The sequence below is a fragment of the Tachypleus tridentatus genome, chromosome 7, assembly GCF_004210375.1.
Source record: "Tachypleus tridentatus isolate NWPU-2018 chromosome 7, ASM421037v1, whole genome shotgun sequence".
Taxonomy (NCBI): Eukaryota; Metazoa; Arthropoda; class Merostomata; order Xiphosura; family Limulidae; genus Tachypleus; species Tachypleus tridentatus.
In genome coordinates this window covers 113464399-113608577 of record NC_134831.1, presented here as the reverse complement: position 1 = coordinate 113608577, position 144179 = coordinate 113464399, and the positions used below count along the sequence as shown (strand labels likewise).

Genomic DNA, 144179 nt, shown 5'->3' with positions numbered 1-144179 from the left:
TGTTGTACATCATTAATAATTGTAGACATTGTGTCCTGTTGTTGTACATCATTTAATAATTGTAGACATTGTGTCCTGTTGTTGTACATCATTTAATAATTGTAGACATTGTGTCCTGTTGTTGTACACCATTAATAATTGTAGACATTGTGTCCTGTTGTTGTACATCATTGAATACTTGGAGACGTTGTGTCCTGTTGTTGTACATCATTTAATAATTGTAGACATTGTGTCCTGTTGTTGTACATCATTAAAAATTGTAGACATTGTGTCCTGTTGTTGTACATCATTGAATACTTGGAGACGTTGTGTCCTGTTGTTGTACATCATTGAATACTTGGAGACGTTGTGTCCTGTTGTTGTACATCATTTAATAATTGCAGACATTGTGTCCTGTTGTTGTACATCATTTAATAATTGTAGACATTGTGTCCTGTTGTTGTACATCATTGAATACTTGGAGACGTTGTGTCCTATTGTTGTACATCATTTAATAATTGTAGACATTGTATCCTGTTGTTGTACAGCATTTAATAATTGTAGACGTTGTGTCCTATTGTTGTACATCATTAATAATTGTAGAAATTGTGCCCTGTTGTTGTACATCATTGAATACTTGGAGACGTTGTGTCCTGTTGTTGTACATCATTGAATACTTGGAGACGTTGTGTCCTGTTGTTGTACATCATTTAATAATTGTAGACATTGTGTCCTGTTGTTGTACATCATTGAATACTTGGAGACGTTGTGTCCTATTGTTGTACATCATTTAATAATTGTAGACATTGTATCCTGTTGTTGTACAGCATTGAATACTTGGAGACGTTGTGTCCTGTTGTTGTACATCATTTAATAATTGCAGACATTGTGTCCTGTTGTTGTACATCATTTAATAATTGTAGACATTGTGTCCTGTTGTTGTACATCATTGAATACTTGGAGACGTTGTGTCCTGTTGTTGTACATCATTTAATAATTGCAGACATTGTGTCCTGTTGTTGTACATCATTTAATAATTGTAGACATTGTGTCCTGTTGTTGTACATCATTGAATACTTGGAGACGTTGTGTCCTGTTGTTGTACATCATTTAATAATTGTAGACATTGTGTCCTATTGTTGTACATCATTGAATACTTGGAGACGTTGTGTCCTGTTGTTGTACATCATTGAATACTTGGAGACGTTGTGTACTGTTGTTGTACATCATTTAATAATTGTAGACGTTGTGTCCTATTGTTGTACATCATTAATAATTGTAGAAATTGTGTCCTGTTGTTGTACATCATTGAATACTTGGAGACGTTGTGTCCTGTTGTTGTACATCATTTAATAATTGTAGACATTGTGTCCTGTTGTTGTACATCATTGAATACTTGGAGACGTTGTGTCCTATTGTTGTACATCATTTAATAATTGTAGACATTGTATCCTGTTGTTGTATAGCATTGAATACTTGGAGACGTTGTGTCCTGTTGTTGTACATCATTTAATAATTGTAGACATTGTGTCCTGTTGTTGTACATTATTTAATAATTGGAGACGTTGTGTCCTATTGTTGTACATCATTTAATACTTGGAGACGTTGTGTCCTATTGTTGTACATCATCTAATACTTGGAGACGTTGTGTCCTATTGTACATCATTTAATACTTGGAGACGTTGTGTCCTATTGTTGTACATCATCTAATACTTGGAGACGTTGTGTCCTATTGTACATCATTTAACACTTGGAGACGTTGTGTCCTATTGTTGTACATCACTTAATAACCTCTTTATCAAATATCCCCTTCTCGATAATAGGTCTAAGTTGTTTCTTCAATATTAAGTGATGATGTCTGGTGCAGCATCGCATTGTGAAATGACAGAGAACTAAATTCTTATATAGATGTTGTCACTGCCAAATTTTCAAATAAACGTTGATTACATTTCTGTAATGAGGTTGTTGTTCAGGTAATTTACAGGAAACTGCTGTCACTTTCTGTGCGTGTAAAGAGGAAATAGTACCAGTGTGTTGTAAAGAGGAAATAGTACCAGTGTGCGTGTAAAGAGGAAATAGTACTAGTGTGTTGTAAAGAGGAAATAGTACCAGTGTGTTGTAAAGAGGAAATAGTACTAGTGTGCGTGTAAAGAGGAAATAGTACTGATGTGCGTGTAAAGAAGAAATAGCACCGATGCGCGTAAAGAAGAAATAGCACCAGTGCGCGTGTAAAGAAGAAACAGCAACCAGCGCGCGCGTGTAAAGAATAGCAACCAGTGCGCGTGTAAAGAGGAAATAGCACCAGTGCGCGTGTAAAGAAGAAATAGCACCAGTGCGCGTGTAAAGATGAAAACAGTAACCAGTGCGCGTGTGAATAAAGAAAACAGCAACCAGTGCGCGTGCAAAGAGGAAACAGCAACCGATGCGCGCGCAAAGATGGAAACAGCAACCTGATGCGCGTGTAAAAAAAGAAAACAGCAACCAGTGCGCGCGTAAAAGAAGAAACAGCAACCTGATGCGCGCAAAAGAAGAAAACAGTACCAGTGCGCGTGCAAAAGAAAAACAGCAACCAGTGCGCGCGTAAAGATGAAACAGTTAACCAGTGCGCCTGTAAAGATGAAACAGCAACCAGCGCAATGTTGTAAAGATGAAAACAGCATCTGTGCGCGTAAAGATGAAAACAGCAACCCTGTGTGCGCCAGAAGATGAAAACAGCTAACCAGTGCAGCCCAGGAAGATGAAACAGCTAACCCAGGTGCTTGTAAAGATGAAAACAGCACCAGCGCGCGTAAAAAACAAAAACAGCAACCAGTGCGCGTAAAGAAGAAAAAAAGAACCTGTGTGCCTGTAAAGAGGAAAATAGCAACCAGTGTGTTGTAAAGAGGAAATAGCACTAGTGCGCATGTAAAGAGGAAATAGTACCAGTGTGCGTGTAAAGAGGAAATAGTAACAGTGTGTTGTAAAGAGGAAATAGTACTGATGTGCGTGTAAAGAGGAAATAGTACCAGTGTGTTGCAAAGAGGAAATAGTATCAATGTGTTGTAAAGAGGAAATAGTACCAGTGTGCGTGTAAAGAGGAAATAGTACCAGTGTGTTGTAAAGAGGAAATAGTACTTGTTTGCGTGTAAATTAGGTGATCAGCTGGAGTAGAGATTACATTATCTGAGACAATAGTTGTTATTAGAGTCGACTTGTACGTTATGTATATAAAATACTTGTTATTAGAGTCGACTTGTACGTTATGTATATAAAATATTTGTTATTAGAATCTCACGTAATGGATTCCTCATATCTAGGAACTCGAAGTCATGGAAACACCAATTTAAACAACCAAAAGGAAATGCAGACCAACGTTTAATAACCAGAATATGAAACTCCAACCTGTCTACAGAGCCAAGAACGGCTTGTCAACAGACGTCTTGACCAGAATATCCACTTCTCTTGTACTTTACTAGTTTACAAAGTTGTTCTGAAGAAAGAATTTATCATAAAAAATCTTAAATCTTTAAAGAAAAGGGAATATTTTCTACCTTTATTCCTTAATAAAGACTACTCGCCCATCATATTCTGGAATACATCGTAGACTTAGGTAAAACCACATGCTTGTTTTAATACTCCTCGAAACTAGAAATCAAAAGATGCAAATTTTAAATATATCCACCAATAAAGTTCGGTATTCTTTGCCAGCCTATAAACTAGGCAGTGAAAGCTTTAAGCCTAAGTTATTCGGGTCTTACGAAATATTCCGGCTTGAAATATGTAAGTCACTTTTATCACGAGACTTCTCTAAACAGTTTCCTGAAGATAAAACTTCAAATTAACTATCAAAAAGTTTTTGTGGAATGAATGAGATTTGAAGTTAAGTCCGATTGACATATAGTTCATATATTCTACCGTTCCGTTCACTCTGACCAATGAGAGCGTGCGAAGAGGTTTAAAATATTCACGTGCTCGATGCCTTAGTTGGTTGGTGCATTAAATGTTCATTTACAACAACAAAAATTATAAGAGAGTTCTCCACTCGTTTTTATTAAAAATATAAAAATTTATTTTTATTATTATTTAATTTTTATTAATTTAGTAGCAGTTAAAAACTCCCTCTAGTGGGAAATAGTGACGTAATATTTCACACTTCTTTATATCGATCATTGTTTCTTTATTGTTGCAAGAAATTACTTGGAATAATCCGATAGAAATATTTTTACCGATTATTTCTCCATACAAAACCAGCAGAAGGTTTGTGGAATTAGCAGCGAATAACATTTTTATGGGATTTATTAAGATAATGACAAACAAAAATAGCTTCATTTGAGTAATAAGTTCAAGTGTTTAGTGACGATGTAGTGATTTCCTGGTTTTATCTACCCGCCTGTACTTGACGAATGTAGTTTCATGATCTGCTTTACCACGTGTGTTAAAATGAACTTAACATCAGGTTAATTTACCCATGGAAGTTTATTCAGGCTTAATTCTCTCTATAGCTTATAAACATCGAAATGTTAGCAGACTGACAAACATTCCTTCTTCTTACAGTGCAGGTTACATTTTTCTGTGGCTCCGCTGGAGACAGAATGACTGTTTGTTCGTTATTACTCGGTATCTATTAATAAGATTTGCTAACTTTTAAAGAGCACAGACGGTTTGACCATAAACACATAATCAGTTCTAACAACAAAATATCATACACTTTCGGAAATTCTTCAGTTGAAGGAAACTAGTTTGTAGCACTATTTTGTGCTACACAACGATTATTATTTGAAAACTTTGGTCGATTATAGTGATGAATCAGAGTCCTGCTATAACTGATAGTGATGAATCAAACTCTTATTATGAATGATGGCGATGAATCAGACTCCTATTATGAATGATGGTGATGAATCAGACTACTATTATGAATAATGGTGATGAATCAAACTCCTCTTATGAATGATGGTGATGAATCAGACTCCTGTTATAAATGATGGTGATCAATCAAACTCTTATTATAAATGATAGTGATGAATCAGACTCCTCTTATGAATGATGGTGATGAATCAGACTCCTGTTATAAATGATGGTGATCAATCAAACTCTTATTATAAATGATAGTGATGAATCAGACTCCTCTTATGAATGATGGTGATGAATCAGACTCCTGTTATAAATGATGGTGATCAGTCAAACTCTTATTATAAATGATAGCGATGAATCAGACTACTGTTATAAACGATAGTGATGAATCAAACTCCTCTTATAAGTGATGGTGATGAATCAGACTCCTGTTATAAATGATAGTGATGAATCAAACTCCTGTTATGAATGATGGTGATGAATCAGACTCCTGTTATGAATGATGGTGATGAATCAGACTCCTGTTATAAATGATAGTGATGAATCAAACTCCTCTTATGAATGATGGTGATGAATCAGACTCCTGTTATAAATGATAGTAGTGAATCAAACTCCTCTTATGAATGATGGTGATGAATCAGACTCCTGTTATAAATGATGGTGATGAATCAGACTCCTCTTATGAATGATGGTGATGAATCAGACTCCTGTTATAAATTATGGTGATGAATCAGACTCCTGTTATAAATGATAGTGATGAATCAAACTCCTCTTATGAATGATAGTGATGAATCGGACTCCTGTTATAAATGATGGTGATGAATCAGACTCCTGTTATAAATGATAGTGATGAATCAAACTCCTCTTATGAATGATGGTGATGAATCAGACTCCTGTTATAAATGATGGTGATGAATCAGACTCCTGTTATAAATGATAGTGATGAATCAAACTCCTCTTATGAATGATGGTGATGAATCAGACTCCTGTTATAAATGATGGTGATGAATCAGACTCCTGTTATAAATGATAGTAGTGAATAAAACTCCTCTTATGAAAAAAGGTGATGAATCAAACTCCTGTTATAAATGATGGTGATGAATCAGACTCCTGTTATAAATGATAGTGATGAATGAAACTCCTCTTATGAATGATGGTGATGAATTAGACTCCTGTTATAATTGATAGTAGTGAATCAAACTCCTCTTATGAATGATGGTGATGAATCAGACTACTGTTATAAATGATGGTGATGAATCAGACTCCTGTTATAAATGATAGTGATGAATCAAACTCCTTTTATAAATGATAGTGATGTATAAGACTCCTGTTATAAATGAAAGTGATATGTGATATATTAAACATCCATATGTGTACTTTCCATAATGAATAAAATTATATGGAGATTATGAACGATGTAGTAGAATAGCAAACAATTTTACTAGTCACGTGTAAAAAGATATATAATTCAGCATTTCACGTATCACAACTAAACCTTACTGAAACATATAATAACAAAATATTATATCAAGTTATTGTAAATAGCTACTGTAATCTAATATCAGTTCATATTAAATATTTAGTACTTGGTTGCAACTCCTCGTACTCTAATAATCTCTCCAAGGTGACGTGGAATGCTGTCGATGAGGTTATTGATGTAATGCACAGTGATTTGATTCCTATTGGTTACTAGAAGACGCCGCAATTCAGCTATGGCATCTAGTATACAGTAGTTTGGAATTATCCTAGCGATCTTGTAACGTTGTCGTAGATGATAATCCTGTATAATACGTGCACTGTTAATAAAGGCATTGCTATCTTAGAACACAAATGTTGTCGTAGCATATGATATAAATTTCGTGTTCACGTGACGCCAGTAGAGGGCGCCATTGAATTTTCTCTGGAGGATGTGGAGAGCAGTTTTCACCATGATTCAAAGCTGCCCAAATATGTACTGCACCAACTCCTAATGTTCATACCAACATGTTGCCAGTGTCCTACCTGTAAGTTGGCATGCTTTTTGCTTAAGTAATATGGCAAAGCCAGTGAATAGTGGTTAATATCGTTTGCAAATAGCCCATCTTGCAAAATAACTTTGATCAGTCAACTGTTCACTACTCTTCTGGATACCCTGGAATGAACGTGTTCATGTCATTCTTGTGGTAAGTTGTTGTAAGACTTCTTTCGACCTTGACGTGTTAACCTAACTAAAACAAGGTCATCTCGGGCAGTAGATGTTTGGTGGCTACTGGTAGTTTTTCTTCAAACGAAGTTCCTTGTATTCGGATGACGTTTCAGAATTATGAATACAATACACTAGGAGTAACCTACTCTTGTGACAATGACCGTTTGCTTCATATCATTTCTGGACAGTTGAATTATTTGACACACTATAGCTTCTGGCATGCAAAGAAGTATGACTCTACGCCAAATATCCTGAACAAATCGTTGACCTGTTTCGCAAAATGATTATACCAAAATCACACCTTTTAACAAAACAGGAATTTATGTGGTTTTGACGAACAAAACTCGTGCATGTTTGACCAATCATACGCCACCTTCTCTGTTACTAGCCCGGCTTTTACTTAATAACTGCTCCACATATGTAATATAAAATGACATCAATATAGAAAAGTATGGACACATTTTGGCCACGACTGTACTTCTCTCTTCAACAGCCAAACTGGAGAACAGGTTTGGAACTCTGAAACTACTGTACATTATTGTAGTATAAAAATTACAATTCAGTTTCACAGAGACAGTTACGGTGTAAAGGTATTTGATATTCAGAACACTGAAGCATCATTGCGTATCCGAATATCTGTTAAATTCTTCATTTATAAAATACACCACGAAGAAACAGAACCTTGGCAATACACTTTTCTGGTTAGAACTCAAAAGTTACATACTTTAATTAATGGTTTACGACTCGTTGAAACTGTGGGATCTTAGTACGATATATTTATATCATCAGTAACGATGCATCTAAAACAAATGGTCTTCAAACCAAGAATATCAAAAAGAAAGACTGAATAAGACAAGGATACCCTTTAGTAAAGTGTTGAGAGCTTTGTCTCAACTGGAGAGGCGATATTTTAAGTACATTCTGTACGTATATGGCAAGTAATAAAACTAGGGTTAGAATCTGTTACGTCCCTGTATTTATGGACGATCTTTTCCTCAAACTGCTTTTGTTAACCGGGTCCCAATAATTTCTTTCGTTATAAGAGGATTTGTTAAAATATGAACAGACACACCTTTTAGTCAGTCTAAGGAAACATACTGAACTAGGCTGCAATTTCTTTCATTTTCATAGGTGTTCTTCGGTGTGATTCCGGTTTCATTTGGTGACCCTGTTCATATGAACAGATCTATATTTATCAAGATAAGCTCCAATATGTTTTTTCTTCAAGAAATAAAACTCAAAATTCAAAGAAGAAATCCCACCCTCTCTTAACAGATAAGACATGATTTCAGTCGACAGGCGGATACCTCTCTTTGATATTACTTATGGAGCGTTTACATTAGACTGAGAAACCTGCTGTGTCCATGGAGATAACAGTAAGTAGGACGTGCTACATCTTGTAGAATTCAACACAACGTATTTGTGTAGCAAGAAGAAACTAGATAACGTTGCTACAATTATCTTTGGGCCACCCACCAGTCAACGAAGCTCTCTACTACCCACTGGTTGTGTTTATTATTAAGACGACGGGAAATTTTAAAAATTAAACTAACTAAAGTATTGTTAACATTCTCAAGGAAACGAAAAGCTAAATCATAACTTGTTAATGTTTCTAGACATAATGAAAACTAAACTAAGTAGAATGGACATCTAAAGAGTTAAATTAACTACAGCTCTGTTAACAGTTTCAGAAACATAATGAGTTAAATTAACTTCAGCTCTGTTAACAGTTTCAGAAACATAATGAGTTAAATTAACTTCAGCTCTGTTAACAGTTTCAGAAACATAATGAGTTAAATTAACTTCAGCTCTGTTAACAGTTTCAGAAACATAATGAGTTAAATTAACTACAGCTCTGTTAACAGTTTCAGGAACATAATGAGTTAAATTAACTTGAACTCTGTTAACAGTTTCAGAAACACAATGAGTTAAATTAACTTCAGCTCTGTTAACAGTTTCAGAAACATAATGAGTTAAATTAACTACAGCTCTGTTAACAGTTTCAGGAACATAATGAGTTAAATTAACTTCAACTCTGTTAACAGTTTCAGAAACATAAAGAGTTAAATTAACTACAGCTCTGTTAACAGTTTCAGAAACATAATGAGTTAAATTAACTACAGTTCTGTTAACAGTTTCAGGAACATAATGAGTTAAATTAACTTCAGCTCTGTTAACAGTTTCAGAAACATAAAGAGTTAAATTAACTACAGCTCTGTTAACAGTTTCAGAAACATAATGAGTTAAATTAACTACAGCTCTGTTAACAGTTTCAGAAACATAATGAGTTAAATTAATGACAGCTCTGTTAACAGTTTTAAAGACGTAAAGAGTTAAGATAACTACAGTGTTAACATTTTTAGGTTCAGATATACACGGTAGCTTAACTGACGAGTCTGTCTGTGTGTCAAGAGTAAATCTCCACAGGCACTTCTGACGAGATTACTACACTGTGACAGATAGTAGGGAAACTGAATGACAAACAGCCAGGCCGTAGTTTGCACATTATTATTGTACTGATATGAAACCTTTATCTTCAAACGTCAAGTACACAAGTTTATCCTTGGTGGCTGAAAAGTAAAACTTGTATGTTTTGAAGTAAGGTCCTTTTCTTCGCTCTTACAAGTTTCGAATGGTGGTCTTGTTATAAGAGGGTTGATGGATGTGAACCATGCGCATAAAGCGTTTGACGGAGATCAAAGTAAATGAAAACAAGAGAAGCAAAAAATAAAAAAGAACAAACTTTTAGACGTTATGTGCTTTTAGTCGTCATAAAGTGGGTTCATTTCACGAAACCTCGCGTTCTGAGTGCATCGGGTGTAGCAAATCTGTTAACAGTTGTTTTAACACATCTGTGAAGCTTCCAAAACTTGATAAAATAAATCGCACTTGAACGATACAAGATAAAATATTTTCTGAGTGTCAACACTGCTGAGTGTCTGGAATATTGGATAAGTTAAAGATCTAACTCAAATTTACCCTTAAAAATATATGGGCTTATTTTGTGTTTGTTTCACTGGTTACTGTTTAATATTCTGTTTCTACTCAGTGGTCCAGACTTTGTTTAATATTCTGAACTCTGTTTAACGAAGTACGTTGTTCTAGCCAGAATACTGACCATTAACAAACACATTGAAGCCATCTGTTTCTACAGTGGTCTAGACATTGTTTAATGTTCTGAACCACAGTTGACGAAGTTCATTGTTCTAGATACAATACTGACTATTAACAAACACATTGTTCTGGATACAAGTTATAAAAGTAACTGAACATTTTAACCCTTTTGTTAGGTGAAGTTTTTAGACTTAATTTAGTGCTTTTTGTCCTGTTATTAACCGAGTTGTTAAGACTGTAAAAATCCGGTTACATAAGTAGTAAACTATTATTTGTTTATAAACGGACATAGGTCACCTGAGAAACAACAACCAAGATGGTCTTGAAGTGTGATGGATCATGTTTGACTTACAGAAGATGGTAATGTACGAGTAGGGTGGTTTATGTCTGATATGACTAATACTCTGTGTGGTAATGGGGCGGATTATGTTTTGACTTAAGTAACATGTCACTGTGGGTGATGGGTGGATTATGTTTTGAACATTTAGTGTAATTTCGTTACCTTAATTTAAACTGCAGTGTTCTATCCACAATTGGTTGAAATATCAGTAAAGTTCTCTTGCAAGTTTCATTACAGCTCCTGGAGGGGGAGGGTGAACAGGGTGATTTGTCCCTGACATTCAGCGGGGCCCAAAATACTTTGACTACATTGTGGTCATGTGAGTATAGACACTACTTTCTCAAATACATTGTGGTCATGTGAGTATAGACACTACTTTCTGAAATACATTGTGGTCATGTGAGTATAGACACTACTTTCTCAAATACATTGTGGTCATGTGAGTATAGACACTACTTTCTCAAATACATTGTGGTCATGTGAGTATAGACACTACTTTTTGAAATACATTGTGGTCATGTGAGTATAGACACTACTTTCTCAAATACATTGTGGTCATGTGAGTATAAACACTACTTTCTGAAATACTTTGTGGTCATGTGAGTATAGACACTACTTTCTCAAATACATTGTGGTCATGTGAGTATAGACACTACTTTCTGAAATACTTTGTGGTCATGTGAGTATAGACACTACTTTCTCAAATACATTGTGGTCATGTGAGTATAGACACTACTTTCTCAAATACATTGTGGTCATGTGAGTATAGACACTACTTTCTCAAATACTTTGTGGTCATGTGAGTATAAACACTACTTTCTCAAATACTTTGTGGTCATGTGAGTATAGACACTACTTTCTGAAATACTTTGTGGTCATGTGAGTATAGACACTACTTTCTGAAATACACTGTGGTCATGTGAGTATAGACACTACTTTTTGAAATACATTGTGGTCATGTGAGTATAGATACTACTTTCTCAAATACATTGTGGTCATGTGAGTATAGACACTACTTTCTGAAATACATTGTGGTCATGTGAGTATAGACACTACTTTCTGAAATACATTGTGGTCATGTGAGTATAGACATTACTTTCTGAAATACATTGTGGTCATGTGAGTATAGACACTACTTTCTCAAATACATTGTGGTCATGTGAGTATAGACACTACTTTCTGAAATACATTGTAGTCATGTGAGTATAGACACTTCTTTCTCAAATACATTGTGGTCATGTGAGTATAGACACTACTTTCTGAAATACTTTGTGGTCATGTGAGTATAGACACTACTTTTTCAAATACTTTGTGGTCATGTGAGTATAGACACTACTTTCTGAAATACTTTGTGGTCATGTGAGTATAGACACTACTTTCTGAAATACATTGTGGTGATGTGAGTATAGACACTACTTTCTCAAATACTTTGTGGTCATGTGAGTATAGACACTACTTTCTGAAATACTTTGTGGTCATGTGAGTATAGACACTACTTTCTCAAATACTTTGTGGTCATGTGAGTATAGACACTACTTTCTGAAATACTTTGTGGTCATGTGAGTATAGACACTACTTTCTCAAATACATTGTGGTCATGTGAGTATAGACACTACTTTCTCAAATACATTATGGTCATGTGAGTATAGACACTACTTTCTCAAATACATTGTGGTCATGTGAGTATAGACACTACTTTCTCAAATTCATTGTGGTCATGTGAGTATAGACACTACTTTCTGAAATACTTTGTGGTCATGTGAGTATAGACACTACTTTCTAAAATACATTGTGGTCATGTGAGTATAGACACTACTTTCTAAAATACTTTGTGGTCATGTGAGTATAGACACTACTTTCTGAAATACTTTGTGGTCATGTGAGTATAGACACTACTTTCTCAAATACATTGTGGTTGTGTGAGTATAGACACTACTTTCTGAAATACTTTGTGGTCATGTGAGTACAGACACTACTTTCTGAAATACTTTGTGGTCATGTGAGTATAGACACTACTTTCTGAAATACTTTGTGGTCATGTGAGTATAGACACTACTTTCTCAAATACTTTGTGGTCATGTGAGTATAGACACTACTTTCTGAAATACTTTGTGGTCATGTGAGTATAGACACAACTTTCTGAGTTCTGTTTTGTTGAACCATCTCACGATCTGGTATAAATATGGAGTATTTTTGTTAAAACGTTTTGTACGTTTGAAGTTAGGTGTCTCTGTTCGGTCATCGAGATACACGACAAAATATTTTGATGACTGTAAAATGAAGTGAAGGTGGTGTTCAGCTGATGAACTGCAAGTGTATGATGGCCAGCACACTTTACATCTGACCATCTTACCAGTTTCCATGATATTTTGTAGTGAGAATTCACGTGACTTTATAACGTACTGGTGTTATAAGTAATTATATGCAAGGAAACCAACCGTTTTAATTCACCATGATAACTATAGTAATAACATGTATAACACAATGTGCTTATATAGGACATGTCTAACGCTATCTTTAAACAGAAGATATACTTCGGAAACGTTTATCACTAGCACGAAAATACGGACGTTTTAACCCGGGGCCCAGCATGGTCAGGTGGTAAAGGCCCTCGACTCATAATCCGAGGATCGCGAGTTCGAATCCCCGTTACACCAAACATGCTCACCCTTTCAGCCGTAGGGACGTCATAATTTCATGGTCGATCCCACTATTCGTTGGTTAAAGAGTAGCCCAACAGTTGACGGTGGGTGGTGGTGACTGGCTGCCTTCCCTCTAGTCTTACACTGCTAAATTAGGGATGGCTAGCGCAAACAGCCATCGTGTAGCTTTGCGCGAAATTCAAAACAAACAAACCGTTTTAACCCGATGATGACGTAATATGATGAAAACGTTGTTACTTGTGTTTTAAATAAGTTTTAAAACTTAAATCTTGTAACATCGGTCTGGTTTAAATATTACTTTGTTAGTAAATTTAAGTGGTAATGCCTAAAACACTACTGGTAAATGTATAAGGCATAAATTACGCTCTCCCAAGGCGCTCTGATTATTACGTTTCTTTTTATGGTAAATATACTAGGGCGAGCTATAGAATTATGGCGTAGTCTTAGTGTCTGACTATTACGATTTATTCGAGGATGAAAGCCATCTGTCTTCAAATACGCTGACGCGCCAACAAGGTGTTTTTGATTATCTGACCGATGAAATATAGGGCTTGTGGAAGAAATAGCTTGGAACGAGATACCACAGGGTGAGATGCTACGGGACTTCCACCCCACCCAGTTTTACGGTGGGGTGTTTTGTATCCTTCGGGGAGGTGACGACTTGACCTCACCGCTTTCACACGTCTCTACCAGCTCGTGTTGGGAAGGGACGGAGGTTTTTAGCGGGGTGGGTATGCCACTTATTTTATTCAATACGTCAATGGACTTCTTTCATTTTTATTGTTACTTAAACTCTGTCATATTTAAACCTCGAATATATATATAAACAGATAAATTTACGTATAAATACCATTCCCGTGTTAGTGTATACATCACAAAATTTTGTGTTTGAACAGTTCCTTTCTCAGTACCTTTATGTGCTGCTGTATATGAACACACTGTGCAAACGTCTCTGTAATTTGGAATTTTGATGTTTGTTTTCGAATTTTTGTGCACAGCTACATAAATACGTACTATAGAAATGTCATTTGATCACTTTCGTCCACCGTCAACCCTTGGGCTACTGACATCCATACAGAAAACTCAAGGCTACAAATGCGTAGCCCGTTTTGACAGCAATCGGACACAAACCTTGAATTTTCGGGAACGCTAACCGGTACACTACGGAGATTCTGAATGTGGAGATTCTAAGCCTATTCAGTCACTGTTTACTATGCTACTGTAGCTTCAATGATTTCTAATCACCTGGGGATAACAAAGGTTGAGTGAAATGATTCTACACTGTTGAATAGGCCATAATGAAACCCGAAAGAAATGTGTGTAACGTCCTCCACATAACTAGGAGAAGAAATGAGTAAATTAAGTTTGTTTTCAGTGATGTCGAGAAACTGACGAAGAAAGTCGAAACGTTGTTCGCTCTTCTGTGTAAAATATTTTCTCAACCCAAACGAGCCGTTTTTGCATATGTAAGTTTGTTTTGTTAAGCACAAAGATATACAATGGCTATCTGGAAGGAGGGGGGATAAACTGAGATACATTTATATTTACTTGTAAACAGCGTCTGCCACCAACTCTTGGGATTCTGTTAAGTGATCGAATAGTGACTGTCACTCTTATAACGTATCCGCAGCAAAGTGATGAATCGCGAACCATAAATTCGTACATGTTAATTAATTACTATTACATCTTCCTAAAACATTCATATATAGTCCTTATGTCTAGTCCTTCTTCCATATTTAGTTCGGTTTGATTATTTTATATATAGTCCTTATGTCTAGTCCTTCTTCCATATTTAGTTCGGTTTGATTATTTTCAGACCAAAGCCACACTGGCCGTGTCTGTCGCGGGGAGTAGACCTGGATTCTAGTGTTGTTAAACTAGAGGTAAACATTCTTCTTCAGGAAACTTCTGACAAGAGTGGCTTAGTCCTTAGTTATTTAGTGTAAGTGATATAATCCCAGCTGAATGTTATTTCGTATTTGTTATATTTAAAAATAAAGGAAGATTTAAGGCACGCACCTACCTCAGAAGGTTTTGTTTCACATTTGATCATGGTCGACCCACGTGAGTCACCCGCAAACCGAACTTTGACCACGCGCTGTATACAGTAGCCCTGATAAGCTGGAAGTGACGTGTGATACCACAGTCACTACAGGCAGTCACTAACAAGTTAGAAATCACGTGTAATGCTCCAGTCACTACGGGCAGTCCAAGCAAATATCATACATAACTCGTGCAACTTCCATGCAGCTTCGTCTTCATGCCCAGGGTTTGTGACTCGATAGTGACTGAAGAAAACGAAACAGACAGTTCGCTTCCTGGTCTTCAGGAATATCCCACTATTGCTTGTTATTCCCTAGTTACCGGAATAACAGACAAATTACTAACATTTTTTTAATTGTTTGTTAAACAATTTATTAGTTAATTTTTTTTTCAAACTATTATCACCTTTACCGAATCTTACAGTATGTTGATTGTTTGTTCAACAATTTATTAGTTAATTTTTTTTTTACAAACTATTATCACCTTTACCGAATCTTACAGTATGTTGATTGTTTGTCAAACAATTTATTAGTTAATTTTTTTTTACAAACTATTATCACCTTTACCGAATCTTACAGTATGTTGATTGTTTGTCAAACAATTTATTAGTTAATTTTTTTTACAAACTATTATCACCTTTACTGAATCTTACAGTATGTTGATTGTTTGTCAAATAATTTATTAGTTAATTTTTTTACAAACTATTATCACCTTTACCGAATCTTACAGTATGTTGATTGTTTGTCAAACAATTTATTAGTTTATTTTTTTTTACAAACTATTATCACCTTTACCGAATCTTACAGCATGTTGATTGTTTGTTAAACAATTTATTAGTTAATTTTTTTTACAAAGTATTATCACCTTTACCGAATCTTACAGCATGTTGATTGTTTGTCAAACAATTTATTAGTTAATTTTTTTTACAAACTATTATCACCTTTACCGAATCTTACAGTATGTTGATTGTTTGTCAAACAATTTATTAGTTTATTTTTTTTTACAAACTATTATCACCTTTACCGAATCTTACAGCATGTTGATTGTTTGTCAAACAATTTATTAGTTAATTTTTTTTACAAACTATTATCACCTTTACCGAATCTTACAGTATGTTGTTTGTCAAACAATTTATTAGTTAATTATTTTTTTTTACAAACTATTATCACCTTTACCGAATCTTACAGTATGTTGATTGTTTGTTAAACAATTTATTAGTTAATTTTTTTTTACAAACTATTATCACCTTTACCGAATCTTACAGCATGTTGATTGTTTGTTAAACAATTTATTAGTTAATTTTTTTACAAACTATTATCACCTTTACCGAATCTTACAGTATGTTGATTGTTTGTCAAACAATTTATTAGTTAATTTTTTTTTACAAACTATTATCACCTTTACCGAATCTTACAGTATGTTGATTGTTTGTCAAACAATTTATTAGTTAATTTTTTTACAAACTATTATCACCTTTACCGAATCTTACAGTATGTTGATTGTTTGTTAAACAATTTATTAGTTAATTTTTTTTTACAAACTATTATCACCTTTACCGAATCTTACAGTATGTTGATTGCTTGTTAATTATTTCTTGCTTAAGTATTTTTTCACAAATTATTGACTCCTTCATCTTTAATTTAATGAACTCCATCTAAACTTAGTGATACTTCTGAAAAATTTTATGGTGCTACAAGCGCAATTAACATTCTGCGACCTCATCACAAAACTGCATAAACTTAAGCCTAAATAATCAAGCAACCAACAGATCAATCTACGTAACCTTCTATCTTTTTGTATACAACGCTAAAAATTGAAGGTTACGTTTCATTAGTAAAATTTTATCTTTCTGACATAAGAAAGAAAAGCAAAACTATCATCGGTAAAGAAAAAGTTAAAAGGCTTTTAGTTACGTTTGAAGAAGGTGGTTTCTATGTAGGGTGTGACTTATCAAATAGTTAAACATGAAATGTCACTCTCCCACCCCCATATCCGGAACTCACCCACACGACACACTTAACTGACTGTAAAGTTTTATCTGTTGAGACATCCAGACTAATAGAACCACCCGAAATAATAGGTTTTTTTCCCTATTAAAATACAATATTTAAAAAAATCTTTTTGTTCGAAATGTTTTAGAAAAGACAATAAAAGAAAGATCCCACCCCCCCAAAAAAGAAAAAAACAGAACGTAATTTCTACTCAGTGAGCTTTTACGCGGCCAATATAATACACAATTTTTTGATATTATTAGGCCCGGCATGGCTACGTGGGTTAAGGCGTTCGACTTGTAATCCGAGGGTCGCGGGTTCGAATCCCTGTTGCACCAAACATGCTCACCCTTTCCGCCGTTGGGGCGTTATAATGTGATGGCCAATCCCACTATTCGTTGGTAAAAGAGTAGCCCAAGAGCTGGCGATGGGTAGCGATGAGTAGCTGCCTTCCCTCTTGTCTTACACTGTTAAAGTAGGGACGGCTAGCGCAGATAGCTCTCATGTTGCTTTGCACGAAATTAAAAAACAAACTGATGTTATTATTTCAAATGGGCACCCCGCTAGTACAGCGGTATGTCTCCGGATTTACAACGCTAAAATCAGGAGTTCGATTCCCTTCGGTGGGCTGAGAAGATAGCCTTTGTGGCTTTGCTAAAAGAAAACACACACACACACACTATTTCAAATGTGATTACAGTTTAATACCATATTATTTTTTTTATAACTTAGCTTATGTAATGACACAAAATATACGACAAAAAGTGTTTTGAACTTTTTAATCTTAACCTGCCCATTACAGTTTTCCAGTAAACAAGAGTGTTTGCTAGCATTCAAATATGTCGGGCGTTTCACAGTACCGCTCTTTTGAAACGCTGGTTACATTCATCAATTAATCGCAGATGTTGAAAAAAATACGAGTGGCATTATTTTAACTTGAATAACCCTAAAAGAAACGGTAAATAATAAAAGATAATAGATCAAAGGTTAAAGTACGTCCCCTTTGCCACATAATGAAGTGTAATATTAGTTAACTTTTCAGGCATTTAACACAAGTACTCATATGCCTTTTAGGCCAGGTGGGTCAAGGCCTTATATTCGTAATCTGAGGGTCGCAGGTTCGAATCCCCGTCCCACCAAACATGCTCGCTCTTTTAACCGTGTGGCGTTATTATGTCACGATCAATCCCACTATTCGTTTGTAAAAGAGTAGCCGAAGAGTTGGCGGTGGGTAGTTATGACTAACTGCCTTCCCTCTAGTCTTACACTACTAAATTAGGGACGGCCAGCGCAGATAGCCCTCGTGTAGTTTTCCGCTATATTCAAGAAACAAATATAACTTTAATATGTGGTTTACGAGGAACTGTAAACTACGCCTGCCAACATAATTTAACTTCTTGTTAAGATGGCGTTATAACTGCGCGAAGAGAGAAATTACTATAAAAAAATTATGTAATTGTTGATTTGGTGTTTTATGACACAAAGCAATTAGGTTATCTGTGTCAAAAATTATGTTATAGCAACAGAATTTTTTTAACGTTTCACATTTTCAAGAAAATAATTAAGAGCGCCCTCTTGCGGATTGCTTTTTACAATCAAAAATATAAACAAAAAAAAAACTGCCTTTAAATTTCGAAGAAGATTTACGAGTGGTCTCTTGCAAATGGGTTTCTAAGAACGAAAATATCAAAAAAGATATTTCAATTCCGATTCACAAGAATAAATTAGTCAAGGCGAGTTTGAGTTTGACAGTAGTTTTTCAAAAGTAGAAATCTCAAGGACGATATTAGTTGAAACTGTAATATATCACTTATGGATACGCCCGAGGCTTAGAGGGAGACAAGTTTTTAACCACGATCACATGTTTGAAATGAAAATAATAACATTGTGCACAGACTTTAGAGTGGTTTGTTTAGTGTTAGCATGCAGATGAACATGCTAAAATATGTAAAAAGACATAATGTAGCGGGTTACCGACCGACCTAAACTTTATTCACCATATCTCCATGGCAATCCAGTTCTGAAAGTACCCTATAAGTCTGTATTTAGTATGCGAAAAATATTTCTGGTTTTTCAAGTTATCCTCGAACCGTGATGTTTAACATTTGTAAGTTCAAATAATGGTACAACCTAGACCTAGGTGGTAGAATTTAACCATTAGTACAATTGAACTGTCTTTAACCTACTTTAACCATTAGTACAACTGAACTGTCTTCAACCTACTTTAACCATTAGTACAACTGAACTATACAGCTGTATTTTTATAGCATAATGTAAAACATACAACTATATAAAAATATTTAGTTCAGACCAACTAGTACCATTACGTCTAGTGTACACACAAAAAGATTCAGTTCAGACCAACCAGTACAATTACGTTTAGTGTACACACAGAAAGATTTAATTCAGACTAACCAATAGCATTACGTTTCGTGTACACACAGAGATTTAGTTCAGACCAACCAACCAAATCAACACAGAGAAAAGTATCCACATAATAGAAACTGGTCTATTAAATGGGAGGTTTAACTCCCTTTGTAAATTCAGTTCGTGACCGAAGTGCCCCGCCTTCTGTGTTAAAATAATACATATACATATATATATGTAATATGCTTACACTCCATCACTGTAATATTTACCAAAATACGTTCCATATGTTTGGAAGTTATGCTACATTATCCACTAAAACGACCATATTAATGCTTGATTTAGTGAGTTTGAGATAGAAATAAGCTCTTCTGTTGAATATTAAAAACCAAATCAAACGATGTTTTCAAATATTTTTATTTGTCTTAGATTTTCTCACAAAGCATCTTCACAAATCCCTAATTTTGAACTGATTGACCGGAGGAAAGGAAGGTACAGTTAGTATTTATTTGGGTTATTCTTTTCTGACTCAATATTGGAATATGACAGTCAAACTTAAAGCAATCCCAAAATGTGGAGCACGTTTGGAAGCAACGGTCACAAAACTTTAAATCTCGGATTCGTAGCTTGAGCCGCAAGAAATTGGGTTTCGTCAAATCAATAAAGAAAGACATAGCCGTATCATGAAAAGAATAGAAATATATCGTCAAATTACTAAAGAAAGACATAGCCGTATCATGAAAATAATACAAATATATAGTCAGGTTGCTAAAGAAAGACATAGCCGTAGCATGAAAAGAATAGAAATATATCGTGATGTTACTAAAAAGAGATCATGCCGTATCATGAAAAGAATATAAATATATCGTTAAGTTACTAATGAAAGACCTAGCAGTATCATGAAAAGAATAGAAATATATCGTTAAGTTACTAATGAAAGACCTAGCAGTATCATGAAAAGAATAGAAATATATCGTCAAATTACTAAAGAAAGACCTAGCAGTATCATGAAAAAAATAGAAATATATCGTCAGGTTACTAAAGAAATACCTAGCAGTATCATGAAAAAAATAGAAATATATCGTCAGGTTACTAAAGAAATACCTAGCAGTATCATGAAAAGAATAGAAATATATCGTCAGGTTACTAAAGAAATACCTAGCAGTATCATGAAAAAAATAGAAATATATCGTCAGGTTACTAAAGAAATACCTAGCAGTATCATGAAAAGAATAGAAATATATCGTCAGGTTACTAAAGAAAGACCATGACGTATCATGAAAAGAATAGAAATATATCGTCAAGTTACTAAAGAAATACCTAGCAGTATCATGAAAAGAATAGAAATATATCGTCAGGTTACTAAAGAAAGACCTAGCAGTATGATGAAAAGAATAGAAATATATCGTCAGGTTACTAAAGAAAGACCTAGCAGTATCATGAAAAGAATAGAAATATATCGTCAGGTTACTAAAGAAAGACCATGCCGTATCATGAAAAGTATATAAATATATCGTTAAGTTACTAATGAAAGACCATGCCGTATCATGAAAAGAATAGAAATATATCGTCAGGTTACTAAAGAAAGACCTAGCAGTATCATGAAAAGAATAGAAATATATCGTCAGGTTACTAAAGAAAGACCATGCCGTATCATGAAAAGTATATAAATATATCGTTAAGTTACTAATGAAAGACCTAGCAGTATCATGAAAAGAATAGAAATATATCGTCAGGTTACTAAAGAAAGACCTAGCAGTATCATGAAAAAAATAGAAATATATCGTCAGGTTACTAAAGAAATACCTAGCAGTATCATGAAAAGAATAGAAATATATCGTCAAGTTACTAAAGAAAGACCTAGCAGTATCATGAAAAGTATAGAAATATATCGTCAGGTTACTAAAGAAAGACCATGCCGTATCATGAAAAGAATATAAATATATCGTGAAGTTACTAAAGAAAGACCATGCCGTATCATGAAAAGAATAGAAATATATCGTCAAGTTACTAAAGAAATACCTAGCAGTATCATGAAAAGAATAGAAATATATCGTCAGGTTACTAAAGAAAGACCATGCCGTATCATGAAAAGTATATAAATATATCGTTAAGTTACTAATGAAAGACCTAGCCGTATCATGAAAAGAATAGAAATATATCGTCAAGTTACTAAAGAAATACCTAGCAGTATCATGAAAAGAATAGAAATATATCGTCAGGTTACTAAAGAAAGACCATGCCGTATCATGAAAAGAATAGAAATATATCGTCAGGTTACTAAAGAAAGACCAAGCCGTATCATGAAAAGAATAGAAATATATCGTCAAGTTACTAAAGAAAGACCTAGCAGTATCATGAAAAGAATAGAAATATATCGTCAAGTTACTAAAGAAATACCTAGCAGTATCATGAAAAGAATAGAAATATATCGTCAAGTTACTAAAGAAAGACCTAGCCGTATCATGAAAAGAATAGAAATATATCGTCAAGTTACTAAAGAAAGACCTAGCAGTATCATGAAAAGAATAGAAATATATCGTCAAGTTACTAAAGAAATACCTAGCAGTATCATTAAAAGAATAGAAATATATCGTCAAGTTACTAAAGATAGACCTAGCAGTATCATGAAAAGAATAGAAATATATCGTCAAGTTACTAAAGAAAGACCTAGCCCTATCATGAAAAGAATAGAAATATATCGTCAAGTTACTAAAGAAAGACCTAGCAGTATCATGAAAAGAATAGAAATATATCGTCAAGTTACTAAAGAAAGACCTAGCCGTATGATGAAAAGAATAGAAATATATCGTCAAGTTACTAAAGAAAGACCTAGCAGTATCATGAAAAGAATAGAAATATATCGTCAAGTTACTAAAGATAGACCTAGCAGTATCATGAAAAGAATAGAAATATATCGTCAAGTTACTAAAGAAAGACCTAGCCGTATCATGAAAAGAATAGAAATATATCGTCAAGTTACTAAAGATAGACCTAGCAGTATCATGAAAAGAATAGAAATATATCGTCAAGTTACTAAAGAAAGACCTAGCAGTATGATGAAAAGAATAGAAATATATCGTCAAGTTACTAAAGAAAGACCTAGCAGTATGATGAAAAGAATAGAAATATATCGTCAAGTTAGTAAAGAAAGACCATGCCGTATCATGAAAAGAATAGAAATATATCGTCAGGTTACTAAAGAAAGACCTAGCAGTATGATGAAAAGAATAGAAATATATCGTCAAGTTACTAAAGAAAGACCTAGCAGTATGATGAAAAGAATAGAAATATATCGTCAGGTTACTAAAGAAAGACCTAGCAGTATGATGAAAAGAATAGAAATATATCGTCAAGTTAGTAAAGAAAGACCATGCCGTATCATGAAAAGAATAGAAATATATCGTCAAGTTACTAAAGATAGACCTAGCAGTATGATGAAAAGAATAGAAATATATCGTCAAGTTACTAAAGAAAGACCATGCCGTATCATGAAAAGAATATAAATATATCGTTAAGTTACTAAAGAAAGACCTAGCCGTATCATGAAAAGAATAGAAATATATCGTCAAGTTACTAAAGATAGACCTAGCAGTATGATGAAAAGAATAGAAATATATCGTCAGGTTACTAAAGAAAGACCTAGCAGTATGATGAAAAGAATAGAAATATATCGTCAGGTTACTAAAGAAAGACCTAGCAGTATGATGAAAAGAATAGAAATATATCGTCAAGTTACTAAAGAAAGACCTAGCAGTATGATGAAAAGAATAGAAATATATCGTCAAGTTACTAAAGAAAGACCTAGCAGTAGCATGAAAAGAATAGAAATATATCGTCAAGTTACTAAAGAAAGACCTAGCAGTATGATGAAAAGAATAGAAATATATCGTCAGGTTACTAAAGAAAGACCTAGGAGTAGCATGAAAAGAATAGAAATATATCGTCAAGTTACTAAAGAAAGACCTAGCAGTATCATGAAAAGAATAGAAATATATCGTCAGGTTACTAAAGAAAGACCTAGGAGTATGATGAAAAGAATAGAAATATATCGTCAAGTTACTAAAGAAAGACCTAGCAGTATGATGAAAAGAATAGAAATATATCGTCAAGTTACTAAAGAAAGACCTAGCAGTAGCATGAAAAGAATAGAAATATATCGTCAAGTTACTAAAGAAAGACCTAGCAGTATGATGAAAAGAATAGAAATATATCGTCAAGTTACTAAAGATAGACCTAGCAGTAGCATGAAAAGAATAGAAATATATCGTCAAGTTACTAAAGAAAGACCTAGCAGTATGATGAAAAGAATAGAAATATATCGTCAAGTTACTAAAGAAAGACCTAGCAGTATGATGAAAAGAATAGAAATATATCGTCAGGTTACTAAAGATAGACCTAGCAGTAGCATGAAAAGAATAGAAATATATCGTCAAGTTACTAAAGAAAGACCTAGCAGTATGATGAAAAGAATAGAAATATATCGTCAAGTTACTAAAGAAAGACCTAGCAGTATGATGAAAAGAATAGAAATATATCGTCAAGTTACTAAAGATAGACCTAGCAGTAGCATGAAAAGAATAGAAATATATCGTCAAGTTACTAAAGAAAGACCTAGCAGTATGATGAAAAGAATAGAAATATATCGTCAAGTTACTAAAGATAGACCTAGCAGTAGCATGAAAAGAATAGAAATATATCGTCAAGTTACTAAAGATAGACCTAGCAGTATCATGAAAAGAATAGAAATATATCGTCAAGTTACTAAAGAAAGACCTAGCAGTATGATGAAAAGAATAGAAATATATCGTCAAGTTACTAAAGAAAGACCTAGCAGTATGATGAAAAGAATAGAAATATATCGTCAGGTTACTAAAGAAAGACCTAGCAGTATCATGAAAAGAATAGAAATATATCGTCAAGTTACTAAAGAAAGACCTAGCAGTATCATGAAAAGAATAGAAATATATCGTCAAGTTAGTAAAGAAAGACCTGCCGTATGATGAAAAGAATAGAAATATATCGTCATGTTACTAAAGATAGACCTAGCAGTATGATGAAAAGAATAGAAATATATCGTCAGGTTACTAAAGAAAGACCTAGCAGTATGATGAAAAGAATAGAAATATATCGTCAGGTTACTAAAGAAAGACCTAGCAGTATCATGAAAAGAATAGAAATATATCGTCAAGTTACTAAAGAAAGACCTAGCAGTATGATGAAAAGAATAGAAATATATCGTCAGGTTACTAAAGAAAGACCTAGCAGTATCATGAAAAGAATAGAAATATATCGTCAAGTTACTAAAGAAAGACCTAGCAGTATCATGAAAAGAATAGAAATATATCGTCAGGTTACTAAAGAAAGACCTAGCAGTATCATGAAAAGAATAGAAATATATCGTCAGGTTACTAAAGAAAGACCTAGCAGTATCATGAAAAGAATAGAAATATATCGTCAAGTTAGTAAAGAAAGACCTGCCGTATGATGAAAAGAATAGAAATATATCGTCATGTTACTAAAGATAGACCTAGCAGTATGATGAAAAGAATAGAAATATATCGTCAGGTTACTAAAGAAAGACCTAGCAGTATGATGAAAAGAATAGAAATATATCGTCAGGTTACTAAAGAAAGACCTAGCAGTATCATGAAAAGAATAGAAATATATCGTCAAGTTACTAAAGAAAGACCTAGCAGTATCATGAAAAGAATAGAAATATATCGTCAGGTTACTAAAGAAAGACCTAGCAGTATCATGAAAAGAATAGAAATATATCGTCAAGTTACTAAAGAAAGACCTAGCAGTATCATGAAAAGAATAGAAATATATCGTCAAGTTACTAAAGAAAGACCTAGCAGTATCATGAAAAGAATAGAAATATATCGTCAAGTTAGTAAAGAAAGACCTGCCGTATCATGAAAAGAATATAAATATATCGTTAAGTTACTAAAGATAGACCTAGCAGTATGATGAAAAGAATAGAAATATATCGTCAGGTTACTAAAAAAAGACCTAGCAGTATGATGAAAAGAATAGAAATATATCGTCCAGTTACTAAAGAAAGACCTAGCCGTATCATGAAAAGAATAGAAATATATCGTCAAGTTACTAAAGAAAGACCTAGCCGTATCATGAAAAGAATAGAAATATATCGTCAAGTTACTAAAGAAACACCTAGCAGTATGATGAAAAGAATAGAAATATATCGTCAAGTTACTAAAGATAGACCTAGCAGTATGATGAAAAAAATAGAAATATATCGTCAAGTTACTAAAGAAAGACCTAGCAGTATGATGAAAAGAATAGAAATATATCGTCAGGTTACTAAAGAAAGACCTAGCCGTATCATGAAAAGAATAGAAATATATCGTCAAGTTACTAAAGAAAGACCTAGCAGTATCATGAAAAGAATAGAAATATATCGTCAAGTTACTAAAGAAAGACCTAGCAGTATGATGAAAAGAATAGAAATATATCGTCAAGTTACTAAAGAAAGACCATGCCGTATCATGAAAAGAATAGAAATATATCGTCAAGTTAGTAAAGAAAGACCATGCCGTATCATGAAAAGAATAGAAATATATCGTCAAGTTACTAAAGATAGACCTAGCAGTATGATGAAAAGAATAGAAATATATCGTCAAGTTACTAAAGAAAGACCTAGCAGTATGATGAAAAGAATAGAAATATATCGTCAAGTTACTAAAGAAAGACCTAGCCGTATCATTAAAAGAATAGAAATATATCGTCAAGTTACTAAAGATAGACCTAGCAGTATCATGAAAAGAATAGAAATATATCGTCAGGTTACTAAAGAAAGACCTAGCAGTATGATGAAAAGAATAGAAATATATCGTCAAGTTACTAAAGAAAGACCTAGCAGTATGATGAAAAGAATAGAAATATATCGTCAGGTTACTAAAGAAAGACCTAGCAGTATGATGAAAAGAATAGAAATATATCGTCAAGTTAGTAAAGAAAGACCATGCCGTATCATGAAAAGAATATAAATATATCGTTAAGTTACTAAAGATAGACCTAGCAGTATGATGAAAAGAATAGAAATATATCGTCAAGTTACTAAAGAAAGACCTAGCAGTATGATGAAAAGAATAGAAATATATCGTCAGGTTACTAAAGAAAGACCTAGCAGTATGATGAAAAGAATAGAAATATATCGTCAGGTTACTAAAGAAAGACCTAGCAGTATGATGAAAAGAATAGAAATATATCGTCAAGTTACTAAAGAAAGACCTAGGAGTATGATGAAAAGAATAGAAATATATCGTCAAGTTACTAAAGATAGACCTAGCAGTAGCATGAAAAGAATAGAAATATATCGTCAAGTTACTAAAGAAAGACCTAGCAGTATGATGAAAAGAATAGAAATATATCGTCAGGTTACTAAAGAAAGACCTAGGAGTATGATGAAAAGAATAGAAATATATCGTCAGGTTACTAAAGAAAGACCTAGCAGTATCATGAAAAGAATAGAAATATATCGTCAAGTTACTAAAGAAAGACCTAGCAGTATCATGAAAAGAATAGAAATATATCGTCAAGTTAGTAAAGAAAGACCTGCCGTATGATGAAAAGAATAGAAATATATCGTGATGTTACTAAAGATAGACCTAGCAGTATGATGAAAAGAATAGAAATATATCGTCAGGTTACTAAAGAAAGACCTAGCAGTATGATGAAAAGAATAGAAATATATCGTCAGGTTACTAAAGAAAGACCTAGCAGTATGATGAAAAGAATAGAAATATATCGTCAGGTTACTAAAGAAAGACCTAGCAGTATCATGAAAAGAATAGAAATATATCGTCAAGTTACTAAAGAAAGACCTAGCAGTATCATGAAAAGAATAGAAATATATCGTCAGGTTACTAAAGAAAGACCTAGCAGTATCATGAAAAGAATAGAAATATATCGTCAGGTTACTAAAGAAAGACCTAGCAGTATCATGAAAAGAATAGAAATATATCGTCAAGTTAGTAAAGAAAGACCTGCCGTATGATGAAAAGAATAGAAATATATCGTGATGTTACTAAAGATAGACCTAGCAGTATGATGAAAAGAATAGAAATATATCGTCAGGTTACTAAAGAAAGACCTAGCAGTATGATGAAAAGAATAGAAATATATCGTCAGGTTACTAAAGAAAGACCTAGCAGTATCATGAAAAGAATAAAAATATATCGTCAAGTTACTAAAGAAAGACCTAGCAGTATGATGAAAAGAATAGAAATATATCGTCAGGTTACTAAAGAAAGACCTAGCAGTATCATGAAAAAAATAGAAATATATCGTCAAGTTACTAAAGAAAGACCTAGCAGTATCATGAAAAGAATAGAAATATATCGTCAAGTTAGTAAAGAAAGACCTGCCGTATCATGAAAAGAATATAAATATATCGTCAAGTTACTAAAGAAAGACCTAGCAGTATGATGAAAAGAATAGAAATATATCGTCAGGTTACTAAAGAAAGACCTAGCAGTATGATGAAAAGAATAGAAATATATCGTCCAGTTACTAAAGAAAGACCTAGCCGTATCATGACAAGAATAGAAATATATCGTCAAGTTACTAAAGAAACACCTAGCAGTATGATGAAAAGAATAGAAATATATCGTCAAGTTACTAAAGATAGACCTAGCAGTATGATGAAAAGAATAGAAATATATCGTCAAGTTACTAAAGAAAGACCTAGCAGTATGATGAAAAGAATAAAAATATATCGTCAGGTTACTAAAGAAAGACCTAGCAGTATCATGAAAAGAATAGAAATATATCGTCAAGTTACTAAAGAAAGACCTAGCAGTATCATGAAAAGAATAGAAATATATCGTCAAGTTAGTAAAGAAAGACCATGCCGTATCATGAAAAGAATATAAATATATCGTTAAGTTACTAAAGATAGACCTAGCAGTATGATGAAAAGAATAGAAATATATCGTCAGGTTACTAAAGAAAGACCTAGCAGTATGATGAAAAGAATAGAAATATATCGTCCAGTTACTAAAGAAAGACCTAGCCGTATCATGAAAAGATTTGTTTTGTTTGTTTTGTTTTGGAATTTCGCACAAAGCTACTCGAGGGCTATCTGTGCTAGCCGTCCCTAATTTAGCAGTGTAAGACTAGAGGGAAGGCAGCTAGTCATCACCACCCACCGCCAACTCTTGGGCTACTCTTTTACCAACGAATAGTGGGATTGACCGTCACATTATACACCCCCACGGCTGGGAGGGCGAGCATGTTTAGCGCGACGCGGGCGCGAACCCGCGACCCTCAGATTACGAGTCGCACGCCTTACGCGCTTGGCCATGCCAGGCCATCATGAAAAGAATAGAAATATATCGTCAAGTTACTAAAGAAAGACCTAGCCGTATCATGAAAAGAATAGAAATATATCGTCAAGTTACTAAAGAAAGACCTAGCAGTATGATGAAAAGAATAGAAATATATCGTCAAGTTACTAAAGAAAGACCATGCCGTATCATGAAAAGAATAGAAATATATCGTCAAGTTACTAAAGAAAGACCTAGCAGTATGATGAAAAGAATAGAAATATATCGTCAAGTTACTAAAGAAAGACCATGCCGTATCATGAAAAGAATAGAAATATATCGTCAAGTTACTAAAGAAAGACCATGCCGTATCATGAAAAGAATAGAAATATATCGTCAAGTTACTAAAGAAAGACCTAGCAGTATGATGAAAAGAATAGAAATATATCGTCAGGTTACTAAAGAAAGACCTAGCAGTATGATGAAAAGAATAAAAATATATCGTCCAGTTACTAAAGAAAGACCTAGCAGTATCATGAAAAGAATAGAAATATATCGTCAAGTTACTAAAGAAAGACCTAGCAGTATCATGAAAAGAATAGAAATATATCGTCAAGTTACTAAAGAAAGACCTAGCAGTATGATGAAAAGAATAGAAATATATCGTCAAGTTACTAAAGAAAGACCATGCCGTATCATGAAAAGAATAGAAATATATCGTTAAGTTACTAAAGATAGACCTAGCAGTATGATGAAAAGAATAGAAATATATCGTCAGGTTACTAAAGAAAGACCTAGCAGTATGATGAAAAGAATAGAAATATATCGTCAGGTTACTAAAGAAAGACCTAGCAGTATGATGAAAAGAATAGAAATATATCGTCAAGTTACTAAAGAAAGACCTAGCAGTATGATGAAAAGAATAGAAATATATCGTCAAGTTACTAAAGATAGACCTAGCAGTAGCATGAAAAGAATAGAAATATATCGTCAAGTTACTAAAGAAAGACCTAGCAGTATGATGAAAAGAATAGAAATATATCGTCAGGTTACTAAAGAAAGACCTAGCAGTATGATGAAAAGAATAGAAATATATCGTCAGGTTACTAAAGAAAGACCTAGCAGTATCATGAAAAGAATAGAAATATATCGTCAAGTTACTAAAGAAAGACCTAGCAGTATCATGAAAAGAATAGAAATATATCGTCAAGTTACTAAAGAAAGACCTAGCCGTATGATGAAAAGAATAGAAATATATCGTCATGTTACTAAAGATAGACCTAGCAGTATGATGAAAAGAATAGAAATATATCGTCAGGTTACTAAAGAAAGACCTAGCAGTATGATGAAAAGAATAGAAATATATCGTCAGGTTACTAAAGAAAGACCTAGCAGTATCATGAAAAGAATAGAAATATATCGTCAGGTTACTAAAGAAAGACCTAGCAGTATCATGAAAAGAATAGAAATATATCGTCAGGTTACTAAAGAAAGACCTAGCAGTATCATGAAAAGAATAGAAATATATCGTCAAGTTACTAAAGAAAGACCTAGCAGTATCATGAAAAGAATAGAAATATATCGTCAGGTTACTAAAGAAAGACCTAGCAGTATCATGAAAAGAATAGAAATATATCGTCAGGTTACTAAAGAAAGACCTAGCAGTATCATGAAAAGAATAGAAATATATCGTCAAGTTAGTAAAGAAAGACCTGCCGTATGATGAAAAGAATAGAAATATATCGTGATGTTACTAAAGATAGACCTAGCAGTATGATGAAAAGAATAGAAATATATCGTCAGGTTACTAAAGAAAGACCTAGCAGTATGATGAAAAGAATAGAAATATATCGTCAGGTTACTAAAGAAAGACCTAGCAGTATCATGAAAAGAATAAAAATATATCGTCAAGTTACTAAAGAAAGACCTAGCAGTATGATGAAAAGAATAGAAATATATCGTCAGGTTACTAAAGAAAGACCTAGCAGTATCATGAAAAGAATAGAAATATATCGTCAAGTTACTAAAGAAAGACCTAGCAGTATCATGAAAAGAATAGAAATATATCGTCAAGTTAGTAAAGAAAGACCTGCCGTATCATGAAAAGAATATAAATATATCGTTAAGTTACTAAAGATAGACCTAGCAGTATGATGAAAAGAATAGAAATATATCGTCAGGTTACTAAAGAAAGACCTAGCAGTATGATGAAAAGAATAGAAATATATCGTCCAGTTACTAAAGAAAGACCTAGCCGTATCATGAAAAGAATAGAAATATATCGTCAAGTTACTAAAGAAAGACCTAGCAGTATGATGAAAAGAATAGAAATATATCGTCAAGTTACTAAAGATAGACCTAGCAGTATGATGAAAAGAATAGAAATATATCGTCAAGTTACTAAAGAAAGACCTAGCAGTATGATGAAAAGAATAAAAATATATCGTCAGGTTACTAAAGAAAGACCTAGCAGTATCATGAAAAGAATAGAAATATATCGTCAAGTTACTAAAGAAAGACCTAGCAGTATCATGAAAAGAATAGAAATATATCGTCAAGTTAGTAAAGAAAGACCATGCCGTATCATGAAAAGAATATAAATATATCGTTAAGTTACTAAAGATAGACCTAGCAGTATGATGAAAAGAATAGAAATATATCGTCAGGTTACTAAAGAAAGACCTAGCAGTATGATGAAAAGAATAGAAATATATCGTCCAGTTACTAAAGAAAGACCTAGCCGTATCATGAAAAGATTTGTTTTGTTTGTTTTGTTTTGGAATTTCGCACAAAGCTACTCGAGGGCTATCTGTGCTAGCCGTCCCTAATTTAGCAGTGTAAGACTAGAGGGAAGGCAGCTAGTCATCACCACCCACCGCCAACTCTTGGGCTACTCTTTTACCAACGAATAGTGGGATTGACCGTCACATTATACACCCCCACGGCTGGGAGGGCGAGCATGTTTAGCGCGACGCGGGCGCGAACCCGCGACCCTCAGATTACGAGTCGCACGCCTTACGCGCTTGGCCATGCCAGGCCATCATGAAAAGAATAGAAATATATCGTCAAGTTACTAAAGAAAGACCTAGCCGTATCATGAAAAGAATAGAAATATATCGTCAAGTTACTAAAGAAAGACCTAGCAGTATGATGAAAAGAATAGAAATATATCGTCAAGTTACTAAAGAAAGACCATGCCGTATCATGAAAAGAATAGAAATATATCGTCAAGTTACTAAAGAAAGACCTAGCAGTATGATGAAAAGAATAGAAATATATCGTCAAGTTACTAAAGAAAGACCATGCCGTATCATGAAAAGAATAGAAATATATCGTCAAGTTACTAAAGAAAGACCATGCCGTATCATGAAAAGAATATAAATATATCGTTAAGTTACTAAAGATAGACCTAGCAGTATGATGAAAAGAATAGAAATATATCGTCAGGTTACTAAAGAAAGACCTAGCAGTATGATGAAAAGAATAAAAATATATCGTCCAGTTACTAAAGAAAGACCTAGCCGTATCATGAAAAGAATAGAAATATATCGTCAAGTTACTAAAGAAAGACCTAGCCGTATCATGAAAAGAATAGAAATATATCGTCAAGTTACTAAAGAAAGACCTAGCAGTATGATGAAAAGAATAGAAATATATCGTCAAGTTACTAAAGAAAGACCATGCCGTATCATGAAAAGAATAAAAATATATCGTTAAGTTACTAAAGATAGACCTAGCAGTATGATGAAAAGAATAGAAATATATCGTGATGTTACTAAAGAAAGAACTAGCCGTATGATGAAAAGAATAGAAATATATCGTCAAGTTACTAAAGAAAGACCTAGCAGTATGATGAAAAGAATAGAAATATATCGTCAAGTTACTAAAGAAAGACCTAGCAGTATGATGAAAAGAATAGAAATATATCGTCAAGTTACTAAAGAAAGACCTAGCCGTATCATGAAAAGAATAGAAATATATCGTCAAGTTACAAAAGAAAGACCATGCCGTATCATGAAAAGAATAAAAATATATCGTCAAGTTACTAAAGATAGACCTAGCAGTATGATGAAAAGAATAGAAATATATCGTGATGTTACTAAAGAAAGAACTAGCCGTATGATGAAAAGAATAGAAATATATCGTCAAGTTACTAAAGAAAGATCCAGCCGTATCATGAGAAGAATAGAAATATATCGTCAAGTTACTAAAGAAAGACCTGCCGTATGATGAAAAGAATAGAAATATATCGTGATGTTACTAAAGAAAGAACTAGCCGTATGATGAAAAGAATAGAAATATATCGTCAAGTTACTAAAGAAAGACCATGCCGTATCATGAAAAGAATAGAAATATATCGTCAAGTTACTAAAGAAAGACCATGCCGTATCATGAAAAGAATAAAAATATATCGTCAAGTTACTAAAGATAGACTTAGCAGTATGATGAAAAGAATAGAAATATATCGTGATGTTACTAAAGAAAGAACTAGCCGTATGATGAAAAGAATAGAAATATATCGTCAAGTTACTAAAGAAACACCCAGCCGTATCATGAGAAGAATAGAAATATATCGTCAAGTTACTAAAGAAAGACCTGCCGTATGATGAAAAGAATAGAAATATATCGTGATGTTACTAAAGAAAGAACTAGCCGCATGATGAAAAGAATAGAAATATATCGTCAAGTTACTAAAGAAAGACCTAGCAGTATCATTAAAAGAATAGAAATATATCGTCAAGTTACTAAAGATAGACCTAGCAGTAGCATGAAAAGAATAGAAATATATCGTCAAGTTACTAAAGAAAGACCTAGCAGTATGATGAAAAGAATAGAAATATATCGTCATGTTAGTAAAGAAATACCTAGCAGTAGCATGAAAAGAATAGAAATATAATGAATGTTGAGGTATCTTTGAACTACTGGTATCAAGTGATATATAAATCTTTGTTAAAGCTGAGTGTTCAGGATGAAGTTTACTCCCGATTCAGATTGTTTAACAAGTGGGAACTCATTAACTCTGATTATAAGGAGTTAGAACGATGGCATTGATTATACATTTTGTAATGACTTTTCACGAACCTGGAACGTTTCGTTACGTATAAGTGAACCTTCATCAGAGACTTGATTGAAGGACTTTGGTCATGGACGACGTTTCGAAACATGATTTTTTTTTTCACGTTAAATGAAACAAAAGTTTGTCAATTGTTTTCTTTATGTACGTTTAATACATGAGTATTATTATGAGAACTCTGAATATTTCTTGTCCAAAAGTTCAGGCGAATACCTTCGTACTGTTTTCTCTTTCAGGCTGTCTTATGAAATGACAATCAATTAACAATTACATAATTAAATCAGCTATGACAAATTACTCAATGGATTTGTTCATTGGTTTTGTGAGGCATTAATTCTCGAAGAAGGTCATAGATCCTTTACAGAACTCGCTAAGGGGCAGGGTGGGTGAGACCTCTGGTGATGAAGTGAGTTACTATTAAGAGACCGACAAGTAATTGGTTTAACTCCGGGCTTCAAAACAGTTTGAACACCTGTTCTTTTGGCTCCCAGGTGACTCTTAGAGTCTGATCGTGGATATTGGTAAAATTTAGTTACGTTATTTGTTGTTCATTCTTTCTACATAATAACCTGGAGTTTTTTACTTTACCATCTGATGGGCGGCGTTACGGCGACAATCTGTGATAACGCGCTCTTACTGACAGAAGGTAGAACCATTTTAAATTTACTGTTTCCTGGAGATGCTATAAAAGTTCCAGAATTGCTTGAGTTATAATGAAAAATTTATTGCTAATTTATATCTTGACTTAAGTCACAATTCAGCGTTTTATTAGAATTTCATACAATCCTGTTCACAACACGTTTCACCCTTTTACGTTTTATAATTAAAGCCCACCGCGAACCTTAATAAGACAAACTAACCAAAATATGTATTTATATAAAATATCTACATAGTCTTAAATTATCGCTTTATATTCTTGTGGTGATACACAAGACATTCCTTTCAAGTGGTGTTATTACTTGATATAAAACGTTGCTGGTGCTATAGATATCTTTGTTATGAGACATCCCACATGCTTTCTAAATGGTGTTATGTGAAATAAAACGTTGCTGGTGTTATAGGTATGAGACACAACATTTACCTTCTACACGGGGTTACATAATAGCGCTATGTATCTTAACAGTTTCATAACTTTTTCCCTTCGTAAAGTTTATCGTAATTTTGATTTCAGTGTTGTAGGGAGACAAGTTTGGAAAGGAAAACCGGGTTGATGCACGTACTGTACCGTTTCTTTCTTACGTCACTCTACCTCACACGTCATGCATGTATAGTAGTAGTACATGGCACTATTTATACGTCACGCATGTATAATTAGACGTGACGTCTAATCTAGAAGTAACTACTGTATTTAATAACAACTTATTAGATACACCATTAGGTCTATGTATCTAACACATTTGTGCAGTCCAACATGGCAACTTGTTTAATTGCCTTTCACGTATAGTTAAACGAATCATACATATGTTGCACATTACACACGTGACAGTATTCAAGTTGAATAGTATAAAATGACATAAATATATCAAACATGCCATAATTTTTCATGCAGATTGACAAATCCACTTGTTATTATAATGAGTAATAACTAGAACCCTATGTAGAAACCCCGTGTCTAACTAAAACCATAAAGTGAGGTCACATTTACAAACACGAATAATCTGCGAAGTGTGTACAACATGCAGTCTATTAGTGTAGGTTCTTTGGTAAGGGTAAGACATTTACACCCATTACCTCAACTTAAAGAACATTTGTGACTGGTTTGCTAGGTTTAGAGTCAATAAATGCAGGAATATTGATGAATAGTCAAGAATTTTGTACAGAAAACAGTTGTTCCAATGTAGACCTGGAGGCAGGAGAGACAAGTACGTGATCCTGAATGATGGCAGGGTGTGGTAACTGGGCATGGAGGCAAAATGACTAAAGAACTGTAGCAGGGGTGTTATGGTGTAACTTCAATCCGCACCTAGATTGTGTGAACTGTCTACGAAGTGTTTATAAACCCAACTCCTCTTGTATAATAAGAACCATATTTCACTGACGAACACCAGACCAAAACATTCAATCTGGATTCCTATATTCAAAGCGACAGTATCATTGACTTCAAAGGGTCCGCTCAGAACTGAAATGTGAACTCTTACAGGACTGTATTCAGGGTTAAACCCCAAGTTTTCATTCTGATCAACTGAACAATAGTTTAAAACAATGTTGTAATGTAATAGATAGTACGAATTGAAAAACAGCAACAATAAGTCAGTCCACAGATGATGTTACACCATAGTAGACGGTTAATTAGGTAAAGAGTGGTGTTTCACCATAGTAGACGGTTAATTAGGTAAAGAGTGGTGTTACACCATAGTAGATGGTTAATAAGGTAAAGAGTGGTGTTACACCATAGTAGATGGTTAATAAGGTAAAGAGTGGTGTTACACCACAGTAGATGGTTAATTAGGTAAAAGTGGTGTAACACCAAATTTGATGGTTAATTAGGTAAAGAGTGGTGTTACACCAAATTAGGTGGTTGATAAGGTAAAGAGTGGTGCTACACTACATTAAGTAGTTAATCAGTTTAGTAACGGTGTTACACTACATTAGGTAGTTAATCAGTCCAGTAACGGTGTTACACTACATTAGGTAGTTAATCAGTCCAGTAGTAATGTTACAGTATATGAGGTATTAAACCATTCCGAGTATGGTCTATAAATATTTTACATAGTTTTAGGTGAGAGTTAACACCAGATCAGACTAGTTACACCATAAGTACGAGTTAGGAAGATCTAATTAAACACATTAACACCCATTTTACATATATGTATAAAATATTTTACATAGTTTTAGGTGAGAGTTAACACCAGATCAGACTAGTTACACTATAAGTACGAGTTAGGAAGATCTAATTAAACACATCAACACCCATTTTACATATATGTATAAAATATTTTACATAGGTTTAGGTGAGAGTTAACACCAGATCAGACTAGTTACACTATAAGTACGAGTTAGGAAGATCTAATTAAACACATTAACACCCATTTTACATATATGTATAAAATATTTTACATAGCTTTAGGTGAGAGTTAACACCAGATCAGACTAGTTACACTATAAGTACGAGTTAGGAAGATCTAATTAAACACATTAACACCCATTTTACATATATGTATAAAATATTTTACATAGTTTTAGGTGAGAGTTAACACCAGATCAGACTAGTTACACTATAAGTACGAGTTAGGAAGATCTAATTAAACACATTAACACCCATTTTACATATATGTATAAAATATTTTACATAGTTTTAGGTGAGAGTTAACACCAGATCAGACTAGTTACACTATAAGTACGAGTTAGGAAGATCTAATTAAACACATTAACACCCATTTTACATATATGTATTTCTGTTTCTGAGATTTGAAAATCCATTGAAGGAAAAGAAAATGCTTGAAGGTATTGATGTATTTTATGTATGTTTATTTTCATCATTGGTTTAGATATTTGAATCACAGATTCACTGATCGACATACAAGGAAAGCTAAAGAGGATTCGTGACCTGGTGTTACAAGAAACGTTTCGCACCTATTATTCAATCGTCTGCTTGTATTCATCTTCTCACACCCTTTTACTCCCGGCTGATTATCTGCTCTAGTTCTACTAAAATTGGAGTGAATCTAGCGAGGTTTCTAGTTTGTAAAGTATAATTTAATTCGCAAACGCAATTGGATTTCTGTAAGAATCTAAAAGAACATGTTGGCCGACCGTATGATTAAACGTCGTCAAGTGATTCAATGCTATTGAAAACCGATAGGAGGCGCTGTTTCGTTCTCATTTCGTTTAACGTTATTAGGTTGGCCTCTTAACCGGTTACACACGTTAATGTGTGATAAAGGGTTTCAATCGATATTTTAAAAAAGTACGTTTTTCATTTATTCTTCCCAGAATACCAATAGTACAACAATACAATAACAATATTATCCAGATATTAGTGCATGTGTGGAAGCATAGTGTAACTCAACAGATAGGTATGTACTGATAGAAGATAGCACGAGGCTTGAAAAACAAAAACACACACTGAAGTCTAGTATTAAATCCGTCGTTGAAAAAAATGCATTAAATTTTCTGTGGAACCTTTTTGTGTTTATTTATTTATAGGCACAGACCTACACATTAAACTACAGTTTACCTTATCGTAGGTATTGAAACTCAATTCTTAACGTTAAAGGTCCTTAGACAAACAGATGATTGAACAAGGAGCTATACTGAAAGATTAGTGAAACAACAAAAGTTTAGAATTGAAATACATTGTACAACGTACTCAATCAGTTTATGAAATCAGACTTTGTTTAAAACAGGAAACGTATTAAGCACACAAGTGACGAAGATCAAAGTTGAAACCTTGAAGAATGGACAGCAACTGCCTGTTGTGGAGACAAGTGTAGAGGGCAACGTTTCGAAAATCTTCCTCTCACTTGTGTCTTCACAACAAACAGTTGCTGTCCATTCTACAAAGCTTCATCATGAATACTTTGCCTAAACAATCTATCAACAAATAAGGTCAAAGTTAGATTTCCGTCAAGGAAAAGGCACCAGAATAAAAAACCAAACAGTCAACGAAATGTAAGTTGTTAGGCCTTAATGAAAATTAAATTATTTAAATCAACACTACAGGTTAATAAGTATACTGAAAGGATTAACTATTATTTAAACCAATAGTACTACTTAATAGGTATACTGAAAGGATTAACTATTATTTAAACCAATAGTACTACTTAATACGTATACCAAAAAATTAACTATTATTTAAACCAACAGTACTGGTTAATAGGTATACCAAAAATTAACTATTATTTAAGCCAACAGAATCGGTTAATAGGTATACTGAAAGGATTAATTATTATTTAAATCAACAGTACTGGTTAACAGACATACTAGAAAATTAATTATTATTTAAATCAACAGTACTGGTTAACTGGCATACTAAAAATATTAACTATTATTTAAAGCAACAGTACTGGTTAATAGATATACTAAAAGGATTAACTATTATTTAAACCAACAGAACTGGTTAATAGGCATACTAAAAGGATTAACTATTATTTAATCCAACAGTACTAGTTAATAGGTATACTAAAAGATTAACTATTATTTATACCAACAGTACTAGTTAATAGGTATACTAAAAGATTAACTATTATTTAAATCAACAGTACTAGTTAATAGGCATACTAAAAGGATTAACTATTATTTAACCCAACAGTACTAGTTAATAGGCATACTACAAGATTAACTATTATTTAAACCAACAATACTACTTAATAGACATACTAAAAGATTAACTATTATTTAAACCAACAATACTAGTTAATAGACATACTAAAAGATTAACTATTATTTAAATCAACAGTACTAGTTAATAGGCATACTAAAAGGATTAACTATTATTTAACCCAACAGTACTAGTTAATAGGCATACTAAAAGATTAACTATTATTTAAACCAACAATACTAGTTAATAGACATACTAAAAGATTAACTATTATTTAAACCAACAATACTAGTTAATAGACATACTAAAATATTAACTATTATTTAAAACAACAGTACTAGTTAATAGGTATACTAAAAGATTAACTATTATTTAAACCAACAGTACCAGTTAATAGGTATACTAAAAGATTAACTATTATTTAAACCAACAGTACTAGTTAATAGACATACTAAAAGATTAACTATTATTTAAACCAACAGTACTAGTTAATAGGTATGCTAAAAGATTAACTATTATTTAAACCAACAGTACTAGTTAATAGGTATACTAAAAGATTAACTATTATTTATACCAACAATAGTAGTTAATAGACATACTAAAAGATTAACTGTTCTTTAAACCAACAGTACCAGTTAATAGGTATACTAAAAGATTAACTATTATTTAAACCAACAGTACTAGTTAATAGACATACTAAAAGATTAACTATTATTTAAACCAACAGTACTAGTTAATAGGTATACTAAAAGATTAACTATTATTTAAACCAACAGTACCAGTTAATAGGTATACTAAAAGATTAACTATTATTTAAACCAACAGTACCAGTTAATAGGTATACTAAAAGATTAACTATTATTTAAACCAACAGTACTAGTTAATAGACATACTAAAAGATTAACTATTATTTAAACCAACAGTACTAGTTAATAGGTATACTAAAAGATTAACTATTATTTAAACCAACAGTACTAGTTAATAGACATACTAAAAGATTAACTATTATTTAAACCAACAGTACTAGTTAATAGGTATCCTAAAAGATTAACTATTATTTATACCAACAATAGTAGTTAATAGATATACTAAAAGATTAACTGTTCTTTAAACCAACAGTACCAGTTAATAGGTATACTAAAAGATTAACTATTATTTAAACCAACAGTACTAGTTAATAGACATACTAAAAGATTAACTATTATTTAAACCAACAGTACTAGTTAATAGGTATACTAAAAGATTAACTATTATTTAAACCAACAGTACCAGTTAATAGGTATACTAAAAGATTAACTATTATTTAAACCAACAGTACCAGTTAATAGGTATACTAAAAGATTAACTATTATTTAAACCAACAGTACTAGTTAATAGACATACTAAAAGATTAACTATTATTTAAACCAACAGTACTAGTTAATAGGTATACTAAAAGATTAACTATTATTTAAACCAACAGTACTAGTTAATAGATATACTAAAAGATTAACTATTATTTATACCAACAATAGTAGTTAATAGACATACTAAAAGATTAACTGTTGTTTAAACCAACAGTATCAGTTAATAGGTATACTAAAAGATTAACTATTATTTAAACCAACAGTACCAGTTAATAGGTATACTAAAAGATTAACTATTATTTAAACCAACAGTACTAGTTAATAGGTATGCTAAAAGATTAACTATTATTTAAACCAACAGTACCAGTTAATAGGTATACTAAAAGATAAACTGTTATTTAAACCAACAGTACTAGTTAATAGGTATACTAAAAGATTAACTATTATTTATACCAACAATAGTAGTTAATAGACATACTAAAAGATTAACTATTATTTATACCAACAATAGTAGTTAATAGACATACTAAAAGATTAACTGTTGTTTAAACCAACAGTACCAGTTAATAGGTATACTAAATGATTAACTATTATTTAAACCAACAGTACTAGTTAATAGACATACTAAAAGATTAACTGTTGTTTAAACCAACAGTACTAGTTAATAGGTATACTAAAAGATTAACTATTATTTAAACCAACAGTACCAGTTAATAGATATACTAAAAGATTAACTATTATTTAAACCAACAGTACTAGTTAATAGACATACTAAAAGATTAACTATTATTTAAACCAACAGTACTAGTTAATAGGTATACTAAAAGATTAACTATTATTTAAACCAACAATACTAGTTAATAGACATACTAAAAGATTAACTATTATTTAAACCAACAGTACTAGTTAATAGGTATACTAAAAGATTAACTATTATTTAAACCAACAGTACTAGTTAATAGACATACTAAAAGATTAACTATTATTTAAACCAACAGTACTTGTTAATAGGTATACTAAAAGATTAACTATTATTTAAATCAACAGTACTAGTTAATAGGTATACTAAAAGGATTAACTATTATTTAAACCAACAGTACTAGTTAATAGACATACTAAAAGATTAACTATTATTTAAACCAACAGTACTAGTTAATAGACATACTAAAAGATTAACTATTATTTAAACCAACAGTACTAGTTAATAGGTATACTAAAAGATTAACTATTATTTAAATCAACAGTACTAGTTAATAGGTATACTAAAAGATTAACTGTTATTTAAACCAACAGTACTAGTTAATAGGTATACTAAAAGGATTAACTATTATTTAAATCAACAGTACTAGTTAATAGGTATACTAAAAGGATTAACTATTATTTAAACCAACGGTAGTGAACAGTCTGTAAATATAATGCAATTAGAATGATTTACATCTGACAAGACATCAAGCAATTTGTGAACCAGTTTTGTACGAAACAGATAAATTTAAATATACGGATTAAGAACCGTAAGTATAGTAAAAACAAGTTAATTTGAACAGTTCGTTGACCTGAATACAAGCTCAGGAGATTGGTACTTATTTGTTGTTGTTGTCTTGGTTTTTGTTGTTAGTTTTTGCAATTCAGAAGTAGGTAGAAATTTTAACTTTTCCTTTAATTTTTCGCCTGTTCAAGATAGACGGATTTATTTCAAATCATGACGGTTATTAAAATCAATCTAAATAAACAGTTTATTTCAGGTCTGTATTTAAACGCGCGCTTTTACCACATTTCTTGTACTGCAAATTCCGTTGTGGCTCAGGGGTAAGTTTGACGGCTTGTAATGCTAAAAATCGGGTTTAGATATCAGTGGTGGGCATAGCTCTAATATGCAGATCAATAATTTTGTGCGTAGTAATAAAAACAGAAACTCTTGTGTTTCATATCTGTAAGTATTTGTTATTTCCAGGTCTGTACTGTTTTACTTCGAGAAAAGTTACACAAAGCTTTACTATAACTGGTGAATTTTGTTATTCCATATTGTATACAACGGAAACGTTATGAAACGTCATTGAAACTGTATTCTACGCTTCAAAGGTAACTGCTAGTGCTGTGTTTATAGTTAAGTCACAGAAAAAAAAGGCGTATTTTAAACCTGATATATTAGCTGTCTTCCGTTGAACATTCTTTTATTCCGAGCTTACCTGCACTGTTAAATAACTGGATTATTTTGAGCTAACCTGCATCGATAAATGAGGATATTATTTTAAGCTGACATACACTGTTGAATGAAGGTGTTATTCTAACCTAACCTCCACTGTTGAACGAGGGTGTTATTTTAAGCTAACCTGTTCTGTTGAATGATGGTATTATTCTAAGCTAACCTGCCTCCCGCTAGTACAGCGGTATGTCTCCGGATTTACAACGCTAAAATCAGGGGTTCGATTCTCCTCGGTGGGCTGAGCAGATAGCCCTTTGTGACTTTGCTATATGAAAAGCACACACACACTAAGCTAACCTATTTTGTTGAACGAGGGTGTTATTCTAAGCTAACCCACACTGTTGCATGAGGGTGTTATTCTAAGCTAACCTGTTCTGTTGAACGAGGGTGTTATTCTAAGCTAACCCACACTGTTGAACGAGGGTGTTATTCTAAGTTAACCTGTTCTGTTGAACGAGGGTGTTATTCTAAGCTAACCTGTTCTGTTGAATGAGGGTGTTATTCTAAGCTAACCCACACTGTTGAATGAGGGTGTTATTCTAAGCTAACCTGTTCTGTTGAATGAGGGTGTTATTCTAAGCTAACCTGTTCTGTTGAATGAGGGTATTATTTATTCTAAGCTAATCTACACTTTTGAATGAAAGTATCATTTTAAGCTAACCTGCGTTGTTGAGTTAGGGTATGATTTTGAGCTTACAGCTAATGACTGGACGGTTAGTAGATCTGAATTATTGGAAAAGCACACCTGATAATGGTGCAAGACTTGGCAGGAGGGGATTTGGTTTGGGTAAGGGCGGGCCCTAGTCGCGTCAGAAGGTATATGTATGGCCGACGGGCGTTAGAGGCCGATACACAGATGGAGTACCACCAGATCGTCCCGGAGTTGCAGACAAGGACGGACACGAGATGACTGGACGCAAACATCTTCTGGCCCACGTGCCGATATATTGTTTTGTTAGATACGGAGTAATTATTTTGTAAATCAGTGTTTTGTACGGAATTAACTGTCACAATATGCGTTTTGTTCTCTTGGTAGCGGTGGTGTTGCTCAGTCTTCCGTGGAAGGTCCATCTTCGACGCCGTCGTTCTTACTGCCGAGAGGTCACCCTGGAAGATCGGGAGGAACTAGCTAATATGGTATTTACCGGGACAGTAGAAAAACTGTACCGGACGAGGAGTGACGTGTATCGGGGGTCAGTTCGCATCAAGCGGATGATCAAAGGTGACAATAATTTAGTGGAAAACACGGTCATCGTGGACGGATTTGGTGACCCTCATATATGTTTTAGTGACGTGAGAGAAAGAGACACGCGCATTTTTATGGTCAGTCAACTATCCAATGGTTACCTTCGCTTAAACTCCAGCATAATAAGGGTGAACATGCGCACAATCAACCGAGCACTTTCTGCAGCAAAAGGTAAGACTTTTATCTTCTAACGAGTTATTCTGTCTCGAATTTCCTTAGTGAATATAGAGTCCACTTCTTTCTACGTTCATTGTAATATCCTAGTTAGACATAAAGTTTTTATTTGTCTGTTACTGACCACAGTAAACTTATGTAGTTTTTAAATAATGTGTACTGATGCTACTAACATATTCTCCCCAATTTATCACCAAACAATTGTTTCAAGTAAACACAAACACATTAAATAAGTCGACTTACTACTGCTTCTGGTTTATAGTAGTTTCGAAACCTGGATAATCGAATGAACAAGTGTTACATTAATGTTGTTCGAGTATGCAGGTTTTCAAATTCGATTTATTTGCCTCTAGTTTTATTTTTTTCTTCGTTTAGAGAGTACCAGTTCACTGTGATAAGTAACCTGTATGTTTGATTACTTTATAACTGTTTTAATATCACTTCTTCCTCACAAAAACTAACACAAAACAGAGACTGTTCCTTCTGGTCAATATTTTCACACCACCGGTCAACAACAATCAAACGCTGCATGGATTAGTGTATGGAAGCTCACGTTACGTTAACTTCTGATTAGAAACTGTATTTGAACATTGTCGTTTGATTAACATAACCTCCTACATGTCTTTTTGTGTTCACGTGTACTAACGACTTTCGTATGTTGCCCGTATGATTACGGGTTTTTTAGCAGCACTGATTGCGCGTGATCTGACTGGGTAAGTGGTTCGTTATTTTGGGTTTTCTTGTCTTATCTAGCAATGCACGTGACAATAACAACAGCAGTGGGTGATTTGACCAAATTAGTCTACTGTATGTGTCTGGTACCGACGTTTTGGTACCAGCTGCCTGTTTAGAGCAGATGCTAAATGTTTTTAAACAGTAACTGTTTAACAAACTTAAAGTTAGCAACATCTCAACGGATAGTGTGCTACTTCAAAAAATTAGTTATTTGTGAAAATAATGTTGTTATTAGCTTGAGAATGCCTTAGAAACCGAGTGGTAACCGTTTGTAAGGTAACATTTATAAAGTGGTTTCTTGCTCAAAAACGATTTTGTGTGTGTGTGTGTAATAAAAGCATTAGGTGCAAATAGAGACGCGCGTCTGTTTTCTACTGAAGACAGAACACGACACGAGATATTCATATGCTGAAGGTTTTGAGCCTCATGCACGTGACTGGTTACGGTTGTGATGCGAGGAAGCTGCCCTTCTACATGTATGTCTTTTTTTTTCGAGTCAGGTACTCGACAAGTCGCTTTGAACTATCCGCCAACTGACATTTCTAGCTAGCCACATCGTAACGTTAGAACACTGCTGACGGGTGGGACTCCAATTCGTTCACAACAACACATTTTTTTATATTTTATCAGTCCTCATTAAACAACAGATTGCATCAGTCATCACTGCCATACTCACAACTTCACGCGGCAGGGGGAGCCCCATGTAGAGGAAAATTTGAAGAGGTGGATCAGCAGAACATAAATAGTTTAACAAATTAGTTCTAGAAAAGTTGGAGTGACGACAGTTGAATGAGGATTATATTCAGTGACCACAAAACACAATTCATTAAACATTCTAAACATCTGGATTGGAGGTGTTACTCGTCATTGTACAAGTTCCTGTCTTTCCTGTTTCGAGAATGCGTCTTCTAAGATGTATTGTGTATCATACTGTGTAACTTGTTGTGTAACATATTGTGTAACTTTCGATATTACGAGCATACTTTAAACGATGTCCCAAGTTCAAGAGTGTCTAAACATCTGCGAATGATTCATTCATTAAGTTTGGGTCATACATCTATGACAGTTGCACTTCCAGTTTTCGAGTATAGTGTGCGAAGATATCCAACTGAGGAAAAATTCAATTCTAATTTTTATTACGTTCATTCTGGTTTATGTAGCTAGCTTACTTCTATTGGTAATTAATAATAAGAAAATGTTGACTTCCCAGTGAAAGTATTGATGTTAGACGAGTGGAGGTTTGGTCTGTTTGGAATTTCTAACAAAGCTACACGAGGATTATATGCGCTAGCCGTCCATAATTTAGCAGTGTAAGACTAGAGGTAAGGCAGCTAGTCATCACCACCCACCGCCAACTCTTGGGTTATTCTTTTACCAACGAATAGTTGGATTGATCGTCACATTATAACTCTCCAACGGCTGAAACGGAGAGCTTGTTTGGTGTAACGGGAATTCGAACTCGCGACCCTCGAATTGCGAGTCGAGTGCCTTAACCACCTGGTCATCCCGGGTCTACAAGTGGAGGGAGAAGTGTGTTAGTATATAGAAGAGTGTTAGTGTATAGAAGTGTGGGAGAAGAAGAGTCTTAGTGTATAGAACAGTGACAGAAGAAGAGTCTTAGTGTATAGAACAGTGACAGAAGAAGACTATTAGTGTATAGAACAGTGACAGAAGAAGAGTCTTAGTGTATAGAACAGTGACAGAAGAAGACTATTAGTGTATAGAACAGTGACAGAAGAAGAGTATTAGTGTATAGAACAGGGGTAGAAGAAGAGTATTAGTGTATAGAACAGGGGTAGAAGAAGAGTCTTAGTGTATAGAACAGGGCAGAAGAAGAGTATTAGTGTATAGAACAGGGCAGAAGAAGAGTCTTAGTGTATAGAACAGGGCAGAAGAAGAATATTAGTGCATAGAACAGTGACAGAAAAAGAAGACTAATAGTGTATAGAACAGGGGTAGAAGAAGAGTATTAGTGTATAGAACAGGGGTAGAAGAAGAGTATTAGTGTATAGAACAGTGACAGAAGAAGAAGACTATTAGTGTATAGAACAGTGACAGAAGAAGAAAATATTAGTGTATAGAACAGGGCAGAAGAAAGATAATATTAGTGTATAGAACAGTGACAGAAGAAGAAATATCTTAGTGTATAGAACAGTGACAGAAAGAAGACTATTAGTGTATAGAACAGTGACAGAAGAAAAAGAGTATTAGTGTATAGAACAGTGACAGAAGAAAAGAGTATTAGTGTATAGAACAGGGGCAGAAAGAAATATATTAGTGTATAGAACAGGGCAGAGAAGAAATAGTATTAGTGTATAGAACAGGGCAGAAAGAAAGAGTCTTAGTGTATAGAACAGTGACAGAAGAAAGAGTCTTAGTGTATAGAACAGTGACAGAAAAGATCCATTAGTGTATAGAACAGTGACAGAAAGAAAGAGTATTAGTGTATAGAACAGGGCAGAAGAAAGAGTATTAGTGTATAGAACAGTGACAGAAGAAGAGTCTTAGTGTATAGAACAGTGACAGAAGAAGACTATTAGTGTATAGAACAGTGACAGAAGAAGAGTATTAGTGTATAGAACAGTGACAGAAGAAGAGTCTTAGTGTACAGAACAGTGACAGAAGAAGACTATTAGTGTATAGAACAGTGACAGAAGAAGAGTATTAGTGTATAGAACAGGGGTAGAAGAAGAGTATTAGTGTATAGAACAGGGGCAGAAGAAGAGTCTTAGTGTATAGAACAGTGACAGAAGAAAAGAGTCTTAGTGTATAGAACAGTGACAGAAGAAAGAGTACTTAGTGTATAGAACAGGGCAGAAGAATATATTAGTGTATAGAACAGTGACAGAGAAGAAGACTAATAGTGTATAGAACAGTGACAGAACAGAAGAAAGTATTAGTGTATAGAACAGTGACAGAAGAAAAAAAGTCTTAGTGTATAGAACAGTGACAGAAGAAAAGAGTATTAGTGTATAGAACAGTGACAGAAGAAGAGTCTTAGTGTACAGAACAGTGACAGAAGAAGACTATTAGTGTATAGAACAGTGACAGAAGAAGAGTATTAGTGTATAGAACAGGGGTAGAAGAAGAGTATTAGTGTATAGAACAGGGGTAGAAGAAGAGTATTAGTGTATAGAACAGGGGTAGAAGAAGAGTCTTAGTGTATAGAACAGTGACAGAAGAAGAGTCTTAGTGTATAGAACAGTGACAGAAGAAGAGTATTAGTGTATAGAACAGGGGTAGAAGAAGAGTCTTAGTGTATAGAACAGTGACAGAAGAAGAGTATTAGTGTATAGAACAGTGACAGAAGAAAAGTCTTAGTGTATAGAACAGTGACAGAAGAAAGAATCTTAGTGTATAGAACAGTGACCAGAAAAGAAGACTATTAGTGTATAGAACAGTGACAGAAGAAAAGAGTATTAGTGTATAGAACAGAACAGTAGAAGAAGAGTATTAGTGTATAGAACAGTGACAGAAGAAAGAGTCTTAGTGTATAGAACAGTGACAGAAAGAAGACCAATAGTATATAGAACAGTGACAGAAGAAGAGTATTAGTGTATAGAACAGGGGTAGAAGAAGAGTATTAGTGTATAGAACAGGGGTAGAAGAAGAGTCTTAGTGTATAGAACAGTGACAGAAGAAGAGTCTTAGTGTATAGAACAGTGACAGAAGAAGAGTATTAGTGTATAGAACAGGGGTAGAAGAAGAGTATTAGTGTATAGAACAGTGACAGAAGAAGAGTCTTAGTGTATAGAACAGTGACAGAAGAAGAGTATCAGTGTATAGAACAGTGACAGAAGAAGATTGTTAGTGTATAGAACAGTGACAGAAGAAAGTCATGAGTGTATAGAACAGTGACAGAAAAAAGAGTCTTAGTGTATAGAACAGTGACAGAAGAAGAGTCTTAGTGTATAGAACAGTGACCAGAAGAAGAGTCCTAATAGTGTATAGAACAGTGACAGAAATAAAGAGTATTAGTGTATAGAACAGGGTAGAAAGAAAGAGTATTAGTGTATAGAACAGGGGTAGAAAGAAATATTATTAGTGTATAGAACAGTGACAGAAGAAGAAGAGTCTTAATGTATAGAACAGTGACAGAAGAAAGATTATTAGTGTATAGAACAGGGCAGAAGAAAGAATCTTAGATGTATAGAACAGGGAAGAAAAGAAAATATTAGTGTATAGAACAGGGCAGAAAAAGAGTCTTAGTGTATAGAACAGTGACAGAAGAAGAGTGTTAGTGTATAGAACAGGGGGCAGAAAAGAAGATTATTAGTGTATAGAACAGTGACAGAAAAGAAGAGAATCTTAGTGTATAGAACAGTGACAGAAGAAAAGAAATATTAGTGTATAGAACAAGGGTAGAAAGAAAGAAGTCTTAGTGTACAGAAAGGGGTAGCAAGAAAGGTTATTAGTGTATAGAATGATGACAGAAAAGAAGGTTATTAGTGTATAGAAAAGGTGACAGAAAAAGGTTATTATAGTCATATAGCATGAATGGCAGAAAAATAAAGGTTGTTAGTGTATAGAAATGGTTACAGAAGAAGGTTGTTAACATATAGAAGGGGCGACAGAAGAAGAAGAGTCTTAGCGTATAGAAGGGTGGCAGAAAAAAGGTTGTTAGCATATAGAAGGGCGACAGAAGAAAGTCGTTAGTTTATAGAAGGGCGACAGAAAGAAGAAGGTTATTAGTGTATAGAAGGGTGACAGAAGAAGGTTATTAGTGTATAGAAGGGTGGCAGAAGAAGGTTGTTAATGTATAGAAGGGTGGCAGAAGAAGGTTGTTAGTGTATAGAAGGGTGACAGAAGAAGGTTGTTAGGGTATAGAAGGGTGACAGAAGAAGGTTGTTAGTGTATAGAAGGGTGGCAGAAGAAGGTTGTTAGTGTATAGAAGGGTGGCAGAAGAAGGTTGTTAGTGTATAGAAGGGTGACAGAAGAAGGTTGTTAGTGTATAGAAGTGTGGGAAAAGGCAACTGTTTCTCTGATGTCTCATTACTTTTGTGTCTTTCTTTTCGCGTTAATTAAGATTTCCTATTCAATGTTTATATTCCATCTATCTCACCCTGGACGGTACAAGTATTTACATTCTATACACGAGTGTTTCACTTTTTCCTTAAGTTTTGGTACGTTGATTGGTCGTTGTTAAGTACGAATCTACATAATGGGCTATCTGTGTTTTGCCCTCCACGGTCAGTTAACGCACTTTTTCTTTCCTTGTCTCATGGGTCAAGGTTTACAGAAATAGGAAGCACTTTATTATAACGAGTAATTAAATTTGACCTCTGTTCTTTTTAATTGTTTTGTGTAAAAAAAGATAATAAATAACAATTCATCACTTACATTTGCTTTCTTTAATCAATAAAACATACTAGTAATAAAAGATACAGTTTTACTGGGTATTGTAATCATTCCCTGCTACAAATAACAAAAAACCATCACATCAGTCAGAATAATTACCATGACCAGTAATATTATAAAAAAATAGTTTATTTGAACAATAATTCACTATCTAAACATTATATCAACAACATCTGGACGTAATAAGAAACCTTGACGTCAGACATGTTTTGTTGCTAACTAAAGATATGCAGGTTGAGTTACTTTATATTCATGGCTGTTATTTATTTATATTTTAACAGTTCATCATTTTCTTAAGATGTTAAACAGAATAGTTTTTGTTAAACGCAAGAACAGAGGTTGATCAACTACATTAAAAAATTCTTTCCTAATCAACCCTTTGTCCAGCTAATTAAACATAAACAAACAGATGTTTCCAGAAGGACAAACTCGCAGGCCTGTCAACAACGTTGTTTGTCACAGAATTTGGCAGCGTATAAATGTGCAGGATGTATTACACGTACGCTACATAGATTGTGAAAAGCAATACAGCGGATTTACAAAGACAATGAAGCTTGATTTTTAAAGTGTGATAAGTAGTGATGTTCATTCTTAAACTATTAAAGGTAATGCTACAGATGATTAAAGGGCGAAAAAATGCAACGTTTATTTTTTCAAGTGTGAAAAATAACAATGACTTTTCAAGTATGAAAGGTAACAATGCAGATTTCTCAAGTGTGAAAAGCACCAATGACTTTTCAAGTATGAAAGATAACAGTGCAGATTTCTAAAGAGTGATAAGCAACAATGACTTTTCAAGTGTAAAAAATAACAATGCAGATTTCTCAAGCGTGAAAAGCACCAATGACTTTTCAAGTATGAAAGATAACAGTGCAGATTTCTAAAGAGTGATAAGCAACAATGACTTTTCAAGTATGAAAGATAACAGTGCAGATTTCTAAAGAGTGATAAGCAACAATGACTTTTCAAGTGTAAAAAATAACAATGCAGATTTCTCAAGCGTGAAAAGCAACAATGACTTTTCAAGTATGAAAGGTGACAATGCAGATTTCTCAAGCGTGAAAAGCAACAATGACTTTTCAAATATGAAAGGTAACAGTGCAGATTTCTCAAGTGTGAAAAGCAACAATGACTTTTCAAGTATGAAAGGTAACAGTGCAGATTTCTCAAATGTAAAAATCAACAATGACTTTTCAAGTGTGAAAAGTAACAATGCAGATTTCTCAAGCGTGAAAAGCAACAATGACTTTTCAAGTGTGAAAATAACAATGCAGATTTCTCAAGCGTGAAAAGCAACAATGACTTTTCAAGTGTGAAATGTAACAGTGCAGATTTCTCAAGTGTGAAAAGCAACAATGACTTTTCAAGTATGAAAAATAACAATGCAGATTTCTCAAGCGTGAAAAGCAACAATGACTTTTCAAGTGTGAAAAATAACAATGCAGATTTCTCAAGCGTGAAAAGCAACAATGACTTTTCAAGTATGAAAGGTAACAGTGCAGATTTCTCAAGCGTGAAAAGCAACAATGACTTTTCAAGTGTGAAAGGCAGCAATACAGTTTTTTCAAGAATGAAAAGCAACACTGATGTTTCAAGTGTGAAAGGCAGCAATACAGTTTTTTCAAGAATGAAAAGCAACAATGCTGACTTTTAAATCAAACTGAGTTTAATGGAATGTACTTAGTTTTAGTGTCGTGTGGATTTTTAATTTAAGATATGTGTGTTTTCCTTATAGCAAAGCTACATCGAGGTACCTTCTGAGTCCACCGAGAGGAATCGAACCGCTGATTTTAGCGTCGCAAGCTGTACCAGCGGGGGAGATTTCTGATTTAAGACTGAATTTATTTAAGCACTGTCTTAAATATAGTTAAAGTCACTCATGCTGTACTTCGAGATAGACTTCTTCATCAAGCATAAGGGTGGTGCCCAGAACACCCTAATTTTACCCAAGGAAACTGGGCAATAAACCTAATAATATGGTTAGAATTTTTAACTATAAGTTATAATTCTTGCTGCTACAGGATGGGAAAAATCGTAAAAACCACTTTATTTTCTTTGGAAACAAATAGAAGAGCTAAAGCATAACAACATGGCTATTATGTTAAAGAGAACTGACACCCTAGCTGTGGCTTCACAAAGAAATAAAAACGTGGATGAAGTATCAGGAAGAAGTAAAACTTGACACTTGTCTCACAGATATGCAATTTTAGCCATATCCACAATCTCTATAAGACATAACATGTTGGCCATGCTTTTTATAAGACAAAATGTTGGTCGAAGTGTCTATTAAATATAACCTCCTCGTATGGTTTCTATAAAACGAAACACGTCACCCACAGTCTCTGTGAGAGGTAACGTGTTGGCCGTCGTCTCTGTAAGACATGGCATGTCAGATGTTAAGGTTATCATGTTCGCCAATTGCTAAGTAAGGACTCATACTTTTTAATAGTGCAAATATATACTGTACTGTTATTGTTGGACTTAGGATTCTTGAACGGTAGGTGCCTGTGATTTGTTAGCAGTAAATTCGAAAAATAAACGAACAGTACTCACTCCATTTGTTTTCAAATAATATATATCTTCGATTAAATGTGGTTAAATGTATGTACAACAAATTCTTTACACTGTAGAGATCATTGGCATATAATGAACACTATATAATTCTCTTAATATTGTGAAAAGTCAATTTGGGCCTATTCAAATGTTTTAGAATTTCAGTTGACAAGCCAAATCATTTTACTATATTACTATCGCCAAACTATCCGAGTACAGTTCACTTAAGTTTCGTCAAGTTGCCACAGTTGTATCCTGTACTTCTAAAATCGTCTGCTACTTTTTCATCTTTAGGTCTACTTTCAATAGACGTCTAGTTTTGTCAAAGTTCACACAGGCAAGTTCAATTACTTAAGAAAGTTCTTTAACGAAACCAACTGTTCTTTTTGTCCCTTGTAACACCGTTATTGTCACTATAATTTATCAGCCTTTAGACCTTCCTTCGCATCTCACACTTTATATCTTTATTACAAAATAATGTGTTCGCTATATTCTCGACATTAATGAATTACAAACACAACTTCCGATAATCGCCTGCTTTTAAATGTTATAATAAAAACCTAAACAGTCATACATTATATATTTAAGAACGGCTGGTAAAGAAATAACTATGTAGAGGTCATACAATATTCATTCATAAAATTAATCAATTAATTATATCCACACTAAACACTTTTATATCGTGAGAGTCTCTATGAGACATAACATAGCTGCCATGGTCTCTATGAAACATATTAAGCTTGTCGTGGTCTGTATAAGTTTTTAACATTTTGGCCAAGGACTCAACAGGACATGCACTGCAAATATAGGAGAATATAATAGCAGCTGACGGTTTATTAATGATATCTGCCCAGGACATGGTATGATATTTAATGGTATTTCTACTATCTCACTGATATCCAACGTCCTTATATCTCTTTCGTATGGTCAGTTATCAAAAACAATGCCTTCATTTTTTCTCCCCATAGTGTTATGTGACCAGTCGACCTAATTGGATTGATTCGTCTACTGTCGTTGTAACTTATGAACTGGCGAGCTGAGAGTTGACAAACACACAAAGAACTATTTTCTTGTCGTTGCTAAGACAACAAATAATGTATAGCAAAGTGAAGAGGGTAGGAGTTTGAACTCGGTGAAATACGTTGAGATGGTTTAAAGAATAACCTAATTGTTTGAAATCCGTTTAATGTCTAAAATCTGAACTTATATTTCGACTTATAATTAACGCTTGACGACTATAGATTCTTTTGTTAATGAATCAGTGTTTGGTAGTGTGTTCTTAGATGTATGTACAGTAAACCAGAACAATGTTCGAAAATATGCTTATACATACTTAGAAAGTTTTCAGACGTCTACTATATATTATACTAAACCAGTGAACTATTATTCTAAACAAAATTTTTATCTATCAGAAATAAAACGATTTTTTCCAATTTGGTAAATTTTAGTTTCTTAATGTCGTTTTTAACCATTTAAAGATTAATTGGGCCACTTATTTACAAACCCGTATCACTGATTTTGTTTAACAAAGGTATCGATATAAAGTATATTTTCCGACTACTAAAATATTCACAACACCAACTGAGCCAAAGGTTTGTATCTTTCTATACGGACCGGTAACGCCTAATTGTTAGAATGAAGATTAAGGGAAACTGCTCAGGCGGCAAATGGTTTTGGCTGGCTGTCACTATTCAGTCAATTATTTGAAATATAAGGCGAATATGCTTGAACCATGGTATTACAGACCATATGACTCAGAAGTGTCGTTCATTTACAATATGCCAACAGTTACCTGCTAACAAACAGGAACAATTACTTCTTTCTCCAACTCAGTAGACGGAGCTGTGTAAACGAGGTTTCAATCCTTACAACATTCAGAATAACCATCGCGCTTTAAGCTGTGGCTGCGTTATAAGAGTGACAGTCAGTCCTGTTTGTTTTTGAATTTCGCGCAAAAATACACTAGGGCTCTCCGCACTAACCATCTCTAATTTAGCAGTGTAAGACTAGAGGGAAGGCAGCTGTTCATCATCACTCACCGCCAACTCTTGGGCTATTCTTTTACCAACAAATAGTGGGATTGACCGTCACATTATAACGCCCTCCACGGCTGAAAAGTCGAGTACATTTGGTGTAACGGGAATTCAAACCCGTGACCCTCGGATTACGAATCGAGCGCATTAACCACCTGGCCGTGCCGGGCCTCAACCAGTCCTTTAGCGTGGATTATGTGGTTGAGTGTTGTTGATTGGCTGTTTTGTCTCTGGCCACTAAATCAAAATATGGCAGCTTAAAGCCTTAGTAAATTTACCATAAATACAAAAAAAACATAACAACAAAACTTCATTTAGGTATTAAACATATCTGTGCTAGAGTGTTCTAGCACAGAGGTATATTTACGGACTTACAACTTTAGAAACCAGGTTTCAATACACATGGTGAGCAGAACACAGATAGCCCATTGTGTCACCTTGTGCTAAATTACAAACGTTTTAAGGACTTAACTTAAGAAATATTTATATTTATAAATCTTTGCTGCTTTTTTGTTCTATTTTAGTCAGAACTTCATGAATGTTTTGCAGGGTTTCGTTTTATTTTAGTCAGAACTTTCTCGAACAATCCTGGGCTTTCGGGCTATATTGTACCGACTGTGCTTGTCAGAAAGATAACCACCTTGTTTAGAACGAAGGAATGTTTGAAGTGAGAACGATACTTACCCTTTTTTCGTACCGACAGGAGCTGCCCCTTTTGGTCAGTCTCCACACACAAGTCGTTCGCCATTTGCAGTTAATCTTTTAGGCCTAATTATTTGAAAACAGTAACTGTAGGCCCAGGAAAACAGGAAATTACTCAAGGAATGTCTGACACGCCCACATAAGACTTTGGAAATTATCTTCGGGCACGTACGATCAGAAAATGGTTAGTTACTGACCTTGAAGGTTTTCTTAGTTTTGTCAGTTTCCATCCCTTTGATTTACCGATAGCGTTTCTAACTTTGAATAAAAGTCATCTCGGTTTTTAAGAGCCACGTGTCACACACCATTTAGCTTCCTATAAGAGACGTAAGAGAAGAAACATAAACGTGCTTAAATGGCTTATGTAACTGTTTTTTCAAGTCAGAAAAAACAGAAACAAAATAAACGTCGGTTGGAGAAGGAATGGTTAGAAAAAATAACGCTTACACTCCGGGCAGTTAAAAAAGTAACTTTTTTATTATTATCTTAACCAACGTTTCGCCTTTGTGGCTTTATTAGAGTTAGTACATAAAATATGTTTGATATTAGAATATTCGTTAATCTACAGCGTTATTTAGGCCTAGTGGTTAGGGAGCGCTTGACTCGCAATCTGAGAATCGCGAGTTCCAATCCCCGTCCCACCAAATATGCACGCCCTTTCATTCGTAGGGTCGTTATAACGGTATGGTCAATCCCATTATTAGTTGATTAAAAAGTAGCCCATGAGTTGGCGGTGGATGGTGATGACTAGCTACCTTCCCTATAGTCTTTCACTGCTAGCTAGGGATGGACAGACAACCCTAGTGTAGCTTTGTACGAAATTCAAAACAGACATAACCATACCACTGACCTATTTGGCGTTACTTAATAATTCTCTCTAAACCCATTATATTATGGATAAAACGACATCGTGTTGTGGATATGATAAGGACAAGGTTATAATGTGTGTGAAAACAGTTGGAGCTCTAATGTCTACACTTATGATGCTATTTAAATAAAACGATCCATTCTATACGTGAATAAAGTCTTATAATAAATGAATCTTTTCCACAAATTACTCTTAATTTATCTCGACGCGTTCTTTACTGCTACACCCACCTGAATAATAACTACTTATTACCGGGAAACCTGGAATGGGTTTAACTTCTCAAGACAGAGAAAAGTTGTTAATGTTATCACTTTGTGTCTCATCGTCACGTAAATAAATAGTTGGTTAGAATTTGGTTATTTTACTAACATACTATATGGTTTAGGTACTTACATATCACGTAGTTCAGGTACAACCATACCATGTGGTTTAGGTACTTACATATCACGTAGTTCAGGTACAACCATACCATGTGGCTTAGGTACTTACATACAATGTGGTTTAGGTACTTACATATCACGTAGTTCAGGTACAACCATACCATGTGGCTTAGGTACTTACATATCACGTAGTTCAGGTACAACCATACCATGTGGTTTAGGTACTTACATATCACGTAGTTCAGGTACAACCATACCATGTGGTTTAGGTACTTACATATCACGTAGTTCAGGTACAACCATACCATGTGGCTTAGGTACTTACATATCACGTAGTTCAGGTACAACCATACAATGTGGTTTAGGTACTTACATATCACGTAGTTCAGGTACAACCATACCATGTGGTTTAGGTACTTACATATCACGTAGTTCAGGTACAACCATACCATGTGGTTTAGGTACTAACATATCACGTAGTTCAGGTACAACCATACCATGTGGTTTAGGTACTAACCATACCATGTGGCTTAGGTATTATCACAACATGTGACTACGGTACTAACATACCATGTGATTTAGGTACTTACATATCACGTAGTTCAGGTACAACCATACCATGTGGCTTAGGTATTACCACAACATGTGACTACGGTACTAACATACCATGTGGTTTAGGTACTTACAAATCATGGTTTAGGTATTACTACACCATGTGTCTAAGGTACTATGGTACGTTTACCATGTGATTTAAGTACCACTACATCATGTGGTTTAGGTACTAACATATCGTGATATTTAAGTAATGGCACATCACTCAGTTGTAAGAGTTGTAACAATACAAAGCTATATATAATTTGAGATCTAAGAGATTCACTGTGCCTCACGTCATGTTATTAGTGCCTGAATGTAGACACTGACTGTTGCTACATATGTTTGTTTTTACCAGACTCTGAACCAATGAGTTGGTTCAGACGTTCTTATTACTACCTCGTGTGGGGACTAGCAGCTGCTACAAATGTTATTATAACAGCTGGACAGTGAGGCAAAAAAAAATGTTTTATCACTGTCAGAACACGAGAACTGGTAACAATTACAAATGCTATTTTTAAAATAGCTGAATAGTAGGGCATAAATATTTATATTACTGTCGTAACATAAGGACTGGTTATAACATGTTATTATAACAGTTGAACCGTGGGGAGAAAATGTTTATACTACTGTCGTAACATAAGGACTGGTTATAACCTGTTATTATAACAGTTGAACCGTGGGGAGAAAATGTTTATATTACTGTCGTAACATAAGGACTGGTTATAACATGTTATTATAACAGTTGAACCGTGGGGAGAAAATGTTTATATTACTGTCGTAACATAAGGACTGGTTATAACATGTTATTATAACAGTTGGACCGCAGGAAGAAAATGTTTTTACTACTGTCGTAACATAAGGACTGGTTATAACCTGTTATTATAACAGTTGGACCGTGGGGAGAAAATGTTTTTACTACTGTCGTAACATAAGGACTGGTTATAACCTGTTATTATAACAGTTGAACCGTGGGGAGAAAATGTTTATATTACTGTCGTAACATAAGGACTGGTTATAACATGTTATTATAACAGTTGGACCGTAGGGAGAAAATGTTTTTACTACTGTCGTAACATAAGGACTGGTTATAACATGTTATTATAACAGTTGGACCGTGGGGAGAAAATGTTTATATTACTGTCGTAACATAAGGACTGGTTATAACATGTTATTATAACAGTTGGACCGTAGGGAGAAAATGTTTTTACTACTGTCGTAACATAAGGACTGGTTATAACCTGTTATTATAACAGTTGGACCGTGGGGAGAAAATGTTTTTACTACTGTCGTAACATAAGGACTGGTTATAACCTGTTATTATAACAGTTGGACCGTAGGGAGAAAATGTTTTTACTACTGTCGTAACATAAGGACTGGTTATAACATGTTATTATAACAGTTGGACCGTGGGGAGAAAATGTTTTTACTACTGTCGTAACATAAGGACTGGTTATAACATGTTATTATAACAGTTGGACCGTGGGGAGAAAATGTTTTTACTACTGTCGTAACATAAGGACTGGTTATAACATGTTATTATAACAGTTGGACCGTGGGGAGAAAATGTTTATATTACTGTCGTAACATAAGGACTGGTTATAACCTGTTATTATAACAGTTGGACCGTAGGGAGAAAATGTTTTTACTACTGTCGTAACATAAGGACTGGTTATAACATGTTATTATAACAGTTGGACCGTGGGGAGAAAATGTTTATATTACTGTCGTAACATAAGGACTGGTTATAACCTGTTATTATAACAGTTGGACCGTAGGGAGAAAATGTTTTTACTACTGTCGTAACATAAGGACTGGTTATAACATGTTATTATAACAGTTGGACCGTAGGGAGAAAATGTTTATATTACTGTCGTAACATAAGGACTGGTTATAACATGTTATTATAACAGTTGGACCGTAGGGAGAAAATGTTTATACTACTGTCGTAACATAAGGACTGGTTATAACATGTTATTATAACAGTTGGACCGTAGGGAGAAAATGTTTATATTACTGTCGTAACATAAGGACTGGTTATAACATGTTATTATAACAGTTGGACCATAGGGAGAAAATGTTTATATTACTGTCGTAACATAAGGACTGGTTATAACATGTTATTATAACAGTTGGACCGTAGGGAAAAAATGTTTTTACTACTGCGTAACATAAGGACTGGTTATAACATGTTATTATAACAGTTGAACCGTGGGGAAAAAATGTTTATATTACTGTCGTAATATAAGGACTGGTTATAACATGTTATTATAACAGTTGGACCGTAGGGAGAAAATGTTTATATTACTGTCGTAACATAAGGACTGGTTATAACATGTTATTATAACAGTTGGACCGTAGGGAGAAAATGTTTTTACTACTGTCGTAACATAAGGACTGGTTATAACATGTTATTATAACAGTTGGACCGTGGGGAGAAAATGTTTTTACTACTGTCGTAACATAAGGACTGGTTATAACATGTTATTATAACAGTTGGACCGTGGGGAGAAAATGTTTTTACTACTGTCGTAACATAAGGACTGGTTATAACATGTTATTATAACAGTTGGACCGTAGGGAGAAAATGTTTTTACTACTGTCGTAACATAAGGACTGGTTATAACATGTTATTATAACAGTTGGACCGTAGGGAGAAAATGTTTTATTACTGTCGTAACAAAAGGACTGGTTATAACATGTTATTATAACAGTTGGACCGTGGGGAGAAAATGTTTTTACTACTGTCGTAACATAAGGACTGGTTATAACATGTTATTATAACAGTTGGACCGTAGGGAGAAAATGTTTATATTACTGTCGTAACATAAGGACTGGTTATAACATGTTATTATAACAGTTGGACCGTAGGGAAAAAATGTTTTTACTACTGAGTAACATAAGGACTGGTTATAACATGTTATTATAACAGTTGAACCGTGGGGAAAAAATGTTTATATTACTGTCGTAATATAAGGACTGGTTATAACATGTTATTATAACAGTTGGACCGTAGGGAGAAAAAATTTATATTACTGTCGTAACATAAGGACTGGTTATAACATGTTATTATAACAGTTGGACCGTAGGGAGAAAATGTTTTTACTACTGTCGTAACATAAGGACTGGTTATAACATGTTATTATAACAGTTGGACCGTGGGGAGAAAATGTTTTTCCTACTGTCGTAACATAAGGACTGGTTATAACATGTTATTATAACAGTTGGACCGTGGGGAGAAAATGTTTTTACTACTGTCGTAACATAAGGACTGGTTATAACATGTTATTATAACAGTTGGACCGTGGGGAGAAAATGTTTTACTACTGTCGTAACATAAGGACTGGTTATAACATGTTATTATAACAGTTGGACCGTGGGGAGAAAATGTTTTTACTACTGTCGTAACATAAGGACTGGTTATAACATGTTATTATAACAGTTGGACCGTGGTGAGAAAATGTTTTTACTACTGTCGTAACATAAGGACTGGTTATAACATGTTATTATAACAGTTGGACCGTAGGGAGGAAATGTTTATATTACTGTCGTAACATAAGGACTGGTTATAACATGTTATTATAACAGTTGGACCGTAGGGAGAAAATGTTTATATTACTGTCGTAACATAAGAACTGGTTATAACATGTTATTATAACAGTTGGACCATAGAGAGAAATTGTTTTTACTATTGTCGTAACATAAGGACTGGTTATAACATGTTATTATAACAGTTGGACCGTAGGGAGAAAATGTTTTTACTACTGTCGTAACATAAGGACTGGTTATAACATGTTATTATAAGAGTTGGACCGTGGTGAGAAAATGTTTTTACTACTGAGTAACATAAGGACTGGTTATAACATGTTATTATAACAGTTGGACCATAGGGAGAAAATGTTTATATTACTGTCGTAACGTATGACTGGTTATAACATGTTATTATAACAGTTGGACCGTGGTGAGAAAATGTTTTTACTACTGTCGTAATATAAGGACTGGTTATAACATGTTATTATAACAGTTGGACCGTGTTATAATTACGGATGTTATTACTACAGCTAACAGTAGATACAGGTTTTTACCTTTAGATAAAGTTCCACGTTTTGACTAGCTTAATAATTCTAATGTCCAGCATGGCCAGATGGTTATGACATTCGACTCGTAATTTGAGGGTCGCTGGTTCGAATCACTGTCACACCAAACATGCTCGCCCTTTCAGCCGTGGAGGCGTTATTATGTACGGTTAATTCCACTATTCGTAGGTAAAAGAGTAGCCCAAAAGTTGGCGGGGGGTGGTGATAACTAGCTGCCGTCCCTCTTGTCTTACACTGCTATATTAGGGACGGCTAGCACAGATAGTCCTCGTGTAGCTTTGCGCGAAATTCAAAACAAACAAACAGTAATTGTGATCTACAAAACTCGAAATTTGCATTTATTCAGTGCAGATTTGATAACTAGGCTGCATTTATTATTATTTTCTAATAGAATTGTCAAATATTTTAACAACTCAGGTGTTTAGAACATGTTTTGGTTCATTAATCAACAACTTTATCCATTTGTTTGTGGTTAGATCTTGATTCAAACTTAGCACATCATAGTTGTGACTTATGCCTGAAAAGTGAGATGCAGTCCCTAGGAAACCCAAACAACTCAGTTACTAATTATGTGCAAAGCTTTTATAACTTCGTGATTTTCCGCGAGAGAGGAAAGGTGTGATGCACTGCTCCCAGAACGATGAGGAAAGGAACATCAGTATTACGGTGAGGGCGTAAGACGGTTTACGAGTTCGGCTACATAACTTACGACCACTTCTAACGTTAAAGCGTGAAAGAAAGATACTTTTTGGGTACGCACATAAAATGTGACTACACACATCACGACACAATTGGAGCTTTGTTAGGCGTTCATGAACGACTGAAATAGTGGGAAGTGAGAAAACATCGTTAGCAAATAGGTTTCGAACTAAAAACAGCTGAGGTCACGTATGTACGTAAAACATATAGCTCCAAACAGAGACCATTTCATACTTAGTTGTTTAAGAGTTCTCATTTACAGGATGTCAACCTAACACGACACTGGTCCATTCTTACTTGTCTGGTGTCACCCTAACACAACACTAGTCCATTCTTACTCATCAAATGTCAACCTAACACAACACTAGTCCATTCTTACTCATCAAATGTCAACCTAACACAACACTAGTCCATTCTTACTCATCAAATGTCAACCTAACACAACACTAGTCCATTCTTACTCATCAAATGTCAACCTAACACAACACTAGTCCATTCTTACTCATCAAATGTCAACCTAACACAACACTGGTCCATTCTTACTCATCAAATGTCAACCTAACACAACACTGGTCCATTCTTACTCATCAAATGTCAACCTAACACAACACTGATCCACTGTGTTAAGTATCATCTTAGCACAACACTGATCCACTGTGTTAAGTATCATCTTAGCACAACACTGATCCACTGTGTTAAGTATCATCTTAGCACAACACTGATCCACTGTGTTAAGTATCATCTTAGCACAACACTGACCCACTGTGTTAAGTATCATCTTAGCACAACACTGATTCACTGTGTTAAGTATCATCTTAGCACAACACTGATCCACTGTGTTAAGTATCATCTTAGCACAACACTGATCCACTGTGTTAAGTATTATCTTAGCACGATACTGACACACTGTGTTAAATATAATCTCAACACAACACTGATCCACTGTATTAAGTATCATCTTAGCACAACACTGACCCACTGTGTTAAGTATCATCTTAGCACAACACTGATCCACTGTGTTAAGTATCATCTTAGCACAACACTGACCCACTGTGTTAAGTATCATCTTAGCACAACACTGATCCACTGTGTTAAGTATCATCTTAGCACAACACTGATCCACTGTGTTAAGTATCATCTTAGCACAACACTGACCCACTGTGTTAAGTATCATCTTAGCACAACACTGATCCACTGTGTTAAGTATCATCTTAGCACAACACTGACCCACTGTGTTAAGTATCATCTTAGCACAACACTGATCCACTGTGTTAAGAATCATCTTAGCACAACACTGATCCACTGTGTTAAGTTTCATCTTAGCACAACACTGATCCACTGTGTTAAGTATTATCTTAGCACGATACTGACACACTGTGTTAAATATAATCTCAACACAACACTGATCCACTGTGTTAAGTATCATCTTAGCACAACACTGATCCACTGTGTTAAGTATTATCTTAGCACGATACTGACACACTGTTAAATATAATCTCAACACAACACTGATCCACTGTGTTAAGTATCATCTTAGCACAACACTGATCCACTGTGTTAAGTATTATCTTAGCACGATACTGATCCACTGTGTTAAATATAATCTCAACACAATACTAATCCACTGTGTTAAGTATTATCTTAGCAAAATATTGATTAAATATTAAATATTTATTTAAATATTGATGTTTAATTTGTGTCCTGGTTCAGGTTTTACATGTTCTGTTAAATATTATTGTTTAATTTGTGTCCTGGTTGAGACTTTACATGTTTTGTTAAATATCGATGTTTAATTTGTGTTCTGGTTCAGGTTTTACATGTTCCGTTAAAAATCGTTGTTTAATTTGTGTTCTGGTTCAGGTTTTACATGTTCCGTTAATATCGATATTTAATTTCGGTTCTGGTTCAGAGATCGATTAATACACATTTTCATTACATTCTTCTATCTGTTTTTTATGTGTCCACAGTAAATACATACCTGTTACAAATGACATGTATCATTAAATGAACAGAAACTAATGTTCCAGATAGCGCTGGCTGTATTTCTGAAGTATCCAAACAATTTTTAGTTATAACTGCTAATTCTTTTCCAGTTGTTAAACTGGCTAGCTAATGACAGTGGGCACTTTACGTTTTGTTATTTTGTTTCTGTTTTCTTTAAAATTCATCCAAAACGTTTGAAAGAGAAAGAAAACTCTATTCAAGTCACACTCAAACACTAACAAGCTGTTTATGATGTTTAACTGTTTTTTTTTCAGTTCGTATTCAACAGTTCTGACAAAATATCAGTTAACCGGTAGATAGGAAAGTTTCAGTTTTCATTTTGTTGAAAACTTGGATTTCATTGACTCAAACATAACACTAACCAATAACTTGTAGACATCTTTAGTTAGTTTTGAGGCCCGGCATGGCCAGATGGTTAAGGCACTCGACTTGTAGTCCGAGGGTCGCGGGTTCGAATCCCCGTAACATCGACCATGCTCTCCTTTTCAACCATCGAGGCGTTGTAATGTTACGGTCAATCCCACTATTCGTTGGTAAAAGAGTAGCCCAAGAGTTGGCGGTGGGTGGTGATGACTAGCTGCCTTCTTTCTAGTCTTACACTGGTAAATTAGGGACGGCTAGCGCAAACAGTCCTCGAGTAACTTTGCGCGAAATTCAAAAACAAACAAATAACGTTCGTTTCAGTTTTTCATTCTCAGCTAAAAGGAATACCTGCACATAGCCTCGATTTTTAGCGTTATTAGCATGAAGACAGCTAGCAAATGGCGCCTACTATACACTCTTAAGATTCTTTTATCTTGATCGGATAATGTGATTTAGCTCTTACTTTTATAACGCATGCACCGTCCTATCACGTGGAATAAATTTTTGGAGTCTCCAAATTCGCAGTCAGGGCACACTAAGCATTATACGACATCAATTTTATTACAATTAAATTACTAATAATATGGATTGTAATTAATGTTTCTTTAATAAAACAAAGGCACAAAAAGAGAAATAGAATGACTAATAATTATGAACAATTAACATCGTAAGTCATACTGACTAGCCAACAGTCGACATCACTTCATCCTATAACTGGCTGTGTAGGAAACAGAAACAAACAAAAATTATTTTAAGCCAACGTGGGTAAGTTATACAGGAGGTTTGTCAGGGCGTAGATCACCCAAATGTGACAAGACCCTCACATGTTACTCGTTTCTAGACACGAAAACAAACACATCACAATCTGGTGTTTCCTTTTTCCTTCGCTGCCAGATCTTTGGTGTGTCCGTGTTCTACTTTTATTACATTACGTATGATCGATTGTGTAATAAAATCGACAACAGTCAGTAATTATAAGGACTTGACATTTTAGCTTCATCAAAACAAGCTGTCCTCATTGTTAATATTGCATTTTTTGTAGATTCACTGTCTGCTTTTTAACTGAAAATTATCTTTTTTTCTTCCTAATCTCACCGTATTCAACTTATTTAACTTCTTCCTTATTATCCAATCAACGTGTCGAGTTGTGGATCGAAGGGTCCGAGGTATGAGACGTAATACTACTGAACACGCTCTGCATTTTCTGTTCTGGACACTTTGTAAAAGTGATAGTCTCCATATCTGATTGAAAAAATCGGATGTGACAGTAGATGGTTGTGGCCAGCCGCATGGCCATGTGACAGTAGATGGTTGTGGCCAGCCGCATGGCCATGTGACAGTAGATGGTTGTGGCTAGCCGCATGGCCATGTGACAGTAGATGGTTGTGGCCAGCCGCATGGCCATATGACAGTAGATGGTTGTGGCCAGCCGCATGGCCATGTGACAGTAGATGGTTGTGGCCAGCCGCATGGCCATGTGACAGTAGATGGTTGTGGCCAGCCGCATGGCCATGTGACAGTAGATGGTTGTGGCTAGCCGCATGGCCATGTGACAGTAGATGGTTGTGGCCAGCCGCATGGCCATGTGACAGTAGATGGTTGTGGCCAGCCGCATGGCCATGTGACAGTAGATGGTTGTGGCCAGCCGCATGGCCAGTACTTGAAAATCGAAATTGTTATACGTCATGACACGTTTTATTAAAAACCGTGGCCGTAACGCGCTGTTTGCGTTAAAAGTATCAGTTTCGATATCCTCATGGCTCAAATGGCCGAAAATTAAATGATAACGCGATGGCTAAACGCCGATACGCGTTTTCTGCGTTTACCTTACGTGTCTACTTAACATTCTTATCAACTTGGAACGGGGAGTGGGGGGTGATCAGTGGTATTTGTCTTTATTTGACACGGAATATCGTGGTACTCTCACGTGACGTGTTTCAAAATCCTGGGTTCACTTCTTTATTTTAAAACACGGATTTAGTTCTGTCATGTTTCGTAGATTATATGTAGGTAGTAAAACCAGAGAAGTTCCTCGAAACCACTTCTCAGGGAACTGGAAATTCTCAAAACAAACAAACAAAACTCGTTGGTTATGAAGTGACGTTACATAACACAGATGGTTTCTGTACGTTTGTTTCAAAGCAAAGTCACATTGGGTTATCTGTTGTGTCCATCGCGGGAAATCAAACCCTGGATTTTAGCGTTGTACGATTTACGCTTTCTCATCGAGATATGATAATGTATCTTTGACTGGTCACAAAATGATGTTACATACGCATTGAGATTTCGTTGGTTGGTTAAACACTCGACGTTGAACGAACAGTTTTTTGGTTTTATTCTAATAATATGTTAGAGAAACATGGGGACAGTTCATGTCACTGTTGCATGTATTATTCCAACATGGGGACAGATTATGTCACTGTTACATGTATTATTCTAACATGGGGACAGTTTACGTCACTGTTACATGTATTATTCCAAAATGGGGACAGATTATGTCACTGTTACATGTATTATTCCAACATGGGGACAGATTATGTCACTGTTACATGCATTATTCCAACATGGCGACAGTTTACGTCACTGTTACATGCATTATCCCAACATGGGGACAGTTTACGTCACTGTTACATGCATTATTCCAACATGGGGACAGATTATGTCACTGTTACATGCATTATCCCAACATGGCGACAGTTTACGTCACTGTTACATGCGTTATTCCAACATGGGGACAGATTATGTCACTGTTACATGCATTATCCCAACATGGCGACAGTTTACGTCACTGTTACATGTATTATTCCAACATGGGGACAGATCATGTCACTGTTACATGTATTATTCCAACATGGGGACAGATCATATCACTGTTACATGTATTATTCCAACATGGCGACAGTTTACGTCACTGTTACATGTATTATTCCAACATGGCGACAGATCATGTTACTGTTACAGGTATTATTCCAACATATCCATAATAATGTAACTTTCTCCAAGTTCATTATCTTATATTTTTCCACGTGATGCTCGTGTATCAATGTATCAACCTATGAATGTTACTGAGACACAGTTAAAGTTACTAGTGCCTGGTCTGTTCGGTCGAGGTTATGACAACATCAACCTGGTTTAAAGAGTAGACCAGGTCTGAAAGTCACGACACTGTAATACACTTGATTCACTGGTGAAAAGATATGACAGTAATAAATTTGATTCTAATACTTTAGAATCAAGAGTTTGAAACTATGACACAGTAATACACTTAACTTCTAGATTATTTCATAGAGTTTGAAACTATGACACAGTAATACACTTAACTTCTAGATTACTTCATAGAGTTTGAAACTATGACACAGTAATACACCTGACTTCTTGCTTCTTTCGAAGAGTTTAGTTATGATAGTAATATGCCTTGTGACCTGGTTAATTAATGAAAGTAGGGTTTGTCTGTCGTTATTTATTATTATTATTATGTTAAATGAGCGAAGTGGTTTTAAATAATTTGTCATGTCGAGAAACAAGTTATAAAAGATTCAGAATACCTTACGCCATTTCTTTTAGAACTTTATGGTAAAAATCAGTACAATATTTGCTTTATAAATAACCAGGTGGTTTTACGTGGTGGCCGGAGCCACCCTACAGCTCTTCCTGTCAATAACAGTACTTTTCATATAGATCTAAGTAGTAGCCCAAGGTTCCGTATTTTTCACCAGAAATTTGTCGCTGTTGTTGCAAACATTCCTAGTTTAATTCAGGTCCACCAGTACGTTAACGGTTCAGGTGTCACTGGACATGGATGTGTTTTGTGTAGCCTTAAAGATAAAGTCTTACAAAGAGTTAAATTGGACAGGTGTGTACAAATCCGTGTTGATTCCGGGAAAAAAAACCCTGTCAGCGACCTCTAGCTTGCTTTGTTTCTATCTACAAGGACTATTACCTGGTGGTCATGATGAGGCGCCAAGCAGAGGGGCGGAGGCTCAGCTGACCTAGTCCCGGCATGCAGTGCCCCCGGCATTCTGTTTGCCGACAACAGACTAGCTTCCTATTTTGTGCCCTCATCTAGTTTGTATTCGATACTCATCACGAGAAATGTAAGGGTGAACAGTGATCACTGGGTAGTGAAAACTTCGTTCTGCTGTCCACTGTATTTGTAATAAATTGGTTACATTCAAATTGAACATATCAGGGATAAGTTTAGTTAGTCCTAATGGTGCTTCCTTAGTAAATATAAACAAACAGTACATGTCCTGGACACAAACATATAGTGATGAAAGCACAAATACTAAGTGAACGGACATTGCTTAATAGTATGTATATATAACAGTACATATAGAAAATTAACAGATGTTATTCAACAGTACATATAGAAAATTAACAGATGTTATTCAACACCACATATAGAAAATTAACAGATGTTATTCAACAGTACATATAGAAAATTAACAGATGTTATTCAACACCACATATAGAAAATTAACAGATGTTATTCAACAGCACATATAGAAAATTAACAGATGTTATTCAACAGCACATATAGAAAATTAACAGATGTTATTCAACAGCACATATACAAAATTAACAGATGTTATTTAACAGTACATATAGAAAATTAACAGATGTTATTCAACAGTACATATAGAAAATTAACAGATGTTATTCAACAGTACATATAGAAAATTAACAGATGTTATTCAACACCACATATAGAAAATTAACAGATGTTATTCAACACCACATATAGAAAATTAAGAGATGTTATTCAACAGTACATATACAAAATTAACAGATGTTATTCAACAGTACATATAGAAAATTAACAGATGTTATTCAACAGCACATATAGAAAATTTAAAGATGTTATTCAACAGTACATATACAAAATTAACAGATGTATTCAACAGTACATATAGAAAATTAACAGATGTTATTCAACAGCACATATACAAAATTAACAGATGTTATTCAACAGGACATATACAAAATTAACAGATGTTATTCAACAGTACATATACAAAAATTGAAGATGGTATTTGGTTTGGTTTGTTTTGAATTTCGCGCAAAGATACTCGAGATCTATCCGCGCTAGCCGTCTCTAATTTAGCGGTGTAAGACTAGAGGGAAGGCAGCTAGTCATCACCACCCACCGCCAACTCTTGGGCTACTCTTTTAACAACGAATAGTTGTATTGACCGTTACATTATAACGACCCCACGGCTGAAAGGACGAGCATGTTTGGTTTGACGGGGATTCGAATTCCAGATTTTTTTAACAGTACACATACAAAACTTAACAGACGTTATTTAAGTGTACGCGAAGAAAGTTAACAAATGTTATTTAACAGCACTTATACAAGGTTAACAGATGTATACAAAGATATCAGACATTTTAAAACAGAATAATGCCTTTCATCAGGGCAGCTCAAGACAAATGTTGTTCATCGAAGATTTAATTAGATTCTTTGTGTTTCTATAGAAACCAAAAACACTCCCCAAGCGGGTGAAATAAATCCTGAAGTAATTACTTTGTCATTATATAGAAATACGCAAAACTGCAAAGAGGGAGAGAAAAAATTAATTGAAAATCTAGGAAAGACATCGTGAGGATAGATGTTGGGTGGTTTGAAAAATGACCCCGTCGTAACCATGATGGATATCTAACAAAACCAGAGTGACTTACCCCCTCACTCCCAACCCTGACAAGTAATCTTACATAAAGATAACAAATTAGTTCTCATGAGGGTCGTGCATTATTGTTTTTCACATACACCTATTTCTGTCAAAAAATTAAAAACCCATTATGGATAGTTAACTTATTTAACGGATTAATCGTGGGGGTGGTGGAAAAATGGAAGTCTTGGTTCTACGTCTTGTTTCTCTTTATAACCACACTTGCCTAGAGGGTAAGGAGCTACCAGTAGACAAACGTTACAAGATGAATAAGACAAGAAGGAGGGACCTCTAAGTTATTTATCTAGCACAAGTATGGTCTTATTGCTATTAACCATTATAAACTTTTATTAGGTTTAAGTGAAATATCCATGTTTTCTAAACATTTGTTAGGCTTAAGTGAAACCTTAATGCTCTTAACCGGTATAAACGTTTGTTAGGCTAAAGTATAAACCTTAATGCTATTAACCCGTTTACGTGTTTGTTAGGGTTAAGAAAAATCTTAATGCTATTAAGCCGTACAAGCGTTTGTTAGGTTTAGGTAAAAACCTTAATGTTTTTAACCCCTATAAGTGGTTGTTAGTGTCAAATAAATTCTTGTGTGAGAAAATTCCATTATGCGCGAGCCAGACAGAAAGTTGAAGAAACACAGCATTAACCGTCTTAAGGAATGATACAGTGAATGACGAAACACAGCATTAACCGTCTTACAAAACGACACAATGCAAGAAGAAACACAGCATTAACCGTCTTTAGGAACAATACAGTGCATGAAGAAACACAGCATTAACCGTCTTAAGGAATGATACAGTGCATGAAGAAACACAGCATTAACCGTCTTAAGGAATGATACAGTACATGAAGAAACACAGCATTAACCATCTTAAGAAACGATACAGTACATGAAGAAACACAGCATTAACCGTCTTAAGGAATGATACAGTGCATGAAGAAACACAGCATTAACCGTCTTAAGGAACGATACAGTACATGAAGAAACACAGCATTAACCGTCTTAAGGAACGATACAGTACATGAAGAAACACAGCATTAACCGTCTTAAGGAACGATACAGTACATGAAGAAACACAGCATTAACCGTCTTAAGGAACGATACAGTACATGAAGAAACACAGCATTAACTCTCTTGAGGAACGATACAGTACATGAAGAAACACAGCATTAACCGTCTTAAGGAACGATACAGTACATGAAGAAACACAGCATTAACTGTCTTAAGGAACGATACAGTACATGAAGAAACACAGCATTAACCGTCTTAAGGAACGATACAGTGCATGAAGAAACACAGCATTAACCGTCTTAAGGAATGATACAGTGCATGAAGAAACACAGCATTAACCGTCTTAAGGAATGATACAGTGCATGAAGAAACACAGCATTAACCGTCTTAAGGAACGATACAGTGCATGAAGAAACACAGCATTAACCGTCTTACAAAACGACACAGTGCAAGAAGAAACACAGCATTAACCGTCTTGAGGAACGATACAGTGCATGAAGAAACACAGCATTAACTGTCTTAAGGAACGATACAGTACATGAAGAAACACAGCATTAACCGTCTTAAGGAACGATACAGTACATGAAGAAACACAGCATTAACCGTCTTAAGGAACGATACAGTGCATGAAGAAACACAGCATTAACCGTCTTAAGGAACGATACAGTACATGAAGAAACACAGCATTAACTGTCTTAAGGAACGATACAGTACATGAAGAAACACAGCATTAACCGTCTTAAGGAACGATACAGTGCATGAAGAAACACAGCATTAACCGTCTTAAGGAACGATACAGTGCATGAAGAAACACAGCATTAACCGTCTTAAGGAACGATACAGTACATGAAGAAACACAGCATTAACCGTCTTAAGGAACGATACAGTACATGAAGAAACACAGCATTAACCGTCTTAAGGAATGATACAGTGCATGAAGAAACACAGCATTAACCGTCTTAAGGAACGATACAGTACATGAAGAAACACAGCATTAACCGTCTTAAGGAACGATACAGTACATGAAGAAACACAGCATTAACTCTCTTGAGGAACGATACAGTACATGAAGAAACACAGCATTAACCGTCTTAAGGAACGATACAGTGCATGAAGAAACACAGCATTAACTGTCTTGAGGAATGATACAGTGCAACACAACATAACCGTCGTAAGGAATGATACAGTGCAACACAACATAACAGTCTTAAGGAATGATACAGTGCAACACAACGTAACCGTCTTAAGGAATAATACAGTGCAACACAACATAACCGTTGTAAGAAATGATACAGTGCAACACAACATAACCGTCTTAAGGGAAGATACAGTACAACACAACATAACCATCTTAAGGGAAGATACAGTGCAACACAACATAACCGTCGTAAGGAATGATACAGTGCAACACAACATAACCGTCTTAAGGGAAGATACAGTGCAACACAACATAACCATCTTAAGGGAAGATACAGTGCAACACAACATAACCATCTTAAGGAATGATACAGTGCAACACAACATAACAGTGTTGAGGAATGATACATTGCAACACAACATAACAGTCTTAAGGAATGATACAGTGCAACACAACATAACCGTCTTAAGGAATGATACAGTGCAACACAACATAACCGTCTTAAGGAATGATACATTGCAACACAATATAACCGTCGTAAGGAATGATACAGTGCAACACAACATAACAGTGTTGAGGAATGATACAGTGCAACACATCATAACAGTGTTGAGGAATGATACAGTGCAACACAACATTACAGTCTTAAGGAATGATACAGTGCAACACAACATAACAGTGTTGAGGAATGATACAGTGCAACACAACATAATAGTCTTAAGGAATGATACAGCACAACACAACGTCTTGAGGAATGATATAGTGCAACACAACATAACCGTCTTGAGGAATGATACAGTGCAACACAACATAACAGTGTTGAATGATACAGTGCAACACAACATAACCGTCTTAAGGAATGATACAGTGCAACACGACATAACCGTCTTAAGGAATGATACAATGTAACACAGCATAACCATCTTAAGGAATGATACAGTGCAACACATCATAACAGTCTTAAGGAATGATACAGTGCAACACAACATAACAGTCTTAAGGAATGATACAGTGCAACACAACATAACCGTCTTAAGGAATGATACAGTGCAACACAACATAACAGTGTTGAGGAATGATACAGTGCAACACAACATAACGTCTTGAGGAATGATATAGTGCAACACAACATAACCGTCTTGAGGAATGATACAGTGCAACACAACATAACAGTGTTGAATGATACAGTGCAACACAACATAACCGTCTTAAGGAATGATACAGTGCAACACGACATAACCGTCTTAAGGAATGATACAGTGCAACACAACATAACCGTCGTAAGGAATGATACAGTGCAACACAACATAACAGTTCATTTTCATTACCACTACTAACCCCATTTTACAGATGTTCACTTTAATGATGTAGTTTCTGTACTGAACGATTTTGAGAAATTAAAATTATTGTTGCACGAGTGTAAGTTCGTCAACGTGTTTCGTTACAGCCTCGAGTGCTACCTACTATGAACTTTGTTACCTTATCATAATTATGACGTCATTCATAGTGAATACCAACATATATATAGATTTTTAAAGCAAATATATTTGGTTTTGTTCAAATATATTTCAAGGTGTGTTGTTCCTCTTTATTTTGATATTACTTTTGTAAATACGTTCATTTCTATTAACACATTTAAATATGTTCTGTCCTTTTCTTTTCTCCTTGAGACACCTTGAAGTATTTCTACATACGAGAATAAATAAACTACATGTCTTTACCGATCGACCAATTAACGACAACTTTCAAAACTCACTTCGATGGTACAACTTCAACAGCGCATGCGCAATACTGGTCGACTCTCTCTCTGTTTTTTTTTTTTTCAACTGAACTCTTTGAAGGATTCCCCCAAAAGGTGTAACTAGGTTCCAGTTAGACGTTGTCATGGCAAGTCCTTCACGTTAATCCAAACGTTGATGTTTGACCTTTGACATAAGACGCTTTATGTTTAAACGAAGTCTTTTTTTAAAAATTTTTCTTTATCATTCAAAACACAACTAGTGTGGGGAAGTTCATTTATCTCAGTTGTTGCATAGCAGGGGTGGCGGGTTGTTAACACAATTGTTTAATGGTGTCGTGTGTGGTCGACCGCTTTCAGGTATAAGTCTCATACGCAGAAAGCACAATTAACGGGCATGAAAACTACCAACCCTAGAACTAAAACACACGTGCTAAATATCCCTTGTCTTTAGTTGTTGTTACATGATGGCCGTTTTCTTGACAGGTTGATTATACGTAGATTATATCAGTAAGCCACATTGGACTATCTGCTGAGTCTACCGAGGGGAATCGAACCCCTGATTCTAGCTTTGTAAATTCGTAGACTTACCGCGGGGGACATTATATCAATAAAAGTAATGGATCGAGCAATCTTACATCATCAGTGAGGCTTAGCGTAAAATGTTTGAACAAAATGAAACATCACAACTAAGCAAAACAAAACAAAAACCAGAAAGGATATATATATATATATTTATATTATTTATGAAGCTGTAAGATATATATATGTTTATATTATTTATGAAGCTGTAAGATATATATATGTTTATATTATTTATGAAGCTGTAAGATATATATATATATATTTATATTATTTATGAAGCTGTAAGATATATATATATATATATGTTTATATTATTTATGAAGCTGTAAGATATATATATATATTTATATTATTTATGAAGCTGTAAGATATATATATATGTTTATATTATTTATCAAGCTGTAAGATATATATATATGTTTATATTATTTATCAAGCTGTAAGATATATATATATGTTTATATTATTTATGAAGCTGTAAATTAAAGACGGCAAGCACTTGTGTATGCAGTGTCTGAAGATGTAATTCTGTGTCTGTGATGATGTGCGTCTCGATCAATTTTCGTTTCTTGATGATATGAAGATGTACTGGGTCATTTCTCTTCCATTGGTGAAGTGATCTGCATTGACGTGTTCCTTGTTCTTGGACGATACGTATCGGTTACGATGTGTTTCTTCGCGATTATGTGACAATATGCTTATTACCGTTGATGAAGAGTTTTTGTGTCTCTAACAAAGTTTTCTGTTTGCTAACATGTTTCTTTCTAATTATGTCGTCTATGTCTGATATCCTACTCCCTTATTTCTAATTATGTTGTCTATGTCTGATATCCTACTCCCTTATTTCTAATTATGTTGTCTATGTCTGATATCCTACTCCCTTATTTCTAATTATGTTGTCTATGTCTCTATATCCTGCTCCTTATTTCTAATTATGTTGTCTGCGTCTGATATCCTGCTCCTTATTTCTAATTATGTTGTCTGCGTCTGATATCCTGCTCCCATTTCTAATTCTGTTGTCTATGTCTGATATCCTACTCCCTTATTTCTAATTCTGTTGTCTATGTCTGATATCCTACTCCCTTATTTCTAATTCTGTTGTCTATGTCTCATATCCTACTCCCTTATTTCTAATTATGTTGTCTACGTCTGATATCCTACTCCCTTATTTCTAATTATGTTGTCTGCGTCTGATATCCTGCTCCTTGTTTCTAATTCTGTTTGTCTGCGTCTGATATCCTGCTCCTTATTTCTAATTCTGTTGTCTGTGTCACGATATCCTACTCCTTATTTCTAATTCTGTTTGTCTATGTCTGATATCCTGCTCCTTATTTCTAATTATGTTGTCTACGTCTCATATCCTACTCCTTATTTCTAATTATGTTGTCTGTGTCTGATATCCTACTCTCCTGTTTTCTAATTATGTTGTCTATGTCTGATATCCTGCTCCTTATTTCTAATTATGTTGTCTATGTCTGATATCCTAATCCTTTATTTTTCTAATTATGTTGTCTATGTCTGATATCCTGCTCCCTTATTTCTAATTATGTTGTCTGTGTCTGATATCCTGCTCCTTATTTCTAATTATGTTTGTCTATGTCTGATATCCTGCTCCTTATTTCTAATTATGTTGTCTGCGTCTCATATCCTGCTCCTTTTTTTCTAATTATGTTTGTCTATGTCTGATATCCTGCTCCTTATTTCTAATTATGTTGTCTGCGTCTCATATCCTGCTCCTTATTTCTAATTATGTTGTCTATGTCTGATATCCTGCTCCTTATTTCTAATTATGTTGTCTATGTCTGATATCCTGCTCCTTATTTCTAATTATGTTGTCTGTGTCTGTATCCTGCTCCTTATTTCTAATTATGTTGTCTATGTCTCATATCCTACTCCCTTATTTTCTAATTATGTTTGTCTGCGTCTGATATCCTACTCCTTATTTCTAATTATGTTGTCTGCGTCTGATATCCTGCTCCTTATTTCTAATTCTGTTGTCTATGTCTGATATCCTGCTCCTTATTTTCTGATTCTGTTTGTCTATGTCTGATATCCCACTCCTTTATTTCTAATTATGTTTGTCTATGTCTCATATCCTGCTCCTTGTTTCTGGTATTATGTTGTCTGCGTCTGATATCCTGCTCCTTGTTTCTAATTATGTTTGTCTGCGTCTGATATCCTGCTCCTTATTTCTAATTCTGTTTGTCTACGTCTGATATCCTGCTCCTTATTTCTAATTCTGTTGTCTATGTCTGATATCCTGCTCCTTATTTCTAATTATGTTGTCTGTGTCTGATATCCTACTCCCTTATTTCTAATTATGTTTGTCTGTGTCTGATATCCTGCTCCTTATTTTCTAATTATGTTTGTCTATGTCTCATATCCTACTCCTTATTTCTAATTATGTTTGTCTGTGTCTGATATCCTACTCCTTGTTTCTAATTATGTTTGTCTGCGTCTCATATCCTGCTCCTTATTTTCTAATTATGTTTGTCTATGTTTGATATCCTGCTCCTTATTTCTAATTATGTTGTCTGCGTCTCATATCCTACTCCTTATTTCTAATTATGTTGTCTATGTCTCATATCCTACTCCTTGTTTCTAATTATGTTGTTGTCATGTCTGATATCCTACTCCATTATTTCTAATTATGTTGTCTATGTCTCATATCCTACTCCTTATTTCTAATTATGTTTGTCTATGTCTGATATCCTGCTCCTTATTTCTAATTATGTTGTCTATGTCTCATATCCTACTCCCTTATTTCTAATTATGTTGTCTACGTCTGATATCCTACTCCCTTATTTCTAATTATGTTGTCTACGTCTGATATCCTACTCCCTTATTTCTAATTATGTTGTCTATGTCTGATATCCTACTCCTTATTTCTGCTTACGTTGTCTACGTCTGATATCCTACTCCCTTATTTCTAATTATGTTGTCTATGTTTGATATCCTACTCCCTTATTTCTAATTATGTTGTCTATGTCTGATATCCTACTCCCTTATTTCTAATTATGTTGTCTACGTCTCATATCCTACTCCCTTATTTCTAATTATGTTGTCTATGTCTGATATCCTACTCCCTTATTTCTAATTATGTTGTCTATGTCTGATATCCTACTCCCTTATTTCTAATTATGTTGTCTACGTCTGATATCCTACTCCCTTATTTCTAATAACAAGTTTCTGTAGTTTTTATGACGTATTTCTATGGGACACACAGTGTCCTTCCTCCATCATCTTAGTAACTGTGTGAGAACCAACATGTACATATGCATGTAGGAAGGGGGGTTGTGGCCTGTCATTTAAAATAAAGGTCCACGTCTTGCTTTTAAAATATTAAAGCTTAAGAGATGTCTCACTTCTCGAACAACAACAAAAACTTATTGTTCATTCTAAAGTTATCCTAGTCTAACGGCAGGTGGCTTATTTTCCAGAAGGGTTGTCTTTACACACACGTGCGTGTGGATGTTCGGGATCGGCACGTTTAGAAGATAAATCACCAATTTGTCTAAAACAAAAACACTGACGTGAATTTATGACGTGAAAAATGTCACGTGACTGGTAATGCTTTTGTATTTCATCCTTTCATCATCAACAACAAATACCTTCCACATCTTCCTAAAGCATATTTCATCATCAATATAAAATACCTTCCACATCTTCCTAAAGCATATTTCATCATCAACATAAAATACCTTCCAATTCTTCCTAAAGCATATTTCATCATCAACATAAAATACCTTCCACATCTTCCTAAAGCATATTTCATCATCAACACAAAATACCTTCCACATCTTCCTAAAGCATATTTCATCATCAACACAAAATACCTTCCAAATCTTCCTAAAGCATATTTCATCATCAACATAAAATACCTTCCAATTCTTCCTAAAGCATATTTCATCAATAACATAAAATACCTTCCACATCTTCCTAAAGCATATTTCATCATCAACATAAAATACCTTCCAAATCTTCCTAAAGCATATTTCATCATCAACATAAAATACCTTCCAAATCTTCCTAAAGCATATTTCATCATCAACATAAAATACCTTCCAAATCTTCCTAAAGCATATTTCATCATCAACATAAAATACCTTCCAAATCTTCCTAAAGCATATTTCATCATCAACATAAAATACCTTCCAAATCTTCCTAAAGCATATTTCATCATCAACATAAAATACCTTCCAAATCTTCCTAAAGCATATTTCATCATCAACATAAAATACCTTCCAAATCTTCCTAAAGCATATTTCATCATCAACATAAAATACCTTCCAAATCTTCCTAAAGCATATTTCATCATCAACATAAAATACCTTCCAAATCTTCCTAAAGCATATTTCATCATCAACATAAAATACCTTCCAAATCTTCCTAAAGCATATTTCATCATCAACATAAAATACCTTCCAAATCTTCCTAAAGCATATTTCATCGCAAGAACTTGTGTTTTGCGTAAATCGCGTTTAAAATTCTGTCCTAATCGTCGAATTTTAGACGCACGTAGGAATTTGTATTGAGATGTAATAGCATTCTATTACTTATATGTCGCGGCAGGGTAAACAAGTGACTTAATGGGTTTTCTTGTGTGTTAGTTAATATTAATGAAGTAGCTTTATATAATGTTACAAACGTAGTAGTTTTGCACTCGTACAGAACAATGTGCGTTAGACGTCGTTCATTTTGCACTCATATAAAATCATCTCTGTATGATTATCCAATCAGAACATTGGGTTCCACGTGAGCTAGCACGCATAGAAACACGAACTGACTAACACAGTGTTCTTTAAATAGCATGGGTAAGAAAATAGGATAGATGATAAAACAACTTATTGGAAAATAACTTCCTGTGTTACTTAAATGTGGAATTTGCTTTTCATGTTGTATAAACTGCTATACTTTTAATAAACTACTCTTCAAAACAAGAAACGCAAAAGGGATATTTTTGTTATTTTAAAGAGAAATATATGTAATAACGTTACAAACTCAGAGTATGTGATGTTACACGTGTTAAGGCATTGATTGTCAGACCAAAATGACAATAAAAGTTGTGCACTTTGACAACGGAGGAAAACATCGGATTTTTCGCCCAAACACATACGTGTCCAATAAATTTGTTTGAGAGATCTGCATGTTCTGCAAGTGAAACATGTGCAAAATCTCTATAAAAGTGACTGGTTCTCGGTTTCCATAGCTCAGTGTTAAGCCACCAACACGCAAAACAGTTACGCCAAGACTGACTGAAGCACAACGCAACAACGCCATTGGTCGCTTTGAAGCAGGCGAATCTCGATCAGATGTTGCCAGAGCTGTAAATGTCCTCCCAAGCACCATCACAAGGCTATGGAATCGTCACCAACAACATGGATCAACTCGTGACCGTCCACGATCTGGCAGACCTCGTGTGACCACGCCCACACAAGATCGCAACATCCGGTTACGTCACCTTCCGGATTTGACCACCACTGCGATGTCTACTGCCTCAACCATACCAGGGCTGCGTAGAATTTCCGATCAGACCGTACGCAACCGTCTACGAGATGCAGGAATCCGACCTCGACGTCCAGTCAGAGGCGTCATCCTCACCCAGCAACATCGTCAAGCACGGCTGCAGTGGACTCGGGCACACGGGGTATGGCCTCATCGACGATGGAGGCATGTTTGGTTTAGCGATGAATCACGTTTTATGCTTCGTAGGCAAAATGGAAGGACCGTGTTTACCGTGGCCGAGGTGAACGTTTTGCAACAAACTGTGTGCAGGATGTTGACAGATTTGGTGGTGGCAGCGTCATGATGTGGGCTGCCATCGCCTACAATGCCAGAACAGACCTTTTGCACATTCGAGGGAATCTTACGGCTCAACGATACGTCGACGAGATTCTTAGGCCCCATGTGCAACCCATCATGGTGAACGTCAACGACGTTTTTCAACATGACAACGCCCGTCCTCACACAGCCCGACTCACCACCGTCTTTCTGAGACACCACAACATCAACGTTCTTCCCCTGACCCTCCTGATCACCAGATTTAAACCCCATCGAACATCTTTGGGACGAGTTGGACCGACGTCTGCGACGGCGACAACCTCAACCGCAAACTCTACCTCAGCTTGCAGCAGCTTTGCAGGCTGAGTGGACAGCCATTCCACAGGATGTGATTCGTCATCTCATCGCTTCCATGGGCAGGAGATGCCAAGCAATTATTGATGCTCATGGGGGGCATACTCGTTATTGACGTTGAGTGACGTTAAACTTCAACTAGTGAGCGTGTACTTCGCCTTTGCAGACTTTGGATGTTCAGCAGTAAATGTGCAAAGTTTCACACATGTCATACAGAACTCCCGGAATAAACTTCTTAACAATTTGTCTCATATTTTGCCTTTTGCGTAAAGTTCTCAACATGAAGAAAACTGACACTTCGTGTTTCTTGTTTACTTGTCGCTTATATGAACTATTCCACTAAGCCAAAAGACAGCTTCATACACAGAGAGTCTGAAATTTGTCTGAGGGCGCGAACTTTTCTGCTAAGCCTAAAGACGGCTTTTTACAACATAAAGAGTCTGATATCTGTTGAGGAACAACGTGAACTACTCTTCTAAGCCTAAAGACGGCTTGCTATAAGAACGTGATATTTATCATCTGTACAAATGTTCTGTGGAGTACCATGTTTTCTCTCCCAGAATCATAAAAATACAGAATTATAGTATTTGTTTCTTATTCTAATACGAGCATTATCTGTTAAGATACATTGTCGGCCTCACCCTTCCCTCCCCTTTTATAAAATCGTAAGTACAGGTAATGGCAGACCGACTTAGGAATCAGTTCTGTTTTATAATTATTCTTTGCAGTCAGAACTCGTGACTGTAATATTCTAAACCTCCGTATTGAACAGTGTGTGTACACACACTCATTGTTTTGAATTCTAGTGTATATGACCAGGTGTTTAAGGCACTCGACTCGTACTTTGAGGGTCGCGGGTTCGAATCTCTGTCACACCAAACATGCTCGCCTTTCCAGCCGTGGGGGCGTTATAAAGTGAGGGTCAATCCCACTTTTCGTTGGTAAAAGTAGTCAAGAGTTGACGGTGGGTGGTGATAACTAGCTGCCTTCCCTCTAGTCTTACACCGCTAAATTAGGGACGACTAGCGCAGATAGACCTCAGCTTTGCGCGAAATTCGAAACAAACAGACAAACAAACCAGTGTGTATGTGAAACATTCATAAAGACGCAATCTGTTTAAAATTCTCCAGTTTTTCAGTCACAAAAGCATCTTTATATATCTTCAAAGCATTTGCATAATAAACATCCAAATCTCGGCTGTAGCTCCTGAAAAACGTATGAATTTAAATTATATTTTGTTGTAGTACATATTGAGAACACCAGGTTGAGACACATTCCATGGTAAACCAACTTTTTGGGGATTGTATGCCTATTTCCATAGCTTGGCTTCTGAAGCATACAGATTTATAAGATGGTCAGTTGTTTGATACTTATATATATTACAAAATTAGGAAGTTAAATCTTTTTAAAAACATCCAATCGTAGTTCTATTAACATTATCTTCGGTTTCGTATTGAAGAACAAAGCGACCTCTACAACTGTATAGTAACCGTTCAAACACATTTCACATTATACACACAATCACGTTATAAGCAGATATTAAACAACAGTAGGAATACCACACTGGAAATTCGATGTGTTCAGAAGCTTGTTTGTAGAATAAAAACTTTATCTTACTTCTGGAATACCTTGATAAAGGTAAAGAGTTTTCTATGTTTATAAGCATGTCTGTCTGACTGTAGCGCTGGCGAATACGTGATCCAGAAGTAATGAATCCGATAACATAGAATAATATCTGGGAAAGCTTCTAGTGTTCCTCGATAGGTTCTCAATAAGCTGTATGTCTTCGTAACAGGAAGTCGTTTTGAATTATCTATTAAACATATGTAAGTTACAAAAACGGTTATAGAATGTTTCGAAGAATAGTTTATTTCCTCACTAAGTCCAGGGGCCTTTACAAACAAAAGTTTCAAAGAGTCCTTGTAAAAACACTTCTGATTTGTCGGGAATAGCTTTCACCTACTTGTAGGGTTACCAGTGATATTTGTGAATCATGATACCAGGATAAAGACACTGTCACGGATTATAAACATCAAAACCTTTCTTTCCCAGCAAATAAAAACAAAAATGAGTACTTTACCATCTGTTCTCTCAAAGAGAAAACACTCACGTTCACGGAACTCAAGATCTCTATAAATGTTTCATCAACTATGATCTACGTTGTATGAGCACAGGAAGTTTTTATCAACTTTACAACGCTCGTTGTAAATGACCTGATTGTATTGAGATGAAGAGTATTTGTAATAACGTTGTGCAAGATATTTTAGTATTTGTAATAACGTTGTGCAAGATATTTAAGAATATGTAATCACGTTGTGAAAGATATTTTAGTATATGTAATAACGTTGTGCAAGATATTTTAGTATTTGTAATCATGTTGTAAAAGAAATTTTAGTATTTGTAATCACGTTGTGAAAGATATTTTAGTATATGTGATAACGTTGTGCAAGATATTTTAGTATATGTAATAAAGTTGTGCAAGATATTTTAGTATATGTGATAACGTTGTGCAAGATATTTTAGTATATGTAATAACGTTGTAAAAGATATTTTAGTATATGTAATAACGTTGTGAAAGATATTTTAGTATATGTGATAACGTTGTGCAAGATATTTTAGCATATGTAATAACGTTGTGCAAGATATTTTAGTATATGTGATAACGTTGTGCAAGATATTTTAGTATATGTGATAACGTTGTGAAAGATATTTTAATATTTGTAATACCGTTGTGCAAGATATTTTAGTATATGTAATAACGTTGTGAAAGATATTTTAGTATATGATATAACGTTGTGCAAGATATTTTACTATATGTAATCACGATGTGAAAGATATTTTAGTATATGTAATAACGTTGTGAAAGATATTTTAATATTTGTAATACCGTTGTGCAAGATATTTTAGTAAATGTAATAACGTTGTGAAAGATATTTTAGTATTTGTAATAACGTTGTGAAAGATATTTTAGTATATGTAATAACGTTGTAAAAGATATTTTAGTAAATGTAATAACGTTGTGCAAGATATTTTAGTATATGTAATAACGTTGTGCAAGATATTTTAGTATTTGTAATCACGTTGTGAAAGATATTTTAGTATATGTGATAACGTTGTGCAAGATATTTTAGCATATGTAATAACGTTGTGCAAGATATTTTAGTATATGTGATAACGTTGTGCAAGATATTTTAGTATATGTGATAACGTTGTGCAAGATATTTTAGTATATGTAATAACGTTGTAAAAGATATTTTAGTATATGTAATAACGTTATGCAAGATATTTTAGTATATGTAATAACGTTGTGAAAGATATTTTAGTATTTGTAATCATGTTGTAAAAGAAATTTTAGTATTTGTAATCACGTTGTGAAAGATATTTTTAGTATATGTAATCACGTTATACTAGTTGTTATAGTCTATGTAATCACGTTATACTAGTTGTTATAGTCTATGTAATCACGTTATAATAGTTGTTATAGTCTATGTAATCACGTTATAATAGTTGTTATAGTCTATGTAATCACGTTATACTAGTTGTTATAGTCTATGTAATCACGTTAAAGTAGTTGTTATAGTCTATGTCATCACGTTATACTAGTTATTATAATTTATGTAAACACGTTAGACAAGTTGTTATAGTCTAGGTAATCACGTTACACTAGTTGTTATTGTTCATGTAATCACGTTATACTAGTTATAGTTTTTGTAATCACGTTATAGTAGTTGTTATAGTCTATGTAATCACGTTAAAGAAGTTGTTATATTCTACGTAATCACGTTATACTAGTTGTTATAGTTTATGTAATCACGTTATACTAGTTGTTATAGTCTATGTAATCACTTTATACTAGTTGTTATAGATTATGTAATAACGTTATACAAATTGTTATAGTTTATGTGTCACGTTATACTAGTTGTTATAGTTTATGTAATCACGTTATACTAGTTGTTATAGTCTATGTAATCACGTTATACTAGATGTTATAGTTTATGTAATCACGTTACAGAAGTTGTTATAGTCCAGATAATCATGTTATAATAGTTGTTATGGTCTATGCAATCACGTTATACTAGTTGTTATAGTTCATGTAATCACGTTATACTAGTTGTTATAGTCTATGTAATCACGTTATACTAGTTGTTATTGTTCATGTAATCACGTTATACTAGTTGTTATAGTCTATGTAATCACGTTATACTAGTTGTTATAGTCTATGTAATCACGTTAAAGTAGTTGTTATAGTCTATGTAATCACGTTATACTAGTTGTTATAGTCTATGTAATCACGTTAAAGTAGTTGTTATAGTCTATGTAATCACGTTATACTAGTTGTTATTGTTCATGTAATCACGTTATACTAGTTGTTGTAGTCAGGTAATCACGTTATACTAGTTGTTATAGTCTATGTAATCACGTTATACTAGTTGTTATTGTTCATGTAATCACGTTATACTAGTTGTTATAGTTTTTGTAATCACGTTATACTAGTTGTTATAGTCTATGTAATCACGTTAAAGTAGTTGTTATAGTCTATGTAATCACGTTATACTAGTTGTTATAGTCTATGTAATCACGTTATACTAGTTGTTATAGTCTATGTAATCACGTTATACTAGTTGTTATTGTTCATGTAATCACGTTATAGTAGTTGTTATAGTTTATGTAATCACGTTATACTAGTTGTTATAGTCTATGTAATCACGTTATACTAGTTGTTATTGTTCATGTAATCACGTTATACTAGTTGTTATTGTTCATGTAATCACGTTATACTAGTTGTTATAGTTTATGTAATCACGTTATACTAGTTGTTATAGTTTATGTAATCACGTTATACAAGTTGTTATAGTTTATGTAATCACGTTATACTAGTTATTATAGTTTATGTAATCACGTTAGACAAGTAGTTATAGTCTATGTAATCACGTTATACTAGTTGTTATAGTCTATGTAATCACGTTATACTAGTTGTTATTGTTCATGTAATCACGTTATACTAGTTGTTATAGTTTTTGTAATCACTTTATACTAGTTGTTATAGTCTATGTAATCACGTTAAAGTAGTTGTTATAGTCTATGTAATCACGTTATAATAGTTGTTATAATCTATGTTATCACGTTATACTAGTTGTTATAGTTTATGTAATCACGTTATACTAGTTGAAATAGTCTACGTAATCACGTTATACTAGTTGTTATAGTTTATGTAATCACGTTATACTAGTTGTTATAGTATATGTGTCACGTTATACTAGTTGTTATAGTTTATGTAATCGCGTTATATAAGTTGTTATAGTCTATGTAATCACGTTATACTAGTTGTTATAGTCTATGTAATCACGTTATACTAGTTGTTATAGTTTATGTAATCACGTTATACAAGTTGTTATAGTTTATGTAATCACGTTATACTAGTTGTTATAGTTTATGTAATCACGTTAGACAAGTTGTTATAGTCAGGTAATCACGTTATACTAGTTGTCACAGTCTATGTTATCACGTTATACTAGTTGTTATAGTTTATGCTATCACGTTATATTAGTTGTTATAATCTATGTTATCACGTTATATTAGTTGGTATAGTTTATGTAATCACGTTATACCAGTTATTATAGTCTATGTCATCAAGTTATACTAGTTCTTATAGCTTATGTAATCACGTTATACTAGTTGTCACAGTCTATGTAATCACGTTATACTAGTTGTTATAGTCTATGTTATCACGTTATATTAGTTGTTATAGTCTATGTAATCACGTTATACCAGTTATTATAGTCTATGTCATCATGTTATACTAGTTCTTATAGCTTATGTAATCACGTTATACTAGTTGTTATAATCTATGCTATCACGTTATACTAGTTGTTATAATCTATGCTATCACGTTATGCTAGTTGTTGTAGTTTATGTAATCACGATATATAAGTTGTTATAGTCTATGTTATCACGTTATAGAAGTTGTTATAGTCTATGTGATCACGTTATACTAGTTGTTATAGTCTATGTAATCACGTTATACTAGTTGTCACAGTTTATGTTATAACGTCATACTAGTTGTTATAGTTTATGCTATCACGTTATACTAGTTGTTATAATCTATGTTATCACGTTATATTAGTTGTTATAGTTTATGTAATCACGTTATACTAGTTCTTATAGCTTATGTAATCACGTTATACTAGTTGTCACAGTCTATGTAATCACGTTATACTAGTTGTTATAGTCTATGTAATCACGTTATACTAGATGTTATAGTCTATGTAATCACGTTATACTAGTTATAGTTTTTGTAATCACGTTATAGTAGTTGTTATAGTCTATGTAATCACGTTATACCAGTTATTATAGTCTATGTCATCATGTTATACTAGTTCTTATAGCATATGTAATCACGTTATACTAGTTGTTATAGTCTATGTAATCACGTTATACTAGTTGTTATAATCTATGCTAATCACGTTATACTAGTTGTTGTAGTTTATGTAATCACGTTATATAAGTTGTTATAGTCTATGTAATCACGTTATACAAGTTGTTATAGTCTATGTGATCACGTTATACTAGTTGTTATAGTCTATGTAATCACGTTATACTAGTTGTCACAGTTTATGTTATAACGTCATACTAGTTGTTATAGTTTATGCTATCACGTTATACTAGTTGTTATAATCTATGTTATCACGTTATATTAGTTGTTATAGTTTATGTAATCACGTTATACTAGTTGTTATAGCTTATGTAATCACGTTATACTAGTTGTTATAGTCTATGTAATCACGTTATACTAGTTGTTATAGTCTATGTAATCACGTTATACTAGTTGTTATAGTCTATGTAATCACGTTATAGTAGTTGTTATAGTCTATGTAATCACGTTATACCAGTTATTATAGTCTATGTCATCATGTTATACTAGTTCTTATAGCTTATGTAATCACGTTATACTAGTTGTTATAGTCTATGTAATCACGTTATACTAGTTGTTATAATCTATGCTATCACGTTATGCTAGTTGTTATAGTTTATGTAATCACGTTATAAAAGTTGTTATAGTCTATGTTATCACGTTATACAAGTTGTTATAGTCTATGTGATCACGTTATACTAGTTGTTATAATCTATGTAATCACGTTATACTAGTTGTTATAGTTTATGTAATCACGTTATACTAGTTATTATAGTTTATGTAATCACGTTAGACAAGTTGTTATAGTCCGGTAATCACGTTATAATAGTTGTTATAGTCTATGTAATCACGTTATACTAGTTGTTATTGTTCATGTAATCACGTTATACTAGTTGTTATAGTCTATGTAATCACGTTATAATAGTTGTTATAGTCTATGTAATCACGTTAAAGTAGTTGTTATAGTCTATGTCATCACGTTATACTAGTTATTATAGTTTATGTAATCACGTTATACAAGTTGTTATAGTCTAGGTAATCACGTTATACTAGTTGTTATTGTTCATGTAATCACGTTATACTAGTTATAGTTTTTGTAATCACGTTATAGTAGTTGTTATAGTCTACGTAATCACGTTATACTAGTTGTTATGGTCTTTGTAATCACGTTAAAGTAGTTGTTATAGTCTATGTAATCACGTTATAATAGTTGTTATAGTCTATGTAATCACGTTATAATAGTTGTTATAGTCTATGTAATCACGTTATACTAGTTGTTATAGTCTATGTAATCACGTTATACTAGTTGTTATAGTCTATGTAATCACGTTAAAATAGTTGTTATAGTCTATGTCATCACGTTATACTAGTTATTATAGTTTATGTAATCACGTTATACTAGTTGTTATAGTTTATGTAATCACGTTATACTAGTTGTTATATTCTATGTAATCACGTTATACTAGTTGTTATAGTTTATGTAATCACGTTATAGTAGTTGTTATAGTCTATGTAATCACGTTAGAAGTTGTTATATTCTATGTAATCACGTTATACTAGTTGTTATAGTTTATGTAATCACGTTATACTAGTTGTTATAGTCTATGTAATCACGTTATACTAGTTGTTATATTCTACGTAATCACGTTATACTAGTTGTTATAGTTTATGTAATCACGTTATAGTAGTTGTTATAGTCTATGTAATCACGTTAAAGAAGTTGTTATATTCTACGTAATCACGTTATACTTGTTGTTATAGTTTATGTAATCACGTTATACTAGTTGTTATAGTCTATGTAATCACTTTATACTAGTTGTTATAGTTATGTAATAACGTTATACAAATTGTTATAGTTTATGTGTCACGTTATACTAGTTGTTATAGTTTATGTAATCACGTTATACTAGTTGTTATAGTCTATGTAATCACGTTATACTAGATGTTATAGATTATGTAATCACGTTACAGAAGTTGTTATAGTCCAGATAATCAAGTTATAATAGTTGTTATAGTCTAAGTAATCACGTTATACTAGTTGTTATTGTTCATGTAATCACGTTATACTAGTTGTTGTAGTCAGGTAATCACGTTATACTAGTTGTTATAGTCTATGTAATCACGTTATACTAGTTGTTATTGTTCATGTAATCACGTTATACTAGTTGTTATAGTTTATGTAATCACGTTATACTAGTTGTTATAGTCTATGTAATCACGTTATACTAGTTGTTATAGTCTATGTAATCACGTTAAAGTAGTTGTTATAGTCTATGTCATCACGTTATACTAGTTATTATAATTTATGTAAACACGTTAAAGAAGTTGTTATATTCTACGTAATCACGTTATACTAGTTGTTATAGTTTATGTAATCACGTTATAGTAGTTGTTATAGTCTATGTAATCACGTTATAGAAGTTGTTATATTCTATGTAATCACGTTATACTAGTTGTTATAGTTTATGTAATCACGTTATACTAGTTGTTATAGTCTATGTAATCACGTTATAGAAGTTGTTATATTCTATGTAATCACGTTATACTAGTTGTTATAGTTTATGTAATCACGTTATACTAGTTGTTATAGTCTATGTAATCACGTTAAAGAAGTTGTTATATTCTACGTAATCACGTTATACTAGTTGTTATAGTTTATGTAATCACGTTATACTAGTTGTTATAGTCTATGTAATCACGTTATACTAGTTGTTATAGATTATGTAATCACGTTATACAAGTTGTTTGTTATAGTTTATATGTAATCACGTTATACTAGTTGTTATAGTTTATGTAATCACGTTATACTAGTTGTTATAGTCTATGTAATCACGTTATACTAGATGTTATAGATTATGTAATCACGTTACAGAAGTTGTTATAGTCCAGATAATCAAGTTATAATAGTTGTTATAGTCTATGTAATCACGTTATACTAGTTGTTATTGTTCATGTAATCACGTTATACTAGTTGTTATAGTCAGGTAATCACGTTATACTAGTTGTTATAGTCTATGTAATCACGTTATACTAGTTGTTATTGTTCATGTAATCACGTTATACTAGTTGTTATAGTTTATGTAATCACGTTATACTAGTTGTTATAGTCTATGTAATCACGTTAAAGTAGTTGTTATAGTCTATGTAATCACGTTATACTAGTTGTTATAGTCTATGTAATCACGTTATACTAGTTGTTATAGTCTATGTAATCACGTTATACTAGTTGTTATTGTTCATGTAATCACGTTATAGTAGTTGTTATAGCTTATGTAATCACGTTATAATAGTTGTTATAGTTTATGTAATCACGTTATACTAGTTGTTATAGTCTATGTAATCACGTTATACTAGTTGTTATAGTTTATGTAATCACGTTATACTAGTTGTTATAGTTTATGTAATCACGTTATACTAGTTGTTATTGTTCATGTAATCACGTTATACTAGTTGTTATAGTTTATGTAATCACGTTATACTAGTTGTTATAGTCTATGTAATCACGTTATACTAGTTGTTATAGTTTATGTAATCACGTTATACAAGTTGTTATAGTTTATGTAATCACGTTATACTAGTTATTATAGTTGATGTAATCACGTTAGACAATTAGTTATAGTCTATGTAATCACGTTATACTAGTTGTTATAGTCTATGTAATCACGTTATACTAGTTGTTATTGTTCATGTAATCACGTTATACTAGTTGTTATAGTTTTTGTAATCACGTTATACTAGTTGTTATAGTCTATGTAATCACGTTATAGTAGTTGTTATAGTCTATGTAATCACGTTATAATAGTTGTTATAATCTATGTAATCACGTTATACTAGTTGTTATAGTTTATATAATCACGTTATACTAGTTGTAATAGTCTACGTAATCACGTTACACTAGTTGTTATAGTTTATGTAATCACGTTATACTAGTTGTTATAGTTTATGTAATCACGTTATACTAGTTGTTATGGTCTATGCAATCACGTTATACTAGTTGTTATAGTTCATGTAATCACGTTATACTAGTTGTTATAGTCTATGTAATCACGTTATACTAGTTGTCACAGTCTATGTTATCACGTTATACTAGTTGTTATAGTTTATGTAATCACGTTATATTAGTTGTTATAATCTATGTTATCACGTTATATTAGTTGTTATAGTTTATGTAATCACGTTATACCAGTTATTATAGTCTATGTAATCACGTTATACTAGTTGTTATAGCTTATGTAATCACGTTATACTAGTTGTTATAGTCTATGTAATCACGTTATACTAGTTGTTATAGTCTATGTAATCACGTTATATTAGTTGTTATAGTCTATGTAATCACGTTATATTAGTTGTTATAGTTTATGTAATCACGTTATACCAGTTGTTATAGTCTATGTCATCACGTTATACTAGTTGTTATAGCTTATGTAATCACGTTATACTAGTTGTTATAGTCTATGTAATCACGTTATACTAGTTGTTATAGTTTATGTAATCACGTTATAGTAGTTATTATAGTCTATGTAATCACGTTAAAGAAGTTGTTATATTCTATGTAATCACGTTATACTAGTTGTTATAGTTTATGTAATCACGTTATACTAGTTGTTATAGTCTATGTAATCACGTTATACTAGTTGTTATATTCTATGTAATCACGTTATACTAGTTGTTATAGTTTATGTAATCACGTTATACTAGTTGTTATAGTCTATGTAATCACGTTATAGAAGTTGTTATATTCTATGTAATCACGTTATACTAGTTGTTATAGTTTATGTAATCACGTTATACTAGTTGTTATAGTCTATGTAATCACGTTATACTAGTTGTTATAGTTATGTAATCACGTTATACAAGTTGTTATAGTTTATGTAATCACGTTATACTAGTTGTTATAGTTTATGTAATCACGTTATACTAGTTGTTATAGTCTATGTAATCACGTTATACTAGTTGTTATAGTTATGTAATCACGTTATAGAAGTTGTTATAGTCCAGATAATCACGTTATAATAGTTGTTATAGTCTAAGTAATCACGTTATACTAGTTGTTATAGTTCATGTAATCACGTTATACTAGTTGTTATAGTCATGTAATCACGTTATACTAGTTGTTATAGTCTATGTAATCACGTTATACTAGTTGTTATTGTTCATGTAATCACGTTATACTAGTTGTTATAGTTTTTGTAATCACGTTATACTAGTTGTTATAGTCTATGTAATCACGTTATACTAGTTGTTATAGTCTATGTAATCACGTTAAAGTAGTTGTTATAGTCTATGTCATCACGTTATACTAGTTATTATAATTTATGTAATCACGTTAAAGAAGTTGTTATATTCTACGTAATCACGTTATACTAGTTGTTATAGTTTATGTAATCACGTTATAGTAGTTGTTATAGTCTATGTAATCACGTTAAAGAAGTTGTTATATTCTACGTAATCACGTTATACTTGTTGTTATAGTTTATGTAATCACGTTATACTAGTTGTTATAGTCTATGTAATCACGTTAAACTAGTTGTTATATTCTATGTAATCACGTTATACTAGTTGTTATAGTTTATGTAATCACGTTATACTAGTTGTTATAGTCTATGTAATCACGTTATACTAGTTGTTATAGTTTATGTAATCACGTTATACAAGTTGTTATAGTTTATGTAATCACGTTATACTAGTTATTATAGTTTATGTAATCACGTTATACTAGTTGTTATAGTCTATGTAATCACGTTATACTAGTTGTTATAGATTATGTAATCACGTTATACTAGTTGTTATAGTCCAGTAATCAAGTTATAATAGTTGTTATAGTCTAAGTAATCACGTTATACTAGTTGTTATTGTTCATGTAATCACGTTATACTAGTTGTTGTAGTCAGGTAATCACGTTCTACTAGTTGTTATAGTCTATGTAATCACGTTATACTAGTTGTTATTGTTCATGTAATCACGTTATACTAGTTGTTATTGTTCATGTAATCACGTTATACTAGTTGTTATAGTTTTTGTAATCACGTTATACTAGTTGTTATAGTCTATGTAATCACGTTAAAGTAGTTGTTATAGTCTATGTAATCACGTTATACTAGTTGTTATAGTCTATGTAATCACGTTATACTAGTTTTCACAGTCTATGTAATCACGTTATACTAGTTGTTATTGTTCATGTAATCACGTTATAGTAGTTGTTATAGTTTATGTAATCACGTTATAATAGTTGTTATAGTTTATGTAATCACGTTATACTAGTTGTTATAGTCTACGTAATCACGTTATACTAGTTGTTATAGTTTATGTAATCACGTTATACTAGTTGTTATAGTTTATGTAATCACGTTATACTAGTTGTTATTGTTCATGTAATCACGTTATACTAGTTGTTATAGTTTATGTAATCACGTTATACTAGTTGTTATAGTCTATGTAATCACGTTATACTAGTTGTTATAGTTTATGTAATCACGTTATACAAGTTGTTATAGTTTATGTAATCACGTTATACTAGTTATTATAGTTGATGTAATCACGTTAGACAAGTAGTTATAGTCTATGTAATCACGTTATACTAGTTGTTATAGTCTATGTAATCACGTTATACTAGTTGTTATTGTTCATGTAATCACGTTATACTAGTTGTTATAGTTTTTGTAATCACGTTATACTAGTTGTTATAGTCTATGTAATCACGTTAAAGTAGTTGTTATAGTCTATGTAATCACGTTATAATAGTTGTTATAATCTATGTTATCACGTTATACTAGTTGTTATAGTTTATGTAATCACGTTATACTAGTTGTTATAGTCTATGTAATCACGTTATACTAGTTGTTATAGTTTATGTAATCACGTTATACTAGTTGTTATAGTTTATGTAATCACGTTATACTAGTTGTTATGGTCTATGCAATCACGTTATACTAGTTGTTATAGTTCATGTAATCACGTTATACTAGTTGTTATAGTCTATGTAATCACGTTATACTAGTTGTTATAGTTTATGTAATCACGTTATACTAGTTGTTATAGTTTATGTAATCACGTTATACTAGTTGTTATAGTCTATGTAATCACGTTATACTAGTTATAGTTTTTGTAATCACGTTATAGTAGTTGTTATAGTCTATGTAATCACGTTATACCAGTTATTATAGTCTATGTCATCATGTTATACTAGTTCTTATAGCTTATGTAATCACGTTATACTAGTTGTTATAGTCTATGTAATCACGTTATACTAGTTGTTATAATCTATGCTATCACGTTATGCTAGTTGTTGTAGTTTATGTAATCACGATATATAAGTTGTTATAGTCTATGTTATCACGTTATACAAGTTGTTATAGTCTATGTGATCACGTTATACTAGTTGTTATAGTCTATGTAATCACGTTATACTAGTTGTCACAGTTTATGTTATAACGTCATACTAGTTGTTATAGTTTATGCTATCACGTTATACTAGTTGTTATAATCTATGTTATCACGTTATATTAGTTGTTATAGTTTATGTAATCACGTTATACTAGTTCTTATAGCTTATGTAATCACGTTATACTAGTTGTCACAGTCTATGTAATCACGTTATACTAGTTGTTATAGTCTATGTAATCACGTTATACTAGATGTTATAGTCTATGTAATCACGTTATACTAGTTATAGTTTTTGTAATCACGTTATAGTAGTTGTTATAGTCTATGTAATCACGTTATACCAGTTATTATAGTCTATGTCATCATGTTATACTAGTTCTTATAGCTTATGTAATCACGTTATACTAGTTGTTATAGTCTATGTAATCACGTTATACTAGTTGTTATAATCTATGCTATCACGTTATGCTAGTTGTTGTAGTTTATGTAATCACGATATATAAGTTGTTATAGTCTATGTTATCACGTTATACAAGTTGTTATAGTCTATGTGATCACGTTATACTAGTTGTTATAATCTATGTAATCACGTTATACTAGTTGTTATAGTTTATGTAATCACGTTATACTAGTTATTATAGTTTATGTAATCACGTTAGACAAGTTGTTATAGTCAGGTAATCACGTTATAATAGTTGTTATAGTCTATGTAATTACGTTATACTAGTTGTTATTGTTCATGTAATCACGTTATACTAGTTGTTATAGTCTATGTAATCACGTTATAATAGTTGTTATAGTCTATGTAATCACGTTAAAGTAGTTGTTATAGTCTATGTCATCACGTTATACTAGTTATTATAGTTTATGTAAACACGTTAGACAAGTTGTTATAGTCTAGGTAATCACGTTATACTAGTTGTTATTGTTCATGTAATCACGTTATACTAGTTATAGTTTTTGTAATCACGTTATAGTAGTTGTTATAGTCTACGTAATCACGTTATACTAGTTGTTATAGTCTATGTAATCACGTTAAAGTAGTTGTTATAGTCTATGTAATCACGTTATAATAGTTGTTATAGTCTATGTAATCACGTTATAATAGTTGTTATAGTCTATGTAATCACGTTATACTAGTTGTTATAGTCTATGTAATCACGTTATACTAGTTGTTATAGTCTATGTAATCACGTTAAAGTAGTTGTTATAGTCTATGTCATCACGTTATACTAGTTATTATAATTTATGTAAACACGTTAAAGAAGTTGTTATAATTTATGTAAACACGTTAAAGAAGTTGTTATATTCTACGTAATCACGTTATACTAGTTGTTATAGTTTATGTAATCACGTTATAGTAGTTGTTATAGTCTATGTAATCACGTTAAAGAAGTTGTTATATTCTACGTAATCACGTTATACTAGTTGTTATAGTTTATGTAATCACGTTATACTAGTTGTTATAGTCTATGTAATCACGTTAAAGAAGTTGTTATATTCTACGTAATCACGTTATACTAGTTGTTATAGTTTATGTAATCACGTTATAGTAGTTGTTATAGTCTATGTAATCACGTTAAAGAAGTTGTTATATTCTACGTAATCACGTTATACTAGTTGTTATAATTTATGTAATCACGTTATACTAGTTGTTATAGATTATGTAATAACGTTATACAAATTGTTATAGTTTATGTGTCACGTTATACTAGTTGTTATAGTTTATGTAATCACGTTATACTAGTTGTTATAGTCTATGTAATCACGTTATACTAGATGTTATAGATTATGTAATCACGTTACAGAAGTTGTTATAGTCCAGATAATCAAGTTATAATAGTTGTTATAGTCTATGTAATCACGTTATACTAGTTGTCACAGTCTATGTAATCACGTTATACTAGTTGTTATTGTTCATGTAATCACGTTATAGTAGTTGTTATAGTTTATGTAATCACGTTATACTAGTTGTTATAGTTTATGTAATCACGTTATACTAGTTGTTATAGTCTACGTAATCACGTTATACTAGTTGTTATAGTTTATGTAATCACGTTATACAAGTTGTTATAGTTTATGTAATCACGTTATACTAGTTGTTATTGTTCATGTAATCACGTTATACTAGTTGTTATAGTTTATGTAATCACGTTATACTAGTTGTTATAGTCTATGTAATCACGTTATACTAGTTGTTATAGTTTATGTAATCACGTTATACAAGTTGTTATAGTTTATGTAATCACGTTATACTAGTTATTATAGTTTATGTAATCACGTTAGACAAGTAGTTATAGTCTATGTAATCACGTTATACTAGTTGTTATAGTCTATGTAATCACGTTATACTAGTTGTTATTGTTCATGTAATCACGTTATACTAGTTGTTATAGTTTTTGTAATCACGTTATACTAGTTGTTATAGTCTATGTAATCACGTTAAAGTAGTTGTTATAGTCTATGTAATCACGTTATAATAGTTGTTATAATCTATGTAATCACGTTATACTAGTTGTTATAGTTTATGTAATCACGTTATACTAGTTGTTATAGTCTATGTAATCACGTTATACTAGTTGTTATAGTTTATGTAATCACGTTATACTAGTTGTTATAGTTTATGCAATCACGTTATACTAGTTGTTATAGTTCATGTAATCACGTTATACTAGTTTTTATAGTCTATGTAATCACGTTATACTAGTTGTCACAGTCTATGTTATCACGTTATACTAGTTGTTATAGTTTATGCTATCACGTTATATTAGTTGTTATAATCTATGTTATCACGTTATATTAGTTGTTATAGTTTATGTAATCACGTTATACCAGTTATTATAGTCTATGTCATCAAGTTATACTAGTTCTTATAGCTTATGTAATCACGTTATACTAGTTGTTATAGTCTATGTAATCACGTTATACTAGTTGTTATAGTCTATGTAATCACGTTATATTAGTTGTTATAGTCTATGTAATCACGTTATACCAGTTATTATAGTCTATGTCATCATGTTATACTAGTTCTTATAGCTTATGTAATCACGTTATACTAGTTGTTATAATCTATGCTATCACGTTATACTAGTTGTTATAATCTATGCTATCACGTTATGCTAGTTGTTGTAGTTTATGTAATCACGATATATAAGTTGTTATAGTCTATGTTATCACGTTATAGAAGTTGTTATAGTCTATGTGATCACGTTATACTAGTTGTTATAGTCTATGTAATCACGTTATACTAGTTGTCACAGTTTATGTTATAACGTCATACTAGTTGTTATAGTTTATGCTATCACGTTATACTAGTTGTTATAATCTATGTTATCACGTTATATTAGTTGTTATAGTTTATGTAATCACGTTATACTAGTTCTTATAGCTTATGTAATCACGTTATACTAGTTGTCACAGTCTATGTAATCACGTTATACTAGTTGTTATAGTCTATGTAATCACGTTATACTAGTTGTTATAGTCTATGTAATCACGTTATACTAGTTATAGTTTTTGTAATCACGTTATAGTAGTTGTTATAGTCTATGTAATCACGTTATACCAGTTATTATAGTCTATGTCATCATGTTATACTAGTTGTTATAGCTTATGTAATCACGTTATACTAGTTGTTATAGTCTATGTAATCACGTTACACTAGTTGTTATAATCTATGCTATCACGTTATGCTAGTTGTTGTAGTTTATGTAATCACGATATATAAGTTGTTATAGTCTATGTTATCACGTTATACAAGTTGTTATAGTCTATGTGATCACGTTATACTAGTTGTTATAATCTATGTAATCACGTTATACTAGTTGTTATAGTTTATGTAATCACGTTATACTAGTTATTATAGTTTATGTAATCACGTTAGACAAGTTGTTATAGTCAGGTAATCACGTTATAATAGTTGTTATAGTCTATGTAATCACGTTATACTAGTTGTTATTGTTCATGTAATCACGTTATACTAGTTGTTATAGTCTATGTAATCACGTTATAATAGTTGTTATAGTCTATGTAATCACGTTAAAGTAGTTGTTATAGTCTATGTCATCACGTTATACTAGTTATTATAGTTTATGTAAACACGTTAGACAAGTTGTTATAGTTCATGTAATCACGTTATACTAGTTATAGTTTTTGTAATCACGTTATAGTAGTTGTTATAGTCTACGTAATCACGTTATACTAGTTGTTATAGTCTATGTAATCACGTTAAAGTAGTTGTTATAGTCTATGTAATCACGTTATAATAGTTGTTATAGTCTATGTAATCACGTTATAATAGTTGTTATAGTCTATGTAATCACGTTATAATAGTTGTTATAGTCTATGTAATCACGTTATAATAGTTGTTATAGTCTATGTAATCACGTTATACTAGTTGTTATAGTCTATGTAATCACGTTATACTAGTTGTTATAGTCTATGTAATCACGTTATAGTAGTTGTTATAGTCTATGTCATCACGTTATACTAGTTGTTATAGTTTATGTAATCACGTTAAAGAAGTTGTTATATTCTACGTAATCACGTTATACTAGTTGTTATAGTTTATGTAATCACGTTATAGTAGTTGTTATAGTCTATGTAATCACGTTAAAGAAGTTGTTATATTCTACGTAATCACGTTATACTAGTTGTTATAGTCTATGTAATCACGTTATACTAGTTGTTATAGATTATGTAATAACGTTATACAAATTGTTATAGTTTATGTGTCACGTTATACTAGTTGTTATAGTTTATGTAATCACGTTATACTAGTTGTTATAGTCTATGTAATCACGTTATACTAGATGTTATAGTTTATGTAATCACGTTACAGAAGTTGTTATAGTCCAGATAATCAAGTTATAATAGTTGTTATGGTCTATGCAATCACGTTATACTAGTTGTTATAGTCTATGTAATCACGTTATACTAGTTGTTATTGTTCATGTAATCACGTTATACTAGTTGTTATTGTTCATGTAATCACGTTATACTAGTTGTTATTGTTCATGTAATCACGTTATACTAGTTGTTATAGTCTATGTAATCACGTTATACTAGTTGTTATAGTCTATGTAATCACGTTAAAGAAGTTGTTATAGTCTATGTAATCACGTTATACTAGTTGTTATAGTCTATGTAATCACGTTATACTAGTTGTTATAGTCTATGTAATCACGTTAAAGTAGTTGTTATAGTCTATGTAATCACGTTATACTAGTTGTTATTGTTCATGTAATCACGTTATACTAGTTGTTATAGTCAGGTAATCACGTTATACTAGTTGTTATAGTCTATGTAATCACGTTATACTAGTTGTTATTGTTCATGTAATCACGTTATACTAGTTGTTATAGTTTTTGTAATCACGTTATACTAGTTGTTATAGTCTATGTAATCACGTTATAATAGTTGTTATAGTCTATGTAATCACGTTATACTAGTTGTTATAGTCTATGTAATCACGTTATACTAGTTGTTATTGTTCATGTAATCACGTTATACTAGTTGTTATAGTTTATGTAATCACGTTATACTAGTTGTTATAGTCTATGTAATCACGTTATACTAGTTGTTATAGTTCATGTAATCACGTTATACTAGTTGTTATAGTTCATGTAATCACGTTATACTAGTTGTTATTGTTCATGTAATCACGTTATACTAGTTATTATAGTTTATGTAATCACGTTAGAGAAGTTGTTATAGTCAGGTAATCACGTTATACTAGTTGTTATAGTCTATGTAATCACGTTATACTAGTTGTTATTGTTCATGTAATCACGTTATACTAGTTGTTATAGTTTATGTAATCACGTTATACTAGTTGTTATAGTCTATGTAATCACGTTATACTAGTTGTTATAGTTTATGTAATCACGTTATACAAGTTGTTATAGTTTATGTAATCACGTTATACTAGTTATTATAGTTTATGTAATCACGTTAGACAAGTTGTTATAGTCAGGTAATCACGTTATACTAGTTGTTATTGTTCATGTAATCACGTTAAACTAGTTGTTATTGTTCATGTAATCACGTTATACTAGTTGTTATTGTTCATGTAATCACGTTATACTAGTTGTTATAGTCTATGTAATCACGTTATACTAGTTGTTATAGTCTATGTAATCACGTTATACTAGTTGTTATAGTCTATGTAATCACGTTATACTAGTTGTTATAGTCTATGTAATCACGTTATACTAGTTGTTATAGTCTATGTAATCACGTTAAAGTAGTTGTTATAGTCTATGTAATCACGTTATACTAGTTGTTATAGTTCATGTAATCACGTTATACTAGTTGTTGTAGTCAGGTAATCACGTTATACTAGTTGTTATAGTCTATGTAATCACGTTATACTAGTTGTTATTGTTCATGTAATTACGTTATACCAGTTGTTATAGTTTTTGTACTCACGTTATACTAGTTGTTATAGTCTATGTAATCACGTTAAAGTAGTTGTTATAGTCTATGTAATCACGTTATACTAGTTGTTATAGTCTATGTAATCACGTTATACTAGTTGTAACAGTCTATGTAATCACGTTATACTAGTTGTTATTGTTCATGTAATCACGTTATAGTAGTTGTTATAGTTTATGTAATCACGTTATACTAGTTGTTATAGTCTATGTAATCACGTTATACTAGTTGTTATTGTTCATGTAATCACGTTATACTAGTTGTTATAGTTTATGTAATCACGTTAGACAAGTTGTTATAGTCCAGATAATCACGTTATAATAGTTGTTATGGTCTATGCAATCACGTTATACTAGTTGTTATAGTTCATGTAATCACGTTATAATATTTGTTATAGTCTATGTAATCACGTTATACTAGTTGCAATAGTCTACGTAATCACGTTATAGTAGTAGTTATAGTCTAGGTAATCACGTTATACTAGTTATAGTTTATGTAATCACGTTAGACAAGTAGTTATAGTCTATGTAATCACGTTATACTAGTTGTTATAGTCTATGTAATCACGTTATACTAGTTGTTATTGTTCATGTAATCACGTTATACTAGTTGTTATAGTTTATGTAATCACGTTATACTAGTTGTTATAGTCTATGTAATCACGTTATACTAGTTGTTATAGTCTATGTAATCACGTTATAATAGTTGTTATAATCTATGTTATCACGTTATACTAGTTGTTATAGTTTATATAATCACGTTATACTAGTTGTTATAGTATATGTGTCACGTTATACTAGTTGTTATAGTTTATGTAATCGCGTTATATAAGTTGTTAGGGTCTATGTAATCACGTTATACTAGTTGTTATAGTTTATGTAATCACGTTAGACAAGTTGTTATAGTCCATGTAATCACGTTATACTAGTTGTTATGGTCTATGCAATCACGTTATACTAGTTGTTATAGTTCATGTAATCACGTTATAATATTTGTTATAGTCTATGTAATCACGTTATACTAGTTGCAATAGTCTACGTAATCACGTTATACTAGTTGTTATAGTTTATGTAATCACGTTATACTAGTTGTTATAGTCTATGTAATCACGTTATATTAGTTGTTATAGTCTATGTAATCACGTTATATTAGTTGTTATAGTTTATGTAATCACGTTATACCAGTTGTTATAGTCTATGTAATCACGTTATACTAGTTCTTATAGCTTATGTAATCACGTTATACTAGTTGTCACAGTCTATGTAATCACGTTATACTAGTTGTTATAGTCTATGTAATCACGTTATACTAGTTGTTATTGTTCATGTAATCACGTTATACTAGTTGTTATAGTTTATGTAATCACGTTATACTAGTTGTTATAGTCTATGTAATCACGTTATACTAGTTGTTATAGTTTATGTAATCACGTTATACTAGTTGTTATAGTTTATGTAATCACGTTATACTAGTTATTATAGTTTATGTAATCACGTTAGACAAGTTGTTATAGTCAGGTAATCACGTTATACTAGTTGTTATTGTTCATGTAATCACGTTATACTAGTTGTTATTGTTCATGTAATCACGTTATACTAGTTGTTATTGTTCATGTAATCACGTTATACTAGTTGTTATAGTCTATGTAATCACGTTATACTAGTTGTTATAGTCTATGTAATCACGTTATACTAGTTGTTATAGTCTATGTAATCACGTTATACTAGTTGTTATAGTCTATGTAATCACGTTATACTAGTTGTTATAGTCTATGTAATCACGTTAAAGTAGTTGTTATAGTCTATGTAATCACGTTATACTAGTTGTTATTGTTCATGTAATCACGTTATACTAGTTGTTGTAGTCAGGTAATCACGTTATACTAGTTGTTATAGTCTATGTAATCACGTTATACTAGTTGTTATTGTTCATGTAATTACGTTATACCAGTTGTTATAGTTTTGTAATCACGTTATACTAGTTGTTATAGTCTATGTAATCACGTTATACTAGTTGTTATAGTCTATGTAATCACGTTATACTAGTTGTTATAGTCTATGTAATCACGTTATACTAGTTGTTATAGTCTATGTAATCACGTTATACTAGTTGTTATTGTTCATGTAATCACGTTATAGTAGTTGTTATAGTTTATGTAATCACGTTATACTAGTTGTTATAGTCTATGTAATCACGTTATACTAGTTGTTATTGTTCATGTAATCACGTTATACTAGTTGTTATAGTTTATGTAATCACGTTATAAAAGTTGTTATAGTTTATGTAATCACGTTATACTAGTTATAGTTTATGTAATCACGTTAGACAAGTAGTTATAGTCTATGTAATCACGTTATACTAGTTGTTATAGTCTATGTAATCACGTTATACTAGTTGTTATTGTTCATGTAATCACGTTATACTAGTTGTTATAGTTTTTGTAATCACGTTATACTAGTTGTTATAGTCTATGTAATCACGTTAAAGTAGTTGTTATAGTCTATGTAATCACGTTATAATAGTTGTTATAATCTATGTTATCACGTTATACTAGTTGTTATAGTTTATGTAATCACGTTATACTAGTTGTTATAGTATATGTGGTCACGTTATACTAGTTGTTATAGTTTATGTAATCGCGTTATATAAGTTGTTATAGTCTATGTAATCACGTTATACTAGTTGTTATAGTTTATGTAATCACGTTAGACAAGTTGTTATAGTCCAGATAATCATGTTATACTAGTTGTTATGGTCTATGAAATAGCGTTATACTAGTTGTTATAGTTCATGTAATCACGTTATACTAGTTTTTATAATCTATGTAATCACGTTATACTAGTTGTCACAGTCTATGTTATCACGTTATACTACTTGTTATAGTTTATGCTATCACGTTATACTAGTTGTTATAATCTATGTTATCACGTTATATTAGTTGTTATAATCTATGTTATTACGTTATATTAGTTGGTATAGTTTATGTAATCACGTTATACCAGTTATTATAGTCTATGTCATCAAGTTATACTAGTTCTTATAGCTTATGTAATCACGTTATACTAGTTGTCACAGTCTATGTAATCACGTTATACTAGTTGTTATAGTCTATGTTATCACGTTATATTAGTTGTTATAGTCTATGTAATCACGTTATACTAGTTATTATAGTCTATGTCATCATGTTATAATAGTTCTTATAGCTTATGTAATCACGTTATACTAGTTGTTATAATCTATGCTATCACGTTATACTAGTTGTTATAATCTATGCTATCACGTTATGCTAGTTGTTGTAGTTTATGTAATCACGATATATAAGTTGTTATAGTCTATGTTATCACGTTATATTAGTTGTTATAGTCTATGTAATCACGTTATACCAGTTATTATAGTCTATGTCATCATGTTATAATAGTTCTTATAGCTTATGTAATCACGTCATACTAGTTGTTATAGTTTATGCTATCACGTTATACTAGTTGTTATAATCTATGTTATCACGTTATATTAGTTGTTATAGTTTATGTAATCACGTTATACTAGTTCTTATAGCTTATGTAATCACGTTATACTAGTTGTCACAGTCTATGTAATCACGTTATACTAGTTGTTATAGTCTATGTAGTAACGTAATACTAGATGTTATAGTTATGTAATCACGTTATACCAGTTATAGTTTTGTAATCACGTTATAGTAGTTGTTATAGTCTATGTAATCACGTTATACCAGTTATTATAGTCTATGTCATCATGTTATACTAGTTCTTATAGCTTATGTAATCACGTTATACTAGTTGTTATAGTCTATGTAATCACGTTATACTAGTTGTTATAATCTATGCTATCACGTTATGCTAGTTGTTGTAGTTTATGTAATCACGATATATAAGTTGTTATAGTCTATGTTATCACGTTATACAAGTTGTTATAGTCTATGTGATCACGTTATACTAGTTGTTATAATCTATGTAATCACGTTATACTAGTTGTTATAGTTTATGTAATCACGTTATACTAGTTGTTATAGTTTATGTAATCACGTTAGACAAGTTGTTATAGTCAGGTAATTACGTTATAATAGTTGTTATAGTCTATGTAATTACGTTATACTAGTTATAGTTTTTATAATCACGTTATAGTAGTTGTTATAGTCTACGTAATCACGTTATACTAGTTGTTATAGTCTATGTCATCACGTTATACTAGTTATTATAGTTTATGTAATCACGTTATACAAGTTCTTATAGTCTAGGTAATCACGTTATACTAGTTGTTATTGTTCATGTAATCACGTTATACTAGTTATAGTTTTTGTAATCACGTTATAGTAGTTGTTATAGTTTATGTAATCACGTTATACTAGTTGTTATAGTTTATGTAATCACGTTATACTAGTTGTTATAGTTTATGTGTCACGTTATACTAGTTGTTATAGTTTATGTAATCACGTTATACTAGTTGTTATAGTCTATGTAATCACGTTATACTAGTTGTCATAGTTTATGTAATCACGTTAGACAAGTTGTTATAGTCCAGATAATCACGTTATAATATTTGTTATAGTCTATGTAATCACGTTATACTAGTTGCAATAGTCTACGTAATCACGTTATAATAGTAGTTATAGTCTAGGTAATCACGTTATACTAGTTGTTATAGTCTAGGTAATCACGTTATACTAGTTGTTATAGTCAGGTAATCACGTTATACTAGTTGTTATAGTCTATGTAATCACGTTATACTAGTTATAGTTTTTGTAATCACGTTATAGTAGTTGTTATAGTCTATGTAATCACGTTAAAGTAGTTGTTATAGTCTATGTAATCACGTTATACCAGTTATTATAGTCTATGTAATCACGTTATACCAGTTATTATAGTCTATGTCATCATGTTATACTAGTTCTTATAGCTTATGTAATCACGTTATACTAGTTGTTATAGTCTATGTAATCACGTTATACTAGTTGTTATAGTCTATGTAATCACGTTATACTAGTTGTTATAATCTATGCTATCACGTTATGCTAGTTGTTGTAGTTTATGTAATCACGATATATAAGTTGTTATAGTCTATGTAATCACGTTATACAAGTTGTTATAGTCTATGTGATCACGTTATACTAGTTGTTATAATCTATGTAATCACGTTATACTAGTTGTTATAGTTTATGTAATCACGTTATACTAGTTATTATAGTTTATGTAATCACGTTAGACAAGTTGTTATAGTCAGGTAATCACGTTATACTAGTTGTTATAGTCTATGTAATCACGTTATACTAGTTGTTATTGTTCATGTAATCACGTTATACTAGTTGTTATAGTCTATGTAATCACGTTATACTAGTTGTTATAGTCTATGTAATCACGTTAAAGTAGTTGTTATAGTCTATGTAATCACGTTATACTAGTTGTTATAGTTTATGTAATCACGTTATACAAGTTGTTATAGTCTAGGTAATCACGTTATACTAATTATAGTTTTTGTAATCACGTTATAGTAGTTGTTATAGTCTACGTAATCACGTTATACTAGTTGTTATAGTTTATGTAATCACGTTATACTAGTTGTTATAGTTTATGTGTTCACGTTATACTAGTTTTTATAGTTTATGTAATCACGTTAGACAAGTTGTTATAGTCCAGATAATCACGTTATAATAGTTGTTATTGTCTATGCAATCACGTTATACTAGTTGTTATAGTTCATGTAATCACGTTATAATATTTGTTATAGTCTATGTAATCACGTTATACTAGTTGCAATAGTCTACGTAATCACGTTATACTAGTTGTTATAGTCTATGTAATCACGTTATACTAGTTGTTATAGTCTATGTAATCACGTTATACTAGTTGTTATAGTCAGGTAATCACGTTATACTAGTTGTTATAGTCTATGTAATCACGTTATACTAGTTGTTATTGTTCATGTAATCACGTTATACTAGTTGTTATAGTTTTTGTAATCACGTTATACTAGTTGTTATAGTTTATGTAATCACGTTATACTAGTTGAAATAGTCTACGTAATCACGTTATACTTGTTGTTATAGTTTATGTAATCACGTTATACTAGTTGTTATAGTATATGTGTCACGTTATACTAGTTGTTATAGTTTATGTAATCACGTTATACTAGTTGTTATAGTTTATGTGTCACGTTATACTAGTTGTTATAGTTTATGTAATCACGTTATACTAGTTGTTATAGTCTATGTAATCACGTTATACTAGTTGTCATAGTTTATGTAATCACGTTAGACAAGTTGTTATAGTCCAGATAATCACGTTATAATAGTTGTTATGGTCTATGCAATCACGTTATACTAGTTGTTATAGTTCATGTAATCACGTTATAATATTTGTTATAGTCTATGTAATCACGTTATACTAGTTGCAATAGTCTACGTAATCACGTTATAGTAGTAGTTATAGTCTAGGTAATCACGTTATACTAGTTGTTATAGTCTAGGTAATCACGTTATACTAGTTGTTATAGTCAGGTAATCACGTTATACTAGTTGTTATAGTCTATGTAATCACGTTATACTAGTTATAGTTTTTGTAATCACGTTATAGTAGTTGTTATAGTCTATGTAATCACGTTAAAGTAGTTGTTATAGTCTATGTAATCACGTTATACCAGTTATTATAGTCTATGTAATCACGTTATACAAGTTATTATAGTCTATGTCATCATGTTATACTAGTTGTTATAGCTTATGTAATCACGTTATACTAGTTGTTATAGTCTATGTAATCACGTTATACTAGTTGTTATAATCTATGTAATCATGTTATACTAGTTGTTATAATCTATGCTATCACGTTATGCTAGTTGTTGTAGTTTATGTAATCACGATATATAAGTTGTTATAGTCTATGTAATCACGTTATACAAGTTGTTATAGTCTATGTGATCACGTTATACTAGTTGTTATAATCTATGTAATCACGTTATACTAGTTGTTATAGTTTTTGTAATCACGTTATACTAGTTGTTATAGTTTATGTAATCACGTTATACTAGTTGTAATAGTCTACGTAATCACGTTATACTTGTTGTTATAGTTTATGTAATCACGTTATACTAGTTGTTATAGTATATGTGTCACGTTATACTAGTTGTTATAGTTTATGTAATCACGTTATACTTGTTATAGTTTATGTAATCACGTGATACTAGTTGTTATAGTATATGTGTCACGTTATACTAGTTGTTATAGTTTATGTAATCACGTTAGACAAGTTGTTATAGTCCACATAATCATGTTATACTAGTTGTTATGGTCTATGCAATCACGTTATACTAGTTGTTATAGTTCATGTAATCACGTTATACTAGTTTTTATAGTCTATGTAATCACGTTATACTAGTTGTCACAGTCTATGTTATCACGTTATACTAGTTGTTATAGTCTATGTACTCACGTTATACTAGTTGTTATAGTCCATATAATCACGTTATAATAGTTGTTATAGTCTATGTAATCACATTATAATAGTTGTTATAGTCTATGTAATCACGTTATACTAGTTGTTATTGTCTATGTAATCACGTTAAAGTAGTTGTTATAGTCTATGTCATCACGTTATACTAGTTATTATAATTTATGTAAACACGTTAGACAAGTTGTTATAGTCTAGGTAATCACGTTATACTAGTTATCATTTTTGTAATCACGTTATAGTAGTTGTTATAGTCTATGTAATCACGTTAAAGAAGTTGTTATATTCTACGTTATCACGTTATACTAGTTGTTAGAGTCTATGTTATCACGTTATACAAGTTGTTTTAGTCTATGTAATCACGTTATACTAGTTGTTATTGTTCATGTAATCACGTTATACTAGTTGTTATTGTTCATGTAATCACGTTATACTAGTTGTTATAGTTTTTGTAATCACGTTAAAGTAGTTGTTATAGTCTATGTAATCACGTTAAAGTAGTTGTTATAGTCTATGTAATCACGTTATACTAGTTGGTTTAATCTATGATATCACGTTATGCTAGTTGCTGTAGTTTATGTAATCACGTTATACTAGTTGTTATAGTCTATGTTATCTCGTTATACAAGTTGTTATAGTCTATGTAATCACGTTATACTAGTTGTCACTGTTTATGTTATAACGTCATACTAGTTGTTATAGTTTATGCTATCACGTTATACTAGTTGTTATAGTCAGGTAATCACGTTATACTAGTTGTTATAGTCTATGTAATCACGTTATACTAGTTGTTATTGTTCATGTAATCACGTTATACTAGTTGTTATTGTTCATGTAATCACGTTATACTAGTTGTTATTGTTCATGTAATCACGTTATACTAGTTGTTATAGTTTTTGTAATCACGTTAAAGTAGTTGTTATAGTCTATGTAATCACGTTAAAGTAGTTGTTATAGTCTATGTAATCACGTTATACTAGTTGGTATAATCTATGCTATCACGTTATGCTAGTTGTTGTAGTTTATGTAATCACGATATATAAGTTGTTATAGTCTATGTAATCACGTTATACTAGTTGTTATTGTTCATGTAATCACGTTATACTAGTTGTTATAGTTTTTGTAATCACGTTATACCAGTTATTATAGTCTATGTCATCATGTTATACTTGTTCTTATAGCTTATGTTATCACGTTATACTAGTTGTTATAGTCTATGTAATCACGTTATACTAGTTGTTATAATCTATGCTATCACGTTATGCTAGTTGTTGTAGTTTATGTAATCACGATATATAAGTTGTTATAGTCTATGTAATCACGTTATACGAGTTGTTATAGTCTATGTGATCACGTTATACTAGTTGTTATAATCTATGTAATCACGTTATACTAGTTGTTATAGTTTTTGTAATCACGTTATACTAGTTGTTATAGTTTTTGTAATCATGTTAAAGTAGTTGTTATAGTGTATGTCATCACGTTATACTAGTTATTATAGTGTATGTAAACACGTTAGACAAGTTGTTATAGTCTAGGTAATCACGTTATACTAGTTGTTATTGTTCATGTAATCACGTTATACTAGTTATAGTTTTTGTAATCACGTTATAGTAGTTGTTATAGTCTACGTAATCACGTTATACTAGTTGTTATAGTTTATGTAATCACGTTATACTAGTTGTTATAGTTTATGTGTCACGTTATACTAGTTGTTATGGTTCATGTAATCACGTTATACTAGTTGTTATAGTTTTTGTAATCACGTTATACTAGTTGTTATAGTCTATGTTATCACGTTATAATAGTTGTTATAGTCTATGTAATCACGTTAAAGTAGTTGTTATAGTCTATGTAATCACGTTATACTAGTTATTATAGTTTATGTAAACACGTTAGACAAGTTGTTATAGTCTAGGTAATCACGTTATACTAGTTGTTATTGTTCATGTAATCACGTTATACTAGTTATAGTTTTTGTAATCACGTTATACTAGTTGTTATAGTCTATGTTATCACGTTATAATAGTTGTTATAGTCTATGTAATCACGTTAAAGTAGTTGTTATAGTCTATGTAATCACGTTATACTAGTTATTATAGTTTATGTAAACACGTTAGACAAGTTGTTATAGTCTAGGTAATCACGTTATACTAGTTGTTATTGTTCATGTAATCACGTTATACTAGTTATAGTTTTTGTAATCACGTTATAGTAGTTGTTATAGTCTATGTAATCACGTTAAAGTAGTTGTTATAGTCTATGTAATCACGTTATACCAGTTATTATAGTCTATGTCATCATGTTATACTAGTTGTTATAGCTTATGTAATCACGTTATACTAGTTGTTATAGTCTATGTAATCACGTTATACTAGTTGTTATAATCTATGCTATCACGTTATGCTAGTTGTTCTAGTTTATGTAATCACGATATATAAGTTGTTATAGTCTATGTGATCACGTTATACTAGTTGTTATAGTCTATGTGATCACGTTATACAAGTTGTTATAGTCTATATGATCACGTTATACTAGTTGTTATAGTCTATGTGATCACGTTATAGTAGTTGTTATAGTCTATGTAATCACGTTAAAGTAGTTGTTATAGTCTATGTAATCACGTTATGCCAGTTATTATAGTCTATGTAATCACGTTATACCAGTTATTATAGTCTATGTCATCATGTTATACTAGTTGTTATAGCTTATGTAATCACGTTATACTAGTTGTTATAGTCTATGTAATCACGTTATACTAGTTGTTATAATCTATGCTATCACGTTATGCTAGTTGTTCTAGTTTATGTAATCACGATATATAAGTTGTTATAGTCTATGTGATCACGTTATACTAGTTGTTATAGTCTATGTGATCACGTTATACAAGTTGTTATAGACTATATGATCACGTTATACTAGTTGTTATAGTCTATGTGATCACGTTATAGTAGTTGTTCTAGTCTACGTAATCACGTTATACTAGTTGTTATAGTTTATGTAATCACGTTATACTAGTTGTTATAGTCTATGTAATCACGTTATACTAGTTGTTATTGTTCATGTAATCACGTTATACTAGTTGTTATAGTTTTTGTAATCACGTTATACGAGTTGTTATAGTTTTTGTAATCACGTTATATTATACTAGTTGTTATAGTCTATGTAATCACGTTATAATAGTTGTTATAGTCTATGTAATCACGTTAAAGTAGTTGTTATAGTCTATGTCATCATGTTATACTAGTTATTATAGTTTATGTAAACACGTTAGACAAGTTGTTATAGTCTAGGTAATCACGTTATACTAGTTGTTATTGTTCATGTAATCACGTTATAGTAGTTATAGTTTTTGTAATCACGTTATAGTAGTTGTTATAGTCTATGTAATCACGTTAAAGTAGTTGTTATAGTCTACGTAATCACGTTATACTAGTTGTTATACTTTATGTAATCACGTTATACTAGTTGTTATAGTTTATGTGTCACGTTATACTAGTTGTTATAGTTTATGTAATCACGTTATACTAGTTGTTATAGTCTATGTAATCACGTTATACTAGTTGTTATAGTTTATGTAATCACGTTAGACAAGTTGTTATAGTCCAGATAATCACGTTATAATAGTTCTCACAGTCTATGTAATCACGTTATACTAGTTGTTATAGTTTATGTAATCACGTTATACTAGTTGTTATAGTCTATGTAATCACGTTATACTAGTTGTTATAGTCTATGTAATTACGTTATACTAGTTGTTATAGTCTATGTAATCACGTTATACTAGTTGTTCTAGTCTCTGTTATCACGTTATACTAGTTCTCACAGTCTATGTAATCACGTTATACTAGTTGTTCTAGTCTCTGTTATCACGTTATACTAGTTCTCACAGTCTATGTAATCACGTTATACTAGTTGTTATAGTTTATGTTATCACGTTATACTAGTTGTTATAGTCTATGTAATCACGTTATACTAGTTGTTATAGTCTATGTAATCACGTTATACTAGTTGTTATAGTTTATGTAATCACGTTATTCTAGTTGTTATAGTATATGTGTCACGTTATACTAGTTGTTATAGTATATGTGTCACGTTATACTAGTTGTTATAGTTTATGTAATCACGTTATACTAGTTGTTATAGTTTATGTAATCACGTTAGACAAGTTGTTATAGTCCAGATAATCATGTTATACTAGTTGTTATGGTCTATGCAATCACGTTATACTAGTTGTTATAGTTCATGTAATCACGTTATACTAGTTTTTATAGTCTATGTAATCACGTTATACTAGTTGTCACAGTCTATGTTATCACGTTATACTAGTTGTTATAGTCTATGTAATCACGTTATACTAGTTGTTATAGTCTATGTAATCACGTTATACCAGTTGTTATAGTTTATGTAATCACGTTATACTAGTTGTCACAGTCAATGTTATCAAGTTATACTAGTTGTTATAGTCTATGTAATCACGTTATACTAGTTGTTATAGTCTATGTTATCACGTTATACTAGTTATTATAGTTTATGTAAACACGTTAGATAAGTTGTTATTGTTCATGTAATCACGTTATACTAGTTATAGTTTTTGTAATCACGTTATACTAGTTGTTATAGTTTATGTAATCACGTTATACTAGTTGTTATTGTTCATGTAATCACGTTATACTAGTTGTTATAGTTTATGTAATCACGTTATAGAAGTTGTTAGAGTCTATGTTATCACGTTATACAAGTTGTTATAGTCTATGTAATAACGTTATACTAGTTGTTCATTGTTCATGTAATCACGTTATACTAGTTGTTATTGTTCATGTAATCACGTTATACTAGTTGTTATAGTTTTTGTAATCACGTTAAAGTAGTTGTTATAGTCTATGTAATCACGTTAAAGTAGTTGTTATAGTCTATGTAATCACGTTATACTAGTTGTTATAATATATGCTATCACGTTATGCTAGTTGTTGTAGTTTATGTAATCACGATATATAAGTTGTTATAGTCTATGTTATCACGTTATACAAGTTGTTATAGTCTATGTGATCACGTTATACTAGTTGTTATAGTCTATGTAATCACGTTATACTAGTTGTCACTGTTTATGTTATAACGTCATACTAGTTGTTATAGTTTATGCTATCACGTTATACTAGTTGTTCTAGTCTCTGTTATCACGTTATACTAGTTCTCACAGTCTATGTAATCACGTTATACTAGTTGTTATAGTTTATGTTATCACGTTATACTAGTTGTTATAGTCTACGTAATCACGTTAAAGTAGTTGTTATAGTCTACGTAATAACGTTATACTAGTTGTTATAGTTTATGTAATCACGTTATACTAGTTGTTAAAGTCTATGTAATCACTTTATACTAGTTGTTATAGTCTATGTAATCACGTTTTACTAGTTGTTATAGTCTATGTAATCACGTTATACTAGTTGTTATAGTCTCTGTTATCACGTTATACTAGTTCTCACAGTCTATGTTATCACGTTATACTAGTTGTTACTGCCAGGTAAATGATCTTATCACACCGTGTCTACAACCATCTAATTAACCTTTTCACACTGTGTCTACAACCATCTAATTAACCTTATCACACGGTGTCTACAATCATCTAATTAACCTTATCACACCGTGTCTACAACCATCTAATTAACCTTATGACACTTTGTCTACAACTATCTAATTAACCTTATCAACCCGTGTCTAAAACCATCTAATTAACCTTATCAAATCGTGTCTACAACCATCTAATTAACCTTATCACACCGTGTCTACAACCATCTAATTAACCTTATCACACCGTGTCTACAACCATCTAATTAACCTTATCACACCGTGTCTACAACCATCTAATTAACCTTATCACACGGTGTCTACAATCATCTAATTAACCTTATCACACCGTGTCTACAACCATCTAATTAACCTTATGACACTTTGTCTACAACTATCTAATTAACCTTATGAACCCGTGTCTAAAACCATCTAATTAACCTTATCAAATCGTGTCTACAACCATCTAATTAACCTTATCACACCGTGTCTACAACCATCTAATTAACCTTATCACACCGTGTCTACAACCATCTAATTAACCTTATCACACCGTTTTTACAACTATCTAATTAACCTTATCACACCGTGTCAATAACCATCTAATTAACCTTATCACACCGTGTCTACAACCATCTAATTAACCTTATCACACCGTGTCTACAACCATCTAATTAACCTTATCACAACGTTTTTACAACCATCTAATTAACCTTATCACACCGTGTCAATAACCATCTAATGAACCTTATCACACCGTGTCAATAACCATCTAATTAACCTTATCACACCGTGTCTACAACCATCTAATTAACCTTATCACAACGTTTTTACAACCATCTAATTAACCTTATCACACCGTGTCTACAACAATCTAATTAACCTTATCACACCGTGTCAATAACCATCTAATTAACCTTATCACACCGTGTCTACAACCATCTAATTAACCTTATCACACCGTGTCAATAACCATCTAATTAACCTTATCACACCGTGTCTACAACCATCTAATTAACCTTATCACACCGTGTCTACAACAATCTAATTAACCTTATCACACCGTGTCTAGAAACATCTAATTAACTTTATCACACCGTGTCTACATCCATCTAATTAACCTTATCACAACGTTTTTACAACCATCTAATTAACCTTATCACACCGTGTCTACAACAATCGAATTAACCTTATCACACCGTGTCAATAACCATCTAATTAACCTTATCACACCGTGTCAATAACCATCTAATTAACCTTATTACACCGTGTCTACAACCATCTAATTAACCTTATCACACCGTGTCTACAACCATCTAATTAACCTTATTACAACGTTTTTACAACCATCTAATTAACCTTATCACACCGTGTCAATAACCATCTAATTAACCTTATCACACCGTGTCAATAACCATCTAATTAACCTTATCACACCGTGTCTACAACCATCTAATTAACCTTATCACACCGTGTCTACAACCATCTAATTAAACTTATCACAACGTTTTTACAACCATCTAATTAACCTTATCACACCGTGTCTACAACAATCTAATTAACCTTATCACACCGTGTCTAGAAACATCTAATTAACTTTATCACACCGTGTCTACATCCATCTAATTAACCTTATCACACCGTGTCTACAACCATCTAATTAACCTTATCACACCGTGTCTACAACCATCTAATTAACCTTATCACACCGTGTCTACAACCATCTAATTAACCTTATCACACCGTGTCTACATCCATCTAATTAACCTTATCACACCGTTTTTACAACCATCTAATTAACATTATCACACCGTGTATACAACCATCTAATTAACCTTATCACACCGTATCTACTATCATCTAATTAACCTTATCACACTGTGTCTTCTATCATCTAATTAACCTTATCACACTGTGTGTACTATCATCAAATTAACCTTATCACACTGTGTCTTCTATCATCTAATTAACCTTATCACACTGTGTCTACTATCATCTAATTAACCTTATCACACTGTGTCTACTATCATCTAATTAACCTTATCACACTGTGTCTTCTATCATCTAATTAACCTTATCACACTGTGTCTACTATCATCTACTTAACCTTATCACACTGTGTCTACTCATATCATCTGATTAACCTTATCACACTGTGATTCTACTATCATCTAATTAACCTTATCACACTGTGTCTTCTATCATCTAATTAACCTTATCACACTGTGTCTACTATCATCTAATTAACCTTATCACACTGTGTCTACTATCATCTAATTAACCTTAACACACTGTTTCTACTATCATCTAATTAACCTTATCACACTGTGTCTACTATCATCTAATTAACCTTATCACACTGTGTCTTCTATCATCTAATTAACCTTATCACACTGTATCTACTATCATCTAATTAACCTTATCACACTGTGTGTACTATCATCAAATTAACCTTATCACACTGTGTCTACTATCATCTAATTAACCTTATCACACTGTATCTACTATCATCTAATTAACCTTATCACACTGTGTGTACTATCATCAACTTAACCTTATCACACTGTGTCTACTATCATCTAATTAACCTTATCACACTGTGTCTACAACCATCTAATTAACCTTATCACACTGTGTCTACAACCATCTAATTAACCTTATCACACTGTGTCTACAACCATCTAATTAACCTTATCACACTGTGTCTACAAATCATCTAATTAACCTTATCACACTGTGTCTACTATCATCTAATTAACCTTATCACACTGTGTCTACTATCATCTAATTAACCTTATCACACTGTGTGTACTATCATCAAATTAACCTTTTCACACTGTGTCTACAACCATCTAATTAACCTTATCACACTGTGTCTACAACCATCTAATTAACCTTATCACACTGTGTGCTCACTATCATCTACTAACCTTATCACACTGTGTGCTGCAACCATCTAATTAACCTTATCACACTGTGTCTACAAACCATCTAATTAACCTTATCACACTGTGTCTACTATCATCTAATTAACCTTATCACACTGTGTCTACAACCATCTAATTAACCTTATCACACTGTGTCTACTATCATCTAATTAACCTTATCACACTGTGTCTACTATCATCTAATTAACCTTATCACACTGTGTCTACAACCATCTAATTAACCTTATCACACTGTGTCTACTATCATCTAATTAACCTTATCACACTGTGTCTACAACCATCTAATTAACCTTATCACACTGTGTCTACTGTCATCTAATTAACCTTATCACACTGTGTCTACTATCATCTAATTAACCTTATCACACTGTGTCTACTATCATCTAATTAACCTTATCACACTGTGTCTACTATCATCTAATTAACCTTATCACACTGTGTCTACTATCATCTAATTAACCTTATCACATTGTGTCTGCTATCATCTAATTAACCTTATCACACTGTGTCTACAACCATCTAATTAACCTTATCACACTGTGTCTACTATCATCTAACTGATCTTAGAATATGATGTCTACTACCATGTAAATGGTATTATCATATCGACATGTTTTACAGTTTGAAGATGGTGAGAACAGTTGCACGAGTCACTTTGTGTGTTAAATTCTGTAGCGTGAGAAACGCCTAGTAACATTATCATTTATGTGAAACGAGGTAAATATAATGTTCCTACATGTACATATGAAGATAAGAAAGGTGTTGAAGAATTTTAGCAGAAGATATTATTTTATATGTCTATTTGGAGAAAATAGTTTCATATAACTTCATCATATATTATAAACTCTAAGTATATCGTATGAGAAATTTTGAATTGAAGTTTTTCGGGTCTCCAGAGAATCTGGAATAGCCAGATCGAGTTAGGTTTATACATCTTTTCGGTGCGTAGTTTATTGATTTCTGCGCCAATATGGATCACATTTTCATAGTGTTCACGGTCCTACACATTCAAATGGTATGCCTCATATATTTAATTCTGAATATTTCAACCTTGGAACTGTTTTTCATTGATAACGTAGCTAAATGCACTTTGTATGAACTTGTTCGACCCCCCAAGGTGGAACTTAGGTCACGTAGCCCGTCATTAGAAACACACAAGTTATTTTATGTTTCTAGTCGGTAAACGACGAAAGAACTTTATGGCCACCCGTATGTTTGTCAAGCAAGTCTTGATACTTGTTCTTTTATAAAACACCAGGTGGACAATAAAGATTTGAATAATAATTATTTTATAATGACGGCATTCTGCCACCACCTAAGCCTCACCAGAGGTCGCGGTGAACAATTTAGTCTGTATATTCGCACAATATGAGAAAGAATAAAAGCAGGTAATGTGAAAACTCGAGGCGTCAAAAAGCTATGATTAAAGATAGGGGAGTTCACCACATTTGAAGAAAACAACTTTTATTATACTAATTAAACATCGCGCAGAATAAATTAAAATTTTGATGACGTTTGTTAACGATATTATACGGCGGGTTTTAGTAATAATAAGGTGTTTTATTTTAAGAAGGTAAAAGACGAAACATGAACAAAATCTAGCTTAATGAAGTCACGATTAGGGTTAGAAAAGTACTCCTCTGTTTGAGACTTGATTTTGATTTTGTTAAAAAAATATTTATGAAAATCCTGCTTTTGACTATGATAGAGAATAGTTTTTTTTTGTACATCGTGAACAACTTAATTAAGTTTATTTCTGCTGGTATCAAAGCACTCATTTTATTGTAGCATTCATTAAACAGAGGTATTGGGCCTAACCTAGTTAGAACGGTTAAGAAAAATAAAACGCTGTCGTATTAAGCGCCACACGTACAGTTAGTTAACCCTAATTTTGATCGCGGACAGCTACGTTTCTGGAAGATAACATTTTAAACAGAAATGTCCTTAAGCCACAGTTTTTGCTTGCTGAAGTACTTGTTACAGGAAGTCGAATGAAAAATTAAATAATCATTGCATAAGGCACAACGTTATTTGTTTTATAGCGAATGATAAATGTTTAAACTGTCACTAGATGGCAGTAATGTATGTTACAAATTCTATATTGGTTTTAATTACCTGTAAAAAATACTTACGTATAAAACAATCTATTGTGAAGCTAATCATATAGAAAATGAAAGTAAACTAACTAACATCAGTGCACAATACGTTCTTTGAAACAATAATACAACGCTGTAAATCACAGGAGAGGCCTATTAACATATTCAAGGTAGGGTAAGGCCTAACGAATTCAACACTTCTATAACTAACCAATGTATTAACTTTACTGAATTCTATTCATGCAAGTTCTGACATTATAATTCTTGTTAGAATTTAAAACGTTTTATTTAGAACATTGGAATTTTAATGTTAATTTATGTTTAAAAGTTAAGCTCGTGCTGCGCAGATGACAGGTGGAGTGTGTCAGGTTGAGACACACAAACCGGAAAGAGCCAGTGAACAACATTTACGTTATCAAGGAAACGTTATTTACTTTTATAATTGTCTAAAAGGGTAGTACTGGGTGGAAACGGTTAAATTTGGAACTGACTAAAGGTAATATTGCCAGTTTTGTTTCCCACTTTAAAAATATAATCCCAAACACTAACTCCAGTCACAAAACGAAACAGACTGTGATCTCCAAGAAATCCCTTGTTACAATTAATATAATTTCCGATGAGCATTTACTTTCATCCTAGCTTTGTTAACTACACAGACGTGGGAGGGCACCAGAGAAAAGACGTATAGGTTGTGGTCGGCTTCGTATTCATGCTGTGCACGGTGTCTCGAGGGAAGAGAGACCCACCTCTGCTTCGTATCCACCCTGACTTACTAATAGATTTCCGGGGTTACAAAGTGTGTAAGAGAGATTATACTATTTTCTCTCTACCGCCTCCATGTCTAAGGTGTAAATCAACAATAACAAAATAAAGGTTATACGAAGAACTAGTCTGGCCGAATGTGTTGAAACTACCCAGTAGCCTGCTCCTTGGTAAGAACTGTTCATTGTCCTAACAACAACACCTATTGACCCGTCGACTTTCATCAACATCTGCGGCTAATACACATCATAAAATGTGTTATCATGTGTTATGCTATACAACACCGTTACTTACAAGTAAAAAGGCCCGACATGGCCAAGCGTGTTAAGGAGTTCGACTCGTAATCCGAGGGTCGCGGGTTCGAATCCCGGTCGCACCAAACATGCTCGCCCTCCCAGCCGTGGGGGCGTTATATGTGATGGTCAATCCCACTATTCGTTGGTAAAAGAGTAGCCCAAGGGTTGGCGGTGTGTGGTGATGACTAGCTGCCTTCCATCTAGTCTTACACTGCTAAATTAGGGACGGCTAGCGCAGATAGCTCTCGAGTAGCTTTGCGCGAAATAAAAAACAACAACAACAAACAAACAATATCATATCCTTATGAGATTTTTCAGTATAATTTATGAACTCTTGGGCACGTAAAGAAGTCGTCACGGAGTTAATGGTGGGTACCTTTTATGCGGGATAGCAAATGACAACTTGTGAAGAGTTCTTCAAACACACATAAACGTGTGCACACTCTAAGTGTTTTAACTTGTATCTGGTTGGGGATTATAGTATTTTACTGCTAGACTGCAGATTATAAAGTCCAAGTCAAAGTACGCTACTGAAACATCTGTCTGCTTCCACATCATAACTTCAACTGGCAGGTGCTGCTGAATAGGCGTCCTTTCCTCTGGTCAGCAGTTTTAAGTAAGGGATGGCTATTTCCGAATCTTAAGAGTGTTTTAATTGGCTTCTTAGTCCAAATGTTTGTCAACATTCTTAAACGCTGTACACCTCTCTTCTCCAGTGTGTTCTGAACTCTCCGTTTTCTTCGCTGATTTGTAGCTTCAGAACAGAGTTTAAAAATGAGTTTAATTCTTATCAGATAGTTTACTTCATTCTTTATGTCATTTTAAATTAATTACTATATTTTCTCTCATCTACGGGTTAGATGTTCAAAGCCATGGTCATGTCGAAAGTGTGTACATCTGCAAACACATATTTAATGTCTATATAATACGATGTACCTATATACAACGAGTCTGTGGGTACGAGTAACGTACGTGTAGACAATAATACGATGTACCTATATACAACGAGTCTGTGGGTACGAGTAACGTACGTGTAGACAATAATACGATGTACCTATATACAACGAGTCTGTGGGTACGGGTAACGTACGTGTAGACAATAATACGATGTACCTATATACAACGAGTCTGTGGGTACGAGTAACGTACGTGTAGACATTAATACGATGTACCTATATACAACGAGTCTGTGGGTACGAGTAACGTACGTGTAGACAATAATACGATGTACCTATATACAACGAGTCTGTGAGTACGAGTAACGTACGTGTAGACATTAAATTTTTAGTTTTTTATACAGTTCGACATCTAAACTACTTTTTTGTCCTCTTTGTACTAGTGACCGATGCTTTGATTAGCAGGAAACACCGATGTCAACAGCGTCGTCATCTACAGCCAGGTCACGACTAAGTCTTGTCTTATTATCGGTCTGTAATGAGTTCAAAATTATTTCAGAAAACAATCCTACGATAAAAATCCCAAACATATTTCAAGAACTAGGCCAGTTAGAAAAATCACTTATCTTGTTGTTAAACAAACGGAAAGTTTACACTAGCGCGAATAAAAGTTTCTAAAAGCTTCTATTAAGTCAGTAGCAAGTGTACACGAAACCACGAGATTCTCATCTGTTAACGGTGTATTAAGTCAGTAGCAAGTGTACACGAAACCACGAGATTCTCATCTGTTAACGGTGTATTAAGTCAGTAGCAAGTGTACACGAAACCACGAGTTTCTCATCTGTTAACGGTGTATTAAGTCAGTATCAAGTGTACACGAAACCACGAGTTCTCATCTGTTAACGGTGTATTAAGTCAGTAGCAAGTGTCCACGAAACCGCGAGTTTCTCATCAGTTAACGATGTATTAAGTCAGTAGCAAGTGTCCAAGAAACCACGAGTTTCTCATCAATTTACGGTGTATTAAGTCAGTAGCAAGTGACCACGAAACCACGAGTTTCTCATCTGTTAACGGTGTATTAAGTCAGTATCAAGTGTACACGAAACCACAACTTTCTCATCTGTTAACGGTGTATTAAGTCAGTATCAAGTGTACACGAAACCACAACTTTCTCATCTGTTAACGGTGTATTAAGTCAGTAGCAAGTGACCACGAAACCACGAGGTTTTCATCACTGTGTCGGTCACTGGCGAGAATACATTATTCTGTCAGTCAGTGACGAGAATACATTATTGTGTCGGTCACTGACGAGAATAGATTATTGTGTCAGTCAGTGACGAGAATAGATTCTTGTGTCGGTCACTAACAAGAATACATTACTGTGTCGGTCACTGACAAGAATACATTACTGTGTCGGTCACTGACGAGAATACATTACTGTGTCGGTCACTGACGAGAATACATTACTGTGTCGGTCACTGACAAGAATACATTACTGTGTCGGTCACTGACGAGAATACATTACTGTGTCGGTCACTGACGAGAATACATTACTGTGTCGATAACTGACGAGAATACCTTACTGTGTCAGTCACTGGCGAGAATACCTTACTGTGCAAATGAGTATGCATACTTGTACTAGGAATGTTACATGTTCTGTGAACTTGTACAAAGAAATTCTTAAGTATCTAATGTCAGGTACCACTACTTTGTATGTGCTAGGAATGTTGTAAGTATTTAATGTCAGGTGCTACTACTTTGTATGTACTGTGAATATTGTAAGTATCTAATGTCAGGTACTACTACTTTGTATGTACTAGGAATGTTGTAAGTATCTAATGTCAGGTGCTACTACTTTCTATGTGCTAGGAATGTTGTAAGTATCTAATGTCAGGTACTACTACTTTGTATGTGCTAGGAATGTTGTAAGTATCTAATGTCAGATACTACTACTTTGTATGTACCATGAATGTTGTAAGTATCCAATGTCAGGTACTACTACTTTGTATATGCTAGGAATGTTGTAAGTATCTAATGTCAGGTACTACTACTTTGTATGTACTAGGAATGTTGTAAGTATCTAATGTCAGGTGCTACTACTTTGTATGTGCTAGGAATGATGTAAGTATCTAATGTCAGGTGCTACTACTTTCTATGTGCTAGGAATGTTGTAAGTATCTAATGTCAGATACTACTACTTTGTATGTACTATGAATGTTGTAAGTATCTAATGTCAGGTACCACTACTTCACCATGTGCTAGGAATGATGTAAGTATCTAATGTCAGGTACTACTACTTTCAGGCTGTACCAGGAATGTTGTAAGTATTTAATGTCAGGTGCTACTACTTTGTCTGCAACTGTGAATGTTGTAAGCATCTAATGTCAGGTACCACTACTTTGTATGTACTAGGAATGTTGTAAGTATTTAATGTCAGGTGCTACTACTGTATGTACCTGTGAATGTTGTAAGCATCTAATGTCAGGTACCACTACTTTGTATGTACTAGGAATGTTGTAAGTATCTAATGTCAGGTGCTACTACTTTCTATGTACTAGGAATGTTGTAAGTATCTAATGTCAGGTACTACTACTTTCTATGTACTAGGAATGTTGTAAGTATCTAATGTCAGGTACTACTACTTTGTATGTGCTAGGAATGTTGTAAGTATCTAATGTCAGGTACTACTACTTTCTATGTACTAGGAATGTTGTAAGTATCTGATGTTAGGTACCACTACTTTCTATGTACTAGGAATGTTGTAAGTATCTAATGTCAGGTACCATTACTTTCTATGTACCATGAATGTTGTAAGTATCTAATGTCAGGTACCACTACTTTCTATGTACTAGGAATGTTGTAAGTATCTGATGTCAGGTACTACCACTTTCTATATGCTAGGAATGTTGTAAGCATCCAATGTCAGGTGCTACCACTTTGGCTGTACTATGAATGTTGTAAGTATCTAATGTCAGATACCACTACTTTGTATGTACCTATGAATGTTGTAGGCATCTAATGTCGTGGCACCACTACTTTCTATGTACCAGGAATGTTGTAAGTATCTAATGTCAGGTGCTACTACTTTGTATGTACTATGAATGTTGTATCTACTGTCAGGTACTACTACTTTCTATGTACTAGGAATGTTGTAAGTATCTGATGTCAGGTACTACTACTTTCTATGTACTAGGAATGTTGTAAGTATCTAATGTCAGGTACTACTCACTTTGTATGTACTATGAATGTTGTATCTACCGTCAGGTACTACTACTTTCTATGTACTAGGAATGTTGTAACTATCTGATGTCAGGTACTACTACTTTCTATGTACTAGGAATGTTGTAAGTATCTAATGTCAGGTGCTACTACTTTGTATGTACTATGAATGTTGTATCTACTGTCAGGTACTACTACTTTCTATGTACTAGGAATGTTGTAAGTATCTGATGTCAGGCACCACTACTTCTCTATGTACCTAGGAATGTTGTAAGTATCTCAATGTCAGGTACCACTACTTTGTATGTACTATGAATGTTGTATCTACTGTCAGGTACTACTACTCTCTATGTACCAGGAATGTTGTAAGCATCTAATGTCAGGTACCTACTACTTTCTATGTACCAGGAATGTTGTAAGTATCTAATGCCAGGTACTACTACTTTCTATGTACTAGGAATGTTGTAAGTATCTGATGTCAGGTACTACTACTTTCTATGTACTAGGAATGTTGTAAGTATCTAATGTCAGGTGCTACTACTTTGTATGTACTATGAATGTTGTATCTACTGTCAGGTGTTACTACTTTCTATGTACTATGAATGTTGTATCTACTGTCAGGTGTTACTACTTTCTATGTACTATGAATATTGTATCTACTGTCAGGTGCTACTACTTTGTATGTACTAGGAATGTTGTAAGTATTTAATGTCAGGTGCTACTACTTTCTATGTACTAGGAATGTTGTAAGTATCTAATGTCAGGTGCTACTACTTTGTATGTACTATGAATGTTGTATCTACTGTCAGGTGCTACTACTTTGTATGTACTATTTTGTTTTTATATTTCGCGATCTTAATCTGCATTCCTAACAGGAAACACATAATTCGATGCGTCTATATTTTATAATATATGTAGTTGGCTACCGAACACCGTAGACGAATGTTTGTAGATACATGCCTCTTTCGTTCGCGGTTTTGACGCCATCAGATATCGGAGCTTCTTTATTACTAATGAATGGTATGAAGGTTGACTCATCAAAACGTTTCAGTATGATCATTTGGTACGATACGTTTCAATTTTCTCTGAAAGGTAGCTTGTAGCGACAGAGTGAAGAGAAGCCAGCAACCCGTCTAGTTCTGTAACACAGACGATGACGATTAATTAGGTCCGAATCAGTCCTCATTAACAGTCCAGTTTCCTTGGAAACCTCTTCTCATGTTTGAATCTCCGACAGCCCGAACCTGCCTTGCGTGAAAATAAGATTTATCTTTAACCCCGAAAACTCTGATAAAGTTTCTAAACCGCTGAAAAAAAATATCCTAACAACAACCGAGTTTCTTATCTAGAAAAGACCGCTGGAAAGATAAGACAAATGTAATTCTTGCCGTCGGGAGATAGGCGCCACTAGGTGGGGCTGTCTGTTTCTTACTGACAGTTTGCAGTGGATCAGCTGGATGGAACAGCCACAGACTACTTACCATTTGTTGTGCATATACGTCCGTCCATACTTTTATATAAAGGCATCTAGTTAAAAGCAACCACCTCTGACTCTAAGATACATCTCTCTGACGAAATACCGAAGCAACAAGTCGAGCCCATTAACCTTTTGATCAAGCAGTGTCTTTCCGCAATGACGAGAAACCCAGTTGAAATAAAAATGTATTCTCAGGTCGGTTGGTGTGGATATTAAAATAAACTACAGAACAACGTTTCGACCTTCTTAGGTCATCTTCAGATTAACAAAAAGAGAACGTTGCTCTGTAGTTTATTTTAATGTTTTAATACCTATATTAACCGTCTTTAGAATACATTTTATTTTTATTACAGTGGTAAATAGTCGGTGATATCAAAAGCCTTCCTAATCTTTTTCTGTCTTTAAATATTTATATATAATGGTCACTCTCGTAATAACAGATCCACGTGCACCAGATATCCGGATTTTAATTGTTGTTTTTCTTTTAATCTGAATTCCAATGTCTTCCATTCCACAAAACCTTAAGAAATCAATGAATAAAAACGTCCAAGAATCAAAGGCTTCTTGTGAAAGTCAACTGTTTCTTTGAAACCACGTTTTGTAGGTTTGGTATATTTTCTACTTACAGATATGTATTATTTTATAAGCATTTAAAATGCACTAACAGTTTGTGTTCGGAAACAATAAAACAATGATATTGTTGTAAGCCTTTCTATGAGGTCAAACATTTCTTCAGAAATGTGAAATTATGTTTACTTTCATGGAATGTAAATACTTTAACTTATTAGTCACGGGAAAAGTTCACAAACTTAAGTGGACCTGCCAACGATGCTATAAAGTCTGAAGCGAATCAGTTAACCCACGTTTACCTTGTTATACAAGGAGAACGAACGATATTTCTACCGAAAGCATGCCTCTCCCACGATGGTGTCATGCCCATCACGTGCAGGAATCCCATCTAACATATCATTGTCAAGTACTAAGAGATACAGTCGTTAATTTCAACTACAAAACTATAAAATTAAATTGGAAGAACATACATAAGAATTGTGAACGTCTTTAACATGTTAAATATAAAGATAAATAAAATAAACCACGAGGTCCCTCAATAAAACGTAATTTGTTTTTACTTAAACAAATTCAAATAGGAGGCATTATCTTGTAATAAAATCATACAGCCATTACTGGTAGAATAGCACACTTATTATATTAGTAAACATATGTCTCAGTTAACAGACGAAAGTCAAAATCTCACCAGGATTTCCTGTTTTCTATAAGTTTCTTAGTGTGTTTTAAATTTATCACCATTGGTACGCTTATTTGTTGTTGTGAAATAGAACGTTTCGGGTTTTTTATTTGTTTTGTAGGAGAAAGGTTGAATTCAAAACGATAAATACTCAATTTAGGTTTCAATAAGATAATTTTTGTATCAGTAAACCAACGCTTTACTTTGTTACCGACACCAATAAAAAATATTAAAATTTTGATAAATCCAGGACAGAGTGTAAAACTTATATTGGTCGGGTAGGAGCTATCTGTAATTTATTTTAAAATGGACTATCCACCTTTATACTAAAGAACCTATAATTGTTTTGAAAGTTAAATGATCAAACCTATAATCATGGTTAATATGCCATCTGTTCTATTGTACATGTACATAATAAGATATATTGAGCTAACGTTGAGCTAAACCTAAAGCAATAACAAAATATATTGCAATTAACGATGAGCTAAGCCTAAAATAGTGACAAAGGATAACAAGATGTGTTTAACGTTAATCTAAGGCTAATACAGTGACAAAATCTATTTAACATTTAATTAAGCCTAACAAATGGCAAGATATGCCGTAGTTAACGTTGAGTTGAGCTTAAAGTAATGAAAATATATGCTGTTTCTAACTTTAATCTAAGACTAAAATAACGACATGATTAAGTTAAAGTCAAGTTAACCCTAAAATAAGTAGGAAGCTATGTTGTGCTTAGTGTTGAACTGAACATAAAATAGTGTTGAGTTTATTTATTTTTAGAGCAAAGTCACGTTGCGTTATCTGCTAGGTCCACGACGGATAATCGAATTCTGATTATAGCGTTGTAAGTCCGTTAACGTATTGCTGTCCCAACGAGGGATAATAGTGCCAAGATGTAGTTAACAGTGAGTTAAGCCTAAAAAAGTGTTTGTTCGTTTTTTTGGAATTTCGCACAAAGCTACTCGAGGGATATCTGTGTTAGCCGCCCCTAATTTAGCAGTGTAAGACTAGAGGGAAGGCAGATAGTCATCACCACCCACCGCCAACTCTTGGGCTACTCTTTTACCAACGAATAGTGGGATTGACCGTAACATTATACACTCCCACGGCTGGGAGGGCAAGCATGTTTAGCGCGAAGCGGGCGCGAACCCGCGACTCTCGGATTACGAATCGCACGCCTTACGCGCTTGGCCATGCCAGGCCCCCCTAAAAGTGACAGTTGCAGTTAATGTTGAACTAAATGTAAAATAGTAACAAGATGTAACTAACGCTCGTCTAAGCTTAAAAAGAGACAAGATATGTTGTCTTTAACTTGAGCTAAGCCTAAAATAGTGACTTAATATGTTTAGTTAACACTGACTTTAACATAAAAAATGTAAAATTATAACAATTATAATGTGACAATATATTTTTATCGTCAAACTAATCCTAAAAAATGACCCTACCGGCGTAGTTTTCACAACTTTATTCTTGACAAGTTTGAAACTCATATGATAAAATATGTTGTATTTAACAACAAAGTAATTCTTCAAATTTATTATTGACGAAGTTCAAGGTTTGAAACGGGTAAAGTTTTAGTAGGTACATCTTATATGATAATGTGCAGCATATGATACTGCGGCTTATGGCAAAAAGTGTAGCGTAGCGTCTGATGAGTATTTATCACCTAATTTGTGTGTAGGTGAAAATATTTAGTGTACGTGATTGAATTTGATTTTTAACTTCATTAGTTTGTAGTTAGCACAAAGATACATATTAGGTTATCTGTGCTCTGCCCACCACGGGTATCGAAACCCAGTTTCTAACGTTGAAAGTCCACTGGGGACGAGTGAAAATTCTGTACCTGACAAATCTTTCATCAAGGGTAAATTTTTCAGTCGTCCATTTTTCTCAAAAGGCTTTTAATAAACAGGAGTTTTTGTTATTACACGTTGTTACCAGACTTGTTTGGTGAGAGGTGTAACCCTTTGTTCTCGAGTCTAAATTGAATATCTAATTGTTGTATTTAACTTGGGTTTAATTGATTGCTTTAAAGCACAGCCTCAGCTAACGTTTAGTCGCGTCATATCACACATGAACTTGAAGGCCACAAAACAAAATAACTTACAAGACAAAGCGTGATCGATTTATTTTTATTTTAACCAAAAAAGTTCTTAAACAAATATAATATATTCATATTATATTATCTGTTGGCTGTTAGTAAAGCTTTGTTCACAAATTACCAGTCACGTGTCGCTGCTAAATGCAAACACGCACTTTGCCCAGCATAGGGATTGAGCGTCGAATTTTTCTCATTATAAAACCTGAAGCTCGCTTTAGAGATAGCGGAAAAATCACCAATCGCATTTCGATAATATACCAATATATTAAACAAAACATAATATACCAAAGTCTAGTTATGTAAGAAGTGAACAAAACATAATATACCAATGTCTAGTTATGTAAGAAGTGAACATAAGCACTAGGACAGTCACAACAAAATATTCATATTATAAACATCGTCACTTGTCATCCACAACAAAATATTCATATTATAAACATCGTCACTTGTCATCCACAACAAAATATTCATATTATAATCATCGTCACTTGTCATCCACAACAAAATACTCATATTATAAACGTCGTCACTTGTCATCCACAACAAAATATTCATATTATAAACATCGTCACTTGTCATCCACAACAAAATATTCATATTATAAACATCGTCACTTGTCATCCACAACAAAATATTCATATTATAAACATCGTCACTTGTCATCCACACAAAAAAATATTCATATTATAAACATCGTCACTTGTCATCCACAACAAAATATTCATATTATAAACATCGTCACTTGTCATCCACAACAAAATATTCATATTATAAACATCGTCACTTGTCATCCCACAACAAAATATTCCTATATTCTAAACATCGTCACTTGTCATCCACAACAAAATATTCTTATATTCTAAACATCATCACTTGTCATCCACAAACAAAAATATTCATATTCTAAACATCGTCACTTGTCATCCACAACAAAATATTCATATTATAAACATCGTCACTTGTCATCCACAACAAAATATTCATATTCTAAACATCGTCACTTGTCATCCACAACAAAATATTCATATTATAAACATCATCACTTGTCATCCACAACAAAATATTCATATTATAAACATCGTCACTTGTCATCCACAACAAAATATTCTATATTACCAATGTATGTGGGTGGAGTGGTGGCTGTTGCTACATGGTCTACACCAATGCATGTAAGTGGTTGTGCTGTTGCTACATGGTCTCTACACCAATGCATGTAAGTGGTGTGCTGTTGCTACATGGTCTACACCAATGCATGTAAGTGGTGTGCTGTTGCTACATGGTCTACACCAATGCATGTAAGTGGTGTGCTATTGCTACATGGTCTACACCAATGCATGTAAGTGGTGTGCTGTTGCTACATGGTCTACACCAATGCATGTAAGTGGTGTACTGTTGCTACATGGTCTACACCAATGCATGTAAGTGGTGTGCTGTTGCTACATGGTCTACACCAATGCATGTAAGTGGTGTAATTGTTGCTACATGGTCTACACCAATGCATGTAAGTGGTGTGCTGTTGCTACATGGTCTACACCAATGCATGTAAGTGGTGTACTGTTGCTACATGGTCTACACCAATGCATGTAAGTGGTGTATTGAAGAATCAAGTCACCATCCGAACTAAATCAAGTTTTTTTGATAATTGGGATTCTACATCACACATATCCATCTTTAAGTCTGGAAAGTGTAGGCTTGTTTTGGGCTTTGGGTTACCCTTCATTGGACATTAGAACAATTGGATGAGAGATAATGGAACTTTTTCAATTTCGTTTAAAGTCACACTGCAAATTGAGTTGTTTTGATGCAGCATTCCCTTGTTCTGATGTACACTAATAGCTGAATGATTGAATCTTATTTCCCTCTCTGTTTCCCACCTTCTTATCAATGTTGTCTGAAGACGTGCTTATAGTTCTGTTTTGTAACATTTCAGCTGGAACATACACACCAAACATCTTTATGATTTAGGATATTGTTACAGCAGATTTACTGCAGATTTTTGTGACATGGTCACATGACATTACAGCTAAAATCTTATGCAACACTGATACTGCAGTATCACTCCAAAAGTTGTGGTACGTATATAGTGACAGTCCTACAGCAAAGGGATCCTTAGCGTCAAATAATGCCAAAATGTTGTTCTGATGCATGTAGTTCCACCCCAACTTTATATCGTCAGAGGGGTCACGTGACTTGTCGGTATTCATGTTCAAAATAATTTTAATATAATGTACTCAACCCTATTTTGCATCGTGGAAATACTTGTATATTTTTTCTTCAAAACAAATACAAAAAGTTGTGTGTATAGGAATAAAAAACAACAGTATTTGTTTTGAAATTTCGCGCAAAAGCTGCACGAGGGCTATCTGCGCTAGCCGTCCCTAATTTAGCGGTGTAAGACTAGCTATCTGCGCTAGCTATCCCTAATTTAGCAGTGTAAAACCAGAGGGAAGGTAGCTAGTCATCACCACTTACTGCCAACTCTTGGGCTACTCTTTACCAACGAATAATGGGATTGACCGTCATGGTTAAAAGGGGAGCATGTTTGGTGCGACTGGGATTCGAACCCGCAATCCCTCAGATTACGAGTCGAACGCCTTAACCAACTTGGCCATGCCGGGTCTAACAAAACACTATAACAATGTGTAGTCAGTTCCCCACTGGTACAGCAGTAAGTCTACGGATTTACAGCGCTAAAATCAGGGTTCGATTACCCTCGGTGAACTCAGCAGATAGCCTGATGTGGCTTTGTTAGAGAAAACACACACAAACGTGTGTATTAAACTGTCAATCAAACATGAAATTTTTAGACAAATTTTACGCAATTTTATTTTGCTGGTTCTTATCATTTTGGTTAATACGTTTAGCTGGTGTTTGTCACAACCTGGGGCACTGAACTTTCAATTTGTGGGTTGCAGTTTTGAATGTTTTTACCAAATGTGCCTCGTCCTTTCAGCAGAGAAAACGTTATAATATGGTGGTCAAACCTACATTTTGTTGGTAAAGAGTAACCCAAGAGTTTGCGGTAAGTGTTATTGACTAGTTGCCTTTCCTCTATTCTGTCACCTCAAAATTAGGGACAAACAAGCCACGAATAGCTGTCGAGTAGCTCTGTGCAAAATTAAAATCAAATAAACACTGAAGCTCTGTATCCTTTTGCAAGCCCTATTAAATATATAATGAAAATAGTATGTTTAGTAGGTGCAGTACACACACATATATATGAACTCAAACTATCTCTTCAACATAGAACATAATAAGAATAAAAACCAACATACTCTGTTATACTTGAATCATGGAGGACGCAGCCATTGTTACCAGAAAATCTGTGATATGAAAACATTCGTTTTCAAAAATTATTTGTATCGTAATCTGATCCTCGACGCAATCGAAACATTTGTAGCGTACTATTGCGCTTACATCTCGTGTCTTAGGCCTAAACACACTTTTAAGATAATCCGAAAGTCTCTCACAAGGATAGGAATTAATTAGCATGCTAAGTAAAAGATACAGTTTTGAAGGGCATACTTAATCAAGACTTATGACACTGTTACCGTATTGTGCAACACGTTTACGACACTTGGACAGCTCACCAAGTAAAGACCAGTTTTAAAGGATTGTAAGGGTTTATTCTCGCCAGGAATCAGTGGACGAGTGTACTGTATCCAATTGGTGAGACGCGGCTCGTATGTGTTTAATATTCATGAAATTCTCTTTGTTAACTGTTGATAAATGTTTGTTATCTAACGAAGTGGGTAATGAACCAGCAACTTACGTCTGATTTGATTAACTCTACACAATGGTCACCAAACGACACCTCTTCCTTGCCTTATACGCTACAATAGGCAAGCCTCCAAGTTCATGATGGGAACCGTGCAGCGTTCGCTTGTTGGAACAGCAATGACTACCTTTCAGGTTGGAGTTATAAGAATTGCATACAGTATATAACAATGACTGTCTCAACATGTTTTTCAATGGCTATAAGTTTAAACCAAATGTTTAAAACCTTTTTTCTCTTCTTACAATTCGAAAGGATAGTTTTAACATGAAACTTATGTGTAAAACTGGTGTTAGAACATTATTTCTTGTGAAACTAAGGCAGAAATCGTATATTCAAAGTTTTGAATTAGTCCAGTTTGTAATTTTAGAAAACTAGGTGTTATATTGGGTGAACAGAAAAAATTTGAGGAATACCATTGTCCAACATTTACTCTGAGTTATCAGAGGTACTGACCTCTGCCTGTTGAGTGGAAAGGTCATTCATTTTCTGTATAGAGTTTTGTGTATAGTATTATTCACAACTCTAGGAAACGACATATTTGAATGTTAGTTAAATATAACTTGATATCAAATTTAAAAAATCAACATCTTATATTAGCATACCCAACAATATGTGATATCAAATTTAAATAATCAACATCCTGTATTAGCATACCCCACAATATGTGATATCAAATTTAAATAATCAACATCCTGTATTAGCATACCCCACAATATGTGATATCAAATTTAAATAATCAACATCTTGTATTAGCATGCCCAACAATATGTGATATCAAATTTAAATAATCAACATCTTATATTAGCATACCCAACAATATGTGATATCAAATTTAAATAATCAACATCCTGTATTAGCATACCCCACAATATGTGATATCAAATTTAAATAATCAACATCCTGTATTAGCATACCCCACAATATGTGATATCAAATTTAAAATAATCAACATCCTGTATTAGCATACCCCACAATATGTGATATCAAATTTAAATAATCAACATCTTATATTAGCATACCCAACAATATGTGATATCAAATTTAAATAATCAACATCCTGTATTGGCATACCCCACAATATGTGATATCAAATTTAAATAATCAACATCCTGTATTAGCATACCCCACAATATGTGATATCAAATTTAAATAATCAGCATCTTGTATTAGCATACCCAACAATATGTGATATCATGAATTTAAATAATCAATATCTTATATTAGCATACCCAACAATATGTGATATCAAATTTAAATAATCAACATCCTGTATTAGCATACCCCACAATATGTGATATCATTTAAATAATCAACATCTTGTATTAGCATACCCCACAATATGTGATATCAAATTTAAATAATCAACATCCTGTATTAGCATACCCCACAATATGTGATATCAAATTTAAATAATCAGCATCCTGTATTAGCATACCCCACAATATGTGATATCAAATTTAAATAATCAACATCCTGTATTAGCATACCCCACAATATGTGATATCAAATTTAAATAATCAACATCCTGTATTAGCATACCCCACAATATGTGATATCAAATTTAAATAATCAACATCCTGTATTAGCATACCCCACAATATGTGATATCAAATTTAAATAATCAACATCTTGTATTAGCATACCCCACAATATGTGATATCAAATTTAAATAATCAACATCCTGTATTAGCATACCCCACAATATGTGATATCAAATTTAAATAATCAACATCCTGTATTAGCATACCCCACAATGTGTGATATCAAATTTAAATAATCAACATCCTGTATTAGCATACCCCACAATGCTATGATATCAAATTTAAATAATCAACATCTTGTATTAGCATACCCCACAATATGTGATATCAAATTTAAATAATCAGCATCCTGTATTAACATACCCCACAATATGTGATATCAAATTTAAATAATCAACATCCTGTATTAGCATACCCCACAATATGTGATATCAAATTTAAATAATCAACATCCTGTATTAGCATACCCCACAATATGTGATATCAAATTTAAATAATCAACTTCCTGTATTAGCATACCCCACAATATGTGATATCAAATTTAAATAATCAACATCCTGTATTAGCATACCCACAATGTGATATCCATTAGCATACCCCACAATATGTGATATCAAATTTAAATAATCAACATCTTGTATTAGCATACCCCACAATATGTGATATCAAATTTAAATAATCAACATCCTGTATTAGCATACCCCACAATATGTGATATCAAATTTAAATAATCAACATCCTGTATTAGCATACCCCACAATATGTGATATCAAATATAAATAATCAACATCTTATATTAGCATACCCCACAATATGTGATATCAAATTTAAATAATCAACATCTTGTATTAGCATACCCCACAATATGGATTACAATAATATTTTGAGAACAAAATATTTTGACCTACTTCCCTCCAGTGATCTGGCGGTAAGTGTGAAGACTTATAATACCAAAACCGTGTTTCAATAATCGTAATAGCCATAACACACACAGCCCATTTCATTACGTGTAGGTTAGCGCAACAACAGTTTCACTGTGACAAACTGTCACAAGTTATACTCAAGAGTAAACGACAAATGGTTACCATCAGAGATGTGGTTGTTGTACATTTGCATTTATGAACTGTTATCCATATTCAATGACGAACATTATATTAAACTGTGTCTATATATTAAGGTTAGGCTTACTGAAAACCAGTAAAGCTAGTTGAAGTAATGTAGAGAGAGCGTGTCTTTTTAAGCTTACAGAAGAGGCATTACAGCTTACTGTAGTTTATAGCCTTACTATGACTTAAAATGGAATCAACATTGTTTTCCATTAATCTTAGCTGTGATACTTGGAATGTTCCAGTACCCAGGTCCCATTGTTTTCCATTAAATTTAGTTGTGATACTTGGAATGTTCCAGTACCCGGTCCCATTGTTTTCCATTAATCTTAGTTATGATAATTGGAAATGTTCCAGTACCCAAGTCCCATTATTTTCCATTAATCTTAGTTATGATACTTGGAATGTTCCAGTACCCAGATCCCAATATTTTCCATTAATCTTAGTTATGATAATTGGAATGTTCCAGTACCCAGGTCCCATTGTTTTCCATTAATCTTAGTTATGATACTTGAAATGTTCTAGTACCTAGGTCCCATTATTTTCCATTAATCTTAGTTATATGATACTTTGGAGATATTTACAGTACCCCAGTCCCATTGTTTTCGATTAATCTTAGTTATGATAACTGGAATGTTCCAGTACCCAGGTTTCATTGTTTTCCATTAAATTTAGTTATGATAATTGGAATGTTCCAGTACCCCAGTCCCATTGTTTTCCATTAATCTTAAGCATGATAATTGGAATGTTCCAGTACCCAGGTCCCATTGTTTTCCATTAATCTAGTTATGATACTTGGAATGTTCTAGTACCTAGGTCCCATTATTTTCCATTAATCTTAGTTATGATACTTGGAATGTTACAGTACCTAGTCCCATTGTTTTCGACATTAATCTTAGTTATGATAACTGGAATGTTCCAGTACCCAGGTTTCATTGTTTCCATTAATCTTAGTTATGATACTGGAATGTCTCAAAATCCAGGTCCCATTGTTTTCCACACGTAGTTATGATACTTGGAATGTTCCAGTACCTGTCCCATTTTCCACACCAAGTATGATAATTGGAATGTTCCAGTACCCAGGTCCCATTGTTTTCCATTAATCTTAGTTATGATACTTAAATGTTCTAGTACCTAGGTCCCATTTTTTCCATTAATCTTAGTTATGATAATGGAATGTTCCAGTATCAGGTCCCATTGTTTTCCATTAATCTTAGTTATGATAATTAAGTTCCAATACCCAGGTCCCATTGTTTTCCATTAATCTTAGTTATGATACTTGGAATGTTCTAGTACCCAGGTCCCATTATTTTCCATTAATCTTAGTTATGATACTTAGAATGTTCCAGTATTCAGGTCCCATTGTTTTCTATTGATCTTAGTTATGATAATTGGAATGTTCCAGTACCCAGGTTTCATTGTTTTCCATTAATCTTAGTTATGATACTTGGAATGTTCCAGTATTCAGGTCCCATTGTTTTCTATTGATCTTAGTTATGATAATTGGAATGTTCCAGTACCCAGGTCCCATTATTTTCCATTAATCATAGTTATGATACTTGAAATGTTCCAGTACCCGGTCCCATTGTTTTCCATTAATCTTAGTTATGATAACTGGAATGTTCCAGTACCCAGGTTTCATTGTTTTCCATTAATCTTAGTTATGATACTTGGAATGTTCCTGTACCTAGGTCCCATTGTTTTCCATTTATCGTAGTTATGATACTTGGAATGTTCCAGTACCTAGGTCCCATTGTTTTCCATTAATCTTAGTTATGATACTTGGAATGTTCTAGTACCCAGGTCCCATTATTTTCCATTAATCTTAGTTATGATACTTAGAATGTTCCAGTATTCAGGTCCCATTGTTTTCTATTGATCTTAGTTATGATAATTGGAATGTTCCAGTACCCAGGTTTCATTGTTTTCCATTAATCTTAGTTATGATACTTGGAATGTTCCAGTATTCAGGTCCCATTGTTTCCATTGATCTTAGTTATGATAATTGGAATGTTCCAGTACCCAGGTCCCATTATTTTCCATTAATCATAGTTATGATACTTGAAATGTTCCAGTACCCCGGTCCCATTGTTTTCGATTAATCTTAGTTATGATAACTGGAATGTTCCAGTACCCAGGTTTCATTGTTTTCCATTAATCTTAGTTATGATACTTGGAATGTTCCCGTACCCAGGTCCCATTGTTTTCCATTTATCGTTATGATACTTGGAATGTTCCAGTACCTAGGTCCCATTGTTTTCCATTAATCTTAGTTATGATACTTGGAATGTTCTAGTACCCAGGTCCCATTATTTTCCATTAATCTTAGTTATGATACTTAGAATGTTCCAGTACCCCGGTTCCATTGTTTTCCGTTAATTTTAGTTATGATACTTGAAATGTTCCAGTACCTAGGTCCCATTGTTTTCCATTAATCTTAGTTATGATACTTGGAATGTTCTAGTACCCAGGTCCCATTATTTTCCATTAATCTTAGTTATGATACTGAATGTTCCTACTCAGGTCCCATTGTTTTAGGGCCCGGCATGGCCTTGGTTAAGGCACCGACTCGCTATCTGAGAGTGGCGGGTCTCGAATCCCTGTCACACCAAAAATGTTCGCCCTTTCAGCCGTAGGGGTGTTATAACGTGACGATCAATCGAACTATTCGTTGATAAAGAGTAGCCCAAGAGTTGGCGGTGGGTGGTGATGACTAGCTGCCCTCCCTCTTGTCTTACACTGCTAAATTAGGGATAGCTAACGTCGAAAACCCTCATGTAGCTTTGCGCGAAATTCAAACCAAAACAAACCCATTGTTCTCCATTACATATTTCAACATTTAAGCTCTTATGTTATTATTTTACGTTTTACAATGTTGAAGTATTGTCCCAGCACGGTGGTTGACCAAAAGCTGCTCAAAACTGGTGTTTAAAATTGTAATATTAGTACTGATAGAGAGAGATACTAAAACGTTGAAAATATTGAATTGTGAGAACAAAAGTTTCACCACAGGACCCTTTGAGACTAAAGTACTACACAGAAAGGCGTATTTTATTATTGCTTTTATATTTATTTCAAGATTCTGGACTGTCATATTTTTCAGATAATGTAATATTTTGATTTTAAATTTCTAACTACAGATTTTTATTGACTGTTTTCTGGTTATTACGAAAAGAGGTTATTAGTGTTAGAGAAAACAAAGATGTTTTATATTACTCTAAAGTAAAACGATCATTATTTCATATCTGTATCGACCTTAAATTATATTTACACTGGTTTTCTAAGTGCCCTAGTTTTGTGAAACTGTATTTCACATTCTTTATGTACCCGTTTTATAATGCAGTCAACATTATTCTAGTTCCAATTAAAATAATCTCAAAATTGATTATGTCTAAGGTTGATCTAATTGCTTAAGTTCTAGTAGAAACATAGATATGTGTTTATTAGACGGAATTTACTGTTTAAAAATAATATTTTATATCACACTGACAAGTCAAACAAAACACTTATCTAATTATTCTATTTTCTCTTATTGGCAGAATCTACACGAAGACAGAGATTCCGGCCAGCCTCACCATCGTATTCCAAGTCTTCAAGATGTAAGTGATACAGGCTTGTATTAGCACTCATTTATATATTTAAATCATGATTTTCTGGCGAAAGTTCTTTCTTGTCACGTGGTAAAACTTTGTGTAATTTTATGTCGCTTAAAGTCAGCTACTGACAATTAACAATATGTTGACCAGAATGTAACTTCAAATGTTATTGTAAAATTAACTCTAAGATAAAAGTGATTCCAAAATGTACATCCCTTATTGTTTACACGGTAAAATTCAAGCTCTTAAAATGCGTGTATTTAGAACAAATAAACTTTAACATTACTAATGTATTATGTGAATAGAAGTCAGCGCGACTTGTGAAAACTAACAGAAATATATATAACACTGTTAAGTTCTAAATGTATTAGTCATATGAGATTTCATATTATAATACTGAATACTGAATATCGACTGACTTAATTACTTCAAATGATAATAAATTAACAGAAGTTTCGGCAGTCATATGTCACTCCCTAGTGACAAATTGTGAATTTACATTTGTTGGATGGAGCTCCAGAATCAGTATACCTTTTGTATTTATCTTCACAAAAGTGGTTTTATTTTCACTGTGACATAACGAGCTTTTGCCGTTACACACAGTGCCCTCTGGCGACAATCGTGGTAATGCCGTACATTATTCATGTTTCATGCACCTCTTTCATTGTCATTGAAAATCTGTAAGTGTCGATCTTGTCCAGAATTTCGAGATTTACTGTAACGAAACCGTAAACTATGAGATTCTGAAATACCGACAACCAGAATGTTACAGTGACACGTCATATCTACAATCCACGCAGGTGTTTCTAAACCCGAAATGCACATTACCGTACCGTCCTTTGATAGACGTTAAAATGTGCGCGTTTGTTATTCATGTTATTCTAACACTAAAGAGGTAAATCGCTACCGGCAAACACTACTTGCTTATACTTTTCATTCTATTTTGAAAGTCGGTACCGACCTACTTTATTATTTGAATTCTTAGAAGTTCAGTTTAAATTATGCAGGAAAATATGCTGATATCTTGCACTGAAAAAACGTTATAGTTTATATACGGTGAGAACAGAATCTAGCAAATGCTAGATACCTGCAAGGAATTTTCTCCGATGATAATACTGCATAAGAACTAACGAAATATTATAAAACGTTTTCTTTACTTACCTTTGATAGATTAAAGCCCTACTTTCCGAGTGTGCCTCAACCTCTTTTCTGTTGCTTCACCTGCTTTGAATATACCATATTAGCGAAAAGAATTGTTTGAAACTTTGTTCAGTTTCAAGAGTTTGAAAACGGATTTCGGCGTTTCTTTCTGGGTTTCTGTTACGAAATTAACCATGAAGTGAAGTTGGCCTCGAAAAAACAGGGAGACATAAGGTGACAGTCACAAGAACGAGACTCGTGATTAACGACCGTCAAAATATACGAGAGCGCGAGAAAGCGATACGTCAAAACATAACAGATTTCTGCCCTTTAATCAGCGAGTTTTTCTTTCTCAACAAATAAGAATTGACATCTTGCGTATCAGACTTTACTGTTTGCTATTTAATAGGCTTAGTTAGGCGAAAAAAACTAATGAAATCTTGTCACACACACAGCACTTACTTCTTATGAAACCATCCTTCGTAAACATTCTGGTCTTCGCTAATTTCATCCACCATGGCTTGTAATGACTGATTTTGTTACAAAAAAGTGTACATTTTCAAGAATATTTAGAATCAATTTTGTTTTTATGCTTTCGTGGTACTCAAGAGTATACCTGGACTTATTTTTATGTAAATCGCCATCTTGCGGTTAGTCTTGTACGCTTAAAATACGTTAAATATATATGTATATTGAAAATAGAACATACTGTGACGAGGAGGTGTCAAATGTTTGGGAGTGGTAGGTGATGTATCAGTAACAACGCCTACTTTAAAGCCTCAGAAATTGATTTTGTCTGAAAAGAAAACGAATCTTCATATGTAAACAATTTTCGTGCGATTATTTTTAGTAAGACAGATTTGTTTTAAAATTTCGCACAAAGCAACCTCGAGGGCTATCTGTGCTAGCCGTCCATAATTTAGTAGTGTAAGACTAGAGGGAAGGCAACTAGTCATCACCACCCACCGCCAACTCTTGGGCTACTCTTTTACCAAAGAATATTGCAGGTCCTCTGTTTTTGATAAATAATGCAACATTTTCTACAAACATATATAGGCCTAGCCTAATAGGAATTGGGCCTATGCAAACCAGTCTTGATCTGTAATATAAAATATTAAATGTATTTAAAAATTATAGTGCTAAACAGGCTTTGTATTCAATAGTCCAATGTAATATGTATGATATCTCTATCTAAACATATAATCTTACCGTAAATAAAGCTTATATTTCCTTATATATTTGTACATAAGAGCGCCGCCATATGGCAGTGATGTTTCAAACACAAAACACCCACGTCGGTTCCAGTTTTTGCCAACGCAGATTTGTTTCATTATAGTCCATGTTCAAGTAACAGATATTTGTTCTCAATATAGAGTTATAGACGTTTATTAAACTGTCAAAGTTACGGCAATGTTCCAAGTGGTAAATATCCCTTTGTGGACTGCTTTAAGCCTAAACTTAATAATAATGATGCTCATTTGTTGCTTTAAGGTTTAAAACTATTTAGTGTCTTCCAACTCACCGTAATTGCTTAAGCATGAAGTGAGTACACAAAATGAAGCATGAATCGAGAGAATATACACAAATACTGTTCTTTGTACATACGTGTCCGATACGTGACATCCATTTTATTGAAATTTACACATTTATTCAAAATACATTTCCGAAATTTGTAGGCCTAGTGGTTATGGAGCTCAACTTACCATTTGTGGGACGTGGGTACGAATCTCTTCCCGAACATACTTACCTTAGGGTGTTATAATGTTACAGTCAGTTCTACTTTTATTGGTGAAGAATAGCCCAAGAGCTGGTAATGATTGTTATTGGCTGTCTCTCTTGTCTATCACTTCTAAATCTAAGATAGCTAGCGCAGATAGCACTCGAGTAACATAGCGTTAAATTCGACAAATAAATGAAACGTACCACAACTTTATAAATGTAATAATTGTTAGATACGTTTATTCACCTATGGCCTCACTACATTACACACCCACATTTAATACTAAAAATATTAAACAAAAAACTCAACCACAGAATCATTATAAGATTATAAACTGAAAAATCAATTTTAATATTTAATTAAAACCCATAAGGCAGAGAGAAAATCTAGCATTCAGTCAAAATACTATTCGTTTGTGTAGGGGAGAAAACTTAAAAAAACACGCACACAGTTTTTTTATCTGAATAACCACTTTAATTTTTCAACTCCTTAATATTATAATTATGGCCAAATATTTATTCGTTATTGTTTGTTTGTTTTGAATTTCGCACAAAGCTACTGAGGGCTATCTGTGCTAGCCGTCCTTAATTTAGCATTGTAAGACTAGAGGAAGGCAGGGTCATCACCACCCACCGCCAACTCTTGGGCTACTATTTTACCAACGAATAGTGGGATTGACCGTCACATTATACACCCCACGGCTGGGAGGGCGAGCATGTTTAGCGCGACGCGGGCCCGAACCCGTGACCCTCGGATTACGAGTCGCACGCCTTACACGCTAGGCCATGCGGGCCATTTATTCGTTATTAACAATATCACTTATGTTTGTTCCACTCCTCCAGTCGCACAGCGGCATGTTTGTGGACTCACCCTTCTAGAAACCGGGTTTCGATACATGTGGTGAATAGAGCACAACTCATTATGTTGCTTTTGCTTAATTCCAAACAAAACAAGTCTTTAAAATGATACCTTACTAAACATAGTGTCTCAAGGTTACAGTTTTGTTTTATTTCTGACAAAATACATTTCTTAATAACCGTGTATTAAATTTATATTTATTTTATTATCTAAATATTTAAGTACGTTAATAATATATAATATTTATTATATAATTATATCTTTGATTTGTTATATTATTTAATTTTTAAATTTCCATCCACGTTTGATTATTTATAACACTTTCAAACTTTGCTTCTCAACAAACATGTAATAAAGTAATTTTGTACGCACGTGCTTTAAAGCTGTTACATGATAAACGTGCATACCTTTAATAACATTTTTCCGAGCATTATAAATTATTAACAGATCCTCATACGTAATTAATTTAAGAATTAACATGTATTTTGTGATGTTATATTGAAGTTAACTCCTATCAATGTAAACATGTAGATATTTATAATAACCTGTTTCTTCATTCTAATTAAAACTTCCCCTACCGTATTATACACACACCGTTAGACAAAAGCAAAAGAAATTCTAAAGCAATTTGGTAAGTACCATGCCATCTAGCGGCAGTGGCTTAAAGTTTTGAAGCATAATAGAAACAAGAAATGTTTCAGTTGCGCAACGACTGTTTGATCTGTTTGATCACTACCTGATCTGTTGAAGACGGTAATAAAAATTCTTAAATTGATAATATGTAATCATTATTTTAATGTCCATCAGGCATACCATGCGTCAAGGTTACACCTAATCCTGATTTGTGATAAAATAAAACAAGAAGTTACAGAGTCAGTGAGTGGAACACTTTTTTGGTATAGTCTGTAAATACACTTAGCAAGGACGTTTCAAACTGGCATCTGTACGTTTGCATAGAAAGTTACTCCTATTTTTGTTTCATGTAAATTTATTTTACAATACGAAGAGTGCGGGTATTACTGCCCAATGATCAACATAGGGTTAGGTTATTACTGCCCAATGATCAACATAGGTTTAAGGTTATTAGAGTTTCTCTTATGCAGTTACATTTATGCCTGTTCACTGGAAGACTGTATATCTACAAACTACATTCAAACCTCGTTCCGTTCATTCATATATTAACGGCTATTTTGTATTTATGTGACATTAGTAACACATATGAATATTTCAATCCGTACCTTCAAGGAAGAGCAAAAAACATCTTACATTACAGAAATTCCGTGATGGCGCTACCGTATTATCGAAAGTCTTGCAATCTACTTTGCCAATTCATAAAGAAGGTTAAAAACGAACAAATTGAAAAA

General features: G+C 33.2%; 1 protein-coding gene across 1 annotated transcript; it reads left to right on the top strand.

The window, feature by feature from the left end:
- Nucleotides 1–43556: 43556 nt before the first annotated feature.
- Nucleotides 43557–139141, top strand: LOC143258085 (agrin-like). Its single transcript, XM_076517105.1, has 2 exons — nucleotides 43557–44105; nucleotides 139041–139141. Exons 1-2 carry the CDS (start codon nucleotides 43703–43705, stop codon nucleotides 139106–139108), a joined length of 471 nt encoding a protein of 156 aa, XP_076373220.1. The 5' UTR covers nucleotides 43557–43702; the 3' UTR covers nucleotides 139109–139141.
- Nucleotides 139142–144179: the final 5038 nt, after the last annotated feature.

Coding starts and splice junctions, on each gene's coding strand:
- LOC143258085 (XM_076517105.1), top strand. CDS start 43,703: ATGCGTTTTGTTCTCTTGGTAGCGGTGGTGTTGCTCAGTCTTCCGTGG. Junction 44,106..139,040: donor AGCACTTTCTGCAGCAAAAG/GTAAGACTTTTA, acceptor TCTTATTGGCAG/AATCTACACGAAGACAGAGA.